The sequence below is a fragment of the Motacilla alba genome, chromosome 2, assembly GCF_015832195.1.
Source record: "Motacilla alba alba isolate MOTALB_02 chromosome 2, Motacilla_alba_V1.0_pri, whole genome shotgun sequence".
NCBI classification, from domain to species: domain Eukaryota; kingdom Metazoa; phylum Chordata; class Aves; order Passeriformes; family Motacillidae; genus Motacilla; species Motacilla alba.
In genome coordinates, this window is record NC_052017.1 from 1876705 (window position 1) to 2019374 (window position 142670).

Here is a 142670-nt window from a genome sequence, read left to right on the forward strand (position 1 = left end):
TTACTGGTGCCCTGTGGGGTGGATCTGGTGGATGAAGTCGTTGCAGCGGCGCCTTCCCAATGTCCGGGGCTGGGATTCCTGGAAATTGGGATGAGCTGAAGGAGCCCTTTGGAGATTTGCATGGAAGAAGTCGATTTTTTAGCAGATGTCTTCAGTGGAGCTCTTGGATCTGCGGCTGCTTGGACTGGTGGGGAAGGGGGGTGCGTGCCTGGGGGGCGCTGGGTGGAAATCCTCTTTTTTTTTTTTTTTTTTTTTTTTCCATGAAAAAAGGAGGGAAAAAAAAAAAAAAGCCCCCAAAAAGAGACCAACCGAAAGTTTCTAGAAAGTTGGTTCAAATGCATCCCAACGGTCCCCGTGAGGAAATGGGGCTTTGAGAAGAAGACAGAATGGCAAGAAGGAGAAAATTGAGAAAATACTAATTTTGAAAAGAAGAAGAAGAAGAAGAAGAAAAAAAAAAAAAAACCTTTCACACTTTTTTTTTTTTTTTTTTTTTTTGCATTTTAGTAGCTTCGACCCAGGGAGTGAAATCCGGGCAGGTTGTTATAGCTACCCAAATCCACAGGGGTCCCCCCTGTCTATTTAAACCCCCTAAATCTTCCTTCCCCTTTTTAAAACTACATTTTATCCCTTGGCTTGTGGGCCAACGTGCCCCCTAATGAGTATTAAAACACTATCTCCTCGCAATTAGCTCATTCCTGACTTCACGCTCCTGATTGACAGAACAAGCCAAAGCATCAGAATTCTCCCTTTGGCAATAAGTGCTGATTGGGTCCTTTTTAAGAGAGCTACTTCAAACTTTTTTTTTTTTCCTTTTTTTTTTTTTTTTTTTTTTTTTTTAATATTTGCCTTCAGTGTCTTGGCTGAGAGAAGAGTTTTTTACCTCTCTGAGATTTTTTTTTTTCCTTGAGAGTAGTAGAGGAAGCAAGAGAGGATTTACCTGGTCGGGTTGAGTTCACTTCATTTGACTTTTTTTTTTTTTTTCCTTAAATTATTGTTATTGTTATTATTATTATTAAAATAATCATCCTGCCTCAGAAGAAAGGAAGGTTTTTGGCAACTCTGGTTAAAAAAAAAAAAAAAAAGAAAGACAACTTTTCATCAATGGCCTCTTTTGGATATTTCCTGTTTCTTTGTGGGTTGAGTCAGGCTCTGTCAAGTTACCCAATCTGGTGGTAAGTTTTATTCTTCTTCTTTTTTTTTTTTTTTTTTTTCGCTCATTTTCATTTATTTTTCCCCTCCTCTGTTTTCTCTGCAACCCCTGCGCTTAAGATGACTTGAAATTCTCCTTTCGTTGCCACTCAGCTAAAGAGGTGGGATTGTTCCAGCGCCAGCAAGTTCTTAGAACCTGCATTTCACCTCTTTTATTTATGCATTCACTTTGTTTATTTTGACTGGGTTATACCTGATCTCTCCTTCTCCTACTGTAAAAGGGAAGAGAGCGAGAGGGAGCGATCGGAAAGTTATTTTTTTTTTTCCTCTCTCTCTGAGCGCTTTGATCCTCTCCTGTGAAGAACAAAAGGCGCTGCCTGAATTAAAGAGATAATGATACAAGTTGACATGAGCATTTCAAGGTGATTTCGAGCTAGTCAGGTGGAAGGAAAGGGGGGGAAAGGAGCAAAACTTTTGGGTGCTTTTTTTTAATCCCCCCCCCTCTTTCGCTTTCAGGAATATTGAAGGGTAAATTAAAAAGAAAAAAAAAAATAGGGGGGGGAAACGGGAAAAAAAAAAGGAGGTGAAGCTGCACAAGCCGGGCTGTGGGGAGGCAGAGCAGGGTGGGGATTCTTCCCGGCGCAAAACCCGCGCCTGCTGCGCGCCCCTTGCGCGGGGGGATGCGGCGCCTCGCGTTTTTTTGGGGGGGTTTGGCCGCTTTTTCTCCTTTTCCGCGCTTTGCACCCTACGCCTTTAAGAGCCTTTTTCTCGCTCGCTCCCCCACGAAAAGCAAATGGTGCTGGGCAAGGCATGTAAGCGCACGATCGGCGCTAATTACCCCGCGGAGCTAATTGGGCTCGGGGAAGCCCTGGCGCAGGGAGGCTCCGCGGCTTGAGCCGGGGGGCTCCGCGCCCGCGCTGCCCACGGCTCCGAAACGCCCCCCCTTCAAAAGAAAAAAATAAAAAAAGATTGGGGAGCCCTTAAAAAAAACGCCCCCAATCATCCCCGTGCTGTTAATTAATTTTGAAATGAATCCTTGCTCCCCTCCCCCGGGAGCGGGATGCGCGGTCCCCCCTGTCCGGCGGTGCAGAGGTGAGGGTGTTGAAGGCAGCAGCCTCTCCAACTATTTCAGGTATGTCTGAAAGCAGGGAATTCGTTGGGATGGGAAGGAAAGAAAAAAAAAAAAAAGGGGGGGGGGGGGAAGAAAGAAAGAGGAAAAAAAAAAAAAGAAGCAATAAAATGCAAATGTGTGCTTGGGAAGACAGGCAGCGAGAGCACCTGGACGGGAGTCATTAAAAAGCAATCTTTTATTCCCAGCCACCATCTAACTTATAATTAGAAACTCTGCTCGCATTCCTGATTGGAGAAGGAAACGCATTCCTCTAATACCGACATAAATATTCGCTTGTCACCCGGCGAGGGGAGCGCGGGCCCGGCCCCCTCATCCCCCCCTTATCCCCCCTGTCCCCTCGGTCCCCTGTCCCCGGAAAATGGGGAAAAGAGGAGAAAAGGCTCTGGGAAGGGAAGGGAAGGGGGCAGGAGGGCTGTGCCCGAGCCGGGGCATCCTCAGGTGTGCGCGGGGGGCGGCAGCGGCGACACTGCGGGCTCGGGGCTGGCTTTTCCCCGGTGCCAAGCAGCGGCTTCAGACTGTTTTTTTGTTTTTTTGGTTTTTTTTTTGGCGAGGAGAAACCCCCCTTAGGCCATGGAAATGCAAAGGAGGGCTGGAGTGGGCTGGGGGAGTCGCGGGAGAGGCCGGGAGTTGTTGCATTGGCTGCCGAAATTCCCCCTCGCCCTCCCAACCCTTTCCCTCTTGATTTCTCCCCAACCTTTCCCTCTTGATGTATCCCCCAGCGAGATGTGAGCCCACCCCCGTGGCTGGGGATGGGGAGCAGCCCTGGCGATGTGGGAATTGGGCTCTGCCAGGTGGCCCTGGGGTCCCCGGCATGCACATCCCAAGCAGGGCAGGGGAGTTCCTTTTCTGCCAGGCCAGCCCAGCTGGTCCCAAATTCCAGCAAAAATCCACCCGGCTGCTTGATTTGGGTTTAATTTCATTTTGTCCCACTCTGCCTTTTGTTTTGTTGTTGTTTTTCTTTTATTTTGAAAGAAGGAACCTGAATTTTTTTTTAGTCAAGCATCCCACCCCAAACAAGCATCCCACCCCAAGCATCTCCCCTCTATCAGCTCACGGTGATTTGGGTGTTTGGAGCAGAAAATCTGTCATTCACCAGCCCCAGATCGTGCCCCCTCCCCACTAATCGTTTCCAATTAAAGCCTCAGCTCATCCCGAAGCACACGGGGCTGTGGATATTTGCACTTGGAGAAAATCCCTGCAGAAAGCAGGGACTGAGAAATGATATTTTCCCGTGAGTTTTGCTTAACTGTTGCCCCAAAATCGGGGGAAATGTGAATTTCTCCCGGGGATCAGGTGTTGTAAGTTCTGTCTGCCTCTCACAGCTCCTTTTCAGGCTCTGTTGGAGCCTTTTTAGGCTCTTTTCGGGCTGTTCAAACTGCTGCTCCCACCATGGCACCTGTTTGAGCCAGACCAAGCAGATTCCCACATTCCTGGGAGCTTTGGGAAAAGTTCAGCGGAGGGAAAAGGAAAAGATCCCTCTGTGATGATGCTGGGGGTGGGAGGGGAGGCTCTGTGAGGTCCTTAAGAAAAAAAAAAAAATCAGCAAATAATTCATTTATAAACTGGGATAAAAGAGGCTTTGGAAGTGATGGTTTAAAAATAATCCAAGAGGAGGGGCTGATTGCTGTTGGGATGGATGAGCCGGGTTTTGGGGATGTTCTGGAGGGGTTTATTGTGCCTCAGGACCTTCTCCAGAGCAGCGCAGCACCGAGCTGTTCAACCCAGAGCAGCTCCTGGGAGCAGCAACAGGCTCTCCCACACCCAGGGGGCCAGATTAACTGCGAAAAAATCAGATAGTTTTCAGGTTTTGCTGCTTTATTTTAATGTTGGTGCTGTTCATTTCTTGGTTTGTTCAAAAAAAAAAAAGAATAATAAAAAAGAGAGATTGGAATGAGTGATGGAAGGTTGAGGGAATTCTGAAGCAAAATTCATGGGTAAGGGAGGATTAAATGTAACCTGTTCCCTGTCCTGGAGGAGCCTGGGGTCTGTGGGGAGTCACAGGAGCAGCATGAGCAAAATTTAAACTTTTTCCAGCTGGCTTGCACTGCTTTGACTGAGTCCACATGGAATGGGGGGAGAAAAACATTTTAATTTTATTTATTTTAATTTTCAATCTATGCTAAGTGGCCTGACTTGGTCTGAAGGCAGCCAGTGGGCAGAAATTATTCAGAAGGGGGGAAAAAAATTCGATAAAAATTAAGGCACAGCTTCCATGATGGGAATCTTATTCTCCTGCAGCCCAGGATGCTCCTGGGGGAGATGATCCCAGGAGAGGCTCTCTGGGCTGAACTGGAGGTACAGGGAGACCCCTTTGCTGCAGGAAAAGCTGACTGGCATCATTTCTCCTGGGCAGCCTGGGGATGTGTGTGGTTAAATTCCGTGCCTGGAGAGGGGTGGGAAGCGTTCTAGTGGAACAAGAGGCTGGGATCTGGTGTGGTGGCATCACCCTGGGCAGCAGGGTCTGTCCCTTCCTCTGCCCTGCTGGGGTTCCTGTCCCCTCTCACAGCTCCTGTGTCACACCAGAGCGGGCTGGGATGCGATCAGCCCTGGGAAAAGCTGGGAATTGTTGGGGTGAGGAGTGTTCCTGGAGGTGCCAGGCCTTGGGAGGAGGCTGTGGAGGATGGGGATGCGTGTGGAGATGTTTCTGGCTTTGCTCTCATTCCCCAGCAGCTCCATGGCTTTCCTCATCCCTGCAGGATGAGATGTCCTGCAGGATCCCCTTTCTGTGAGGGCTGGGGAGGGGGATCCAGCAGCTCTTTCCAGTTGTATTTTTTGCAATTCAGGAATTGTGAGCTCGAGGGAGCCCTGCCAACAGCAGGGACATCACTCCAGCAATGCTGGCTGCAACACCTGAGCCTGTCCCTGCTCTGTGGTGTGGAAACCCAGGGCACTGGGAATATTTCTCTGTCTGCTCTGGGGTGCCCTGACCCCCAGGGCAGCACTGACTCTGACCCTCATCCATGGAGAAAGTTTCCCAGACTTCAAGATAGACTGGAACCCACAGAAGTGTGAAATAGATTATAGAGAGCAGTGTGGGTGAATCACTGGGTGAGAAATTGAGGTTTTGGGACTTTTAGTGTGTTGTGGATGGAAGCAAGCTGGAGGGCACAGGGTGTCCTCCTGGGTTTCTTCTTCATGCTTCTTCTTCCTCCTTCTCCATGGGTTTGGGTGGCATTTTGTAATTGGGCAGAAAAGCCCACATTGCTCTGTGGGATCAGTTCTTGGGTTAAAAGGGAAAAGAATCCAGGTGTCAGCTCTTAATTGGACAGTTTAGTCTGAAAAGGCCCTGGAACAAGAGATTGTTGGCCATTTTGTGCCTTCTCATGCAAAGCTGCTGAAGTCACAGCAGTGAGACTGTTTTACTGATAAGAAATAATCAACACCTGAGTCCCAACATGAACTCCTGTCTCAAGGGCCTTCAATCCAGACCCAGAGAAACCCACAACTGGAACCAGCACACCGTGGCATCACCACAGCAGGAGCAGTGCAGGGATGAGCTCCTGCCTTGCGCTCTCTGCTCTTTTCTGGGATCTGTCCCCCTCCACGAGGGTGGAGCAGCTCCTGTTTTAAAGTGAGAGAAGCCCAGGCTTCTCTGGCTCCTGTGAGAAACCCAACCCTGCAAACCCTGCAGAGCCAACCCCAGCCCTGGCAGGGGCTGCAGGCAAAGCTTGCCTTGGGGTGCTCATCCCTGCTTAGCCAGGAGGGAGGCAGAGCCTTGGGAGGTCACCTGAGGGCCAGCCCGGGCAGGTGCTGGCACCAGGGCTCCTGGAGCCATCTCTAGAGCTCCGAGGTATGAATTGCATCTCCCCACTTCTCTGCTCGATTGGCTGGGGGGCAGAGGTGCTGGAATTCATCTGCGTCTCCTCCCCTCCTGCAGCAGGTTGCGGCGAGATGTTAAAATCCCTGAGTCTAGATGGGAATTTTGGATGAGTTAGAGACAGGACCTCTGAGTTGGGTTTGGTGATAGGATTTATTTTTCTTATCTTCTACCTGGGCAGGAAGAGTGAGCTCACTCACATCTTCACTGCGTGGCTCAGAAGGTCACAAGGCCCTTAGTTAGAGACCTTTAAAGGATTTATTCACCAGTAAAACAGTGCCAATAGGATATTTATGCTTTTGATCCAATCTTTAAATATTTCATCTTATGGATCCATGCTACAGTGTGAGCTTTCTTAGCCAATCATGTTATGACACACAAACCCACAAAAACTTCTCGTTACCTTTGCAACTATATATATATTTTTTCTATATCTTAAAGTCTAAAACTCTGAACTTTCCTCTACTTAGCTCAATGTGTCTCTGCTTTAAGCTCTAAATCCGCATTCTCACTTCTAGCGCCTCAGTTTGGGAGCCTTTTCCAAGGTCTCAGATCCAATCCTGGCTTTAATTCCAAGCTTTGGCTTCCAGGCCCAAAGTTTTGAGAGTTCCCTCCATTTTGCATTCCATTCCAACAAAAAAAAAAAAAGTGGAGCAGTGCAGTTGCCCTGCCTCCATCCCTGTCCCAAGCCTTGGAATTGCCTTTTTGTACCTGTATTATCTACATGACAGCAGTGTCGGACCCAGCCCTGTTTTTCCAGGCAGAGATTGATCACGGAATGATGGTTTAGGCCCCTCTCAGATACCAGCTCTCACCCCAGTTTGGATTTGGGATGGGTGGTCCCCCCCCAGCAGCAGTGGGGTAGAGGGAAAAGGGTCCAGGGGATCTTTCTGTGCAGATCTAAGTGGTAAAAAACAGCTCTTGTCCATGCTGTGTGCAAAGGGGAAGGGAAACCGTTTCCCATCTCCATCTTTTTGGTGGCACTGAAGAAACAAACTCTGGTGGTGTTCATGTTGTTGTTTTTTGTCCAGTTGTGGTGAGATCCATGACTGGACCAAGATCACACCAGGAGGTTTTTTTCCTCAGCAGGAACTGAAAATTTTGCGAGGTTTTAGCAAAAAGTCCCTGTTTGAAACATGGGGAGGGCTGGGACTTCCCCAGAGAGGCCGGTGTGTGCTAAAGAAAATCCCAAATCCCTCATCTGCTCATCTTTCAGACTCATTTTATCAAATTGTGTTGTTCTGCTAGGTATTAATTGTTTTTTTCCTTTCCATTTTAAGAGGACTTTATTAGAGAAATTAGCCTGAAAAGCTTGATATTCAAAGCATTGGCTGAAGGAATTGCATCCAATAAAAAGCCTTTCCTAACTCAGATAAAGAAAAGTGAATCCTTTTGCTCCCCAGCTGTTTCCAGGTAACCCTGGAGGTGGAACCTGTCCTTAGAACATTTGAACACCTCTGGGAATTCTCGCTGGAAAAGTTTTGAGCACTTGGAATAGTTTGGGTCGGAAGGAACCTGTTAAAGCTTATCTGGTCCTCAGTGAGCATCTTCAGCCAGGGCAGCTGGAACTGAGGGATGGGAATCCCATTGCTTTCTGTTGGCCAAAAAAAGACTTTTTGGCCTTTCCTTCTAAAAGGTTCAGGCTGGAGGAGCCTTGATTCTTACTCTGGTGTCTCCTAGAGAAGGAGGTCAAGGACTGATGATTGCAGCAGGGGAAGTCAGGCTGACTCACTGGTGCCTCCATCCCAGCCCTGTGGGATCCCTTTCCTGCTCGCATCCCGAATCCCTCCCGCCCAGCTCCAGCCATGCAGCAATGCTGCAGCTTCTGCAGCCCCTGCACCAATCCCTGCACCACTGGAGCTCAGCATGAGCACAGGAGGGGGGGATTATTCCATCTTAGACCTCACGAGGAGCAGATATTGTATTTGCGGGATGCCCCGTGGCAGGGAGGAATGATGAATCTGACTCCATGTTCTCAGAAGGCTAATTTATTATTTTATGATATGATATTATATTAAAGAATGCTATACTAAACTATACAAAAGAATACAGAAAGGATACAGACAGAAGGCTAAAAAGATAATGATGAAAACTCCTGACTCTCTCCAGAGTCTCGACACAGCTTGGCCCCAATTGGCTAAAGAGTGAAAACAACTCACATGAAACCTGTGGGTAAACAATCTCCAAACACATTCCAAAGCAGCACAACACAGGAGAAACAAATGAAATAAGAATTGTTTTCCTTTTTCTGAGCCTTCTCAGCTTCCAAGGAGAAAAATCCTGGGCGAAGGGATTTTTCCAGAGTAGGTGAATGCCACACGGGAGGGCAGGAAAACCCCACCGGGACAAGCAGGGGTTGTCCCTGGGCTGTGCCCTTGCTCAGGATTCCTGGAGTGCCGATTCAAAGCACCCGGCTGCATTTCAAAGGGCTTTGCTGGGATAATGACAGCACCCAGCACAAGGGGAATCCTGAGGGCACCGAGTCAGGATCATCCCCTGGGAGCTGTTCCCGGCATGGGCAGCGCACCTGGGGGTGACCGCCTCATGCTGCTAGCAGGGATGGACAGGTCCCGCCCCATCCACAGGGAAATTCCCTTCCCAGAGCAGGGCTGGAGTCATGCTGCTTCCCAGAGAAGGCCCTGTGGGGATGAACAGTGTGGCTGGAAGAGGAGGATGAGGGAGGTCTGGAGTCTGTGGCTGGAAAGGAGAAGGTTCTGAAGAGGCACCCACAGAGCTCTGCTGGTGTGGAGCTCAGTGATTTCTGCCCAGAGAGGCTAAAGCAGGGTTAAACCCACTGGAATATGGGGGAAGCACAGCCTCGAGCTGCACCAAGGCAAATACAGGCTGGATAGCAGGAAAAAGCTTTTCCCAGAAAGAGTGATAAAGTTCTGGAATGGCTGCCCGGGGAGGTGGTGCAGTCACCATCCCTGGGTGTGTTTAACACAGCCTGGATGTGGCACTGGGTGCCAGGGTTGAGTTGAGCTGTTGGGGCTGGGTTGGACTCGATGGTCTTGAAGGTCTCTTCCAACTTGGTCATTCTGGGAATTCTGGGAATTCTGTGAAAGCAAAGGGGAAACGGCAGGGCAGAAGCCCTGGCCAGGGCACACAGGTCTCCACGTGCCCAGCCAAGGCTGCAGCAGGAGTGTCCCCAGCCTAAAAGGCCTCTCTAAACCCATCTCTGCTCCGCTGTCACCACCCAGAGACACAGCCCAGAGCCAGGACATTGAAACTGGAGCAGCACTCAGGCAGGAGCCTTCCCATGGGGTGTGCATCAGAGCTTTGCTGGATCAGGTCTGGGGTTGGTCTTGCAGAAAAGCCACTCATGAAAGTGTCCATGCCAGCTGTTTCCATCCATCCTGTGCCATTAATGATGCTCTTTTCCCCTTTTGTCCCTTTAAAAGTGGCAGGATTTAGGTCCTGTTGTCTTAGCACCGCCTCTAAAAATCCATCCATTCATAAGCCCACTCCAAATTCTACAGGAACTCCCAAAAACCAAGGGGAGGGAAGGAGAGCTGATACATTAACTCCCTTGTTCTCAACTCCTAACATAGGGCACGGCTTTAAAAGCGGCCTGGGAGCCAGGGGAGAGCGTTCTGCATCACAAAGGTGTTGTTTGTCCCTCTTCCTTGTTTGTCACCTGCATATTCACAGTCCCCTTCCCATCTGGGTGCTGCTGCTGCCCAGAGAGAGCTTTGCATTTGTAGAGACTGGGCCATCAAAGGAGTCCCAGGTGCCTTTGGTCTCCTCCTCAGCGCAGTTTCTGTCCTGGTGTCAAACCAGTCAGTCATTCTTCCATGGATTCAGTGATAATTATTAGCAGGGATGCTGTTGCCCTTTCCCAAGGTGGATATTCCTTCATGCTGTGAAATTCTTTTCTCCTGCTGCGCCTTTGCACTCTCAGGCTTTGCCAGCAGAGTCACATCAGAGCACTTGGGCTGGTTCCCTTCTCCATCACCTGCCTTGTGAAGGGTTCCAGGTGTCTGGGAGGGTCATTTCTCCTCTTCCATGGCGTTCTGCAGGCTCAAAGTGTGTTGGAGAAGGCTCAGAGAGTGCCTCAGCTGTTCCTCGAGCTCAGGACGTGGCAGACCCTCACATTTCCAGCCTGGCCTGGGGTTCATCACAGGTTTGGGAGCTTTCCTGGTCTCCAGGCACCACTCCCAGTGTTCCCAGTCCAAACAGGCCTCCCTGGAATGGCATCCAGCCCACAAATGGAGGTGGCCAGGTTCCCACCAGGAGCCAGGTTGAGAGGCTGGGTGCCATCCTGGTCATCCTCAGAGCCCTGGCAGGGATGGCACACAGGAATCCACTGGTGACCTGCTCCTTCCTTGGCAGCAGCTGGAGACCAGCTGGGAAAATGCCAGAGCACCTCAGCATCACTCCACGTCCATCTGCAGGCAACTGAGCAAAGCCTCGGGGTGGAATTCACTTCACCCATCCCATGGCTGCAATTCCCAGGTCTCCATCCAAGCCTGGGCTCCTTTCTTTGAGGAGAACTGGGCACTTTTTTCTGGTGCAATTCCTGTCTCAGGTGTTTGATGGAGCTTGGCTGGTGAAGTCCTCTGTGCCAATTTGATTGAGGAGACCAGCTCAGAGGTACCTCCACCAACACCACCCAGGATTGGTCAGAATATACCAAAACAGAAGTCTTTGCACACTTGCCCATTCCCTTATTGTTAAAATCCATCATTCCCGTTGCCAGGCATTAAGTTCCCATGGGTCAAATCAAATAATGGACTTTTTATCCATAATTTCCCTGTATTTATAATCTCTTTAGTGATCATTGGTGTATGGGTGCAGGAGCATTCATGACATCCAGGCTGGCCCTGAAACACTCTAGACCACCCCTCTCCTCTGGAAATTCATCTTTTGTCCTGTCTCAGCCCAGCTGCTGAAAGCCTCAGCAGTTTGAGGCTTTGGCAGCTTTCTCTGTGAAATATTTAATCCTGCCTTTAATCCAGGACACTCCAGAGAGCAAATGCATCCTCCTCGTGCTCTCGGACACATCCAGAGTCTCCCACCATCCCCCAGTCACGCCCGCAAGCCATTACCTCAGGATTGTGATAGAACTTTATCTCAAAAACTTCTCCAGGAGAGATTTGAAGTGATTTCCCTGTGGCCCTGTCCTGACAGTTATCTTGGCAGAGGGACACAGCCACAGATGTTTCTGCATTTCAAGGATTCCTCTGACTTTGCTTTGCTCTCAGTTCTCTGAAATCAAACCCTTTCCCCTTCTCCCAGTCTCTTAATTTCACTTTCCAGGTTTGTATTTCCTCTGCATTTCTGCTGGCAGATGCATTTTGCATATAGCAAAAATGATGCACGCCCATCTTTCCAGGGCAGCCAGCTTTCTCCAACAGAATTCCCACCAGGGATGGAGCAGGGAGAAAAGGCAGAGCCCATCTCTGCTGCAGCTGAGCCTGTGAGACAAATCCAGATTTCACTGGGCAGAGCAGGAGCTCCTTGTGCTTCCAGAGGGGTGCACCTTGTCTAACAGAGATATTTCTGAGGAGTGGGAACAGGAAAGGAGCTCCTTGAGCAGTTGCCAAGCCTTCCATTCCGTCTGTCCCTCTGCCCCCAGGAGAACAGCAATGGGGCCTGTTGCTAACAGGGCTGTGTGCTGTGACAGAAAACAAAATCCTCAGCAGGCTGAGGGACGCCAGGGAGAATTCCCTTTTTTTTTTTGTTCCTAAGCTGGGATTAAATGGGACAGTCTGGACAGGTAGGAGTCCATCCAAAACTCACTTAACGTCAGGGGAATACCACTGGGCATCAGATAAGAAGTGCAGAATTTACTGGGAGACCCACAGCTCCTCCAGAGACAGTAAAACTATCTGGTTAATGCTGTTTTCTGGGAGATCCGTTATTGGTTTCTATCCCTTCTGGAGGGAGAATCTTCCTGAATATTTTACAGTGAAGTTTCCTTCAGAGTTAGTGGTGAGAGATGAGATACAGCTCATCTGACATCTGTCAGACATTTACTTTGGGATGAGTCCCATCCCACCCCAGATTCCCAACCTTTGCCTGGAATAGGATCCTGGATGACTGGGACAAGGATATCTACCTTTAGACAAGTCAGGTTTGGCTTTGAAACACCCCCTAAAATCAGGATCATCTGGGCATTTTATGTTCTACATAGATAGATATGTGGAGTGCTGAAAAGAGACATTTCCATTGGGGGACCCTTCAGTGTGACCCTTTAGTGACCAAATTACCTTTAAAAAGCTCTTCACTTGAAGTCCTGGTGTTGCTTTCCACAGGTGTAGAGGAACTGAGCAAAAATCCCATCTTTCAGAAGGGCTTTGGAAGGGAATTCCTGTGAACTTTCATTTGGGCATTTAATGTTCTACATGGACATGCGGAATGCTGAAAGGGAATGTTTCCATTGGGGGACCCTTCAATGTGACTCTTTAGTGACCAAATTACCTTTAAAAAGCTCTTCACTTGAAGTCCTGGTGTTGCTTTCCACAGGTGTAGAGGAACTGAGCAAAAATCCCATCTCTCAGAAGGGCTTTGGAAGGGAATTCCTGTGAACTTTCAATTTCTTGCACGCTCTGGGAGCGGCCATGGAGATGAATTTGATGTGGAATAAGCTGCATTAGTGATCCAGACCAGGAGGGCTGGGTACCACCCTGGTCCCATGGATTTGGGATGGTGAAGAGCTGTCCTGAAGGCTCTGAGGACAGGGCCCTTCTGTGGATCATAGAATCCCAGAGTGGTTTGGGCTGGAAGGGCCTCCAGAGCCCATCCAGTTCCACCCCATGCCATGGGCAGGGACACCTCCCACCATCCCAGGTGCTTCAGAGCCCCGTCCACCCTTCTGATATATTGTTTTCTTTTCCCACAGTGAAGGATTCAGGCACTGGGAAGCTCAGCCCAGCCCAGCCCCTTTCCCAGCTGGCTGGAGCAACGTGTGCTGATTTTTTTTAATCTGTAGAGAAAGGAGCTGGCAGCCCAATCTCCAGGCCCTGAGAGCTGCTCTGCTGCAGCATTAGCAGGGCTGTGGTTGGGTCATCCCCTGGCAAGATTTGCTGCTGGAAGTGCTCAGAGAAAACACGAGGCTGGGTGGGAAGGACAGGAGGGAAGTGTGGGGCTGCTTGGACACGTAATTTGTGCTTTATGCCTCAGATTTATTGATGGCATTGCTGCAGCGTGATCGATTAGCTGATTTTATTGAGCTGCCCCTTGTCAGTGGTCCATGAATACTCTGAGCATGAGGAGAAGTGGATTAGCTCTGTTGCTTTTTTTGAAGTGCTTATTTCCTCTCACGGAACAGGCTTTAAGCAGCACAGATTTAGCTGTCTAACTCTCAAAACACCTTGGGTTAACCGAGATCCATCCCACTGTGGGCTTGCAAAAATAGGTGTAGCAGCTTCTACCACCCTTAAATCCAGAAATCCCCTCATCCATCCTCACGTGCTCCAGGCCGGATTAAATCTGCCTAAATCAGAATTGTGAAGAAGTCATGGATATAAGCTCTCAGCTGAGTCACTGCTAACAGGAATATCATCTGCAGAAGGAAGGAGCTTACTGGATCGCTGCTTTTTCCTAGCGGGATGGCTCATGGATATTAGTGGATGGATTGCAAAACCTCAAAGTCACTTGCAAGAGAGGACTGAGGGCACGGTGGGAACTGGGTTTTGCCCGGGAGAGTACAAGCCCCAGACAGATGGGGCAAACAGCCGAGTTGAAAGGGAATAGATAAGACACATTAGCAGAAGATCGGGGATCAGACAGGGAAATGCTAATTCGGTGGCCACTGAAACCCTTGGTGTAAGTTGCCCACGGGCATGTGGGAAGTCTGTGATTCCCGAGGAGCATTGAGTCCGTTTGTCCTGCTGACTCATGTGTAGTCTCAGTCTCTGGTGAATGAAAGGGTCAAGCTCAGCCTAACACAAGGCAGGCCCAGCTTCCTAACACAGCCACCAAAACTGCAATTGGCCAGAAGAGTGTCCAAATTCTAACAGAGAAACTGATTCAGGATTTGTGTAGGCTGTGTAGGCTTTATTGCATATATTATTGTACTGTGTATACTGTATTGTATTTGTATAGGATTTAAATTTACAGCCACGGATGCCTTGGGGGTGTCTGCCAGCAGCAGTGAGAGTGGTGGTGGCTCCTGCTGCCCCACCGATGGCACTCAGGATAAATTGAGGAATTCTGTCCTGCAGACAGGCTCCAAAATGGGAGCCAAAATGGGGCAAACCAGGCTCTTGTTGGATTCTGGCATGCAAGAGCAAGCTCTGGTACCAGAAGGACAGGGCAGCATGCAAAGCCTTGATTATCTAATGAGCTGCAGGCTTTGTGATTAACCAGGGGACGAGGCAATTCAGGAGCTACAACACATCCTTGGGAGCTCTGGCCATATTTCTTCTCTGCCCTTCACAAGCCTCAAGAAATAGCTGGGTGTCCTGGTCAGAGGAGACTCCGAAAGGTGGAAAATGAGGGTTTCCTACCAGGGCAGCTGCTCGTGTCCCATTCCAAGGGCCAGTGTGGGGTCACTGAGCAGAGCCAGGAGGAGAAGCTGGGCCAGACTTACCCTTGAGTAAGGGTAAAAAAAAAAAACCAACAATTTTTGGGTGAGGATAAGAGCCAGGGCAGCTGGACACGTGTGAGTCAGAGCAGGAGTGAGGAGCTGAGGGCTGTCCTCTCTGCTGTAGGGCTGTGCACACACAGCAGCCCTGCTGAGCCGGGTCCATCACCCTCCATCCCATCTCAGGGAGTCATCCCAGCTCCCTTTGCAGTCCCCCAAGGAGGGCTGGCATTTCCTGGCTGTGGGTCAGCAGCCCTGGCAGCGTCAATCCCAGGAGGAAAGGATCACTCTCAGCAGAACTGAGATGACCACTTGGGAGCCCGGCTCCTGCATGAGCAAGGTTGGGTCAGATGATTTCATTCCATGGTGCCCAAATCCTTAAGCTCTTCCTGCTCTTGGTTCCCATGGACAAGGAGTTTGTATTCCTGCAAAAGTCTCTCCTTTTTGGGTTCTGTGGTGTTTCAGGGCAGAGGCTGATTCAAGAAAAATGCTCTTGCGAAAGCATCATTTGTCAAAGATCTGGTCATTTGGACTGATTTTCTGTAGCCAGCAGTGAGCTGCCAAGTGGAGGCACCTTGACAGAGACCACCAATCATGGTTCTGATCCCAAAATCCCGGCAGCAGGACTCACCAGCTCCTGCTGCCCTCGGAGCTTCACGTTTTCATGGTTCTGCTGACCTGGCTGATAAGATCTGTACAAATTTATTCACACACTTGTGCTGTCTGGTCCTCGAATTCCCAGACTGTTTCTGTAACTGTGAATGAGGAAGAGTTGGGTTTATCTCAAATTTCCTTGATCTTAGAGATGTCAGGAAAGGTGCCTGGGATTTTCTTTGATGCCAGAAGAATACAGTGGCATCAGTATAATGGAGGAGTGAGGGAAGTGATGTGAACTCTGAACTGACTAAACTTCAGGTCTCTACCCAGGTTTTAAATCTGTCTGGGAGCTAACTTAGGCATGAACTTAGCCTTGGGTGTTACTCTGCTGAGTTAGACTTTATTATTCATCTTAGGAAAGGATAGACAGAGATGTCTCGGGTGTAATTTGTGTAATTTTCAGCCTCATTGACCCTTTTTTCTGTGAAATTCAGGCCTTTGCAAAGTGTTTTTATGCAGTAAAAGCTGTAATTGCTTGTGCAAAGGGTTCCTTCAGGCTCCAGAGAGGGACCCAGGCTGGGGGCAAGGAGGGGCTCATGAAAGGGCTCTCAGATCCACTGCTGCTCTAATCCATCTCTTAGAACTAGTTTTTACATGATCCTGGGCTTAAGCAATCCTGCTGCCTGTTTGTCCCCATCATGACATTTAAACCTCTTGGCCCCATGAGCTTCATTTGGCAGAGGCTCTGAAAACTGTTAGACATCTACAAATCTCACCAAAATGGGCAGGGAAATTGGGTGGAAATGTGAGCAGCGTCCTGCCAGGGGCTGAAGGGTGTGAGGATGTGTGCATGTGTGCATCCATGCTCCCTGGACACCCTAAATCCAGACAGAAGAGTCAGTGCTCACCAGTTTCAGTGCCCACAGAATAACTCCTTGTTCTGTTTTTTGTTTTTTTTCAATTCACCCTGTTTCACTGAATTTCAGAGCACAGAATGGTTTGGGTTGGAAGGGACCTTTGAGGTCATCCAGTTCCAACCCCCTGTGATGGGCAGGGGTGTCATTCACTGCCTCAGGTGTCACAGGGCCTTCACCACTCTCTGAGTAAAGAACTTCCTCCTAACATCTCATTTAAACCTCTTCTCATTTAGTTAAAACTGTTTTTGTTGTCCAATCCCTATCTGCCCACATTAAAAATCCCTCTCCCTCTTTTTTTATAAGCCCCCTTTAATTACTGTAAGGCCACAATGAGATCTTCCAGTTCTCCAGGCTGAACAATCCCAGCTCTCTCAGCCTGTCTTTGTAGGATGGCTGCTCCAGCCCTCTGATCATCAGAGGATTTCTTCCCCTTTCTTTCCTTCCTTCTCAGTCTGAGATGTGATTTATGAGAGGAGTGGGCCATGCCAGGATTCTCCTCATGCTTTGTGTGGCTGAGGAAGGGATGAAGAGGAGGAACCTCCTCGTTAGGTTTAAGGGGAATGAAGGACTCCCATGCTTTGGAGGTCCGTGGTTCCCAGTCACAGCTGTGTGCCACTCACTTCTTCCCTGGTGGATTGGTGCTGCCAGCTCCCAGTGATGTGTCCTAGAAAGGTCCTGAAGGTTGAACCCCTTCTGTGAGAGTTCTGTGGGGAGAAAAAGCTTTTATTACGAAGGAAGGTAGTTAAATATATAAATATTATTATATCGGTATGCATAGATAGGTAGATCACATATCCCTCTTCCTAGCTTTGGCTTCTGCTCCAAAGACAGCTGGAAGTCATAGAAAATCTTCCTTTGACGTTAGCAAACTTTGGGACAACCTATTTGTCTTGTGCCTTGGACTCTGAGATCCTTCAGGATCCCACAAGTTGCTTCACACCTTGATTCTGGGCCAGGAAAGCGCCGCTTTGGAGCAATTCCTTTGTCTTGTGTCTTAAGATCCTGAGCTCCTTGAGTTCTTGATCCTTCCAGTTGCTTCAACCTTTGATTCTGGGCCAGAAAAATGCCACATTTGCTTTGTGTTTATCCTTAAATACCGGGGCAGCTCTGTTCATTTTCTGTGCTTGGGCACTGGGCTGGGCTGCAGGGTTTGAGGTGAAGCCTGGGAGCAGGGAGAGTTTTCCTGTGCTGGGCTGATGCACAGCACGTTATTATCCCTGCTATCAGGGACACACAGTAATAATATATGGAAATTAGAGGCATATCTCAGCCCCATCTCCCCTATCCCAGTGCAGGGCAGAGAAGGAGCCCGGTTAAGGCTTGTACATATCTGACAAGGTGCAGCAAAACTTGGCTTGGAGCTGGATGGGGTTTTGGGGCATGCAAAGGCAGAATTGCAGAACTTTGGTGCACATCCTTCAGAGCTCACAAAATCCATCCTGGGATTGGTGCTGGGATGGGTGCTGAGAGCTCCACAGGCTCCTGGCTGCATCCCCAGTGTTGGCCAAGCCTCAATCAATGTGAATAATTGATTTGGTGGTTCTGGGGAATGGCATAATCCGTTGGCGAGGGTGTGCTGCTGAGATTTGGGAAGCTTGGGCTCAAATCCCTGCCTGGGATGGAGCAGAGGAAACTGGTGAAGCTCATTTTCCCATCCCATGGGTAGGTGCCATAACCACGGAGTTGCTGACTCTGAGTATAAAGGGGACATTGCGTCCTCCACCTTCACTTTGGGAATGGCACCTTAGGGGATGGGCACCTGAACAAATTACCACGAGGTAAGTTAGGGTGTGAACTCATCAGATGCCAGTTTTTCTGTGGTAACTGCCCGTGTGAATGCTCTTTCCCTGCAATAAACACGAGATGGTTCATATTTACCAGGGGGTAAGAACGTTCACATGGGTGTTCACATGGCTCACACCCTGGTTTGACTCCCAGTAACTTGGGCCTGTGCCTCTAACCTCAGTACCCTTGAAAAGCCATCCCGAAAAAGAAAAATCAAACTCCTCTGCTTTACATAAACCACAATTTTTGCCATCTCTTCATTTCAAATGGCAATTATTTCGGTTCATCTTTGGTTTGCCAGGAAGGATTTGCTGAGATTGACTCCACTGCTCCTGTTTTGGCAGGGAACTTGAGGTCCTTGCGGTCCTGGTGGCCAGGACCAGCCAACAAGGGCAGATAATCTACAGACACCACACCAGCTTTTGTTGCCTCATAGTCAGAGACCTTCTGGGCACTGACAGAATATTAATATTCCTGTTTCTCACAGCCAGCTCCCGAGCCCTGAAGAGATTTAAACATGTGGAGAGGTGAAGTCAGGCACATAAAAAGCTCTTTAGCCAGTGGAGAAGGGGTGGTGTGGTTGTGGGATGAGCGATGCTCCCAGGTTGCCTTGAGGTCACCAGGTGTTTTCCAAGTGCTTTCCATAGGTCTGGGAAAGGGTCACGAAGTGTTCTGAGGGAAAGACCTGGATTTTCTGGAGGAAAGGCCCTGGAACAGTGGTCTGTGAGTCTTCCAGTGCTGCACAGATAGAAACCTTGCCTAGGAGCAGGCACAGCACAACCGTGCATGAGCCCGAGGGCAGAGCAAGGGAAAATGTCTTTAAAATATTCCAAGAACTGGACTGAATGTTCCAGTCAAATGAAAATACCCACCAAACCAACAACCCACTTGCTTATGGGCTGGGACTTTGTCTCATGATGATCCCAAGGGGTGACTCAAGTTATCTGAGGCATCTCCTTTCAGGTGAGATGGGGAAGATTCAATTCATCCTCCAGGAAGCCTTCCACCAACTGGGGACAACTCTGCTTTGAAAGGAGGATTTTCCCAGAATGTCCAAGCACACCAGGAGTGGTATCTCTGCTCTGTTGGGTGACAGAACCTTCCCTAAGAGACCTCTGGACCAAATTCACTTAATTTTAGCCATGTAATGCTCAACTATCTGAGCCAACCATCTTAGAAAGTTGGGCACCCTCTGAGGGCGATTCATCCTTCCTGAGATTGGGATCTCTCGAGTGGATGTGATGAATCACTGTCTGGAGTTGCCTATCTTTCTCCATCCACTCCAGAAACAGCCTAAACACCTCCCTTTTAGACAGGTAAAGTTGGGAGGGATGACTGGGTGCCTGAACACCCCACAGATATCATTGATGTGATGCCAGTTGGTGTCTGGGAGGTTTTCATCCCTATTTTAAGAGAGGCTGATGAGAAACCCGAAGTGTTTGTCAGGTCCTTGACCTTCCTTGTTGATTTTGCCTGAAGAAAAGAGGTAAAAGACCAAAATCATCTTCTTCAAACTCTTCCAATTTAAACAGTGTTTTTCAATACATTTTTTCCCAGGAAATATTTGCAGTTATTGCAAAAAAATTCTGGACTGTCGTAGTTAATAACAAAGAGTATTTTGGGTCTTTCATTTCTGCGCTTAAAGTGACATCTGGCTAATGAAGATCAGAATAAGATTTTTGCAAGGAATTGATGTTCCATGAAAATCCTGTGCAGGGCGCTTACTTTTCTTTTTTTTTTTTTTTTTTCTGGAGCATCTGGTTCTGGCCACTCTAGGGAGGGGTTGCTGACCTCAGGTCTGCAAATCCACATTTTTCTTTAGGACTGGAGCATTGTTACCAGCCCAGCATAACCATTTGTGGCTGTGATGGGCACAGCCAAGACCTTGTAGAGGAAACAGCAGCAATTTTTCCTCACTGCACCCTTCAGAGGGCAGCTCATGGTTTGTGACTGGCCAATGGCTGGGTAGAGCTTTGACAGTGCTTTGGGGAAATACTGAGTTGCCAGCAGTGTTTGCTAACTGCAGAATCACAGAAATGGAAACATCGAAGGGATTTAATTGGAAGAAAGGGTTTCATTGGAAGGGACCTTGAAAATCATCTCATTCCAACCCCCTGCCATGTGCAGGGACACCCTGCCGTGATCCCAGATTGCTCCAGACCTGTCCAACCTGGCCTTGGACCCTTCCAGGGATGGGGCAGCCACAGCTTCTCTGGGCACCCTGTGCCAGGGCCTCACCACCCTCACAGCCAAGAATTTCTTCCTAACATCTCATCTAAATGTCTTCTCTTTTAGTTTAAAACCAAGCTGAGAGTTGATTTAAAAACCTCTCCCCCTGAGCTCGCTGTTGGGTATTTTTTGTGTGTGTCTATGGCTCAGGAGGATGAGATTCATCGTGGCAAGCTTCTGCCACCCAAAATGAAACCTCTGGCTCATAATTTCCATGTAGAACCCTTTTTTAGGGACTGACTCCCCCAGAGGGCAATTCAACCCCACCTCTTCTAGCCATCTATCTTAGGACAGAGCAAGTTGATCTTCTGTGGCCCTGATGATTCTGTTACAAGGTCAGAGAGGTTTTGAGTGATACCATTAACTGAATTCCTAACTTTAAGGTGTTCCAGAGAGATTAGATGAACTCCATTGAACATTGGTTTCTGCCATGAGCATGTGTGAAATTCCAGTCCTGGTGCATCCAGAGGGGTTTTTTTTTTTGTTGTTGTTCATATCTCTTGAAGTCCTGCAGCCTTGAGAACCTGTTTAAAGCTGGAATGGTGTGAACTGGCACAGCTCCATAGCCTGGAGGATGGGGACAGCAGGTGACAAATGTCACACTAACGATATTACAGCTCAGAGATGAGCCCTCAGCTCGTTTGTGGCTGAGGATGCTGCGGGAGCTGCTGCTTGCACAGAGTCATGGCTTGAGAAGTTTGCTAGTACCTACACGTCCTCCCAAAATCTAATTGTGCTGATCCTCCAGCAACCCTGACTCCAGGGAACTTTCTAACCGTGCTCTGGAAGCTTCCTTCTTGCTCTGCTCTGCTGCAAACCTCTCCAGTGAGAAAGCCTCCGTCTCCAGACTGATTTCATAAGAGCAAGCCTGGGTGTTTCATTAGGCTTTTGTGGATATGTGCTCGGAGGAGGCCACCTGGACATGGGGAGGTTTCCCCAGAACACCCTAAGCAATTGGGAGGTGTCATCACATCTGGTCTCCAGTGACCTCCAGAGCTCCAACTTGGTTTTCATGATGATTTCCCCATTCTTACCTTTATGGCAAAAGTGATTACAATTGTGTTTCTAAGCTAATACAAAGTTTCAGCTCTGCAAAATTTAAACAGAATTTACCTAATTTTTCTCCAGTTGAAACATCCATCTACTTTCCTCTAACTCTCCAGTGTCTGAACACCTTTCTCTTTGGTTTCCTGTTCTTTGCAGCATGTTTCCCCTAGGATTTAAGGAACTCTTTCATTTGTTGGTGCAGTGCAATCCATGCCTTGTTTGGGAAGTCAGAGGGAAAGGTGGGAGCAGCAAGCTCAGCTCTTTAGCACAAAACAGGTCCATATTTCCAGGGCTTTCTTATAAATACTGACAGCTTGATCCCACAGGTGGTGGGGGTCCCCTGCAGCCCTGGATGGACAAGGTTTAATTGCCAAATATTCTGTGTACAGTGAATTCAGTAAAGGCAGAGTTAGCCCTGCTGGACATTTTTGCATCCATCCATCCCTGTGTTTGCCTCCGTCTGTGAACTGAGTCCCATCCCAGGAAATTCCAGCATTAGTGGTTGATAGTTCGACCCATCTGAAAGTGGATCTGGGATGTAAAATGTGTGGGCTCATTTTTTAGGATTGCAGTGAGGATTCCACCATATTTTCCCCAATTCGCCCAAACAAGTTGGGCTGAAATGAGTTTTTTGGGAGGAGCTTTGAGCTGAGATCTTGAAGATGTCAACAGGTTGGGAGAATCCATCCTTTCTCTTGAGGGATTTGCCCAGTTGGGGATTCACCAGCTGCACCACACTTCAGGTCTGCTTCTGAGCTGAGTCTGGATTCAGTGAACTGGTTCCCATTTCACTTCCAAATTGGAAAAAAATGCTTTGTCTAATCCAAGAATCTGGTTGGGAGTTTGTCATTTCAAGAGTACTTGGAGTGGATAATTCCAGGAGTGGCCTATGGACCCTCTGGACCAGTGGAGGTCTGGAATGAAGCATTCCTGTGCTCTGTCCCAGGCTGGTGAGGTGAGCAGGACCCTGCTCATGGTCACAATGCTGCTGATCACACCTGTCTTGGGAGCAGAGAGCAGAGGTGGGATGGGAGAGTAGAACTCTCGGTGTCTGCCTTGAAAGTTGTCTCTGCCAACAATAAAGAGGTTGAGTTTGTGACTTAGACCTGGCTTAGACCTGACTGGACTATCATGGCACCCGTGACTAAGGATCTTTGGTGACATTCGTTTGTTATTTCCTGCCTCAGAAGAAGTAGTCTTATTAACCTACCTAAAAACTGATTTATTTGTGAGAAATGTATGCATTTTATTGTAGAAATATATGCATTTTATTGTTTTCTACTCGGCTCTGTTGTAAGGGATGCTGGCTGCTCTGGTGAAACAGATTTGCTGCTCTTTGATACAAGCAGCTTTAATGCTTTAAGCTGGAAAAATTTAAGGAATTTAAGGGTTTTTTTTTAATTGTTACCACTGTTAGATTTGTACAAAGTGGAGGGCTTTGGAGCAATACTGAAGTCCACCTTGTCGCGGCACCTCCCAGCGTGGAGGGGCATTTCTGTGACCTCTCCCTCTCCTCAATACAGCTTTTAGTCAGTTTTGTACTGCCCGAGGCCTTGGGAGAAATTAGAATCCAGGTCTAAGGGTTTGCCTGCGTGTGGAAGTTCTAGCAAATTAAAGTCCTGATCGAGTTTCTGCGGTGCAACAAGTTACCACACATCAGCTGACCCTTGGTACCTGTCTGTGTGCTCCCGGCTCGCCTGCAGCTAGTGAGGTAATTAGACTTTGCTTACCCACAATAAAAAAGGGTTAATTTAAATCACATTCGCCAGCGTTTGCTGTAGGCTAGGGATTCATCTGTGTAGCATTGCTGTGGGTCAACTAGCGCTAGGGAGTAATTTGAGCTCCTCTTGCTTGACCATGAGATTGAGCCCTAAGTGGGATTTGTTGTGGTGTCTGAGCAGGGATTCCTTCAGGATGTGCTCCAGGACATCCACACTCAGGCTTCTGCGGCAGAGACATCTTTTCCTGTCTGCTCTGTGGTTGATAAGGTGGAGAAATGGGTGATTGTAGCGAGACGTGATTCTTACCCTAAAGATCTTTTTAAAAAAATGGAGTGGAAACACCTTGAACTGTGCCCTCAAATGGTGTTTCTTAATTCTCTAAATTGCTGAGAGGGAAAGCTGGATGGCTGTCTCAGATGGAGACCACTCCATGCCTCCTGGAGGTCATCAGCTGGATGACAAATGCATCTCACCTCCCATTACAGTTTTACCAATCAGTTTTGTCACAGACGATGAGGATCTTGTGCCATCCAAGGAGCCTCCACCTGCCTCTCAAAAGGGCTCAGCTCTCCCAGAGATCCCAAGTCAGACCTGCTGGTATCTCGGAATCCATGGCCTAAATCTGGACCACCTTTCAAAGAAGAATTACTTACTTTGAGGCATTCTGTGGCAGATTATTCAAGTGCAGCTGACTGTTTGTGTTTCAGGGTTTGTGAGGAGCAGGTAGGAATGTTCTTCCACTCTGCAAAGGTGTCCCATGTAGGTAAATCATTAGTGATTTCTATACATTTTATAGGTGTTCATGATGACTCAGAGAGCCGGGAATTCTCTGCAGGGTGCAATTCCTGCCTTCATGTGAGCCAAAATCATAGAACTGGTCAAGTTCCAAGGCACTGAGTGCACAGGAGATGAATGAAGAGGCTTTGAGCTTAGAAATAATGACCCAAGCACTTATTTACTCTTTCAAATCAGAATCTTTCAATAGCCTGTACAATGCTGCAAGTTTCCTTTCCCTAACATAGATAACCTTTTCCAAGTTTCCTTCCCTAATACGGATAGTCCTTTCCATAATCTCACTTTTGGGATTCCTAATTTCTTGTATAATGCTAAGCAGGGAAAAGGATTAAAAGACTTTAGTCCTGTGGAAATAGTGAATTTCCAAAGAGAAGAATGATAACCCTCCCTGAGAGTTTGATACATTTGGCTAAATGCAGGTGATTAAAGCCATTTGAGATTTCCCTGGAATCCATGTGCAGCTTTCCCACAGGTCCCTCATGATCTTGTCTTGTGCAGGTATCTCACAGAGGGGTTTTCACATGGAAAAATTTAGGAAATATTTAGCTCATTGAATTGATTCCTGAGCTTCTGATCCAGATATTTTTATCTGGCTCTCTACCAGTGCCCAGTGAGTGATCCAAGCCAGTGGAGGTTTCCTGTAGTTGTGTAGGCAGGAGTGTGCAGTGCCATCCAAAGGGGTGCTTTCTGTCACCCCAGGAATCCACATGATTTAGGGAGGCAGGCTGGAGCCAGGTGGGTGCTGGAAAGCACCTGAAATGGCACTCAACACACCTGTGCTCAAGCAGTTGAATTCCAGACTGAGAATTCAACATGTGATAAACTATGGGGGGGAAAAAAAAATATCCAGAGAATTTCAAGCAGGCGAGTACAATTTCTCCTAAAAGGCAGCTCTTGGGAGGTTTGCTTTGGAATGTCTGCTTCCTGACTGCAAATGGTGTTATGTAAGTGAGGCCAGCTAACTTCTGGGCAGCAATGAAGATTTATCCCGGGAATAATGGGAATGATGGCTGAGAGCTCTGCTAGCCTGGCCATGGAGTTCTTGGCCATCACAGGGAGCTGGTGATCATGGAGGCAGGGGGATGAAATACAGAATTAGGGATTTCTAGAATGTTAAGGGGTTAGGATGGATCTGGAGGATCCAACACAGGCAGAGACACCTCGCACCAGGCCAGGCTGCTCAAGGCCTTTCCAACCCAGCCTTGAGAACTTCCAGGGCTGGGGCATCAACAACTTCCCGGGGCAACCTGAAAATAGGAAAGAAAAGAATGACCAACCTCCTGTGTTTTGGTTCAGCTAATTTGGGTCGGGTTGAGCCAATGTTCAGGGAGGTGGAAGTTCACTTTGATGTGTGGAGGTGAAGGAATCCCACGCTTTCCTGACTCTGGTAGCCTACTGCCTGCCACTGATCCTAAATTGACTTTAAGTAGTTCTCACTTTCAAGAGTAATCAAGTAGTACTGATTTAGATCTGGGTCTGATTATTGCTGGAGAGGAAAATTAAGGTGTTTGTCTTGCCTAGAAGGATAAGTCGTGGCGTTACGCGGGATAATCTTCAATTTACCACCAGAAGCAGCTGCACTAAAGACAGGCAGGTTATCAAAGCACTGAACTTCCTTTGCAACAGAAAAATGCATCATCCTCAGATGACTGATTGCAGCAGAGCTGCTGTGGCTTGACACGTTCACAGCCCTCAGCAGCCCTGCAACAGCTGTGCATGACCTCAACTTAATCCAAAGTCAAGGGCAAAGGAAGAGATTTAAGCCTCGCTGTCTCGGTGGAGGCTCGGAGCGCACGCATGGACAGTTGCAGCAGCTCTGCTGGCAGGCAGCAACTTGTGAATGACTTGATCTCATTCATTGTGTGCCAATGCCTTGCTTCTCGTCGCCTTGGTGAGCAAACAGAGGCAGGCAGAGCCCCGGCCCGCACGTTTATGAAGAGCGTTGCCGTGCTGACGCGCGGACCCGCGGCAGGGAACGGGCTCTGCACGGGCACGCACCCCTCAGCTGAGGGTGGAGTGAGAGGTGACAGGCCAGCAGAACCCACAGGAGACAGAGCTCCCAGCCCAGCATGGGACAGCACACCTGGACTGCCAGGCTCCATCCCCTGCCCGCGCCAGGGAGGAATTGGCAAACTGGAGGGCAGTCAAAGAGCCAGAGGGCTGGAAGGAGTGATGCTGATGAGCAAAGATTGGCTCTAGGGCCAAAGAATGAGAGGATAAGAGGGACGTTGAGATGCTTGAGCGTGTCCAAAGGAGAGCAACGAGGCTGGTGAGGGGCTTGGAACACAAGCCTGTATGAAGAACAACTGAGGGAGCTGGGGTTATTTAGCCTGGAGAAAAGGAGAGTCAGAGGTGACCTTATCACTCTCTTCAACTTCCTGAAGGGTGGCTGTGCTGAGCTGGGGGTCGGTCTCTTTCTCCGGGCAGCAACAGACAGAACAAGAGGACGCAGTCTCGAGCTGCGCCAAGGGAGATCCAGGCTGGAATTAAGGAGGAAGTTTTTCACAGAAAGAGTGGTCAAATACTGGAATCATCTGCCCAGGGAGGTGGTGGAGTCACCATCCCTGGATGTGTTTAAAAAAAGACTGGATGTGGCACTGGGTGCCATGATGTAGTTGAGGTGTTAGAATAGGGGTGGGACTCCATGATCTTAAAGGTCTCTTCCAACCTAGAAATTCTGTGATTCTGTGATAATAGCTCTCCAGCATTTGTCAGGTGTATGTGTGGGAAATGGATTTATAGAAAGTTCCTAAAGCTTGATAGAAGGTTTACATGTGTGTAGTAGGGGAAAGCAAGGAGGGATGGTTCTGCAGGGTACCAGGAGCACAACTTGGAGAAGGAAAGAAAGGGGGATACCAGTGAAATTCCAGAGAAAACGACTTTCCTGGATGCTCTAGAATCTAGAATGACAGTGTAGAGGAGTGATGTTAAAATGATGGAAATATCATAATTTGATTTATTCAACATGATCCCAGGCAAGACCGTGGGAATGAGTGATGGAGGTTTCTATGTTATGGCTGCGTGGTACCAAATGAGTGATATTTTGCTGGAATTCAGTCAGGGTTTATCTTCAGCTGGTGAGAACCTCCAGAGGTGCCCTGACTTCAGTCAAGCTGTTGCAGAATCCAAAGAAATGGGAGAGGTGATGGAAGGGCTGGAACTCAGGATAGGACTGGATGGACTCTCCAGGCATTTTTCTGTTCAGCCTCAGGGCTTGGACATTCACTTGTTTAGATGCAGAATGGTGAAATTGCCAATTTGTGACTTTGTGTGCCAGGGATAACAAACTGTACAATTATAACTTCCCACTGACTGCAATAATTCGCTGTGATCAGGTTTGAGTGCCTTCAAGTTAATAATGAAATTTATCTTCTAACCTGATCAGTCACCGTGCCCACACATCCTTCCCTCTGAACTGGAGAGGCGTGGATTTTGGACTGCTCAGTGTCAGGAATTGGCTGGATGGTCACATCCAGAGGGTGGTGGTCAGTGGCTCAATGTCCACTTGGAGATCAGTGACCCCCCCAGGGTCCCTCAGGGGACTGTGTGGTGTCCAGTGCTGTGTAATTCCTTGATCAGGGACATGGATCTGTGGGACTGAGGGCACCCTCTGCAGACAGCACCAAGCTGAGTGGTGCAGGTGGCACCACAGGGACTTGGACAAGCTCCAGAGGCTCAGCAAGGCCAGGGCATGTTCCTCGGAAAACCTGGGAAAACTCTGGGATCAATCCAGGCTGGGGATGAAGGGATTAAGAGCGGCCCTGGGGAGCTGAATTTGGAGTGCTGGTGGGTGAGAGGCTGGACATTCCCTGGCCATGTGCACTGGGACCAGAAATCCAGGGCTGCATCCTCACAGGTGAGGGAGGGGACGCTTCCTCTCTGCTCCCACCTGGAATGCTGCATCCAGCTCTGGAATCCTCAGCACAGGAGCAGGGCCAAAGGAGGCCACAGAGGTGCTGAGAGGGCTGGGATTGCTCAGCCTGGAGAAAAGAAGGTCTAAGGAGACCTTAGAGCCCCTTCCAGTGCCTGAAGGGGTTTGCAAGAAAGAGGGGCACGAGCATTTTAGCAGGACCAGCTGAGACAGGACAAGGTTCAGTGTTTTTAAACTAGGGAAGGATTGACTCAGGGTAGATGGAAGGAATACGTTTTTTATGATGGGAGCGGTGAGGCACTGGCACAGGTTGCCCAGGGATGTGGAGCATTCAGGGCCAGGTTGGCCTGGGCTCTGAATAACTCCACATGCTTGAAGATGTCACCCTGGTGATGGCAGGGGGGTTGGACACAGGAACTTGTCCCTTCCAACCCAAACCAGTCTGTGATTCCATAAATGGGAATTCTCTCTCTTAGGTTGCCATAACTGAGTTGTGATTGAGTTGCTGCCTGTAAGAACCTTTCCTTTCATCAGATCTGTGGGTGAATAGCCAGGATAGATTTAGGTATCTATATTTTTAGGTGGTATATGTTCGCTGAGATGGGTCCTACCTGAGCTGCAATTGAGCTTTTGAGAAGCTCCTGAGTGCATGAGAACAGAGAATTCTTTGTCAGAGCCCCTCAGCTCAGGTCAGTGCTCTCCTTTAGATTCTCCTGAGTGGGGAAGAGGTGAAGAATTGACCTTGTGCCACTCAGAGGAGTAGGACACAGACATTCCCCTCCTTTGGACACACCCTCGGTGTGTGTGAGGTGGTCATTTCTCAACTCCCCATTATTGAAGGGTGTGAAAGGGCTGTACCTACGACAGAGGTACAAAGACTCTCAGGATCAGCATTGTTTAAGGACTGTGCCACTTCTCTCTTTAGCACCCTGCTGATAAGCAGCCAGCATGCTCCTTAATCAAAGATCTGGTGTTTAAGAAGAGGCTCCTCACAGAAAATGGCCAAAAATGCACGTAAATGTAGCAAACACTCAGGGTTTATTGATTGACATGACAAGACACTGGTAGGAGAAGGGCATATGGAACTTGCAAACTCATTTTTGGGGTCTCCATGAGAGTGATGGAATCGCAGTGTGCTCTTGGCTGTGGAGTTACACCAGATCCCTGTGTAAATGCAGCTGGAAGGAGAGAGGAAGGGTTTTGCCATCCCAGACAAGGTGGGGCTGGTATCTTTAGGGACACACTAAATGCTGTTAAGGACCTGAGTCCTGGCTTTCTGAAAGTCCAGGAGTGCTGTTTGTCCCCAGCTGAGGGCCTGCCATCCCAGGGAGCTGGCAGAGATCCCTGGATTCCAGCAGCCTTGCCTGTGCTACTCCAAAACACCTTGGGATCAGATTTGTACAGAAAGCACGGAGCAGGGATGAATTATGTCTGTGCTGAGCTCCTTCCAGCTGAGACAAGCTCAGGAGCAGGGTCTCACACTTCCCATCCAGCTGGCAGCCAAATCCACCCAGAGATCTCTCCACTCCTTCTCCCAGCCCTGGCTGGACCTCGTGGCTCACGGCGCAGGGACCCTCGTGGTCCTTAGGCAGGAGCTCCATTAGGTGAGTCAAAAAACGGAGCCTCCACCCTGCTGGCCAAGCTGTGCTGAACTTGTCTCAGCTGGAAGTCACTGTTTGCATGTTTTCCCATAGCTACTGGAATCTGTTTGATTCCAGGCTGAGGTGTGACACGCAGCTCCCCAGCTCCTGGATGTGAGCTCGCCCGGTGGATTTGGATTGTCTCCCAGGTGCTGAATTATCCAAGAGAGAAGCACATTTTTCTTCACCTTCATGGTGTGGTATCCCAGGGTTGGGAGGGGGGTGTGTGAGGAGTTAAGATCTCAGGCATGCAACATTTGGGGCTGAAGAAATCCTTTTGCTCAGTATTGCCCCAATCCCTGCCCTCACAGCCCCAGGTAGGAACTGTGTCAGGCCCAAGGCAGGAGCTCTGCCATGCAGCAGCATTCCCCAGATTCCTGGGTCATTAAACAGCTCTGAGAAGCTCCAAGGTTATTATCAATTATGCTGGTATCTAGATTAGTCTCTGCTCTGCCACCTTATCAGTAACAAAGCCATAAAGCTGGCCTTTGGGATTCTTATCTCCTCACTTGGGTCAAATCCCCAGTCTTGGTTGCCCACTAAGTTGATCTCATCTGGTCAGGGTATCCAAAAGCTGCCAGCAGCTCTGCAAAGGGCTCAGGGTGTAAAAACATGACCAGAATCCTGATTTACTTTATCCAAAGCCCTCCGAAGCCAGCTCTTTCCAGGAAATACTGATTTCACTCAAAGCTCATTGCAGTGATGCACTTCCAGTGAACGGAACTGGCAAAATGCCTTCTGATTTCCAATCTTCAGGAGCTGAGCCCCAGGTGGGGACAGCCTGACCACAATTCCTTCTCTGTCTCTGTGAAAAGGAGGAGAAATAGCAGAAAAAACAACCTGAAGAATGATATTATCAAAAATTAGAGGTTTGACTTGGCTGCCCCAGTGGTTTTATTTCCACCTATCCTAAAAAAAAAACCCACAAGCAGAAGCTCCCAAGTGGTTTTAAAGGGGAGCTGATAAAAGTAGGCACTAATAATGTACAAACCACATGCAACAGTGGATGAATTCAAAAGCTTAAAGTGAGTATGAGGCTCAGGGATCTGATCTGGGTCAGGTTTGTGTGATTCTCTTAAGGCAAATCTGCTCAAGACCTCTGTGAGCACCAAATCTTAGACAAGAGTCTTCCCTGGGTTCATCTGAGCTTCCTACCTGTGCTTTCTCATGGATTTTTCCTGTTGGCCATCCTTTAGGAAGTTGCAGAAATGGAAAGAATGGGTGAAAATATGTTAAATATACACATTGTGCAAAGACACAACTGTGCCACCTCCCTGCTCTCATTTCCCATCTCAGCTCATTGTTCATTGCTCCTGTTTGGGCTCCCCTTGGAGTCAGCTCCATCCAGCTGGAGAGGCAGAGGCTTCCTGGAGGTCTTTTTATTGGAAATCTCTTACCCTGGAAGAGATTTTGGATCAGGCTGTGGATCAAGCTTTCCTCCTGCATGCCCAATTTTGTCTCCTCCTGCTAAAGCATCGCCGTAGATCTTTGTCATTTTAGCAACTGGTATGAATAAATAATGCCCTCAGTAAACAAGTTTTGAAAGAAATCCCTCAGTGGATAATTTTAGTTGGTAGAGGTGAACACTGATTTATTGGAAGTTTGACCCGAGAGGGGTTTTGTTGGTTTTGGTTCTGGTTTACTTATTTATTTATTAAAATTCTTGGAGATTTTCATGCTTTTAAATTATGGAAGTCTTCAAACCCTTGGAGCAGCCATTTCTTCAGAGCAGGGTCCAATGTGAAGCACCTAACACAGGGAAACCTGGGTCATGCGTGGGATTACTCATTTTCCTTGCATTAAATCTAATCCTTATGAAAACTTTCCTTGAGCCAAACACTTAACCACATGTTTGAGCACGTGGGACATCCTGTCCTTACATTCTTGCTTGTGTCTCATTGATCCATCTCTCAGCTGGGGCATCAGGTAAATCAGGAACAAACAGGATTGACCCAGGAGGGGGGAAAGGAAATTTCCAGCCCCTCACCACCTGCCCTACTTAGTGGAGCGAGTTGAAAGGTTGAAAACTTAAAAAAACCTCAGTGATCAGACAAGACTTGAGTGGAAATGCAGAAAACAACAGCGTTTGGTGTTGTTCCAAAGATTAAAAGGATAAAATTTATTGATGAAGTGGGGAGATTCCTAAACAGAAGTAGAAGTGAAGCCTCCCTCGCCCAGAATTGTGTTTATAGGCTTACCACAGTGGAAGTGAGGTTTTCATAACCACTGACAAATATCTGGTTATAGGCAGAGACAGGATGTGCACCTCTGGAGCTCTTCTAAAGAACATCCACCCAGTGATCCATCAGCAGCTCACCACTGAAATACAGCTCATTCATTAATAATCCATCATCTACGTGTCAACAGCTTTGTCCTTAATTCCCTAATGGAATGGCTGTTTCCATGGATGTGGATGCTGATATTATTCCCACTTCACAGGTAGGAAATTGAGGCAAACCAAAATGCCCCCAGTCCACAGTCCCATGCTCACACCTTAATAACTACATCACCTTCTCTTCTAATTAAGGTAATTTACTGATAGAATTGATCCATGTGCACACTGGGATGATTATTATCTCAAGTCTAGTGTTGGGACAGTTTCATAACCCACCCGATCTGTCAATGCTGAAGGTTCTCCATCTCCAACAAGAGGGCTGAGAATTTTTGTTACTTAGTGCTCGGGAGGTTCCTATGTGTGCTTGATGCAGAATTGGGAGCCTGAAATTGAAATTATCACTCTTAAGGTAAAACAAACACACACCGAAAAAAGAAAAAAGAAAAAAAATTCTGGGGAAAATCTGCTGCAGTTCTGATTGGCAGTGTTTGATGATTAAAAACATGATTCATCCAAAAACAACCCACGCCTTGCAGTCTGTTCCCAGAGCTCTGGCGCCAACCAAATTCTGGGTACCCAAGAGACATTTCTGTCCTGTCACAGCAAGCAGCATGGAATTGCAGCAAGGCAATCCCTTCCCCTGTGCTGGCACAGGGTGTCTTTCACAACGGGGACCCAGGGTCCAGTCTCGCTTACAGGAAAGCCTTGGGTGCAAAAGCCTTTGTTGAGCAGGATGCTGCTGGACAATGAATGAAAGGGCCACAGCTGAGGTGTTCCCAAATGGTTTTTAGTTGAAGACCCTTGCTGATAAGTGATTAGATGCTCTCAACAAAAGGTGGTGCTAAAAGGATCAAGGAGGAAAGTCGGTGCTGAGTGGCAGCAATTTGTTGGTGAGAATCAACATCCTTATTCCTGTAAGGCTGGAGAAGCCTGCTAATTCCAAGGCATAAATCCCTTTGAGGCTTGCCACATCCCGGTTTCAGCCGACGCTGGGATGGGTTAAAAGCAGGAGGGGCAGCATTGTAAAGCCATGATCTTATCCAAGTCTCATCCAGCTGGCTATTTATATGGTTGTAGATATATTGCATCCCATTGTCTAAGGCAGAACCTGGTGCTCAGCCCTTTGAGGGCTCGTGGGGAATGCTCCTCTGATCAGGGAATTTTACAGCACTCGGTGATAGGGGACTTTGTGGCCTGGAGCCGTGGATCATCTCGGGCCTGATCGTGTCAGATTGCTTCCCGAAAACAATGAGGAGCTTGAGTCACTACTTGGGTGGGAAACCTCCAAGGAAATCTCGGTTTGACTCTGTATCTTCAGGACCATTAGGACCATGCGGGCTACACCTGGTGGCTCCTTTGTCAGGTCTAACAACCCCTGCTTGAGTTAGAGCATTCAAAAATCTGCCACGGGTGGCATTTCCTAAAATTCCTGTAGCTCACATTCAGACCTCTGCTCCTAAAGCTCAGAGTTATTGGAACCCACTGTAATGTCAAAGATCAAGAAAGGAATGAATAATTCTGGTTAAAACTCTGGTTCTGAGCACCAGAGAGAAGTTTGATGATATTCAAAGAATCTCTCTGTGTGACTTCAGTCCCATGTCCAATATCCTCCTCTGTGAAGGGAAGGCTGATGTAGCAGATGGTAAGGATCAGTCATTCCTCTCAGATTTGGATGTCCTTCTGCTTTTCCAAGCTTTCTCCAGCTTTTCAGAACATCTGGATGTGGCAGTTTGGGTCCTGTCCTTGGTGCCTTGTGAGGGTTGACCTAGAACAGAGACTGGACAGAGCTAAAGAATAAAGCAGGGATTTATTCAAAGGCCTCCATGGATGCACCTTGGGCAGCACAAGAGCCCAGCCAGGGCTGCACCCAACCCAAGAGGAACCCAAATGGTCCCAAAATGCACGAGCGCTCCCGGGGTCTCTCCCTTGGCTCAGTTCTGCTCCATTTGCACCTTGCAGTTCATTGTCCCGTTCCAGCTTTAGCCCAGGCACTCCCACCCTGCTTGTTTGTCTCTCTGCAGCCCACGCTGTTTGTGCTCCTGGGCTGAGCTTTGGATCATTTGTCCTTGGTGCCCAGCTGGAGCAGGAATTGTTTTGTCTCCCTGCTCTGTGCAGAGAGCTCAGCATCCCCTGATGTGAACCCAGCCCCACACACTAAAGCAGCACAGAACCTGAAAATATAAAAGCTAAACCTGAGGCATCATCCTCCCTTGTCCTCAGTTCTGGGTTATTCCCTCCTCCTTTGGGCTCTCTCTCCAGCCCTGCTGTGCTCAGCATTCACACCCTGAGGGTCAGTCCCCAAATCCCCACATCCTGCTGGAGATTTGCCATGGCTCCTGTCACTCCCACAAGCCTGGCTTGGCACCTGGGGCATGGAGGTGGTTTGGGTGGTGACATCCTGACCCCTCTCCTTGTGTTGCTGCCCTGCCCGTGTCCTTCACTCTCACCCCTCTGATGTTTCCACGTCCTTCAGGCTCTCTCAGTGATGATGTGATGGAGTTTTTTGGGCTGTTGGTAAGAAAGTTCAATAGCACTGAGGGGATCTCAGGGAGTTCCAGGTAAAACCAGCTTTGTTTGTGGCAATTGCTCAGCAGAGTGACACTGGAGAGTTGTCGACTCCCCATGTATTTCTTTTGTACCATGCTGATCCTAAATATGACCATTTTGAATTCTTTATTCCCTCTTTTTCTTTATATTCTGTCTAAAAATGCTGTACCAACATCACTTTTATCACCTTTGTTTAACAATCTCTTTTCAAAATTGCACGAAATTAGTTTTCCATAGAACTGTGGTTACTAGCACTAATTATATTACAATTTTTCCATCCTCTGTGGGTTCAGTCTTGTATCATCCAATTCCCTTTTGGGCCAGATAACAGATTTACAGTTATCCATTTGCTCTTTAACAACACAGTGGATTCCTAACCTATTTGGCATTCTCTTGTTTTCCATCATCACTTGGAGATTTATTACAAATGTTAACAGTAGTTATCCAGAAATATCCGAGATTCCCTTCCTTCTTTATCTCCTTGTTCATCTACAGGAGGTTAATACATTATTAGGGACTACAAATGTGTGTTTGAATATCTCTGTATGTTCTCTAACAGCATATTAAACAATTATTTATTGGTCATCCTCCTGTTCTTAGCACCGCTGACCATGGATTACCCACTATGGGCTTTCCTTATCACTTATCTGCCTTTTTGTGTCCTAATTTATATTCACAATTTCCCACTCTTCTCACCTGGTCTTGGAGTGCACAGAGGAGTGGGGTGAGTGAGATTCATGAGCAGTGCTGGGAGCTGATGGATGCCTTTTAAACCACCCCATGGGATTTCACCTACATTTATTTTCTGGGGTTTTTTTTAAGAGCAAAGGTGAATTAGGGAATTGCACTCACTTTTCTTAAACTTCTCATGCTCTACCTGGACAGATTTTTCTTTTACCCTCCCCCTGTAGTTCAGTGCTCCTGTATCACAGTCCCAGCAGAATCATTGATTTCTTGGAACCAGCAAATATGTCCTTTTGGTTTTAATCATTTACCAAACCAAAAAAAAAAAAAAAAAGAAAGCTTTCAAAACTTTTTCAGAACCCTCCCAGCCCCTCTAAGCCAGCCTGCTGTCATTTTACCTTTCAAGACCTTCCCTGTTATTTATGATTATGCCTTAGCAGTTGCCAGTTCCAAGGAAGTGGAAAGGTTCCTTGTCCTGAGCACCGTGTGTGCACATAGCAAGAGACAGTCCCTGCCCTGCAGCACTTCAAATCTAATCTAAAGAGACAGAAAAAAAGGTGGGTGAAATGAAGAATTATTAGTATGGCACGATGTTAGCAACTCCTTACCCCGGATCCCTGGCAGCTTTCCAGCCCCCAAAAGGACAGGAGTGCAGGTATTTCTTTTCAAGGTAAGAGCAGAGCAGGGGGTTTTGTGGAGGAAAGTTCTCCACCCTGATTTTGCCACAGAAGAAGGGGTTTTTATTCTGAGAATTTGACACCTTTGAAGCAGGGGTCTACCAGAGGAGAGGCAGTGGCTGTGAGCAGCTGCTGAAGGCTCTCCTGCTGCTGTGTCAAAAAAAAAAAAAAAAAAATTAAAATCCACATTTCTGCAGCTGGGAAACTGAAGGGAGCATTCCCCTTCTCCCTGTCGAGATTTGACATGTGTGGACACAGACAAGGAGTGGGGTTTGCTTAGGCAATGCACCAGTGCTGACTCCTGCTATTCTGCTAACTGCTCTTCATTTTCTACTTACTGCTGCCTTCCATCCTACCTCATTCCTGGCCCCTTCTCTCTTTCTTTCACCCCTTCATGTCCTGCCTGAGTGCAGAAAATGAGCTTTTTGCAGCGGGAATCATCTCCCTGACACTTCTGCACCGAGCTCTTAACACAATGGGAGCCCTAATCTCAGACTCAGGTTCAAGGCATAATAGTAATAATTATTGTTGTTATCGTTGTAATAACAATGATGGAAAGATTTAGGGAAAGCAGGAGGGAAAAAATGTTGCTAACAGCAAGGGAAGATTACCCTGATCCTGGAAAGAGGTGTGTATCAGCAACTTTTAATCACCAGATAGGCTTCCTCTTCCAGGGTGGGGTGATGCAGGAGTCTGGGAGCTCTGCTTGTGTTCCCTGATGGAGCATGTGCTGGGAGCTGTGTGAGTGGGTCAGTCAGGGTGCAAAAAGGGGTTTTTCCTAAATTCAGGTGCCCAGAAAGATGGGGAATGGACTGCAGGCGTCTGTCCAGGCCCGTCAGCAGACAGTGGCCCAGACCTCACGGCCAGAGAGGTCAATGTTTGGCTGCTTATGGGGTTTGGAGCTTGGGGTTAACAGCCAACGTGGGCATGTGGGGCTTTCTCCCCCTCTCCTTTCTTTGGAGCACAGCAGATAAATAGCTCCAGGTGAAGGCCTGCACATTCTTTATGAAGCAAAACGTGCTGTCGGTGTAAGGAGGCGAATGTGTGGCCCGGGGCACCATGTGCAATGTAATGTGTCTCGAGTCCCTTGCACGGGCTTGTTTGAAATATGTGTCAATAACAGCAGCAGCAGTTTGCTGCTCAGAAAGGAAAAGGAGGTGAGCGTGGTGGGGAGAGAGGGGAAAGCAGAGTGGGGTGGAGGGCAGCTAGGTCCCCATCCTCCCCCACCAGCCTCCTTAAAAACCCCAAAGCCTCCCCTCCTCCCCACCACCCACTTGGTGAGATCACCCTCGTTGCAGTGAATACTCAGCTCGAGCACTCCCAGGAGAGAGCCAGTGTATTCACCAACAAACTCATTTCTACAGCAGAAGCAATAAGTGATCTCTTGCAGGGAGAGGGGGAAGCCTCTAATTACTATTTTTAAGGGCGTAAACCAAACCCAGGTTAAAAATTATGGGGGACTGACTGTCTTCCTCTTCTTGCTTCCTGTCCTAGGCAGGATTCAGGTCTCAGTGATTTCAGCACAGTCAAAATTAGCGCCTGCAAGTCCCATGTGTGGAAAGCCACAGTCCTTCTGCACAAACCTCTTTGCCTCCACTGCCACGAGAGAGTGGCTCCAGGGAAGCTCTTGCAGATGGGTCAGCACATCCCTGGGGGAACTGGTAGATTCCCTGTCTCTGGATATCTCTGGATCAAGAGTGGGCACCTTTCTGGAGGAGGTGATTCAGGCCAGCGGTGTAGAGGAGATGAGTTAATGGGTGGTCTAACCTGGTAATTATAGACGTTGATGAATCCATGAGATTACAGTGTTGTTGTAAGGGAGCTGGCCAGAATTCCTAAGCTTTTGTGACTGCCTCTCAGCAGCTCCCCTGCCCCAGCTGAGGAAAACCATCTCGCAGGGAGGCAAGTGGGTGGAACAGTGCTGAATCTTCAGTCCAGAATTTTGTGTCCTGGTGAGGATCTCCCTGGCTTGGTCTGCAGTGGGTCTTCGCTCCTGTATTTGCTGTAATTCCCATGCAGGGGATTTCTACCTCACTACAGCCCCCCTTCTCCTCTCAGCAAGTCTCTGTGGAGCTCAGAGCCAGACCTTTGGCCAAAGGGTTTGGTACAGGTGAACGCAAACCTCTTGTTCATCACCTGACTAAATAATCCTGAGGTCAAGGTGGGATTCATCCTGTTGGACACCTGCACTGCCAGTAACTCACAGCTGAGGTATCACAGAATCATGGAATGGTTTGGGTTGGGAGGGACCTTAAAGATCATCCCATTCCTCCCCTGCCATGGGCAGGGACACACCTTTTACTGAGCCAGGGTGCTCCAAGCCCTGTCCAGCCTGGCCTTGGGCACTTCCAGGGATGCACAGGTAGCTTTACACTTTCATGGGCAGTGGAATCCAGCACTAAACTGGACTTAACTCCATGACTTAACTTCTAATTGAAACTGCTATCTTGATTAGGCCAAATTGCTCGTCTCCTGCTTGTCCAGTTCTTCCCACTGGACACCTGGGACATGTGGGATGGCTGGCTCAGGTCTGTTGTGGCCATCCACAGCAGCTGAGAGGGCCACATCTTGGCTCCCAGTCCTGGTATAGATTCCCAGTGGTACCTGAGACACTCAAGCAGGGCTGGAAGCCACTTCACAGGTCCTACAGAAAACCTGTGGCACTTGGGAGCCAAGTTTGACCCCCAAGAGATGTCCCTGAGCACTCAACCAAACTGACCCTGGCATGTCCTGAGATACCTCACCAGCTTTTGGAGACTTCACCCGCCTTGTCCTGAGCTTCTGATTTCCAAACGTGATTAGTCAGTGTTAGTAGGAAAAGGAGGTGAAAGAAAGAGTTCCTTGAGGGCACCCTCGATGTCTCTGGTCGATGCTTGGGAGCACCAGAGCAGAGAAATGTTCAATCAAGCCTCCAAACACAGGAATGTGTCAATAGGTGTGTCCGTGCGCGGGTACCTGCGGGAAGGGAACAGAAGGCAGAGAACATCTGATGGTGGCATCAGGGGTAAACACGTTCTCGTGCTCATGGCTTTTCTTCCACTGCCATTTTCAGCTCTGCCGTTGAGCAATCCCTTCCAAAGAGAGTGTCCTCTCTGCTCTCCTGGTTGGTGATAAATGGGGTGATGTCCTGCAGGTGAAGAGCTTGGAGACCTTTAAGCCCCTGGTGTCTTTGTGCTGTCAAACCTCCAGGTGTTCCTGCTTTGTGTAAAACAACTGAGCCCTTCTTACTGCTGCTAAATCCCCTTCTGTTCCTCTGAACCTTGGTGATAACCTGTGGAACTGAGTTCCATTAATTAATTAATTAGTTCAGCATTGTAATAAACCCCAGAGCTGTGCTCTAAGACAGTAGTTATAGAGCCTCTAGACCATTTAGGATGTTATTCCTGTAAAATTCCTTTAAAACGGAACTTTCTTTTGTCCAGGCAGTATGGGCAGTTGAAAAGGCCTATATTACTTAATAAAAAAAAAAACAAAAAAAACAAACACAAACAAACAAACAAACAAAAAAAACCCAACCAAAAACCAGTTGCTAAAATCTTGAATGATTTGTTCAGTCAAAATATTTCTGGCCAGTCAAAATATCTTTTTTAGATCCCTACTTTCCCACATTCGGATGCATTTTCACTGGCACAGGTTGCCCAGAGAGGTGGTGGGTCCCATCCCTGCAAACATCCATGGCCAGGCTGGATGGGGCTCTGAGCAGCCTGATCTGGCTGAAGACATTCCTGATCATGACAAGGGGGTTGGAGTGGGTGACCTTTGAAGTCCCCAGACAAACCATTCCTACACAAGCCATTCCATGATTCTCTGATTCTGTATTTAGGGTCTGAGAGCATGGGAAAGCTGAAAACCAGGGAGTGAGCAGCTCTTTGGTGAGACAGAGCTGCTTCTGCAGGGGTTGTGTGGTCCCTGTGGCCACCCAGACCCCACATGAGATCCACGGATGGGTTTGCTTTGTCTCCAGTGGAGCTCCCTTCCCACAGTGTGGTTTTGTCACCGTTCAGATCTCCTGTGAAACCCAATTATGAGCATTGCATAATCCCCCAGATCCACCAGTGCCTCAGTTCTGCAGAGAAATCCAAGCTGGAAGGATTCCATCTGCTAAGCTGAGTGACCCTGAAGCTTTATTATTATTATTATTATGCTGAGGAGGGCTCGTCTCTGGTTTCTAAAGTAAACACAGGAGGTATCTTGGCAGAGGAGCTTGCAGCAGAAAGCTGGGATTGCTTTCCCAAATTCTTGGCCGCTTTCCTTGCTGCATGTCAAAGCTGGTATCTTTGCCTAGCAGTGATCACCCCTCCACGAGCTGATCACGATCTGGCAGCCTGTCTGCAGCTCCCCAGCCACTCTCAGACAGAAATCATTAAGGCTGGGATGCTGCTCAGGTGTGCAGGTGCTGCTCCTGACACTGGAGAGATTCCCAAATCCTCCCGTGGAGGCTCCGTGCCCCCAGCACTGAGGGGTCGTTGGCTCTTCACCCAAAATCTTATTCCATCCCCCAAGTCAAAGATTTGGGGTAGTTTATGCTGCTCCAAGGGCAACTCCCGACCCACTTTAGTTCCTCAAAATCTTTCCCCTGCTGCCTGCAATGGGGATGGTTCAGCCTGGGTAAGAGAAGGGTTCAGGGTGACATGACTGGGGCCAGGACCTGAAGGGAGCTACAAGAAAATGGAGATAAATTATTTACAAGGGCTGGAGTGGCAGGACAAGGGGGAATGGCTTCACACTGAAAGAGAATAGGGCTGGATTGGATATTAGGAAGGATTTCTTCCCTGTGAGGGGTGGTGAGGCCCTGGCACAGGGTGCCCAGAGAAGCTGAGGCTGCCCCTGGATCCCTGGCAGTGTCCAAGGTTGGACAGGGCTTGGAGCAGCCTGGGATGGTGGAAGGTGTCCCTGCCAATGGCAGGGGGCTGGAAGTAGATTTAAGGTCCCTTTAAGGTCCCTTCCAATCCAGGCCATTGTGTGTTTCTATTTCATGATTCTTCCTCCTTCCCCAGTGTCTTTGCCATTCATCAGCCTGACCCCTTCCAGAAGTTTTCCATCCAGGCACTGCCTCGCCAGCCAAGAAGCTTCCACCCTGGAGAGCAGCTCTGTTCCTCTGAGGGGCATCAAGGCACCACATCTGCCAATCCACTTGGAGAAGAAGCTCTTTGAGCCGCGGCTCCTGCTGTGAGAGCACCAGACCCCAGCAGCGTTAGGGAGAGGAGCCTGGAAATCTTGGTCCTTCCCTGTGCTCTCTGGTGCTGCACATGTGGTGCCAATACTCTGGCTCTGCTTTTGGAATTCAGACCAGGTCTGGAAGAACATTTCATACAAATCACCTTTTTTCACCCAAGAGATTTGGAGAATGGATGGCCTCTTGCTTGAGAGTCATAAAATCATGGAATGATTTGGGTTGGAAGGGACCTTAAAGCTCATCCCATTCCACCCCCTGCCATGGCAGGGACACCTTCCACCATCCCAGGGTGCTCCAAGCCCTGTCCAACCTGGCCTTGGGCACTGCCAGGGATCCAGGGACAGCCACAGCTTCTCTGGGAATTCCATCCCAGGGCCTCCACATCCTCACAGGGAAGAATTCCTTTAAACACCTAGTCTAAATGTATATAAATATATATATATGGCTTCCTTTCTCCAAAACAGATTATAAAACCTTGACTTTAGGTCATTGTCGCTGTTGAGGAGTTGCCAAATGGAGGGATTTTGCTTAGCAACCCAAGAAAATTAAGCTGCCTTATGGCTGAAACCTCCCTGCCTGTTCCAGAATGGATTTTGGGCTGAAGGAGATCCAGCACATCCATTTCAGTAAACAGGAGCTATCTGCAGACAATGGTAAAAGTCAGTGCTGTAAAGCAAATTGCACCTTTCTCTTCTCTCTCTACAGCAGGTTTTACTGCGGTTGTTATTCTTTCTGTTGTGAGGGATGATCTCTGAGAGAGAATTTTTCTCTCTCTCAAGGTGTATACAAATGCCAGGACATCCACTGGCATTTTTCCTGTACCTCTGAGCGACTCATCAGTCTGTACCTCTTTAATTTTACTGAGATCTAGCTGAAACATGTCAAGGAGCCATGAGGATTTTTTTCCCATGCAAAGCAGTTTCTTTGCAAAAAAAAAAAAAAAAAAAGAATCCAGTTGTTCTGTTGCAGCAGAAATTGCAGTTTCATTTGAGGAAAAAAATGGTTTTATAAGCAGTAAAAAAAGTCTGAGCTTTGACCTCGTGGCAGTCTTGTTGCTGTTGTAGTGCTAAATAAGAGTTGTTTTCTCTTTGGGCTCTGGTGTTGTCCATGTCCTTCCTCCATGTGGATTTTTTATTGTCTAGTACCAGCTCCTCTTTGGCTGCAGGTCTTCCCAAAGAGAGGGAAGGAGAGGATAAGGTGCTCTCTGCCTTCTGCTGCTTTCCACATTTTTCTAAAAGGTGGAATAAAGACCTGAAACCTCTTTCTGGAGGAAAGTTTGTCTTTCCTGACCTCCACTGATGTTCCTTTCCCATATGGCAGGACCAGGATCCAGACAAATATTCCCCTTAGTCCACTCTGGGACAGAAATGGTCCTCAAAGAAGGTGCAAGATGTGTTTTTGTCTATTTATGACTCTGGAACAGCTGATTCCCTATGGATCAGTCCTTGAGTCGTGCAGAGTTATTGAATGAGAGGAGAATTGTGACATTTCAGGCCAAAGGAGGAGCAGACTCCATGATGAATGAGTGATATGAAAGGAAGCACAACCATAATTTATAGCCAAGTACTTAGAAGGTATCTTGATGGATAGTGCAAGTAGATGAAAAGCCCTTTTGGGTTTGGGAATTTTTTTTTTTCAGTTCATTAGTTCAAAGTGAAGCAACTTTTTCATGGTAGCAAAATCAGGCATGTGATCAGAAATCCTTTTTTTTTCAAAAAAATTCCTAACACTTCACTTAGCTTTTGAGGTTCCGACTATTTTAAGATAAACATAAAAGGTTTTTACACAAAATACAATTGCTTGCAAATCCACCCTCAATAAAACTGTTATTTTTACACTGGTCAGAAAAATTAAGCTTATTGTGAGTGTCTGGCAAATATGCCAAACTCAGAAGATTTCAGTGTGGATTTTTTTTGTAGTGTAAAAACACTGTGCCCGCTCCTAGCTGGCAGTTTTGGTAGAGTTGATAAAGCAATGTAGGAGTTTGCCCTTCCTCAGATGTTCAAGATTTGGACACAGTGACAATGAGAAATGGCAAAATTCCCGGTGAAACTGGAGCTGTGCTGTGGGTCTGCGAAGGAAGCAATCCCTGAGGTTGCCCAATCCAAACTTCTAATTTGGTATCGATAATTACATTTAAAAAAAAAAAAAAGCACATAGCAGTGTGACAAGTTCCTTATTGACTGTCTGGGTGCAATAAAAGTCCTTAAACACATGCTCAGTTTCAAATATGTGCTCAAGCCCCGGTGTTAACACGAGGAACTGGCTGAAGTGCTTCTCTAAATCAAGGCTTCCTGCATTTTCCTTGGGAGTATTTTATGACCAGAACAAAAAGTAGTTGTAGGATTCATTAGAGGGAAAAGAAAAAAAAAAAAAGAAAAAAAAAAAAAGAGAGAGAGTGCAAAAGGAAGGAAAAACAAAGAGGAGGAAACTTTATGGCTCCGTAAACAGCTGTAAGCAATGTCTCTGGTCGGGTCAGACCGGTCTGAGTTGACAAGGCAGTGTCTCCAATTATATAGCATGCTGTAGCCTGTAAAAATGAAATCAATTTGTTATTTTTCTGGGAGAACATTATAGCGTGAGTTCACACATTTGGTGAGCCTGATGAGTCAGTGAAAGCCAGAGGAGGAACTCAGCCCTGTGTGTGTGTGTGTGTGTGTGTGTGTGAGGGTCTGTGTGTGCTCAGCACGACCCAATGCATATTCACAGCACCTTCTCCAAGGAAAGGGTGAGAAATGTCAGTGATTTGCTTGACCAGAGCAGTGGACAGTGAAAATCCTGCTGTTCTTACCCAAAACCTCAAAATGACGGCGCTCTCCATCCGCGGTTCTCATTTCAAAGTTGGCTTCACGGCGGAGGAGTTTCAGGATAAAATTCCCCCAAGCACTTAAGCACTTAAGCAATTTAGAAGTCCAAATCCAATCTTTGCAGGGATCTGAGGTCTTTGAGCCCAGTCCTCCAAGGTATTTAGCACTGACATAGCCCAGGCCAGACCTCAGCGCAGGGGGATGAGCCTTAATGAGAGGTTTGAAACCACAATATGTACTTTATATTGCTGAGCATTTAAAAAAGGTTCAAGTTGGGATGCTTTAGGGGTGGGGAGGGGGAACTCAGAGCATTAGGACTAGCCACAGTCCTAATTATTATTGAAATTCAGAGTAGGAGCCTAAATATCTTGACATTGTGTAGGCATTTTTCATTGCCTAATATGTTGCTTTATCCCTTCCCTCCATTCCCCTAATTTAGAACACCTGACCCAGAAAATTAGAGCTATTTTCACCTAAAACTTCATTCCAGTGCCCAAGTTATATAAGCATTGTGCTGGGGAGAAGGAGGCAGGTTCTTTTCCAGGCCAGCCCGTCGTTGCCTCACAAACACACATTCTTTCCATTTGTCATGAAACCCTGAGAGGGGTTAGGCTGGGAGAAGTCAGAAGTAAGGCAGCAAAGGTGTTTACATGAAACTTTAAATTACTCCCCTTTCATTTGCAAGTAACTGTTGTTCCTCGTCCCAGGTAAATTTATCCATCAGCAATATCATTAGATGAGTTCATTATAACCACGAGATTTACAGCGCTCATAAACTGCAGTGTAGGTGGCAGATTAAAATGTTAAGGCTTATACATCTCTAAAACCCTGCACTGCCATCCTGGCACGTTTTAGGAGATAAATGGAGCTGCATGGAGGCAGATCTCGAGTGGGGAGACCTCCAGGGAGCAACCCCAGATGTAGGATGTGGTATGGAAGCAACACCAGGGTCACTGGGACCTGGATCCAGGCTTGAAAACGTGGTTTGAGGGGCCATTATTCTGCTGCCCGGGTTGTTTTTCAGATGACATGTGTAGCAAAGGAGTTAATTGCCTTGGGTAATTAAAGAGTTCCAAAGACTTTTTCCAAGGAACTGGGTTGTTAATACTTGTATTCTCTCTCCTCCTCTGTTCTGTAGATCCTAAGGGAAGACAAAGTCAAAGCAACATCTCTTGCACTCAGAGTGGAAGGTGCTGAGTGTTGTGGTGTGCCTTAGTTCCTGTGGGAATTCGCTGTCCCGGCCAAACCTCAGCTCAGGGAATTTTGCTTTCTTAGCACCCACTTGAAGCTGCCACTGAGCTTATTATTTTTCAAATCCAGCCTCAAACCACTCTAAATAATCTGTCGTGCTCCATGTTAGAGATAGCAAAGACCTTCCTTGGCCTCCCAGCTCTCCAAGGATTTCTGAGATTCTGCCAAAAAAAAAAAAAAAAAATAGGGTGAAATTCCTAATTCCTGCTTTCAGCTTGGAAATAAAAAAGGTGTCCAGTTTATGCTCCTCATTTTTCCACAGCCAGTGCTGCCTCCTGGGCACATCCAGTGATTCAGCCCACCTATCTGAGGCATCTCTCTCAGGATGGGCCGAGCTGCCCTCTGGAGATGCTGATCTTGCTCCATGGACTCGGGGAGACAGCGAGCTTGGCCGAGATTCCAAACTCTTAAATGGTCAAAGTGGGGTGAGGTGAGTCCCACGCTCAGAGATCCTCTGATGAAAGGTGCTGCAGAAACACAATGCTGCCGCATCATCACCATCACCCTCGTTGTTATTAATGCAGGGCAAGGGTGAGGGAATTATTATGGGAGAAAAGTCACCTCCAAACCTCTGTGTGTTTGCAGGATTGGACTCGGCCACAAAATTATGTGCATACTTTCGGGGTTAGAGGAGAAAAAAGGATTTAAATATAGCCCTTGTGCTGTTCTTGGAGATGAATGTAGAATTATCCAGCAAGAACAGTTAACCCAGTAGGTTGCAGCCTTTTTCTTTTCCAGGAAAAAAAAAAAAAATCTGGAAGGACAGACACCTGTACAGTGAATTTGTGCTAACAGGCTTAGATTTCTTTTTGTGAACCTCTTCGAAATGTCTTAGTCTTGATAGTGAGATGCCCAGAGCCAAACGTTGAAGACCCCACTGCAATCAATGTTGCAGTCATAATTTCTGAATTAAAGTATGACACTTTGTATTTAGACTGCTTAGGCCTGAGTTTGATTGTTACTGGTCCATGCAAAATAAAAAACATCCCCCAAACTGAAAAAATATCTTTCATCAGAATCAGTTACTTGATTCATGTCTTCCAGAGCCAAACCTATCATTTTGCTGATCTGTGTTAAGGTGGTTTCCAAGTTTTCAACTAAAACAACAATTAAATTTTTTGTTACCGTCCACATTTTGTAGTTGCTTGGGTTTGGGATAGTTTTAATGTCACAGAAGAAAACCACTTTGATGCAGGAGGAACATTAGTGAGCAGAACAATTTCCTTTTCCATTTAAAATAATGGACAAGGTCCATTAAATGACAAGGTCCTCTTCTTTTCTTTTCATTCTAAAATATCTCTAGGTTTTGTTTTCACAGTAAAACAGAGAAAAAAAATCACAGCCTATGCTGGAATATTGGTATTTTGTGTGAAAAATAAGGCCATTCAGCAAATGTAGAACCAGAAGTTTTTTTTCCTGTCTACAGACCTGGCCTCTGGGCTGGTGGTTCAAACCATAGAATCATAAGATCATAGAATGGCCTGAGTTGGAGGAACCTTAAAGATCATCCCATTCTGCCCTTGCCATGAGCAGGGACACCTTCCACCATCCCAGGGTGCTCCAAGCCCTGTCCAGCCTGGCCTTGGGCACTGCCAGGGATCCAGGGGCAGCCACAGCTTCTCTGGGCACCCTGTGCCAGGGCCTGCCCACCTTCCCAGGGAACAATTCCTTCCCAGTATCCCATCTATCCCTGCCCTCTGGCAGTTTGAAGCCATTCTCCCTTGTCCTGCCACTCCAGGCTCATCAATTTTGTCTCTCCATCCTTCTTGTGGGTCCCTTCAGGTCCAAGAAGGCCACAGTGAGGACACCCTGAAAGTCTTCTCTTTTCCAAGCTGAACAAATACAACTCTCTCGGCCTTTCCTTGTAGGAACCATGCTCCATCCCTCAAATCAACTTTGCAGCTGTTTTTTGGGCTCGCTCCAGCAGGTCCATGTCCTCCCCATGTGCCTAACCAAGAGTCTCATGAGCATTTGTGTGTCCAGAGTGGAAAAGACACAGCTGGTCCAACTCCATCTCCTGTTCCTGGCCTCATCCTCTGGGATATCCTTCCCAGCTTCCAGATGTCCATGTTAGATGGACACCACACTCTGTCTGTCTTGTGGCAGCCCTGTGTGGTAAGGGATTTTGGGAACTGACCTACAGACCCTTCCCCAGCAGCCTCTTGACATTCAGTGCCATTAGCCATGCATGGCAGCCCCCACTTTTGGAACCTTCACAGCCTTCCAGCTGCTCATTTCTCAAAAAAATACCCCAAAAAGTGGTTTTAGGCAGCCTCAGATGCATGGTCAGCTTGAAGGGTTATGGTGAGAGATGGGAGAGGGTCTATTTGGGATGTTGTAGGATGGAGTGGGGGCCGCCCGCTCATCACCAGAGCCCCTCTGGTGCCAGGAGATGTGAGACAGCCCTTGAGGGGTTTTCATTACAGCCTTTCACAACCTATGGACACTTCTCCAGCCATCTTCTCAATTTCAGCATTTTAGGATCACAATACCACAGATGTATGGTGAAAATACATCTTTCTAGAGAAACCATTTTACACAATTTGTCCCCTCTTTCATCACTGAAATTCTGAAATTCTTCTAAGGGATGTGGCACCACAGAGAGGTAGCCAAAATGAGGTAGGAAGGAACAGGGGCTGAGCTGAACCTCTGGAGAGCTGGATGGATTATAAGAAAGGATTTGGAGGAGATGTGGCATCTTGCTGTTAGGAGGTTCTCTGCAAAGGGAGAAGGACTTAAGGCATCTACAAGAGAACATAAATCCCCTCTGTTATGAGCAGATGGACATCCTTTGATTTGACTTCTTCACCAGGACTAGCTGGACAAAAGGAGCAAAGTCACTCCTGGTGCTCAGTTTGTAACATTTGGTGGGATTTAAGTGCCCTCAGGGTCTTACCCTGGGTCATTTGGCAAGTTGCACCCTTGCTGTTCAGCGTTAATAAGTGAAGATATTTTCCCTGTGTCAGGGACCCAGGAAGGATGTCCCTGGAGGAAGCTCTCAAAAGGCCTCTCCAGGATGAATAGCAAAACAAAGCTCAGGAATGAGAGAATTCAGGGAGAAACAAGCAGCTGTAGGAGTCTCCGCACGCTGCTCCTGATGTGTCAAGGACTTTTGACACGCTGAGAAGGTGGTGACCTTGAAAAGTCAGCAGAGTGACGCTGTACAGTGAGGTCATCCAGAGCTGAAACCTTCTCTTTTTCTGAAGAAAAGCTCTGGGCAGGTATTTCCTGCATATTTCTCCCTCCTACCCTGGCTGGGGTGTCCATTCCGAGAGGGAGGGTACATGTAATTTATTAAGAAGGTGGCCAGGTACTTATTTACAACGGCTCTGCTGAAGGAGCAGATAGATTGAGATAAGGGAAATGAAGAGCTCTCTAGGTGTGTTGGCAAAGAAAAATGCTCACTGGAGGTTGAATTAAACACTTCAGGGCATGCAAGGCTTAAAGATAAGCTAAGAACTTTGGCTGTGGACATACAGAGCAGTGTTTTCATGGCTCCTCCTGCGCTAATGGGAAGAAAAGCCTGATTGGTTTGAAAGGAACAACTCTTTGACCCTTTCCCTTGGTTCAGACTTGAGCAGAGCCTTTTCTGGACATGAGTGTGTTTGCAAAAGTGAGAGCTTCAGGAATTCTCCAAGGAAAAGGAGAGGCTGGGGTCAGTGCATCCAGGAAGTGTTGGTGCTCAGGGAATTTGAAGGTGATGCCTGGTTAGACACTCGGCCCATTTCTCAGCGCCACATTTTCAAAATTGCCCACATGAAGGAGATTGTTTGGGAGGAGAACTCAGGAGAGTGGAAACATGCAAATGCCAGGTTTGATCATTGGAAACAGTGAGGAAAAAAATGAATGATGGGAGCTACGAGAGAGTTGAGCAACACTGAAAAGAGATTCTGATCTTTATAGACTTTCCCAATCTTTTCTAAAGGTTTGGTTGTTGGGCTGTTGTTGGGTTTTTCTGGGTGGAGGAGAAGGTTGGAAGGTTCATGAGGTTCCCACCTGATGATCAATAATAATGACAGGGAGCTGAAAGAACTGGGTTCTCCTAAAGATAAATTGACTGTAGAGAGGGAGAAAGTGTTTACACCTGGCAGCAAAGAAGAAACCAAAAGAGGGTGCTCGGGGAGATGTTATCACACTCCAGGAGCTGCGAGTGAGCCAGGAGCAGGAGGAGGAGGAGGAGGAGGAGAAGGAGGAAGGTGCTCAGCTCTGCTCAGCAGCAGAGCCACTGCTCATGGGGAGATGTTTTGAGATTCCACCCTGCACCTCCAGCTGAGAGTCAAGTGACTCCACAGTGTCCCATGAAATGCCAAATTTGCGTTGCACCGTCTCAGGGGCTGATGACACCTTGAGAACAAGGCTCTCGCTGGAGATTGTCTTTTGCAGATTAAACTTTCCAGACTATAACACAGATCAAAGTGAGGTGTGACTGTTTCCCTGCTGTACTGAGCAGGGAGCAGTGTGAAAAAGCAATTAGAGGTATTTCTATATGTTTTTGGGGTTTTTTAAATCTTAGATAATCTTCCCAGGAACGGAAACGAATAGTTGAGGGCACTAACCTATAAACTCCTTTTCCTGTGACTGGTATTTTCATTTTACCACTGTAGTAACCACCAGAAAAACCAACCCAGAGACAGGCATGAGTTTGGCTGTTCATACGATTAAAGTCTATGAGGTTGGAATCCTAAACTTCATCAGGGTCCTACTGATGGAGCTCAGAAAAGTTCTTCTGGCTTCACAACCTGCAACAGGCTGATGGTAACCCAGTGGATGCTTTGTCTCTGTTGGGAACTGGGTAAGGGACTTTGGAAGGCTTTGGGGAGCATGTTGGTGACTGCAGTTGATGTGGCAACAAACTCTACAGCTGTTCCCACCAGAGTTAACCTCAGAAACCAGAAAACGTCCACATTTTGGACTCTCTGTAGTCAGTGGCTGAAGGATGAGTAGGAACAAGTAAACTAAAGTTTTTCCCTGGAGACTTCAATGAAGGCATCTCTCCAGATGGTTTACAGAGATAGGACCACTTACCTCCCAGTCCTAAAGCTGGGAACACCTCCTAAGTCCCAGTCTTGTGGGAGATCAGTGGATTAAAATTTGGGTATGTGGCACCCTAAAACTCAACAAGGCAACAGAGGCAACACTCAAGAAGTCCTCTGAAGCCTGAAGCAGTGTATCAGAAGGTGTCTTTAGCCCAGAAGTTTTGGCCCAGTGCTTTGTACAATATTTAACAGTGAAACAAAAATGTACAGTTGGCATGGGCTCCATTTCACAGATGGCTTTCTGCCATCTGTGCACCCTGAATTAATCTAAAGCTCAAAAACCCCCATATCTAGCCACTGAGATAAGGAAAATGAGTTTAATGGGTCCTTTCCTCAGTTTTCTCCTGTGGGTTCCTGCAGGAGCCTGCAGGTACTTGTCTCCTTCCTCCAGCTGAGGTCTCTGCATGGCCTTCAACCCAGGGCTGAACTTTCCTGGGTGGGACAGTTTCAAGGAACTTACCCATCCTCAGGGATGTCAGGGATCATGGCGTGATTCACCTGGAGACTCCCAGCGTGCAGACATGCCCCAGCCACCCAGGGGGGTTTGAGTCTCGCCAGCACAGCCGCTGGGGGCAAGGCCATGATTCACCCCGGCCCAAAGCACACACCTCAGCTGGGCAGGGGAATGGAAATGTCTGCTACTCTCTGATTGCAAAAGCAGCCTGGGGTGAGCAGATCAGCTGGAGACACCCCAGCAAGCATTGGAGTGTGGGTGACAGGGACACAATTTTGGGTCAGGGTGAGCTGCCTTCCCCCTTTTAATGCAATGGGAAAAAGGGGCGCCTCTGGAGGGCAGTTCATGCTGTTTGTCTCAGCCTCCCTCCCTGGGGCAGGATGAATTGTCCTCCAATGTTGAGATTATTCATCTCCCAGAAGTCCAGCAGAGGTGGAAAGAGGCATCTAAGTTTAGGAAATCAGCTGGAAATCCTTTGCTTTTCCACACACCTTCCACCTTGTCCATTTGAAGTTCATTTAGCAGAGGGCACGTTCTTGGCTGAGCTGATTATCCAGGTTCTGAACTCCTAGCTGGAGCCATTTGGGATCCAGAAATGGATGAACTTATTTGCCTGGAAAGGATGGATTTGTAAGGATTAATCTGCAGTTAGCAAAGCCCTTGAGATGTGGCTCCTGACCATGTGAATGTCACCTTCTTCTCACTTCTGTCCCCTCTAGACCAGATCCCCACCAGGAAAGGAGTTAATTGGCTGCAAGGACCCTTCTCTTGAAAACAAAGTAATTTAAAAATAATTTTTATCCTAGCCTAGAGAACTGCTAAAGTCAAGCTAATTTTCTCCTGGACTTTGGCAACAATAGAATTCTTGTGTTATTTTTTAAGTCAGAGCAAAAGAGAGTGAAGGCTTTATTCCCTGACAGCCCTGTTGATAATTTAAACACACCAGGCTGTTCCCAAATGAAAACCACACAGCAAAAAATGAATGTAAACAGAAATACACACTGCCCAGGCAGGTTCCTCTTTGTCATTAATTCAGGGCAGAAAAGACAATCAAGAGATTTAATTAGAAGAAAAGGAAATTATACTCTAAAAATCCCTTCAGTTTTAGTAATCAAGGTTATTATTAGAAGCACCAGTAAAAAAACACTTTAAAAATCTATCTAATTAGCTGCATATCTGCTGATCTCCCTGCAGAGCTGACTTGTTTGTCTCCAAGGCTTCACCAACATAAATGTTCATGGACACTCCTTTTAAGATTTCATTGGGCTGAGCACAGAGTTTGCAGTCAAGTTTAATTGGGGTTGGTTTTTGGCTGTTGGTTTGGCTTTAATTTCGCTCCCCTCACTTTAACCAAAGCCCCACAGAATGATGCTGCTCCCCTTCCCAAATTATTGGTGCTGCCTTTCCAAAGACTCGGAGCTTGATGGTTTCAGCTGCTGGAGTTATTCCTTTGGGTAGCTCCAAAAGTGCTTTGACTCAGCTGCCAAAATTTCCTATAAATACCTTGTAGAGGTGTGCTTGTGTCTCAAAGAAAGAAATGCATGTCTGACCCCCTGGTGCAAAGGAAATTATCTGGGAAGGAAGGATGTGTCGGAAGGAAGTGTCGGAAGGAAGTGTCGGAAGGAAGGAATTGTCGGAAGGAAGGAAGGAAGGAAGGAAGGAAGGAAGGAAGGAAGGAAGGAAGGAAGGAAGGAAGGAAGGAAGGAAGGAAGGAAGGAAGGAAGGAAGGAAATATTTCACAGCACAGTGAAGGATTAAGGCTTTGGGGGGGATAGAGAAAATGGAAGGAAGATATTAAAACCATTTTTGCCTTGCTGGGCCTGCAGGGAACTGCAGGAGATCTTTTTTTGGGGAAGGATAACAATGAAAACGGTATTTTCTGGTGAGGAGGAATTCAGGGGAACTAAAGATGTTGATTTTCTGTCCCCATTCTTCTCAACCAAGCACAAAGGTGAAACCCAGCCTGACAGCATCTCTTTCCCTCTGTTCTTCTTGCCCAGGTCCCTGGCCATTGGTCACCAGTACTCCTCCCTGGGGACTCAGCCCATCCTGTGCGGGAGCATCCCGGGCCTGGTGCCCAAGCAGCTGCGCTTCTGTCGGAACTACGTGGAGATCATGCCCAGCGTGGCAGAAGGTGTAAAGATTGGCATCCAGGAATGCCAGCACCAGTTTCGAGGGAGAAGGTGGAACTGCACCACTGTCAACGACAGCTTAGCCATCTTTGGGCCCGTGCTGGATAAAGGTGAGTGAGGAGCTACGTGTTTGGGAAGATCTGTGGTGGAGTGGCAGCAGAGATCCTGAGAAACCTCCTGTGAACTCATTCCCTTCTGAAAAAAAATCCTGTAAAATGTCCTGCAAGAGACAGGGCTTGAGCTGGATAAAGGAGTGGGGTTAGCTCAGCTCCAGCTGGGAGCAGGAGGTTGGGCTAGAGACCTCCATGAGTCCCTTTCAGCATGAGTTATCCCATGATCCTGCACCCTGGGAATGAGCACAGAGGGTTACTGTGTTTGCAGTGCTCAAGCTGGACCCGGCTCCTTTTCTGACCCCGTGCTGTGATTTCAGCTCTCTAGAGTGGCAGAGGGGAAATGATGGGCTGTTGGGGATGGTTCCTAGAGACTGGACTTATCAGATGACAGCATTTTTATACTATTATGAAATACAATGAAAATCAAAGGCCTGAGGAAATCACCATCAATTAATGCTTCTGCTTTCCTTGGTTGTGAACACAGTAAATTAGGACAGAGTGCAAATTTGGGCAACTGTTTCTGCACCCCTTGATAGAAGTGGGAACTCTTTGAAATTTTTTGCCCCAGGTTGTTGAATCTTGTGAGATTTAAGCCCTAAGCTAAGCCTGAGTATCTGGTCTTTTCCCTTATAAGTTGGTAGGAGCCTGTGAGAATTCCATTATCCTTCTTTGAACCTGTTGGGTGTCTTTTAAAACCTGGTCCTTTAAAAACCTGGTCCTGCTGGTCTCACTAAGTCTGGGATAAGTTTTGCCTTTCCCTTTAGCACAAAAGGTCCCTTCCTTCCTTCCTTCCTTCCTTCCTTCCTTCCTTCCTTCCTTCCTTCCTTCCTTCCGCCACTTCCGCCACTTCCGCCACTTCCGCCACTTCCGCCACTTCCGCCACTTCCGCCACTTCCGCCACTTCCTTCCGCCACTTCCGCCACTTCCTTCCGCCACTTCCTTCCGCCACTTCCGCCACTTCCGCCACTTCCTTCCGCCACTTCCTTCCGCCACTTCCTTCCGCCACTTCCTTCCGCCACTTCCTTCCTTCCTTCCGCCACTTCCTTCCGCCACTTCCGCCACTTCCTTCCGCCACTTCCTTCCGCCACTTCCGCCACTTCCGCCACTTCCTTCCGCCACTTCCTTCCGCCACTTCCTTCCGCCACTTCCTTCCTTCCTTCCGCCACTTCCTTCCGCCACTTCCTTCCGCCACTTCCTTCCTTCCTTCCGCCACTTCCTTCCGCCACTTCCTTCCTTCCACCACTTCCTTCCTTCCGCCACTTCCTTCCTTCCGCCACTTCCTTCCTTCCACCACTTCCTTCCTTCCACCACTTCCCTCCTTCCCTTCTTCCCTCCCTCCTTCCTTCCTCCGTCCTTCTCTCATATAAATGAGGAAGGAGCATTTGGACTATTTTCATACACCAGGGAATCTGGTGTATGTAGCTGCTCCATACCCACCTCGGGGTGTGTTCTGCAGTGCTTCCCATCTGTTTTTTGTTTACTTTTCCCCCTGCTGCATTACTCAGAACAGATTTTCTTCCCCCAGACCACGTTGCTCCAAGCCCCATCCAACCCGGCCTTGAGGGATGGGGAGTCCATGACCTCTCCGGGCAGTGTTCTCTGGGATTTTACACCCCACATCTGTAGCAATTATCCTCGTGGATAAACCGCTCCTCACCTCCCTGCTGACCAGAGGAACCCCAATTCCACCATCCCAAATTCCCTCGTCTCCCAGCAGGGCCGGCACCAAGGGTCTGTCCCTGCTGCACTCTGGAGGCTCTCGGTAGCCAGGCTCAGGGAGGGAGAGGAGACTGGGACGATTTCATAACTGAAGAATGTTGTTCCTTGAGGGAGAATCAAACCACCCTTCAGTTTTGCTTCACCTACAGCAGAAGTGGGGGAGAAAAAAAAACAGCTCGGTCGCATTCTTGTGCGGCAGATCCCCCAGGGTAGGAACATACTTGAGCTCCTACCCAGAAAGGGAGAAGGGGAAAAGGAGAGAGAGAAAGCAAGGAAGCAAAATTCTGTTCTGCAGCTTGGATTTTAAGTCACCCAGGGTCTGAGTGCAGCTCTCCTGGGAGCCCCATCCTCCCTCAGCAGCTCCTAAAGCATCTTCCCTTTGCCTCACAGACTATCTGCACTGCTTTCACTGAAAAGGATCGATTTTAATGCCTCCAGGAAATCCTTTCCAGGCCCAAATCTCGCTGAGGCTGCCTCACTGTCTGCTGCCCTTGCTGCTGTGGGAGCTCATTGCTCATTCAGGACTAGGCTTGAGCTGTGATTCAGCAGTGCCAAACAGTCACCAGACTCTGGTCCTGCTAAGAGCCATGTTCTGATATCTCACCTAAAACCAGACTCTTTTCCCCCATCAGCCTTTTCATGGAAAAAAAATCCCACATGCTTTAGCTAGGACTATATTTATATATAATTTTTTTAGCCAGGTCAAATCTCCGGAGGTTCCTTCCAACCCTAACAATTCTCGGATTTTGGAGTGAATCGCACATTAAACAGGAATGGCACTGATGAGCTCAGCTACCAGGGAATGGTGATGTCCAGGGAATCCTGACCTGCTGCTGTTAAGGCAACACTTGACCCTAAATGCCTCTAGCTCTTTGCATGGCACCCAGGGCAGAGGAAGCGCAGAAATCCCCCATCCCACCCTATTTATTCAATTATCCAGACAGGTGTGGATAATCTCTCTATCCCTGGGAGTGTGCAAGGCCAGGTTGGGTAGGCTTGGAGCAACCTGGGAAAGTGGAAGGTGTCCCTGCCCATGGCAGCAGCGTAACAAGATGAGCTTTAGGGTCAGGGCTGTGGGGCGGGGTTTTTCTCCTCCTCTCTGGGAGTGTATGGGCAAGTGTGCAGCTTCATGGAGAAGCATTCAGAGAGGTGCCACTGTTGGGTCTTCCTTGCAAATCCCCAGGAAACAGGAGTTTCGGTCAGTTTGGACTACCTAGAATGCAAAAAACAGGATTCCTGTATGGGGAAAGAATTGAGTCTGATTTCCTTCTCTCTACCTGAACTTAATCTGCTTATCATTTCTAAGATAAAGGCACTACAACTCATTTCTAGTCTCCCAGAATATCAAAATCTCAACTGCTGGACAGTAGAAAGAACCTCCCACTTGAATTTTTGCAACAAAATAATCAAAAGGAAAAATACTGTAATATTGAAAGGAAAAATATTGTTATTTGTTTCTCCACCGGTGTTTTATGAAGTGGAGAAAAACATGGCAAAGGCCACATGACCTGAAGTGAGCACCTGAGGCACAGCTCATGCTCAGCCACTTGCCTGAGAGGCCTGGCAGTTTTTAATGCAGTTGCTGCACCTTTCAGTTTACCAAGGAGAAGGGAAGATTGTTTAGTTGCCTCTAAAAAGACGCAAGGTAAAACTTTGGAGGATGTAGGAGAAGGATCACTGACAGCAGAAAGTGAGCAGTGCAACCTGACAGGCATTTTCCATCTCCAGCTGAAGTGCCATGCATTGGGAATCGTGCCTTTTGCCTTTATTTTAGCTTTTGTGGCCTGAAGAGGCTGTTCATGCTTAAGCTGTGAGTTTAGGGTCTCTCGGTGCCGCGTGAGCTCTCTTTGAAACTCCTTTGGGCAGAAATACGAACCGATCTCAAGAGAAGTAATACAATTAAAGCTTATCATGGCCCCGTCTCTTTAAAGGACCTCGGCACATAATTAAGTCAAAAATAAAAGTTTCCTCTCTCTCCTCCCCCCCCCATTCAATAAAAGTAAATTACCTCCAACTATTTAAGCCCGCTGTTCGTTTAAATTTAAAAAGGGAGCCCTTGTCTATCTATTTCTTTCACTCACTCCCACCTCCTTCTGCTAAAGACTGGCCGGGGCTTTAAACCTGCCAGCTGGGCTGAGAAATGGTTAATAGTTATTGTGGAGGAGCAGCTTTTAATGAACTATTGAAGAATGATACATTGATGGAGTAATGGGAGTTTAAGTCTCTCTGTAATGAAACAGGTTCTCAGCGCCGACCCATTGTGGTGTAAATACGGCACGTCTCTCCCACTGTTTGGTCAGGACTAAATAGCAGAGGCCAGAGGGGGGTCTGCTGATGGGGTCTCCTCTTTAGTTAATCAATCTGATTGGATTAGGGTCACTGCGATCCCTAATAATGTCAAAGGTTACGCCAAACTGGATTAAATGCTTTGTTGGAGAGGGCTCGGATTCTTTCAGCCCTGGCCGGCAGGGCTTGTTTATTAGACTTTAACACTCGTGTGCAGCCTTGGGAAGCCGCTCCAGCCCTTCCTGTGTGCATGAGGGGGTGGGAAGGAGCCAGGGCACGGGTGTCCCGTGGCTCTGCACCCATGGGATGTGCCCTGTGAGGATGTACAGCAAATTCCCCAGCGGACAAATGGGTGAGCAAGGCCCAGAGGGCGTAAATTCATTCCGGAAATAATGGTTGGCTGCAGACCCCGCTCGAGGCAAATGTCGAGAGTCACAGCAGTGGTGGAGTGACCCTCTGCTCGTGTCCCTCGGGGTTAACCCTGTCTGTGTCCAGCAAAGCCCTGTCCTTTCACAGAATTCACAGAATTCCCAGAATGGCCAGGTTGGAAGAGACCTTGAAGATCATCGAGTCCAACCCAGCCCCAACAGCTCAACTCAGCCCTGGCACCCAGTGCCACATCCAGGCTGTGTTAAACACACCCAGGGATGGGGACTCCACCACCTCCCCGGGCAGCCATTCCAGAACTTTATCACTCTTCCTGGGAAAAGCTTTTCCCTGCTCTCCAGCCTGTATTTGCCTTGGTGCAGCTCGAGGCTGTGTGCTCTGGTTGTGTCAGCGCTGCCTGGAGAAAGAGCCCAGCCCCAGCTGAGCACAGGCAGCTTTCAGGAGCTGCAGAGAGTGATGAGGGCAGCCCTGAGTCTCCTTTCCTCCTGAGTCTCCTTTTGGTGCAGCTCCTGTTTGGGCACCCACCAGGCTGAGCATGGGATGAAATATGGAGTGTTTCAGACCTCTGCATTGCTTTGCCATTAAACTGGGGGGTGTCTTGCCTTCCAACACTTCCATCTCAAATCAAGGCGGGATGGGATGGGACTGGATCTCCCTGCCATCTTACCCAGAATGACCACAAAGCTTAAACATTTCCTATTGTCTTCCCTCATCACGTTCCTGCAGATGACACTGTCCTACAGCGTCCTTCAGGAAGTGATGCCAAATAATCCCTTTGAAGGTCCCCGGGCAGTGGAGAGGGGCAGCACTGACAGCACGTTGCCAGCAGGGATCTGAAATCCCTGGATCTCCAGTGCCTCATTCCTTCCCACAGCAGAGCACACAATGCCTGCTCGTGGCCTGACGTGACTGTCATTATCCAAGCAGGCTTCTTGCATGATCCAGACTAGAGAATTTCCCCTCGAGACTTCTGGAATGAAACCAAAATCTGAATTTGACTGCAACATCTCTTCCCAAAGGACATTTTGCCTTGACATATCATCAAGAGATAGGCAGCCTCCTCTTTACAAATCCTCTCCACTGCTCTGGTGTTGACAACCAGCCCCTCTGTTTTCTCTTCTGGCACTGACCATTTTCTTTCCTACTTAGACTTCCTAAAAAGTTAAACCTGGGGCCTGCAGAGGAGCAGTGGGTCAGCAAAACTTTGGGTCCTTGATGCCAGACAGCGAGACAGGTCGAGGTAGTTCCAGTTGTTGCTGGGGTCCTCCAGGGCATGATTCATCTGAGGTATTCCAGACAGTTTGGATTAAATTATTCACACCCTGACGTTTCTACATCTCTCCATCAATCACTGAGGGAATCCAGGGAGACCGGCTCTGGATGAGAGGACTCTTGCTCCCAGGGACTACATGAAGGCCAGAGCAGGCATCTGTCTAGCTCCTGAGAGAGGTGGGATTCAAATCACATCCAGTTTCTCGTGGAATGCTGGGCACTGTCACCTTTGCTGCCAGGCTGACTTGGGGCTCAGCTCATTTGTGAAGTTGGGTTTATTTTGGACTCTAGACATTTTGGGAATAAGCCCCAAGTGTTCTTTCTCTCAAGAAAGCCCAAACAAAGCTGTGTTCAAGGGTTGATTCTTCACCATTGTGGATGAGGAAGCTCATCTCATGTCTGGTGAAATCCAGGCGACTTTTTCCCCAGATCAGGCGAGAATGGAACCAGACTTTTAAATTCAGTTATAATCCCTTGGAGTCACAAGTCTCCTCCATGTTTTTTTCTTGCTGTGTCATAACAGCATCGCTCCCCAGGCTCCCTGATGGGCCTGATCTCATCTCCCAAAGTTAGCTGTCAAAGTCTGAGCGAGTCACCCCAGGCTCCTTTTGTAGTCAGTGGAGAGCAGTCGGCATCTCCGGGGAGCAATTCATCTGACCTATCTCAGACACCTATCTCAGGATAACATGAATCATAGCAAGATGTTTATTTCTCTCCATTGACTATAGAGGGAGCCTAGGGCTACAGCCTCAGACTTCCATGGGTGCTTCTTAGAGGCCCATTTTGGGGGCAAATTGCTCCCACCCCTCACATTTCTCCTGTTAGAAAGCAATCCTGACATCCAGCCCCAGCCAGAGAGGCCGTTTTAATAATGGAACCACATGGCACATGGAAAGGATCTCCTGCACCACTAAATGCAACCAGTCCCTCGCTATTCAAGGCCTAACAACATCTCATAATGATTTAAAATTAATACATTTAGCAGATCTCATCATATTTTCCTGATGGCATTCTGGCATCTCAGTTGTCTCTGAGCCAAACGGAGTTTGGAGACTTCCCCCCCCCTCCTTTTCCCTGCTCTGGATCAGCCTTCTCCACTCCTGCAATAAAGTAAGGCATGAGCAGAAAGCCACAAGATACTGATCCATCCAGGAGGTTTGTTACATGTAGGAGGTACTCTCTGCTCTCTCATGAAACTCTTCCCAAGAGGATCTGATTTCCAGCCACACCCCGTCTACCTCCCCGCTAATGGCAATTTGGGCAGCTGCCCTGGTATCAACAACGGAGATCTACAAACTCTGCCCTGTAACTATGGGGAAGGAAACTGGAAGGATCAGGATTGGAAATGTGACTGTGCAAGCTCTGCTCAGCCGGCAGGATGCACAAATCCCGAGGTTTGCCAGTGCTGCTGGGGGAAAGGCTGGCACGTCCTGCCTCGAGACAGGAGCTCCAGTTGGGTTTAGTGGCCGTGGAAATTCAGCTTGGGGTGGGGATTGCTGCAAGGGCTGAGGGGATGCTGCACTGCTGAGCCCATTCCAGCCCAAATTCCCGGCTGCAGCATTCCTGACCTGGGTTTTGGGGAGCTAACTCAGCGCAGGCAGCGTGTTGGAGCTGCAGCACGCTGGACGAGCAGTTTGGGGAGGTCTGCAGGAGCTGTGGCTGCATCCCACAGAGTCCTGGGGGATTTGCAGCTCCCCCTGAGCCTTGGCAAGAGCTGTGGGTTGCAAGGGCGGCAAACAGAGATGCTGAGGAAAGGTGCCAAGGTGTTATCCCTCAGCTTTGGGCAGCAGGAGTGCACTGGGGGGGGTGAGGAGCTCCTTCTCTTGCTGCTGGAGCCAGGTAGGACCATCAGAGGGGTCACTTCATCCTCTGGTGACTTCTGAGGTGTCCGAGGACAAGCCCTGGCACCCAGGAGACTGTGGATAACATCACAGCTGGCTGCATCTGCCTCTCCATCCCCAGTGCCCTCGGCTCCACGGGCTCAAGCGTTTTTGGGGTTTCTTAGAGGCTCTGATCTCAAAACCTCACCTGCACGGTGAGCCCGGGATAAACACCTGGCTGCTGTGCATCTGGAGAGGAGACAGCCCGTGGAAACAGCTGGAAACAGCTGGAAACAGCCAACACCTGGCACAGGCTGCAAACCCTGAGAGGAGTGATGGGGAAAAGGAAATGGCAGCAATTCCAGGAGCCGATCCCGTTTGCTCTCTGTGCTCCCTCCACCTCCCACTCATCCGTCAACGCTGACATGCAGGGGCTTTTTGCTTTGGTTTGGTTTTTCGTTTTCATTTTTGGGGTTTTGTTTATTTGTTTGTTTGTTTTGGGGGGCTTTTGGTTGGTTTTTTTTTGTTGTTGTTGTTTTTGGTGGGTTGAGGGAGGGGTTTTTTGTTGCTTTTTGGGGGATTTTTGGGTTTTTTTCTTTTTTTGTTGTTGTTTTGTGTTGGTTTTTGGTGGTGGTTTTTCTGTTTGCTTTTTTGTTTGTTTGGGGTTTTTTTTTAATTTTTTGGGGGTTTTTTATGTTTTTCTTTTTATTGCTGTTTTGTATTGGTTTTTGGTGGTGGTTTTTTGGTTTGCTTTTTTGTTTGTTTGTTTGGGTTTCTTTTTGGTTATTTGGTTGTTTTGGGGGGTTTTTTGTTTGTTTGTTTGGGGGTTTTTTTTGGTTGGTTTTGTTTTTTTTGTTTTTTTTTCTTCCTGGCTACTTAACCATCAGACAGAGGATCAGGGGAGGGGAGAAGCAACAAGACAGCCCGTGGCTACAAAACCGGTGCGGTCTCTCCCGGCGGCGGGAGGCACTGGAACCTTCTGCCTCGGGCTGCTGCGCTCACAATGCGCCGGGCTGGCAGGGAGCGCGCTGCGCGGAATTACGGATTTATCTCCTCCCCCCCTTCCCCTCCTTCCCCTTTCCCTGCTGGGTACATTCCCCCAAAGCGGGCTCAGCTTGGTGGCAACAAGGAGCTCCCTCTGCCGCATCCCCAGAGTGCCAAGTCCAAGCGTGGGAGCTAGCCCTAGACAAAAGGGAACAGCAGAGGGAGCTGAATTAGCATCCCTTTGTCCCGGGAGAATCCCGGCCCCAAACGGACCCTTGGCGCGCCACGGGAGGCACAAACACACACACACACACATACTCATGGACGGGAGCCAAGCAGGGAAACAGCGACAGCCGAGGCTTGGTCGCCTTCACCCGGATGCTGGGGGGAAGGGGGATGAGCTGGGGGCTGCTTTGGGATGGCTCCGGAACCGGGGAGCGCCGTGCCCTGGGTGGGTTTGGCTGGTTGAGGAGAGGAATGTGTCTGCTACGTCCCAAAGAGCCAAAAGGAGTGGAAAATGTGTCTTCTATTCTCTCCTGACAAAGAGGGATGCAAGCCTGTGAATGTGGCTTTTCTTCCCCGGGGGATGAGTTGGGAGCTGGCAGGGCTGAATGGAGGAGGGGATTTTAAGGCCAGAAGGGGCTGTGGGATCATCTGGTTGTGATGCCTTGAGAAGGCTGATCTAGAACAGAGGCTGGACAGAGCCAAAGAATAAAGCAGGGATTTATTAAACCCCTCCATGGATGCACCTTGGGCAGCACAAGAGCCCAGCCAAGGCTGCACCCAAGATGAACCCAAATGGTCCCAAAATGCACGAGCGCTCCCGGGGTCTCTCCCTTGGCTCAGCTCTGCTCCATTTGCACCTTGCAGTTCATTGTCCCGTTCCAGCTTTAGCCCAGGCACTCCCACCCTGCTTGTTTTTCTCTCTGCAGCCCACGCTGTTTGTGCTCCTGGGCTGAGCTTTGGATCATTTGTCCTTGGTGCCCAGCTGGAGCAGGAATTGTTTTGTCTCCCTGCTCTGTGCAGAGAGCTCAGCATCCCCTGATGTGAACCCAGCCCCACACACTAAAGCAGCACAGAACCTGAAAATATAAAAGCTGAAACCTGAGGCATCAGAGTTCCTCTTTAACCAGCAGAGATTTTCCTCCTCTCCATCCTCAAGCACATAAAGGAAAACCAGAGTGGATAAAGATGTCCTGTGATGGACTTGCATGGCCAGGGAATGGGGTGTCTCCTGCAGAGCACCATGAAGTTTTCCAGCAGGATCTTATTTAACACATTCCCTGCTGAGCTCTGGTGCAGGAGGAATCCTGTGCCTGGATGGTTCAGCCTCTCTCTCTCCTTGTTTCCTCAGCCTAATCTTTCTGGGAGTATCTCCTTCAAAGTGAGAAGTTGCCCATCCGAGAAGATCCAAAGGGTTAAGAGAGAGGCAGGGATCAGTCACCAGGAGAGGGAATGGCTCGAGAGGGTTGGTGTGACTCTGGATCTCTGCTGTGCAGGTGGATGATGTGCTCCTAGGAATGATGACGGCACAGCTGACTTGAGGCTGAGCAGTGAGGACAAAGGAGGAAAGCAGGTTTTGCGGAGGGCTCCAAAATTTTGGGGGATGCAGAGGGGTCAGAGAGCTCCACCTGATGCAGGTGGGGAGATTTCCTGTGCCAGGATAGGCAAAGGAGGTACACAGAAGTGGCATTTTTTGGAAAACGGCATGAGATGGGTGAAGCAGCTGAGGGTTGTGTGAAGCTCACCCCAAGACATGAAGCCCTGCAGTGTGTGGTGCTCTGTCTCCTGCCCACATCCTGTGCTCCCAGAGGTCACAGAGATGCTCCTGGAGAGGCCACTGCCAGGTGGGCCCATGAGGGAGGGATGTGGAAGTGTCACAGTCTGGATACGCTCCAGGGAAGGGCTTGAAGGAAACTGTTGTGGGCTGGTTTTGGTCTGGGCAGGCTTTTTAAGGAGGTGGAAGGTGGGATGGTGAACCTCAGGGAAGCTCTGGAGCTTTGGCTGGAGGTGACCCTAAAATCTGATGGCAAAGCCATCTATAGAATATGAATTCTATAGATGTTAGGAGGTTCTTTACTCAGAGGGTGGGCAGGCCCTGGCACAGGGTGCCCAGAGCAGCTGTGGCTGATCCCTGGATCCCTGGCAGTGTCCAAGGCCAGGCTGGACAGGGCTTGGAGCAGCCTGGGATAGTGGAAGGTGTCCCTGCCCATGGCAGGGGTGGCACTGGATGATTTTTGAGGTCCTTTCCAACCCAAATATTTGTATGCTGCTGTGAAAACACAAAGAAGAATGCAGAGAGCCCCCAGATCCTGGGAAATGCAGAGCTGTCCTCAAGCCCTGGGAGCAGGTCCTGACTGGAGAAACAGAAAGTGTCTTTCACTTTTTGTTCCAATTTGACTCATCTCACCCTTCCCAGAGAATAAAAGCTGTTTACAAAGCACTCATGACCCAGCCAGGAGCGGTGGGGGAGGAACAAGGCAGACAAGAGAGGTTCTGGTTCTGGCTCCAGCAGAGCAGATCCTCCTTCCTCTGCCTCTCCACTTCCCATGGAGCCACCACAGAACCACCTGGATACTCCAAAGTAGGTCACACGTAGGGCCCTGCAGCTCCTGAAACACAATTTAGGAACTTTTATTGGCCTCCATGAGCGTTTCTCTTGCAGTTTGATCGACAGGGCAGCAACACTTCCTTGGTGAGGCTACAGTTTGCTGACTCAGCACCTGGCACGATTTCCTCCCCATTATTTCCAGGTGCTAAATCACATTCAATGATAGCTAATAATTATGGTTTATCCTCTCCTAATCACGCTGCTTTCCCAGGGAAGCTGTTGCCACAGGGATGTTGTGGGAGTGTGAATGGGTGGGGAGGGCACCAGGAGATGTTTCTGCTCACCCGGAGCCACGAAAAAAGTTGGAGACCCCTTAGGCTAAGCACACCAAATTCAGCCTAGGAGATATTATATCTTGTCAAAAAAAGTGTTTATTTATTCTTCTGAGCCACTTTTCCAGCAGAAAAAGAAGCTGCACCAAACTAGAGATGTTTTGCAGGTTCTCCTTAATTTCCAGGAAAAAAATCACAATTTTGTTTTTTTCCTGACTTTTTAATTTTTTTTTTATTTTTACACATTTCAGATAGTTTCATTTGAATTAGTGAAAATGAGGCATTTTATTTCTTTTTAATTTAAATTAAAAATAGAAAATCATTTAACCATCGCAGACTCACACCTTTAGTATTTTATAGAATATAGAAGTGGTTTTGATATTATTGAGCCTGAATGATTTTTATCTTCTCAAACAAAAAAAAAAATCTGACATTAACAAGATAAAACACTTAGTCAGCCCAAAACTCCAAAACTTCAGACTCTTACATGGATTTTCAACTCTTAAAACTAAAGCAAAACAGAATTTCCTAGAATATGTTAAGGTTTTTTTGGTCCTTGTTACTAACCCTAGCCATGGTATGAACTCCAAACTCCTTCATTCTGCCTAAATCCTGAATTAAAATTGAGCAGTGGTCACCTAAACACCCCTCTGAATTCATTTCTAGAGCCTCACAGCTCCATAAAACGATAGCTGTAGGAGATAAGACCCAAATCTGTGGTTTATTCTCAAGTTACAACTGCTGAGTTGGGTCTTATCAACATGAAGATGCTCCCCCAGGAAATTGCACCGATTTTTCTTGGAGGAAAATAAAAGCTGAAAATCTATTTCCAGTGCAGTTGGGTTTGGTGGAGAAATTTGGTTTTGTTCACGCAAGATCTCCGGTCTGCTTTTCTGATTGGATTCCAGATTCAGATTCCTTGAGAGATGAATTTGGAGACGTAAATGAATCCTGAGGGGGCAGATGGGAGTTCTGTGGAGCTCAGTTTTTATGGGAAACCTTCTCTGGTACCCTGGTGAGATTTACATTGGAGTTATAGTCCTTGGTCAGCGCCTAAAGTTAAGAATATTCTTTGCATTTTGCTCCTCTGAACAAGGGCTCTTCTCCTTCAAGATCCATCACTTGCACCTGAACACTTCAGACATGATTTGGTGACTCTGAAGGCAAATATTTACTTCTGTAAAGTTTTGTTCATGGCTTTATTAATTCTAACTCTGGCCCAAACACACCCTGATACCGTTGATCTCCACGGATCAGGAAAGACTGAGGAGGATACAAATTTTTTATCATCAAATTCTCTATCTCATTGTTTTTCCATTGGGAAAGGCAGTGGATTTTGTCTGCTGCTGCTGGTTCTCAAGAGGACAGAATTCCTGAGCTTCCCATCCAGCAGAAAATCACCACCCCAGCTCTCAGGTCTGTGTTTCCAGTGTTTTCAGTGACTGAATCAAATAATCAGTAGCCAATATGTGAGAAGAATGAAGTCAGGGAACCATAGAATGTTTTGAGTTGGAAGGGGCCTTAAAGATGATCTATTTCCAACTGCAGTACAACAGATTTAAAGTTAAAAACTCTCCCTAAAATCTCCTCACTTCAAGCAATGCCAACCACTGGCCTCCGGAACATTCCTGCCCCATCAGTCATTAACACTTTTCTTCATTTATGGGATAGTTTGGGAATACCATAGGATGGGATGGGAAAAAACGAGGGAAATGGAGGTGATGATGGTGGTTTTTTTAGCAGGAGCAATTTTGTGGTCTTTCCTCTTTCCTGCCCTTCCCTTTTCCAGCTTTTCCCTTTTCCTGCTTCTGAGCCAGCTGGGCGGGATGGAAAAGGGTCAGGAAGGATTGGGATGAAAAACAAAAAGTCTGGGAAAAAAGGAGGAAAACGGAGGTGATGTCAGTGGTTTTTTTGTGGGAATAATTTCCTGATCTTTCTATTTCCTGCCCTTCCTTTTTCCTGCTCTTCCCTTTTCTGCTTTTCTCTTTTCCCGTCTTTTCCCTCTTCCCACTCCCGAGCCAGCCGGGCCTGCAGGAAAAGGATCAGGATCCAAAGGAAAAGATTGGGGAAAAAAGGAGGAAAATGGAGGTGATTTTTGGAAGGGATCTTTAAAGGCCACCTAGTCCAAGCCCTGCCATGAGCAGGGACATCTTGGACTGGGTCAGATTGCTCAGATCCCCATCCAACCTCACCTTGGATGTTTCCAGTTCATGTTAAAGCCACTGTGACATCCCTGAAATCCTCACACCAGCCTGACATAAAGCCATAAAGTCATTTTTTTAAAAAAAATTATGAAGTGCAAAAAGTGTTTGTTTTGTGAGTTGATTTTTTTTAAGGATTCCAGACATATTTCCATATTTAACCTCATTTTTCACCTATACTTTGCTCCAACACCCACCAGTACAGCACGAGCCTCTTGCACTGGTGCTGGCTACGAAATATTAGTTATTCCAAGCCTGGAGAGTGGGGTGGATGCAATTTAAAACCATATGGATCAGCATTCCAGCTGGAAAAGAACCTGTAATCACTGGTGCCGCAACTCAGTGAGGTCACTGCGTCAAGGAGGCAATTCACTACATGTATTCACCCATTTTATGGGGTTGACCACTCATGTGGTTGGCTAAAAGCTGGAAGCATATTGGGCTTTTCTTGGTAGGGATGGATATTCTGATATTTAAGAGGCTTGGAGCTCACTGCTGGCTTGTAAGTGCAGGGCTGCACCTTCTTTTGTGAGGTTTGTGACTCGTGGTGCTTTCGGCTTTTATTTGGTTCCATCGACACTGCCAGAAGAAGGAGGGGGCTCTTAGCTCAGGCTGGGCACGTGGGGAAGTTAGGCTGGCTTAAAATGACAGAGGAGCTAAGCTTGGTCCTGATTGGGATCAGACAGCTTGGGAGGAACCTCAGTGTGGGATGGTGGCTCCTCTTCCTGCTATCACCACAGGTGATGCACATCAGCACGTCCAGGCTGGTGGTGTACCAGCACTCCCTCAGAGGGTGGTGGTGGCTCCTCTGGAGCTGATCTGAGCAGGAAAACCAATCCCAGAGTGACCCAGCCTGCTGGTGCTGGGCTCCAGCACCCACTGGGCACAGCCCTGCTGCCCACAGGCCACAGCCAGGCCAGAAACCATCAACAAGATATTGGAGAGCCACAAGTGATCCAGGAGCTGCTGGGGAGTCATTCCAGCCCTCACAGCTTGAATTCAGCTCCTCACCCAAGATAAAGCCCAAACCTGCCCTTGAACCTCACCCAGGTTCAAGTGCACAAACTGCCCTGCCATAGAAACTGATTTAACCCAACTGAGGTTAACCAGCTTGGGTGAAAGACTTGTCTTCCTTGTGTAAAACTCACCATCTGGGAGCTCTTCATCTCAGTGCTTGACCTCTAAGCAGCTCTGTGAGGCTGTGGGGATCTGCAGGTAGTGGACATTTTATGTCTTGGGTTAAAAAATGCATTTATCCAAGAGGATTCTGAGCCTCGCATGCTGCGTGTTGCACTCAGCATTAAAATAAGAGCAAACACAGGCCCTGAAATTCAAAGAATCCCTGCAGTTCCTCACCAAAATCTCTCTCTGCTTTGCTCAGCTGAGCTCTCAGTTCCTGAACTCTGTGTGGGTTTCCACCAATCCCCGAAATTAGCACCAAGGCCGGTGGTGATGCCCAAAGCACTGTTATCCACAATAGAACAAACATGGAGATTGGAAGGACAACATCCCAAAATTCCCAGTGTAGCCAAGAAACAGCACAAAAACATTGTGGATCTTCAAGAAAGTCAAGAGGAAGGTGAGACCTAGGAGTGGTTTATGGAGAGGATATAACATTTCTTATCAGCACTGGCATTGTTCTGCTGGATTGAGCAGTGTGTGGGTGACCCAACTTCTGCCTCTCCACACCAGGAGGTCCAGCAGGGCCATGGCTGAACATCTGAGGAGTAATTCTCATCTCCTGAGCAGCAGTGTGGCCTCCAGGAAAAAGCCAGGAACCACCCCTGATTTCCTACACCCACTGACAGCTCTCCACCTCCCCAGCTCAGATCCATTGTCAGCACGGGCAAAGGCCCCACATCCCATTGCCAGTTGCTTAATCCATTCCTTCCCGCCCCACAGCCCATACAATAATACCCCACTGAGGGGATCCACCTCCCAGGAAATCCTCCTTTAACACCCTCCAAAGGAGCAGCCAGATTTATCTCTGCTGTTGTTCTGGAGAGCTGAGTGAGGACTCATCTGTTCTAATCCCCTCTTTAAGATTTCCAGTTGCGCTCCCATTATTAGCATTTCTGACAGCTCCTACGTGTGCCCTGCAAGGCTCCGTGGAGGAAATCACCTACCAGCAACTGCCCCAGGTACTCCACTATCCCTGTCTGAAGGCACAGATGGAGGAGCTTTTGGAATGGCCCCATAAAAATTCCTGAAGTGAAGACTTGGGTTAAATGGGCCTGGAGATCTTCAGAGTGAATCTCATGACTCGCCCTTTGCTGGAGAGTTTGGGGACTGCTCCTTCCGTGTGGCACATGGCATTTTCACTGGGCTCCTTTTTGGTGTAGCAGATTTTGAGATTTCCCAGCATCAGACTCCTGGAATGGTTTGGGTTGGAAGGCACCTCAAAGATCATCCAGTTCCAACTCCCTGCCATGGGCAGGGACACCTTCCACTATCCCAGCATGCTCCAAGCCCTGTCCAACCTGGCCTTGGATTCTTCCAGGGATGGGGCCTTCCCAAATTCTCCTGGACAACTTATTCCAGGGCCTTACCACCCTCTGGGGAAAGAACTTCTTCCTGACTTTGGTAGAATTCACATCCTGTAGGTGGCTTTGCCATCTGTTCTAGGGTCACCTAGGGGGTGGGACATTCACAGGTTAAACAGCAATGGCTTTGAAGAGGGTTAGGTGGGATTTTGGGGAAAAAATTCTTCCCTGTGAGGGTGGGCAGGCCCTGGCACAGGGTGCCCAGCAAAGCTGTGGCTGCCCCTGGATCCCTGGCAGTGCCCAAGGCCAGGCTGGACAGGGCTTGGAGCACCCTGGGATAGTGGAAGGTGTCCCTGCCGTGGCAGGGGTGGCACTGGGTGATCTTCCAGCTCCTCTCCAGCCCAAACCATGCCATCATTCTGGGATTCCATGAAGTACCACTACATCCACTGAGCTCCTGGATGATATTGCCCACTGACCAGACTGCTTGGAACATGTCATTCACAAGCTCCAGAATTTCCACTCCTCCCAGATGACCAGGGAGAAGCATCTGGTTGTTGGGATGCATTTTCCAGCCTGGAACCATCAGCAGCTTTGTTGGGCCAGGACAAATCCCAATTTCAGTGCTGCAAACCTTTACCTGGCATGTCTGGAGCTGCACAGAAGACGTGAGCCATTTGCATGATTAAAGCTTGCTGGACCAAACTGATCAGAAAGGTTCTCCAAGCCCAACATGAGCACAGATCCACTTGGGAAGGAGCTCTGGCTTCTCTTCAGAGTGACTTCCACGAGAGCTGGATGTTCTCAGCTTCTCTCAGGATTGATCTCTGCACCTGCAGAGTGAATTCCTCTAAATTGTTGTGGTTTTAGTGGCTTTTCCTTTATAATATCAAAACCTGGTGCTTTGATTAGAGATGGGGAGGTGGTGGAGGGGGGGTGAATCTGACAGTGTTTTCTGGTATTTAGCCCCTAATTGAAATATTACCTTGAGGTATTTATAAAAAAAATATTAAATTGGCCCAGATATTTTTTTTATGAATAAGGCTTTAATTAACTTTTTACATATTAAATGTACATCAATGGAAATAGTTAGACAAATAGCAGGGGTGTTAGTCATGCAGAAGCAAAGGGATGATTCAGGCAGGGACTGCGCGTGTTACAGCAGCCTCTCCCTCCGAGGGCACATTGAGAGATGCTGAGAGGGAAGGGAAATTAGCATGAGGAGCGTGGAGAGGGAGCACATTCAAAAAAGGCCCGGAGAAAGGCGAGGTTCCCAGTGGAATTAGAAATTAAGGGCTCCCTTGCTTACGCAGGAATAACTCACAGAGCGCAGGGAGCTGAGCTCTGTTACACAACTCCACATCTCCATCCTCCCTTTCCCTTCACTCCCACCCCCTCCTTGGCCTGCCCAGGTTAATTGGACAAGTTCTCCTCCACGTCCAGCCCGTGGCAGGGGCAGAGTTTGGGAGGAGCAGAGTAACGGTGAGGGCAGCAAAGCGTGAGCAGAGATCGCCCCGGGACGGGGTGGGAGCCCCGACCTGGGAGGTTTTGGAGAACAGGTTAGACAAACATCTGTCAGGATGGCTCAGGCACAGTGGATCCTGCCTTTGGGCAGGAGGGTGCGAGGTCCAAGTCTGGGATCTGTGATTTTAAAGTGCTGGCTGAGCCTGCCAGTCTATCCAGATATTAGTGCAAAGTCAAAAGTGTATCATAAACAAAGTTTTTCTAGGAAAAAAGAGTATTTTAACAGCAAGATGCACCCCCAATTACACTGGCTTAACTTTACTGCCGCTTCCACTGAATTAGATATAAATTACACCAGGCCAAGAGGAGAATCAGGCCACGTGTTTTTCTGCTGATGGCCAAAATATATATTTTTACTCGACTCGATTTATTCAGTAACTGATTTGCATAGACATTTCCAAAGGCTGTTCAGTTTGGGTTTTTTTCCCCCCAGTTTTTTTGCACTTCACATGTCATCTACCCCCCACTCATTACACAGGGCAGCAGCAGTGTTGCCACCAAGGGAGCTCACATTTAACAGCAAGAGAGGAATCTTCAGCAATTCCCATCCCAAGGGACCGCGGGATGCGGAGCTTTGATTTTGTTGCTCTAAGATAGGCAGGGATGAAAGCAATGTGCGCTGGCAGGAAATCCTTAAGGTGCTGGGTTCCTCCAGCAGCTTGGCAAGTGCCTTTCCCTCCCACGAAAGTCACCGAAATCAGTGTGGGCAGAACAGGTCATCACCTCCCCTCCAAGTTCATGTCATGGATAAGGAGCCATGAGTTGTTCCCACCAACCCTGGAGAGCACACACCCAGAGCTGGGGGTTGTGGATGCTCCTCAAGAACCTGAAACAGAACATCAGATGTCAAATCAGGAATAAAATCAGTCAAATCAGGAATAAAATCATGTCCAGCCCTCAAATATGAAGGCAGGGTTGATATAAGAGCAAGCAAGCATCTGGTGAATTGTCAGCAGCAAGAATGAGAAGCCACAGCTGGAATTGTGAGTTTTCTTGTAATCAGATTGGCAAAGCTCTGAAAAAAACTCACAATGTGAAAGAAAAGAAGAAAATATACTGAAATGACACATAGCCTGAGCAAGGGAAGGGTTCATCAAGAGATCTGTTATTATTTAGCTTAAAATGGGTGAGCCCAGAGGCAGAGATTGAAGCTGAATCAAACCCCAGAGCACCTCCCTGCTCTTCCCCTTCTCCCACTGCCCTGGTCCCTTCAGAGACACCCCAATCCCAACCCAGAGGTTATTCCCAGTCTGGGTCCCCAGTGCTTTCCTTGCCTGGGAGGGCAAAATCCATGTGCAGATCAGGCTGGAAGAGATCATCTCCAGAGGAGAGAGGATTCCTGGACATGAGGGCTGACCAGAGAGTGGCACAAGGCATCTCTCTCTCTCTAATTAGAGGTGGTCATTATTTGAGCTTAGGAAACCTAGATAAAATAAGGGAAGCATCAGATGGATGAAATTGGCTTGTCTTGTGAATACAAATGATGACTGGTTAAGAAAATTATCTGGAGGTGTTTGGTATCCTCTGCTTCTACAGCAGGTTATTTGATTTTTTGGGGGGTTTTTTTTGAGGTCAAATAGCCCATTCATATTGCTGAGGGCAAGGTGAGAGCTTCACTGTTTTAAATCACAAGCAGATATAAGTTCTGGCCATTTTAGTGCTGTTATTATTATTATTATTATTATTATTATTATTATTATTATTTAGCATCTGTCTATGATTTGACAGTGAAGCCAATGGAGAACATCCACAAATCACATTCCTGTGCTCTAATATTCACCAAGAGCACAAAGTCTTATGATTATGTCTTATTCAAGGTGTGACAGAGTCCAGATTCCCAGGAGGTCCCCATGCCATGTATTCACTTTCTGTGTTTTGCTCAGCTTCCCAAACCCAACCAGTGACATTTTCAGCCCAACACGATGGCAGGCTGGCTCCTCATGGTGGCTGAAATTAAACATTATTAGGACATGATGCAGTAGAGGGTGAAGTCTACTTTGAACTTGTGGTCAGGATAATTCTCTTCCGTTTTTACCCTCTAGGACTCATTTCTCCATATCAGGCTGATCAGGCTGATCACCAGCTCGTAGACTTTTCTCAGCCATGCTGGCAATGCACAGCAATGTAAGGAGGAAATTTGGTTTTTTCCACTTTTTCTGTTCTGATTATTTTGATTGTCTTCTCAGAATTGAAAGATTTGAGGGAATGTCTCAGAACACGGCTGTTGGTCAGGGTGAAAGATAGGACAGGGGGGATGGTTCTAAGGTGGAGAGGGTTAGGTGGGATTTTGGGAAGGAATTCTTGGCTGGGAGGGTGGAGAGGGTGCCCAAAGAAGCTGTGGCTGCCCCTGGATCCCTGGCAGTGCCCAAGGCTGGGTTGGATGGGTCTTGGAGCAACCTGGAACAGTGGAAGATGTCCCTGCCCTGGCAGAGGGGTTGAAACCTGACCTTTGAGGTCCCTTCCAACCCAAACCCCTCTGTGGTTCTGTGGTTCTGTGATAAGTGCTCCTGCCAAGGGCCATAAAAATCTATGCATGACAAAGTTCTGAGTCTTTATCCACCTGGCCAGCAGATGTGTTCATGGCAGGTGGAGCTGTTTCCTTCTGGAAAGGGAGCTGTAGCTCAGTTTTTGAGGTTCCTGCTTTGGTTGGGGATTTTTTGGTTTTCCCATCTTTCGGAGCTGAGCTCCTTCAGCAGTGTCCTCACATGCACTCCCCCAGTGAGGGAGAAATTTCAGACAAGTGTTCAATATATTTAGCTCCCTTTTCTGCTTGAGATTTATGCAAGAGCTCCAACTATAATCAGAATATCTGTCATCCACAGCTTATCTGCTGACTTAAAATTGCTTGTAAATCATCCAGCCTGCGTCTGGGGCTTTGCAATTTCCTTATTCCTCGGTGTCCAAATAGATCTGAAATTCCCCAGCATTGTCCTCGAGTGTTTGGGATTAGAAAGTGGGAAGATAATGGCTCTCCATCTCACAGGTGGGCAGCTGGGGCAGAGGAGCTGTTTGAAAGCTGTGTTTTGTAGGACTGAGCCCCTTCTCCCTTAAGGACCACAGATCCAGCCTCCAAACCGTGCTTCCTCTCACGAGCTATTTATAAAAAGTGGCTTTTAAGCTGTGGGAGCTACACCAAATTTTTCTGTTTCCCCAACTGGGTGAAACTGAAACCCACAGAAAAAAAACAAAAACCAAAAAAAAAACCACCCCCAAAAAAATCAGATTGCCCAAGCCTGCTGCAGGGAAGTGAGCAGCTCCTCCAGCACCCAGACCCCCTCCCTTCTCCAAATGGAGCCTGTAAAGCAAAAATTTCTGCAAGCCGAAAAATTGCTTAATTGCCTCAAATTGATTCCATGGTTTTATTAAGATATTTTCCCAGCTCTATTATGGTTAATTATTTGTATTACAGTAGACTCTGAGGCCCCAAGCAGAGATCAGGGCCCCATTGTGCTAAATAGTGTACAAGCACTTAATAACAGAACCATTCCTTGCCCCAGATAGCTTGCAATTATGTGGGGAGCTGTAGTGGAAACACACCACAGCTCATGTGAACACCTTTTAGGAGAGGTGAACGTGGATTTTGGAAGCCAAAAGGGTCCCTCACAAGAGCCTGCGCAGCCCCACTCTTCCTGCTGAGCTCCAGTGGGAAAACCTCCAAGGAGAATCTTGATGTTCAACCGGGAGATGAACGCCCCACCTGGCTTAAGGCTTTGTGAGGGGAATCAAGAGGGGAAAACTGAAAAGTGGTGAAAACTGAACAGGTTCCTGTGCTGCTTTCCCCTTCACCTTTGGTTTGTGCTCGGGGACTGGGCTGTGGGAGGTTCATGAGGGAGCTTGTTATCCTGGGGATTTCCAGCCCTGTCTTGCAGAGGCAGAGCTTTCCTCTGCTTAGGTAAATGCTGAGATCCAGCCTTGCAGGGACCCTGCTTCCTCCCAGCCCCAGAGAGGAAGTGGAGCACAAATGCAGAAGGGGAACTCTGTGTGCCTCCTTCTGCCTCCTCCCACCTCACCCCACTCCAAACCTCCGTGGCTGCATCTCACCCGTGCATGGGAGATCTCATCTATGGAGGGGTCAGCACTGGGGGAGCTTCTCCACACCTTCAAGCAGGTGGGGAGTGTTTTGAGTCCTCAAAGCCCTGCTGGAGGTGATGTTTGGGGCTGGGAGTGTGACAGGTTTGGGGTGAATGGGCAGCTGGTGTTTCAAGCAAGGGCGTTGCTTGTACCCCAGGTGCTGCTGAGCTCCGGGTGACCCTCAGGGGCTGCACATCTCTGCATTGCCCACCTCTCCCCGGGGCTGAGAGGATGTGAAAAGCAGCAAACTGCAGCCCCAAACCAGGGGAAAATCCAATTGTTTCCGAGCACTAAGCTCAGGTCTCAAGCAGAGCAGGAACCTCTGGAGATAACGCCGTGTCTGTGTGTGTGCGTGTGTGTGTAAAACGGCCTCGCCGAATCCCCCGGCTTTAGCAGGGCTTTGAAAAAGATCTGGGTGGTGATTCAAAATCCAGGTTATGACCTGTGACCTTTGGATGAGAAATTGTTGCCATTTAGGATGTGTTAGGAGGTCCATCCTTTTCATCAAATGCGTGTTTCTTCTTGCTGCGGGAGGCAATCACACCGGTATATCATTAACTCGCAGAAAAGGAGGCTGTAAAAGAAGTTGATGGGGGACCTTAGCCCACACCCTGCTGGGGTCTGCTCGGAGCACAATATCCCAGCGACCATGAGATTAAGCTAAAGAGAAAAGTGAAAATGCTTTTCACGATTCACACGCCCTTTAGATTGTTTTATTAAACCATTTGAATAGGGATTTCCCTTTCGGCCGACAACGGGGCCCGGCCAATGCATAGTTCTAGGTTGCTATGACTTAGTTGGTGCTGGCTAATCACAAGTGAGGGCAAATTTCATATAAAATATCTCGGGCCATTGTCAACCTAATGCGGCGTGACAGTGCCAGCACAAAGGGGGATTCATTCACCCCAGCAGGTAATAAGGACGATTTGCCATACCAACCAGGCAGTCTCGAGGGGGGCTGTCAAATACGATCAGAGCAGCGAAATGCAGCCTCGCATTCCATTCTCAGGTGGGCGAAGGCGATCCTTTTGTTCAACCATGTTGCTTCTGATAACAGAATACAATTATATTCTCTTTTTTTATTTTTTTTATTTTTTTTTCCTTCCCTGTATCCTACTGACCGTTGTTGGGGCTGTTTTGCATAGCGGTTTTTGGGGCTTGCCTTCTTTTTCATGCCTTGTTTTCCTTTTTTTCCGAAGCCAGGGGGGACCCCAATGATTCTTTAACCTGGAAGGAATTTCACCCCAGTCCTTCCCCGCTCCTTTTCCTACTTCCCCTTTCATTAAGGACCCTGCCCTGCCACAATGAGCGCCCTGTATCCCTGCTAATCACCCCAGATTGACACACAGCTTCCTTTTGTCCGGAGCCTCCCAGGGATGTTGGGGAGACCAGAGGTAATTCGGGGCGGACCGAGAGGACCGTGCTGCTCCAGGACGATGGAATATTCAGGAGAAGGCATTCGTGGGATGGAGGGAGGGGGGGATCAGGGTGTTTCACACATGGCCAAGCCAACAGAAAGACAGATAAAGCATTAAGCGGGGCAGGTAGGGAGACATACACGGTGATGATTAGATCAGCAGAGAGATAGGGCGATAGGGAGAGAGATAAGGGGGTGTTTGCTTTGCAGGTATCAGACTCGGGTTACTGATACCAGACCGTCCTGCTGATTTGCCTATCTCGGGGGTCTGGTTTACCTGCGAGATCACCTGGGGTTGTTTTGACAGTCGCTAATTAACGAGAGCATTCCAGCCTCGGAGCCACCCTGGGCTCGGAGGGCAGCAGGGAGCACTGGCCCTGCTCCCAGGACACAAGGCTTGCAGGCTGCCCTGGCGTCAGGCGAGCTGGCTCTACCTGTTCCAGGTACAGCCTGAAAGGTTTGGAGGTGCAAAAAAAGTTTTGGAAGTGCGAGAAAGGTTTGGAGGTTTGAGCACCATGCTGGAGGTTTCAGCTCTGTTGTGCAACGAGAGCCATGAGCAACCAACAGGGAGAAAGTGAAAAGAAAAAGAATGAGAAAAGACCCCCCATCATTCAGATGTTTTGGGGAAACTTGGCCTTCAGGATTTTACAAGCTGCGCTAATCCAACCTCCTTCAACCCAGCGTTCCCTCTTATCTGTATCGCCTTCATGTTCCCTGGCAGGAATTGCCCATTTAATAATTTCCCTCCAATGAGCTGAATCACAGCTAATCTGATCAAATGTCTTTTTAGGGCCTTTCATCTTCCCAGGGATGTGTTGACACTAGCACAGCTGGTTCAGAGGAAACAAGAACTCAATCAGAACTCTGTCCAAAACACAGATGGGACCCAAACCTAACCTTTCCTTTAAGATATGCAAAAGTGTGGTTAACTTCTTGTTATTATGCATTTGCATAAATCTTTGCATTAAGGGGCCTGATTTTTAAGTGGTTAAAAAAGCCAGGCAAACCCTGGAGCTGGATTTTGATGAGAAACTGTGCAGAACCAGCTGGGCACAGAGCTGACAGGGCTCTCTGTGAAGAAGGGAACGGGCTGTGGTGTCACACAGAGCTGTGGGACAGCTCCTGGTTGGCATCACTTGCTGTGCTGTGGGTGCTGCAATTCTCCCAGAGCTGCTCCTGGAGCCACCCTCATCCCATTCCAGGGAAAGCCTCAGGTACCTGCAGCCACCAAGGACTGCTGTTCTGGCAGAGTGGGCTTCCCTAGGTTTGGAGATAAACCCACGTGGGAATGCTGCGGAAGAGGAGGGGATGTGACACAAGGCAATGGCAGCAGGAGCTTGGGGAATGACTCCAGATCATTCAGGCCAGTCTGGAGAGCTGCATGGAGACTGGAGCTGTGGATTACCATCCCTGGAAATGGTCAGGGCCGGGCTGGATGGGGCTCTGAGTAACCTGGGCTCGTGGAAGGCATCTACGAGCGGTTGGAAAGAGACAATCTTAAGGTTCCTTCCCATCCAAACCATTCTGCAATTCTATAATCCTCTGATTGCAGTCTCACAAAGAGATCTTTGAGGAATGCAATTAGTGATCCTTCTGCATCCAAGGGATCCCAGGCAGCCATTTAGGCTCTGCTCCTGTTCAAACCGAGTTATCAAGGTCTTCAGGATAAGATTCATGGGGATTTATTTACATCTTAGTGCAATGCAGAGCTGCTCTGGAACATCCTGAGCTGCTGCCAAGACCTGTGACCAGATGAGGTGCTGGTTAGAAAGTCTCCGTGTCATAGAATAATGGAATAGTTTGGTTTGGAAGGGACATTTAAAGGTCCTCCAGTCCCACCCCTTTGCAATGAGGTGACCACAACTCAGCCCAGAGGCAGCTCGAGGTGCTGGGTTTCTCCTGGAAGGCTCCATGGATAAAGAGTGATCCCAGCACCGGCATCACTCATGGGGTACGAAGGCATCATGCAGCACTGGCTGAGGAGAACACTCCTGTCCTTTTCTCCTCCCCTGTGGAATGCTGCAGGCTGGAAAGGTGCCCAAAGCTCAGGCTGGGGAGGGTAAGATGAGCTTTCTGCCCATTGCTTTGCAGATGGGGAAACTGAGGCAGAGTTTTGGAGTCACCCGTGTCCAGAGAGGCCCTTTGTGCAGTCACCAGGCTCTGATCTTCCCAAAGCCTCTGGAGGCTCCTCAGGGAAACCACAAGGGCTCCCTGGCCTGTGCTGCTGTGGTCGAGCAGAAAATCAGGGTCAGGGCACTTGGTGGTTTAGGCTTGGGAGTGACACCAAGGAAAGAAACAAAAGCTTTAAAGATCCCAGAATCTCAGGAGCTCTTCCTTAAGCTTTCACTCAGGGAAGTGTTTTCCAACACAACCAAGATGAGCACTGCTCACGCTGCAGAATTTGGGAATGTGCTCTGTGGAATGCCTCTCCCTCCCACCAGGAATCCTGACTCCTTTTAGAGTCCTCATGCTGAGCACATCCACGGCCACAGCTTCCATCCTAACGGGTGGAAAGCAAGCAGCAAGTGTGGGACAAGGAGCACCTTTTTAAGGAGTAAAGGGGTAATTGGGGTGGTGCCAGGTCTGAGGTGCTGCAGATGGTGAGGATGGGTCAAGGGAAATGGGAACTCTGGAAACAGGGACCTCTCCAGAGGGAAGCTGAGGGAAGCTGGAGGCTGAGCCAGACTGATGTAAAACCTTTTGGTTGCTTTATCTGAGATGGGATCCTCTCTTGCTACAATCCAGAGGAATGTGGGGTAGCTGAAGCTCAGCTGCCTCCGAGGCTGCCAGAGCCAATATTTGGTTTCCAACGTTCCAAGTGTTTTCCCCTTGAGCACTGTCAGGGTCCCAGCAGCTGTGACACCCCTGTGATCCTCCTCCTCTTCCTCCTCCTCCCCTGTGATGGGAACAGAGCTTGTTGCCCTCCAGCACTTGGGCACAGCCTGTGGATGGATTTGTCAGCCAGCCTGTGCCAAGGAGTTCCCTGTTCTCTGCCTTCCCCTGGTGCTGGGCCAATATTTAATAGTTCTGATTGGCAAATGATTTCCTGCTTAGTGATCATTATAACAAAAAAAAAAAAAAAAAAAGAAAAAAAAAAGAAGGCTTTTAACATTTTTTTTTTCTTTTCCCTCACCTACACTCCTTTCCCTGGGGAGAAATATGTCCTGTGAAAATGTGAACCTTCATTTCTTCATTTCTTAGGATGGTTTAGGTTGGAAGAGACTTTTAAATTTCATCTGGTCCAACTCCCCTGCTGTGAGCAGGGACACCTTTCCAACAAATCAGCTCACTGACCTCTCCACCTAATTTCACCTTGGCTGCTTCCAGGGACGGGGCATCCACCACCTCTTTGGACAACCTGTTCCAGTTCTTCACCACCCTCATCATAAAAAATTATTTCTTTATGTCTGGATCCACATCTTTTTAGTTTAAAACCATTACCCCTGTTTTAGTTCAGCAGGCTTTACTGAGAAGTCTCTCCCCAGCTTTCTTCCAAGCTCCCAAAAAGCATTGTGAGGTGAGGGACACCATCCCCATATCCTGAACTCTCAGTTTTTGGCTTTCAGGGGTCTGCTGGTCAGCAAGTTTAGCAGAGCCCAGCTGTGCTGAGGGGCTGGAGTATCCTCTGCTGGAATCTGGGACAGGCTGGGCTGCACTGCTCCTCCTGCACATGGATTTCAGGGCCAGCAGGCAATGCCATTTGTGTTGGTATAAGCCAGCAGTGATGCCTCCATGTGCTTTTGCAAATCCTGGGAGCTCTGACTCACCAGTCCCTTTGGGTTTCACTCCTGCTGTTCAGAAAGCAGCTGTGCCTGCAAGGCTGTCAGAGCCTAAAGAAACTCCTTCTCCCAGGGGCCACCAGCTCCTCAACAACCAAGCAGGCTCGTTCTGCATTAATCTTTTCTGGGATTCTTCTTTTTCATCCAAAGTGATGCAGTGTGAGCTTTCATTCAAAGCCTTCTGGTTTATCTTCACGGAGATGTTTCTGGGCGGATTCAAAGAGAGCACAGTGTGCTGAGAGCAGCTGGGTGGTGATCTTCGTACTGCAGTCAAAACCCAAATTCACAGAGTCACAGAATTCCCAGAATGGCCAGGTTGGAAGAGACCTTCAAGATCATCGAGTCCAACCCAGCCCCAACAGCTCAACTCAGCCCTGGCACCCAGTGCCACATCCAGGCTGTGTTAAACACACCCAGGGATGGGGACTCCACCACCTCCCCGGGCAGCCATTCCAGAACTTTATCACTCTTCCTGGGAAAAGCTTTTCCCTGCTCTCCAGCCTGTATTTGCCTTGGTGCAGCTCGAGGCTGTGTGCTCTGGTTGTGTCAGCGCTGCCTGGAGACAGAGCCCAGCCCCAGCTGAGCACAGGCACCTTTCAGGAGCTGCAGAGAGTGATGAGGGCAGCCCTGAGTCTCCTTTTCTCCAGGCTGAGCACCCCCAGCTCCCTCAGGGGTTGCTCTCAGGGTTTGTGTTTCACCCCACCTCAGTCTAAGGCTGGGCTTCCAAAACTCTTCACAAATTCCTCACAAATTCTTCATTTTCCTTTGGGCAAGACCTTCCAATGCCCGGGATGCCAAAGGTGCAGGAAGGACCACAGGAACCAGGGAACACTGAGCTAGGATGAGCCCCCAGTGTAAAAGGCTGTGTTGTGCTGCTCCAAACACCAGAAACACCAGGCTGTTCCCAGCTTTATTTCCAGTTTCTTAGTTCCTAGGGTTTATTTAGTTTGTTTGGTCGGGTTTTCTCCCTTTTAATCCAGACTCAGTGTAGTGTCAACTGTTGTGCAAATCTTAACTGACAGCTGTGGGTTTATATCCCCTGGAGCCAAGGAGGGAATTGAAACCCTTTCTCACACTCCCTCGTGTACCTAGGGAGTCTGCCCTACCAGTAAAATGTTGGGAAGCCTTGGCACCTTCCACCCCTCAGAGATGGGTGTCTCAAGAAGCTGGAGCTAGAGGTACTTTTGGTAGACTTTTAGCTTTGAAAAATGAAGCTCAGAGGAGCCAGCACGACTCCTCCCCACAGTCCTGCTAAACAGATAAAGCATTTCCTGTTTCACTCCATTTCTAGCAAAATGTCTCTCCCAAGGGCACTCCAGAGGTCTGTGGTGTCAGAAATTCGGGGCTCACAGCCACACATTTCCAATGTCTTTCTAACCATGGAACAGGAGCAGGATCCTCTCTTCAAGAGCAGACATGACTGGGAATTCTTTCCTTCATTGTCTGGGACATTTCTGTTCTTTTCCATGTCGCTTATACATTATCCAGCCCAAAAAAGACACTAAGTCAGTGCTTCACTCCTGGGACTCTGTTTCAAAAAGGAAAGGTTTAGGATTTCAGGAATGGGGATGGCAGGGCTCAGTGTTGCAGTGTAGGTGTGATAAAAAGGGATTTTCAGAGCAAAATAAACCATTCTATTCATCCTACTGCATCACCACAGTCCATCTTGCCACACATCTGAGATACCTCCCTGACCTGGGGTTAATAATTTCATCATTCAGGGAAAGACTCAGGGAAAATAAGTCACTGTCTGGGCAGAAGAACACACGAGAGCAGTTTCCGCATATGGGACAGCCGGGATACTTACGCAGTTATTCATTTGCCTTCCTCATCCCACAATCTGAGAACCCTCTGCTGGGCTCCAATCCCTTCTGCCTACAATTCTGAAGACATCACTGAATTTAGCATTGCAGGCTCCTGGGGAGATAAGCAGGATTGTCCTCGGGTGTACAGATAAGGGAGCAGAAGCACAGAGCGACTAAAGGATTTGCCCAAAGTCACATAAAACAGCCCTGTCACAGCAGGAAAGAAAATCTTAGGTCACATCATCCTCAGGCCTCTGGATTATCAAAATTAAACTACTCAGCCAAGTGTTTTTGCATCTCAGGATGGGTTTGGTGCTGGGACAAGTGGTCAGAGAGGTTCTGCACACGATATCTGGGGGACATTCTGTTTCTCAGATTCCAGTCTGGGCTTCTTAGCAAACCTTTTCCAGAAGGGACTTTTCCAGGACTTGGAGACCTCTGCGTTAGGGGACACCCCTAAGGCCCTCTGTAAGTCACTTTTTCACTGCTATGGAGTCCCCCCAGAATGGAGAGGGAATGGTGGAGAAGCAGCAGATACCCAAGTCTCTGGGCCCTGCAGGGAAACTCAGGAGAGGGCAGGAATTAAACGAGCTGAAGCCAGAGCTTTGGTGACCAAAAGAAAGCATTTAAAATGCTCTGAAGACAACATCCCCGTGAGACACTGATCCCTGCTAACCTCCTCCTGCCAGGTGACTTTCCAGAAGCTCTCTTCAAGCCCTAACCAGCTGCTGCCTCCTGCTACCAGAACCACCCAGAGAGGAACGAGGCCACCTGACAAATACGCGGCGCTTTCCTGCTATCTTCGCCAAATCTCTTGCATTTTTATATGGCACCTTAATAACCCCTCATTTCCATTACAAGTGCATGCTTTCCTTCTGCTTATCTCCATCTCCATGCGCTCCTTCTCCATTCCTGCAGCCACACCGCCTCCGGCTGCAAGCCGGGGAGGTTCTGGGGAGCCCGGCAGGGTCGGGGATGCTCGGTGAAGGCAGGGACATGTCCCATGGCTTGGGGAGGTGGCAGGACGTGACTCACACGATGGCACGGCTCCATCTGCGTCAATATTGAACCCGCTGCCTTAACTTTAGGGGGTAGGAGATGTTAAACCCAGTGCCCTAATTTCGTGGAGTCATTAAGAGACCGGCTGCGACTTTCTCAAGAGACAAAACTCCTCACCTCAGTGCCCCGGGGCCAGATGTGAGCTCCTTTGCCCTGCCTGCCTGCATTCCCCAGGTAGTTACCATCAGATACAAGGCGATTTGCTTCCTGTTGTGCGCTCTTAAGTGGTGGCTGCATTTCAAAAGCAGGGGAGTGATTGAGTCCAACCCAGGCTGTAAAAGGCACCGAGCGCTTTCTGGGAAGAGCAGAGCCCGCTGTAATTGGTGCTTCTTAAGGCAAATCCCATCAATGCCCTCCTGGCTTTCAACAGCGGCTGAAAACTGTGGAGAGTTTAGGTGATGGACTTGAGATTTAGGGTTCGGTGTCTACAGCCGAAGAGCTGCTGGAATTGCGTGTTCGGCTGTGTCCCAAGTCCTGGCAAACACGGGAATTCTCCAGGCTGTGATGCCTGAAGATCCCTGAGGTTTGGTGAGCTCTGCACCTGGACAGAATCATTGGATTGTAGAATCCTTAAGGCTGGAAAAGACCAACAAGGTCACTGAGCCCAAACAAGAGCCCAGCAACCCATGTCCACTGGTAACCCATGTTCCCAAGTGCCATATCCTTTAAATCCCTCCAGGTGACTCCATCACTGCCCTGGGCCTGACAATCCTTTCAGTGAAGAAATTTTCCCTAATATCCAACCCAAATATCCAAATTTCCCTAATATCCAGTCCTTGACACAGCTTGAGGCCGTTCCTCTCCTCCTGTCCCTGTTCCCTGGGAGCACAGCCAGACCTCCCCCCGGCTGTCGCCTTCTGTCAGGAGCTGTGCAGAGCCACAAGGTCCCTCCTGAGCCTCCTTTTTCCAGGCTGAGCCCCTTTCCCAGATCCCTCAGCTTCTTCTGGTGCTCCATTCCTTCCCTGGACAGGCTCCAGCCCTTCCTTATCTTTCCTGTAGTGAGGGGAATGCACAGGGAAACACCACTGAGCTGATGCCTCCTGCTGAATCCAAGCTGGGATCCACAAGCCAAGGCAAGGCCACCCCTCTCATGCCCACACAGGAGACGTTTTCCTGCACAAACACCACGGCTGTAGATATTTTCTTTTTGGTCCGAGCTTGGCAAGGCACAGGGGATCTCTCCGAGGTTTGCAAACATCAGTTCAGCACCTACAGCTCCTTTCCCAGGCCTGGATCAGATCTCTCCTGGGCAGAGGAAAGGGTGATTCCCAAAAGATGAGAGCTGACCTAACCAAGGAACGTGCTTTAGGGAAACACATCATCCTTGTCTCTGAATTGGGGATACCTGGATTTGATGGATGGACCACCTGGTGGGTCAGGAATTATCTGTGTGGTGGCACTCCAGGAGGTGCAGTGGTGTTCCTTGGGGGTTGGGGCTGGCACTGCTTGCTGGTGACACAGGCAATGGGATCCAGGGCACCCTCAGGAGTGACACCAGGTGACACCAGGCCGAGTAGTTCAGTCAGATGCTGGAGGGAAGGGATGCATCCAGAGGGAGCTGGAGATGTGGGTCTGTGCAAACCTCACGAAGCTCAACAAGGCCAAGTGCAAGGTCCTGTGTTGGAAAATCCCAGCTCTACAGAGACAGGGCAGCTGAGAGGCCTTTCAAAAGGTTTTATTCCATTATCAGTCTCAATGAAGGGTGAGACACAAGAGATGTAAAACTCAATGCCATTCTATCAGAAGCCAGCCTATTTCCTGGTTACAATACATTAGAAATGGTTTTCTGCCTATTAGCTTTTCCCAGGCAATGCTGCTAATACTTCTAACACCAATCACCTATTATTTAAATCACCTATAATCACCTATTATTCTACCCCACCTGGTCTTGCTACGATGCATCTTTCACAGTTCTAATTCTCCAAAATGTCTGGTCTTTTTGCAAGGCCATCTTTTGAAACTTGTTCCTAGCTCAGTCTCTCTCTCAGCAACGTCGTCTCTATTCCATGGCCTTCCCAAGCCAGCACCCCTTATCTCAGAGTTTGCACACAGATGTGCAAGGCTGTGTGAGCTTTCAGTCAGGTTTTGAGAACCCTTTACAAATCCAGTTCTGCACAAGGGTCAGGCCAATCCCAATCCCAATCCCAAACTGGGGGGAGAATGGGGTGAAAGCAGCCCTGAGCAGGAAAACTGGGAAAGCTGGAACCACATGACCTTTAAGGACCTTCCAATCCTACCATTCTGTTATTTCATGGAAAGGTTTCGAGATCAGGTGGGCCACACTGGGAGGATGTGGGAGGTGTGCCAGCCTTTCTCTGGCCAAACACTGCACCTTCCACCTCCCTACCAGATTATAATGGCATCCACCCCACCACCTCACCTCCCTGGCTTTTGTGAGAAGCCTTTCATTCTTCAGAGACTCCAGGGCTGGTCAGAAATGTTATTGGAGACCTCGTATGTGCTCCACCCCCAAAATTTGGTTTCTGGATCCTACCTGGACTTAGGCAAGCGCAAGATGCAGAGCCCCCAGTCCTGTGTGAACTCCTGTTCGTGCTCTAAGCTGAGCTTTCACAACCAAGAACTGCATGGTCATCATTTGCAGGCTGCTGAGATCCTCCACGCTGGCCAGATGCTGAACAAGGGTTTTTCAAAATCACACTGGGGACCTGAGGGTTCCTGCATTTTCCTTTTCTTTTTTTTTTTTTTGGTTGTAGCCCTCGGTGACTTAATAACCTCCCCAGATGCCCTGGCAAACGTGTTCCAGGACATTGCTCATCCCTTCAGCCTGTAAGTTCATGCACATTATGGGATTTGCATATTGTTGTATTTGGTAGCCTTCCCAAAGCAAAGCTTGAGCTCTTGCTTAAGCCTAAGATCCAGCTGGGACTGCTCCACAGTTGTGATTGCTCCCCAAAAACATGTTGAGTTTTTGGCTTGCTGCATTAAACTCTCTTCACATCAGTAAAGCCTGGAAGCATCTGGAAGGCAAAGATTAAGCCAAAATGCCCAGGGAAAGCTCAGATCAGCAAAATATGGTGCAGGGAAGGTTTGAGTGGGTTTTGAGCAGTCAGGTGATACAAAGCTCAGTAGAAGCTTTGGTGAAGCTGCATCAACTGAAAATGTGACCTTGTGACTTTGTGGATCCATTAATATTTCAATGTCCCAGTGGAATCATCTGAAAAGTGTCAGGGACAACACAATTTCAAGGATAACTGGTCTATAAGCACAAGGTGGGTGGGGAATAACACAGGAGGTTAAGGAAGGCCAGTTATCAGAATTGTGCCTGCTTAGAATTGCCCCAAGGGTTTGAGAACAGCCCAATTCATGGTAAAAATCCCATTTTACTGCAGCCAAAAAGCACTGGTGTTTTCTGAGGTGTGGTGTTGAACTGCGGGGTCATTTCTTGTGAGTGAAGAAATCAAAGCTGTGAGGAGAAAGGGAAATAAAAATTGATATCTTGGAGTGCTCCCCACTTGCAAAGCAGTTTGAAAAGTTTGGTTTTCATTTTGGCACAGCGTGGAAAAAGCTCTGACATTCAGGAAAGCATTCCCTGCTCCCCTTCCCTGCCCAGCTCTCCCTGGGATGGAAGGCTGTGAGGGAAGTTCTCCACAAGGATTAAACTCCTCAGTCCTTAGCCATGACATCTCCTGGCTGATCCCACCCTCCAGCCTGAGGCAGTGGGCACAAAAGAAAAGCTCATTTCCAGTCCCCTGGGCAGGGACCTTGATTAGGCAAGTGAGGAAAACTTGGGGCAGGTGCAAGGTGCACCTTGAGTGCTGTCACCCAGCGAGAGGCACAGCCCCGGGGAACAAGGGATGGAGGGAGGGGACAATGTTTGGTTCACGCCCTGAGGATGGAGGATGTGACCATCCTGGCATTTTTCTACCTTCCAGCCACCAGCACCTCTCCCTGTCTAGGAAGGGGAGCTTTACCTGGTGGTGGGACCATGAGGCTGTTGTTAAGCGTAAACCTGCATTTTCCATTTTTTTGGGAACATACTCAAATTCTGAAGTGAAGCCCATGGCTCAGGGTCTGGCTATGAGGTGCACTGGCTGCACAGTACCACATAGAATATTCCATGTGCCCCCTGAAATTCAGGTTTGCACAGCTGTCTGTGGTGCCATGGCCCTATCCAAAGACCTGAGGATGGCCCCAGTCAGAACTTTTTGGCTGACCTCTGTGGCCTTGAATCAAGCCTGGTCCTGTCTGCACAGGAGCTCATTTCCTAGCAAAAGAAAATGTCTTTTGGAGCAGGTCCAAGCCAGACCACAGGGAAGAGGAGGATTCTCTGGCTTTCTGCCATGCCCTCCAGAGAAGATGTTCACAGAACTGACCAAATCCATCCTTCACTGCCCCTCCCTCACTGCCTTCTCTCTCTCACAGCCACCAGGGAGTCGGCCTTCGTCCACGCCATCGCCTCGGCCGGCGTGGCTTTCGCCGTGACCAGGTCCTGCGCCGAGGGCTCGGCCACCATCTGCGGGTGTGACACGCGCCACAAGGGCTCTCCTGGCGAGGGCTGGAAGTGGGGAGGCTGCAGCGAGGACGTGGAGTTCGGGAGCATGGTGTCCCGGGAGTTCGCGGACGCGCGGGAGAACAGGCCCGACGCGCGCTCGGCCATGAACAGGCACAACAACGAAGCTGGAAGGACAGTAAGGACGTTTCAGTTTCTCCTTTCCTGTTGTTGTTTTCTTACCTGAGAGGGTGAATGGTGGGAGGGGATTAAGGGGGCTCGAAAGACCTAAATAAGGGGAGATTTATGTCACAAAATGGTAATACCTGTGCTGTGATAGTTCTAGATGGATGTGCCTGGTCTGTGAAAGCTCCATATAAATTCACCCACAAGATGTAAACACCTGTCTTGGAGTCAGCTGTCAAGATCTCTTTTATAGAGGATGCATCAAGGCAGGTGTAGGATGGGATTTCATCCCATCTTATGAGGATATCTACCCCCAGAAGCTGTGGATGCCCCATTCCTTGAAGTGTCCAAGGCCAGGTTGGACAGGGCTAGCAGAAGGTGTCCCTGACCATTCCAGGGTAGATGGAACTGAGCGATTTTTAAGGTCCCTTCCAAACCAAATCATTCTGTGATCCCACAATTAGAGTTATTAACTCAGTTAATAATGTCCTAATTGTGCCTGTTCCCTTCCACTGACTGTGGGGCACCTGAAGTTTGAGTGCAATTGTCCATTCCCCTTCTCTGCAGCCTTGAGGGAGGAGAAGAGCAGGAGAGCTTTTCTCACAACCCATCTTCTCAACCCTCTTCAATTTCCCAGGAAATATTTAAACAAAATTAGAGGCAATATAACTCTGGTGCCTCCTGATTAAACTTGGATCATGCCCTGAAGCTGTTTTTACTTCAAACAATCCTGGAACAGAACATGTAGGGGAAAAGAAAGCACAAAATCTGCCTTCTACACAATCTTTTCCCTAGGTGGAATAATCCCAAAAGGGGGATATTCCTTTTTTTTCATCTCCAGAATATCCAATGAATCCAGAAGAATGCAATTTGTGGGAAACAATTTGTAGAACTGAACCACAAAGCCCTTTCTAACAGAGATTATGCCACAGCTTCTCTGAGATAAGAGAGAACAGGTTAATGTGGTCTTGTCCCCTCAGCAGAAGGTCTTGCACATATCCAGGAGGACATTTGTGCAGCGGGCTGTACCAAAGCCACCACAGTTGCTGTGCTGGGACACGTCCTCAGGCAGGCTAGGGTTTCTTGAGAGCTCCTGAAGTGAATTCCCAGTGGTGTTACCCCACCTCACACCACAGCAGAGCTGTTGGAACACAACTTTTGAAAGGGAAATACCACCAGAAACCAAAATTGTCTGCAATGGAGATGACCACAAGCAATAATGTGGTTTCCTCCAGCTCTGGGCCTAAATGATCCCAGATATCCCCAGGGATGGGGCAGTGCTGGTGGCAGTTACTGGGATACGCAGTGGGGAAAAGAGGGCTGGAGAGAAGCTGTGTAGAGTGGAAAGGAGGGCTTTCCTTTAAAGTGAGAATTTGTTTTAAAGTGAGAATCCTTGTAAAAAAATGAGCAGACATCCCTATGATCACAGGCCTGCAGAGGTCTTTTTACTCTAAGTCTTGTTCCTTGACTCTGAGTTCTTCTAGGACATTTTACAGGTGTCAGACCACGACCTGAAATCCCAGTGTTTTAGAAAGCACTGGTGTTTTCCATGCCAGCACCCATGGGACAGCTCTTCCAGGCCTCCATACTTGAGTGTTCCCAGCTAAACCTGAGCCATGGGCAATGTTCCATATTAGCTCCCATAGGAACTCCAACCCTACCTCTCCGCCAGGAGTTTTGATTAAGTTCAGCGTGATTATACGAACCAAACCTTCTGCGGTTCTCTCTCCTCACTAATTGCAACCTGCTTTGTGGCGGGTGATACTCCGTAAATAACACAGGAAAACACCTGGTGAGCACCAAGGTGCTGATTCATGGCAAATCTCCTGGACTCAGGCTGGCACTCGCCTGTTCATGTACCCAGAAATTTGCTGATCGCTCTGAAAATGCAGATTATCAAGCTATTGCATAAGGTTGTCTCCCACCTCAGAGTACTGGAGGGCAACACCTCTATTTATTTAAGCTTGTTATATAAGAGGTAAACACAAGCAGCAAGCTTCTGGGATCAATAATCACCCTCCCATTTATCCCAGGAAAGTGTTTGGTGTTGAAGCCCGAGCCTTTAAAATCAAAAATAGGGCTCTTATTTTTGTTTTCCTTTTTAGTGATTTTAGAAAAATCATAACCCTGGCTTTAAAATAAAAACAAATCCCTTTTCAGTTTCTGAAAGTAGTCATAGCAGGGCTAGAACCTTGTTTGCCTAAGTAAACACAAAACATATGTAAAGGATGGAGTTCTATCCTAGATAGTTAGGACATTTCATCTTCCTTTTATTTCCAACAGAAAAGCTGCATTTTCCATTTATGAAGGCATTGTTTGAGTAGCTTTGTGTGTTCTTTGCTTCTCTGCCCAGATGTGTTTGAATTCTTTTCCTGTGTGACAGCCCTGTAATATTCCCACATGAACGTTGCTAAGACAGAAGTTAATAAATCTCCTTGGTGGAAGTTTTTGGTAAATCCTTAAATTTGAGCTGGGAGTCAGAACCAGCCACTGAAAACCATAAAGTACAGAAGTTTTATGGCTTAGACCCAGCAGTGACTGGGGGATAAGGGGATTTTTTTGTTCACAAGAGTACAAATATATCTATGAAAACATCCATAATTCCTTGGAAAATCATGGCCAGGTGGCAGAATGCCATAAGAGTTTTAGTTACAGGTTAACGTGTTCCTTCTCCTTTGCCTTTCTTCTCTTTTGCAGTCTATCATTGAGCTCATGCACCTCAAGTGCAAGTGCCATGGGCTCTCGGGCAGCTGTGAAGTGAAGACCTGCTGGTGGTCCCAGCCAGACTTCAGGGTCATCGGCGACTACCTCAAGGACAAGTACGACAGCGCGTCCGAAATGGTGGTGGAAAAACACCGGGAATCCCGTGGCTGGGTGGAGACCCTCCGGCCCAAATACAACTTCTTCAAGGCCCCCACTGAGAAGGACCTGGTTTACTACGAGAACTCACCAAACTTTTGCGAGCCCAACCCTGAGACAGGCTCCTTTGGGACCCGCGACAGGATCTGCAACGTCACTTCCCATGGGATTGACGGTTGTGATCTTTTGTGCTGCGGCCGCGGGCACAACACGAGGACTGAGAAAAGGAAAGAGAAGTGTCACTGTATCTTCCACTGGTGCTGCTACGTCCGCTGCCAGGAGTGCATACGAGTCTACGACGTCCACACGTGCAAATAAATCAGGCACAAAACCCTTGGCCGGGCTCCGAGTGGAGAAATGGATTTTGAGCCTACTTCCTCTGAGGTTGCAGACGTGAGAGAAGTCTACTTTTTTTGATATTAAATGAATAAAAACTGGACAAAAAAATAAAAAATAAAAAGGCTAAAACTGGTTGGATAGAATAGGTCTAATGACTTCTGGGCTATCCCGAGGTACATCTGGCAGTCACACAAGTTCTGCCCCGACGCCGATGCCTCCGGAGGGAGAGCAGCTTTTTCCACCAGCCCACAACACCGAGCTGGAAAGAAGAGCATTAGCAAAAGCATGGATTTGCTCTGCTCCCACCCACCTGAAGTGACTCGTGTGATTAAGTGTCCTTTGAAAGACTTGCATCTTCCTAAGCATCTCCTTTTCCCTCAGCCAGGCAGAGGCTGTGCTGAACAGCAGCACTGAGCTTTCTGAGAGATCTCTCTGCAAACCTGAATGGCCAGACTGTGTAATATGAGCAACAGCAGCAAAAGAAAAATAAAGCAGATAAAATAAGGATTTTTTAAAATAAAGAACATGACTCCTTCTTTGCTTTTCCCTTGGAACCAGAGAAGTCTACAAATATTTAACAGAGCTGGAGAGTAGGCAAGCTCTTGATGTGAACTTTTTAGCGTAGTAGCTTCTGCCAGATTGGACATAGGATCCTGTGACATCTGTAGGAAGGGAAGGAGGGAGAAGAGGAGGGAGAGAAAGAGACAAAACCGCTGATGACTTCCTGTAAACGCCCTGTTGGCACACAGGTGATGTGCACAGTACGGAAAAGTTCAGCGTCTTGTGTGTGAAGTGAAGAGGACTCTGTGTGCATTGAGAAGGACACAGTCCCACAACTGGGAATGCTGCTCCAGCTCTCCAGCCTGGGACGTGGCTCAGCCAGTGAGTCTGCCTTGGAAACATGCAGTGCAGTGAGTCTCTTGGGGTTGGACACTCACTCCTGAGCACAGGGCACCCATCTCCTCAGCGCCCCAGGGAAAGGATGGGAAGGGAAAGTGTTCACCCTTCCCACCAGGTTGAGGAGGTCTGTCGCCAGCAGTGGAAAGTGCACTTAGTTCTTCCACTCTCTGCACCTGATGCAGGCTTCCCGGGCACTTGGCAGCAGCCTGAGCCCACAGGTCTGTCAGGAACATGGATCTGAAGGACTCATTGTCACCCATTAGTTGACATGAGGGTGAACCAACCCACCATCACCACCACACCCCCCAAGCTGGAGCAGTCTCAGACTCAAGCCAAACCTTGCTCCACAGCTAATTCCTACAGCCATTCCCACCTACCAAAGTGGCACAGATTAAAATGGACAAAACCCAGAGTCTGAACCAGCCCAGAGTTTGGGTGAGTTTGGACACAGAGCCAAATCCCAGCTTTGCAGTGCGGGCCCATCTCTGCTGCTCACCTCTGACTCCCCATCTTCGCATGGTGCTCTGCTTCCAATTCCAGATCAGGATCACGGTTTACAGAAACAGGTCTCACCTCCTCCATGGGCATCAGGACTTCCTGCAGGGTATCAGGCATGAGATCAGCCCACCACCTTGGTGTTTACAGCACTGTAACCCTGCTTGGGTTATTCCTGGTCAATAATGGGATAAATGAGGGGTGAACCAAGCATGGAGTCGCAGCCTGTTTTAGCCCCAGATCCACTTGCCCTGTGTCCTCTTTGCCTTACCTCTGCTTTTGGGTTTCTATCCTGCAAAAAGGACTATGGATTGGTGTTTATTCTGTCTTTTCAGCACAGGAAGGGAAACAGGGCATGAGATAATTCCCATTTCATGGCAATGTAATCATGGCCGTTGCCTGGTTCACTCCTGGAAATCTTTGTGGAGAAATCAGAGTGCTCCTCTCTGTGTGTCAGCCTTTTCCCAGGAACCAAAGGAGGGAGTACGGAGAAGAAGAAGGGAACAAACAGAGCTTAATCCCATCACAGAGAAAACAGGAGGAAATGATGCCTCCAAGGGCTGGCTCTGAGTCACGGCGTCTCCTGGGACTACTCCTAGGCTGGTGCAGTTTATGCATCACCCATTTCTCTCAGGGCTATGCCCACGGGCACAAGCAAGATTTGCTTATTGATGGAGGCACTTCTATCAGTGTGTTGCAAAAAAAAAAATAGCTGCAGTGAAATGAGAGCAGAAGAGAGAGAAGAAGAGAGGAGATCAAGAGAAGCAAAATAAAATATGGGGAGAAAATCAATCTGTGACACTTGTCCGTGTAAACACTGCACCCCATCGATGGCCACACAGCACGTGGAGGAGGCAACAGGTCACTGAAAACTTAAATAAAGATCAATTAATGGATGCATGACTGATTTTCATAGTACAGTCTTGGAGAAAAGGAAATCATGGGAAACAGAGAAGGAAGCCACTGCAGAGGAAGATTGCACCTACAACCAACATTCAAACACAATCTGTCAAGAAAGCAAATGCTCCTGAAAGCCACATAAGGGGTGGAGGACATTGATAAATTGGAGAGGATGGGATAAGGGAAGATACATCTGATTTACTTAATATGATGCAGTGCAAGCAGCCACAGTGAGAGATGTCAGACACGTCCTACCAGGAACTTCTGTCAATAAATGGTGACACAACAGTGAAAATTCAAATCACTGCAGGACACAGTCCCTTCAGTCCATTGACTTCAGCGGGGTCACACCCACAACTGGTTTTACCCTGAGATTTTTAAGCCAAGTGGTTTCAAACTCCTTCTTTTATACCACACCAGTGAAGAAATGGGGTGGAGGATTTGGCTTCCATGAGTGGGAGCTGGAATCTGGCCCCAGCCCATCCACAGCATGTTCACATCCACCATTTCTGCTTTTGCACCAGAACAGGCCCAGCATCACCAGCAGGTGAAGTTTTTTGGGAAGCAAGGGGAAAAAAAAAATTGAAACTGGGCATTTGCTGAGCAATTGCCTCTAGAGGTGAACAAATTTTGACTGCAACTGTGGGATTTATTTCATCCGGTCTAAGCTATTTATCTAGTTTTCTGCTGGGATCAATGGCAAGAAACAAACCCAGAAGGTGATTCATTGTGCTTAGGATGGTACCTAAGTTATGTTTGGTTAAGTGCCCTCTGGGTGTATCTCTGACTTCAGCTGCTGAGCTCAGAGCAGACGATGAGCTCTTCCATGGGTCCAGACTGATGATGTGAAATCCACCATGAGTCAAGGAGGTGAAGCTACAACCTGATCATCATCTGAGATGGGCTGGAAGCTGTGCTCCTTCCCTCCAAGCTGGGGTCAGGCTTGAACCAGCTCAGTGGTTGGGGACTCCTCCCCACCCCCATTCGAGGGGATTTTAATGGAGCCTGTGGGTGCTTGTTTGGGTTTGTTGTGTAATTAATCACCTCTGTGATGACACAATGTAAGGGGTTGAGCAGCTGCTACTAAAGTCAATGAAAACTGCCTGCGTGAATTCTGTTCATCATCCCAAGCACACTCGGGGGGTCTCAGTCCTGGCTCTGACTCTGCCCATCCCTGAGGGGGGAAAAAGAGCCTCTCAGGGGCCTGTGTCTGACCCCACGGTTTTGGAGAGGGGGCTTGGGCCGTTGCTCACTGCTACACATGAAATTGGGAGGTGTCTTTGGAAAACTGAGATCCCTCTGCGCTGCCTACAGCAGGTGTCTCGAGTCAGGGCTTCCACTGCACTGGTGAGAAAAATTTAGTCAGTGATGAGTGAGGTGCCATCCTTCCCTACAGGAGATGGTGTGAACACCACCCAGAGCTGCCTTCTCCCTCAGGTTCTCCTGTGAAAACTGTAGGACATTACTTATGGAGGGTCTTGGCATTTCACTCATTAATATAAACATCTGGTGACATACTACAGGTGCCCTACAATGCTCTGCTGGGGCCCAGATGTTGTTTCAATGGCCTAAGACCCACACAGATCATAAACCTGGGCAGTCAGAGACTGCTGGGTGTCCAAAATGGCCTGAGATATCTTTGTGTAGGCAGTTGAATTGGGCACTTCTCTGGACATGGTTTTCTGTCAAACCTTCTCCGCCGCCTCGGTGTAATGCTCCGGTTTATAATCAAAAGGAAAACATCATTCATTTCCCACAAATGGGAGCTGGTCATCTTCACCTCCGTGCTCCCTGGTGTCCTCCCCTTCAATGTCCACTGGTGAGGTTTGTCCTCAGGCAGAAGGTTTGCACCAGGGGTGAGTCTGGCAGGACCAGGGGAAAAGGGACAAGATGTCACCCAACAGAGTAAGAGATGTAAAAAATAAAAGTGAAAAAGGACCATAATTCCATCCTCTCACGTGCTGCTATCCAGCCTCTCCTTTAGCTGAACAGATGGGTCAGATGGGCCCCATCAGTTCCACATCCAGCTTATTAAAGACAGTGGCGTTGCCTGCGAGGGGTGAATTTGGCTTCATCTCTTTTCTTTCTATGAAAGAAATGGAAAGTTTAGGAGTTTGGTTGTTTTGTTTTCTTTTTTTTTTTTTTCCCTTGGTTTGGTTTAATTTTAGAATTTGGGGACTTCTCTTTCTCAGAGAAAACAAAAATATGGGGAGGGAAGAACATTTTTGTTGCTTGACCCCGGTTATCTCTCTCAGCTGAGTGTCGTGCCCAGCACTGACAGTCTTCTCCAAAGCATTTTGGAATCTCCAAAAATGCTTCCACTCCTTATGGGAAGCTTCGTGTGCAGAACTAAAGCAGTTGGGATTTAATTTTTGGAGGGGATTGCAGAGACAACCACACCACAAAATGCAACATGGCACAGAAATCCTTGGGTCAGCACCAACCATGTCAGCCCTGCAGTGCTGTCATCTAAGCTGAGCGTTGCAGATTTTCTGTATTAACAAACCTCAGAAAACAATTTCTTCTGCCTCTCAATCTCAAGTAGTTTTGGTGCTTTCATTGCATTCAGAGGTATTGCCACAGAAATGTCCATGGATTATGTTAAATTTGTCATGTGTGTTCATATCCTTTTCATGACCCCATCCTTAAATTCATATACAGGAGAAAAACTCTGAGCTTTGGGTCACTTTTTTTTTTTTTTTTTTTTTTTTTTTTTTTAGCTTCCAAGATTGGTTTCAGTGCTGAAAATCTGGAGTTTGATGTTGTTGGGGATATTCAGGGTTGCAGCATGAGCGCTCTGCAGGAGCTGGGAGTTGTAGATCCAGTCCCAGGATCTGCACTATGGAAATGACTCCAGATTTCCCTTGATGCTTTAACGAGATCCATTGGGGAAGATGAAAACAGGGCCATGAAAGGCACCAAACCCAACTGCCCTGCAGATATCAGCCATTGCACCATGGGCTGCCCACAGGGAAACAACCCCTGGCTCTTCCAGAGTCCTGCTCCAGGGCTGAGGGGAAGGGATCACCCTGCTGGCAGTGGCAGAATCAGGGGAGGTTTGCTCAGATCTGTCATTCCTGACCTCCAGCAGCTGTTGGGATGAGATGTCAGAGAGTGTTGGATGATGGGAGAGAAGGTGGGCTGGGCAGGACAAGCCCTCATCTCTTCTTTACACCTACCTTTTCCTATTTTCTACCTCCCTCCAAGCTAAATCTTGGCTGCTTTAGTTGTGACTTCTCATTATGGGAGCATCTCTTTTTTCTAGATTTCTTCTCTCTCACTGGAGGCAGCGGTGGCATCTGGCTGAATTGTTTTATCCAGGGCTTAACCCTTCCATCCTCCTGTTCCCTGCTCTCCCTTGTGCTGTCCAGCAAAGTTCCTGCTCTGCAGCTCCTCACCCCCCAGCTCAGCTCTCCATAAACAGCTGAGGGATGCAGATTCCTCAGTTTGGTGGGAAAAGGAGGCTCCTCTGGCCTCCATTTCCAGAGGGCGTGTTTAGTCCTCATTCCTGCCCCTCCCAGTGTCTTCAAGGGCTTGGGCTCATCCGCTCCCACTTTGCTGCATTTTCCAGAGGGGTCTTTGGTGCACCTCCACTTTGGAGGAGGAGATTTTTTCCTCAACAACAAGAGGCCAGGCGTTGATTCCCAGGCAGTGGTACCTACAGTGGGATTTGGAATACAAAGTGAGATGCTTAAAGGCAGGTATCTACATGTGTGCTAGGTGCCTAAACCCCCATACAAGCAAAATTATGGGCTCCATTTGCCTAAACTCAGCGTTTAGGGCTGAACTAAATTATTGAAATAGGTGTCTAGAGCCATCTGGGATGCTCCAGGGTACCCCACTGGCTTCTAAAAGCTACTCTGAAAGAATTTGGGCTTCCCTTGCATCTCAGGGCATATCTGGCAGACCCGTGCAGATGCTTCTCCATCAGAGATGGGTGTTTAGATGTCTGACTCCCATGCAGACACGGGCTTGTGGACATCCACAGGTGTGTGTCTTCATCCATGAGCAGGATCCCACTCCAGATTCCAAACTCTCTTTAGATTCTCTGAGGTGGAAAACTGGTCATGGTCTTAATTCTCACTTAAACCAACAAAAATCAGGTACGAGTGTCTCAAGGGGAGCAGAAAGTGGACCTATTTTGTAAAAAAAATTATTTTAATCCACTTTACTGCCCGTTTTCTCATGGCTTTGACCCCCAGGGAGCATCTCTGCTCTTCCTGCTGAGGAGCACATAATGGAAATGGACAGGTCCCACCAAGTCATCCACAGGCAAAATCCTGCTCTTAGGTGGACACCACCCGGACAGAGAAAGTTCCTGAAGCCACAAGGGTCTGTCCACATGATCTCCTCCTCTGTCTCTGTGGACCTTTTCTTACACATGCTCTGCACACCAAGGGAGGTCTTGGACAGCCCTGCATGGAAGGGGGGAAGGCGTGAGGAGAAGCTTTCCCCCTTTCTCTTTCTTTTCCGAGTTTCTTCTTATTATTTATTAGTATTTATTTATTTCTCTCCATTCATTCCACTCCACCAAAAATCCTGAAGGCAGGTCTGCTACAGACACGGGCTGAGCGAGCAGCTGAGTGTCACCCATGGTTTTGAGGGGTGACACCGTGGTGTCAGAGCTCCTTGCCATCACTTGCCACCTGCTGCTGCCCCTTGGAAAGCACAAGAGGTCTGAGCCTTTCCAAGCCAGCCTCCCAAGAACTCCAAAAGACTTCTGTATGGATGAAATTCTCCTGAGTTTCTGGTGTCATCCTGGTTGTCCCACTGCCCCTGTCCCCAGCTGATGGCAGCTCAGCCTTCACCTCCTCATCCCAGGGGAGACCCACTCCATCAATCCCTCGTGGCATCACTTTCTGTCACTCCCAGGACCAAACCTGCCCGAACAAGACCTGTTGTAGCTTTGGACTCCCTGACAAGCCCACCAGCAGTGTGGAAGACACAAAACACAAACCTGTAGCACCCCAGGGGATTCCCCCACGATACAAAACATGCTTGTCCGGCAGTCAGGGACAAGTATCTTCTTGTGAGTGGGTTTTTTTGCTGTTGCTTTCCCTTCCCACAGACTGTCTGCCTGATTACATCGCCTCCTTCAAAGCTCCATCACTGTCTGTAACCCCTGCCCTCACCCCTGTGTACAGATTGCATGTATGATACAACCTGAAATTCCAAAGCTATTGTACAAAGTAGAGTTGTCACCTTTTTCTTTTTTTTTTTCCCCCTCTCAGTATTTTGTTAAGTCTGATGATTTTTTTATGATTATTTATTTTATGAATGAATGTATATATTAGTAAGAGTATATATTTGCGGAAATAACTCATCGGGACAGTGTTGTTGCTCTGCTGTTGTGCTTGTGACCTCATTGGCTTTTACCCCATTTTCTACTGACAGCACATTAGCAATGTCTTGTAACTGTTTTTTGTTACCAGTTAAGTTCGATAGATGTGTTAACTTTATAATGAAAATTAAAAAAAAAAAAAAAAAAAAAGGCGCATTAATTTCAACCGTGTTTGGGTGCTTTTTCCCACTGTTCCGAAGTTTTGACTGGATGGAGTTTCATATCACGGGCTGAAATTCAGCTGGGGAGAAATAAGAAATAAATCTGCCTTCCTCTTGTAGGACAGGAGTTGTGTGCTTTGGAAGAAGAGGTGTCACCTGTGCTGTCACCGTTTAACCCCTGCACAGCTTCTGTGGGAGGCGACAACACCAATATCAATAAAACAAATCCACTTAAACTGCCACGAGTCCATTTCTCAGCTGAGCATCACCAGGACAGGGACCCAGCTTCTTCCTCCAGAGCAATAAATGTCAATGGAAGGCCATAAGAAGTTTCACAATGCTTCTGGAAGGCCATCAGGAATTTCATGTTGGTTTTGCCAATTCAAATCACTCCTTCCTTCCTCTGTTGTTACTTTAGGTTTGGAGCCTTGAACCTCCTCTAAAACCAGGCTTGGTCACTTCTTTGTAACTGACAGAGGGATTTAAGCACATCCAGAGTTTTATCCCAATTATTTCAACCACAGACCTGAGCTGGTATAAATTGCCTCTGGAGAAATCTGTTTTCTTACAGAGGCTCTAAATGAACACATCTGTAAATGCAAAACAGCTCTTCCCTGGGAAGGGAGGTGGGCAGCACACTGGGGTAAACTATCCCCCTCCCAAAAACACCCCCCATGCCTGGCTTTGAACAACGCAGTCAAACAGCACGGAGAGCTTTCAGCATTCCGGGCTCAGCATATTTTCCAGAAATAAATGATAAACATTCTTATTGAAGAGCACTTGAGATAAGCCTATTTGTTAAGCTGTGTTGCCTGCTTTGCCAGGTTTGAGCAAGAGTATTTTTTTCTTTTTCTTTTTCTTTTTTTTTTTTTGAACCTAAATAGGGAAAACTAAGAAATGAGTGGACATCTCAGATGGTATTAGCCCCTCCAGACCCTTTTAACAATGAAAGAAAACAAGGTCTTGATAACTTATTGCTGCCTCATATCATTTTTATTATGGAAACTCTTGAAGTTTCCTTTTGTTTTTGTAGAAGAGTTATTCCCCCATGGGAAGGCAGCACAAATTTTGGCCACATTTAGCCATGGCTGTGGCCTTTGCTCTAGACAACCCAGCTCGTAAAAGTCACCTAAAACTGTTCCACGACCACGTGGGAGATATTTGACACAAAAGCCAAGAGTCAAACCTCATCCCCAAGCATAATTTAAGGACCGAGGTGCTGCAGAGGGGTACCAGGGGTACCTGACAGCCAGAAGAGTTGAGAGCTCCATGTTCCTTTGAGAAACAGTGCCCTGAACTTGGTGAAGTTTGGTGACCAGCAAAAAAAATCATAGAATTACAATTAGAATAGAATTAGAATTAGAATTAGAATTAGAATTAGAATTAGAATTAGAATTAGAATTAGAATTAGAATTAGAATTAGAATTAAAATTAGACTGGTTTGGGTTGGAAAGGACCTTGAAGTTCATCTCATCCCAACCCCTTGCCATGGCAGGGACACCTTCCACTATCCCAGCTTGCTCCAAGCTCTGTCCAGCCTGGCCTTGGGCACTTCCAGGGATCCAGGGACAGCCACAGCTGCTCTGGGCACCCTGTGACAGGGCCTGCCCACCTTCACAGGAGAGAATTTCTGCTGTATCTCACTTAAATTCCCCCTCCTCGACTATGAAGACATTTCCTCTCCTCCTTTCATGACAGTTCCTGATGAAAAGTCCTTCTCCAGCTTTCATGCAGGTGCTTCAGATCCTGCAAGGTGCTGTGATCTTCTCCTCTCCAGGCTGAACAGCCTCAAATTTCTCAGTCTTTCACCTCAGCACTGACTGAGCTACTCCTCAGCAAACCATGGCCAGGTTCACACTACTGGTAGCACTTCATCTCCTCTCCTGACTGTTTTCCATGCACAGGCTTCCCAGTCCTGCACAAACAGTACCTCAAACCAGCCTGGGATGTGCCAGATCCATAGGAACTGTGCAGATTGTTCTGTACCTGAGTTCTTTTGCACCAGTCTGGTGGAAACCAACCACCCCCAATGTGAGCGATGCCTCAGGTTTCAGCTTTTCTATTTTTCAGGTTCTGTGCTGCTTTAGTGTGTGGGGCTGGGTTCACATCAGGGGATGCTGAGCTCTCTGCACAGAGCAGGGAGACAAAACAATTCCTGCTCCAGCTGGGCACCAAGGACAAATGATCCAAAGCTCAGCCCAGGAGCACAAACAGCGTGGGCTGCAGAGAGAAAAACAAGCAGGGTGGGAGTGCCTGGGCTAAAGCTGGAACGGGACAATGAACTGCAAGGTGCAAATGGAGCAGAACTGAGCCAAGGGAGAGACCCCGGGAGCGCTCGTGCATTTTGGGACCATTTGGGTTGATCTTGGCTGCAGCCCTGGCTGGGCTCTTGTGCTGCCCAAGGTGCATCCATTGAGGCTTCCTAATAAATACCTTATACTTTAATACTTTAATACCTTCTACTAATAAATACTTTATTCTTTAGCTCCATCTAGTCTCTGTCCTAGGTCAACCTTCACAAGGCACCCAAAGCTTCCATGAGGTCACAGCCTTGCCCCACAGGCTTCATGGACTGCAGGGAGTGGGGCTCAGCTCGTGGGGTCACTCACCCCAGTGAAGGTGCCCACAGAGCCACAAACAGGCACGGGGATGCCCTCCAGGCCCTGCCTGTCCTCTGGGTGCTGCTCCAGGAGAACCACGGGTCTGTGTCGTGTCTGGGAGCCCCAGGGAGATGTCTCAGATCCCCCAGGATATGTCACCAGGCATTAGACACTTTACCCAAGTGACTGAGCCCAATTTGCCCAAACTTGAGGTCTGGCTTTCAAGTTCCTGTTATTGTTCACAATGAGTTGAGGGATTCATTTCACCGTAAGTGCTGAGCGCTGCCTGTATCCCTTTGGAAATCTGGATGTCATAGGGATGTGGCACATACAGACCCTCTGGGAGGTCTGTGTCCTTCTGGATTGGCAGGGGGATACCCAGAGGAATTACACTGAGACACTCCAGATGGTTCTGGACACCTGTGTTCAGTCAGGCACGTGGAAAATCCCATCTCCTCTGGCTGCACCAGGAGCTGAGAGCCTTTGAGCACATGCAGGCAGCACTTTGCATCCTGCCACCCAAATTATGATGTCTTAATCTGCAAGTTGAATCCCGTTTGAGCAATCAGTCCAATCCACCATCCTTTGAAGCTGTGAAATCCAGCTGAAAGCAGCTCCTGTCCAGCAGCTCACCAGGCCATAAAGAAACACACTGTGACCCAATAAAATCTGAGAGCTTTGCCATCTCACTGCTACCCAGCCTGGCTTTGGAATTTGCTTACTGATGTCTTTTATTTGCAGGTGTGGAAGGGTTTTTTCCCCCTACCATGCAGTCATTTGGAGGCACACAGCCAGATTTGCATTCCACAGGGCTACAATCCGGTCTGGGATTTGCCTGCAAGTGTCAACAGGTGAAGTGTTCACTAATGAACTTGGTGCTGGTGTTAAGGTGAGGTCAGCTCAGTTCCTCCTCAAGTTGCTTTTGTGCAAGGGCAGCAAGGTTTAATCACTTCAAGGGTGATTTAAAACAGATCTGTGGTCTGGACCTGACCCTTTGAATCCTTGTGCCATTCTTCCTGGGTCAGGAACATCCCAACACCCTAAATTTCATCGACTCTTTTGTCAGACAGGAGGCACAGCAAGGCTGTGTTGACTACACCTCACCAAGCCCTTGAGCTCTCAGAAATCCACTCGTTCTGTAATATTTTTTTTCCCTGGAATATGTGAGATAATTCCCAATTCTGTGTGCGGGAAAGAGTGGTGGTAGTGAAGCAGTGCCAGCTTTACTACAGTGAGAATTCCTTTCATGCAGGAATCCGGGGAGAGCTTTGAACCTGTTTGTTCTGTCCTAATCAATGCAGCTGGCTTGTGCAGGAAGTGTCTTTCATCCTGGGAATGTCAAGGCCTTTATGGCAGCATATGGAAATCCAGGTCCAAGCCTCCCCTCCCTATCAGACAAAGACTTGAAGCCCTGACTGAGTCACCAGGGACTGATAACTCCAGCCTGGTCTTGAGCAACCTCACTGGAATTCCAATTTCAACAAACTGCCGCTTTCCAGAGGACAAATGCTTCCTCTGGAATTTCTGTTCCTCAAGCTGCTCCTTCACAAGCAACACACCCAAATTCCAGGGGCTATCAAAAATAAAGAAGCAACCTGGGTCCTACTTATTTTTCAGACCCAAGGTCACAGAAGGGACCACACGGGAGATTTTTGGTTGATCAGGATGAAGATGGGGGAGTTTTTTGACAAAGGATTGTCACTGTGAGTGCAGAATGTAACGAGACACAGCACCTACAGATGGTTTTACCTTCCACATTGCTGTGCCAGGGCTTTGCAGGGGATTTCTCTCTGCTGTGCTTTCCTCGGTGTCCCTTGGGACAATGCGGTGTCTCAATGAAGTGGAGAGGGCAGGACAAGTAAATAGTCCTGAAGTGGGTAAGGGAAGGACATTGGCTGACACTGAACAGCTAAATCAATAAGGAAACTTGTTCCTGGTCCAGCCATGGAGTGGGAACACCACCCTCCAAGCACCACAGTCACACAGGAGGAGTTTGGCACACGGAGGGCTGGCAAGGAGCTAACCTTTGGGCTTGTTAATGAATGATAATTGAGTGGTCCTCAAGAGCTCTGGATAAGTTCCCCAGCTGCCAGCTGTTGTTTCAGGCTGGCAGGGGCTGCTGGGCACACCTTGCCTGAGCAGCAGATGTTGATCCTGCTGGGGGAAGAGAAAGGTTACTCATTAAAAGGCAGCAGACACTCCAAACACGGAATAAAATGTGACCAAAAAGACTGGCTGTGCAACTTGGATGGATTAGTTTTCCTCCCCTTTAATTAGGATGTTTTGATAGCTGGGGAGCACAATGAGATCCAGGTGTCATTGCTGTTATCACAGCCTCAATCACAATGATAATCCTTGTTTTGTGGTGGTGCCTCTGGGCTCATCACCATCCTGAGACCATCCCTCATGTGCTGGGTGATGCCCAAACACAGCGCAGGGTGGTGGACCCTGTCCCAGAGAACTTCCAGGCCCAGAGATCTGGTTTGGGCTATCTCTGTTTTCATCCACAGTGATGCTGATAAATAAAACCAGCTCTCACCCATTGCTGTGGGCTGCCTGAGCCATTTGTCTGTAAAAACAGCTGTACCCAAGGAGGTCACACAGCTCTACACGTCATCAGATGTCTTGCAAATCATCTAAATGCAGAAAAAACATCAGACTATTAACACCACAATGACTTGTTAACTAGAGAAAAGTCAGGTCCACCTTTCACCATCATTTATCAAACCTGTAATGTCAAGGAAATTACTTTTTTTCCCTTGTGGCTTGCAATTAGTACAAGCCAATAAAAAAACTTAACGTTCTGCTAGCTCATCAAGCAGGTGGTTAGAGCTTGCTGGCATGAAGAGGGTGGGAACTGCTCTGTAAGCACAGGTTACCTGGTGCAAGCTGGCATAATCCACCAAAGAAATCCTTGGGGCGGCCAGGCTTTGGGACACAATAGTGCTGAGAGGTGAGTATGGATCAAATACTCACCATTTCTCATAATATTACACCCAGGAGACATCCACTGTAATTAGGGTGAGAACAACAGAAAGGAGGTTTTCTGCTCGTAGGGTTTGATGGTAGAAATCTCCGCCACAGGGAGCTGTAGGTATTTAAATTTATCTGGATTTAAGAAGCAATTGGGCAGTGTGCACCAAAGAAAGACACGTGAGGAGTTTTTGTACTGAGAGACTCAGCTCTTCCATGGGAAATCCCAGCTGGGGGCTGCTGGGAGTTGAGTGGAAGTGTCACCCTGGGTTTGTCCTCTTCTCCTGCTCTTCCCCTACTCTTGGCCTGTGTCAGGAGATGGGGCCAACACAACCTGATCCAGCCCAGCTGATCATAAATCCATGGATATAAATGTCCATGAAACAGATCCATGAGACACTACTGTTCCTTCAACTCTTCAGGGTTTTTTTTTTTTTCAGAAAAAGGTGATTTCTTCTCTCAGTCTGACTGAAAAAAAAAAAATGAAGACAGTGGTCATTCCACCTGACTTTGAAAAGATTCAAAGCCTGACAAATCTTTACAGCCAAGGAGAGAGCGGGACATGTCCACTGAGGATTTGCATGACCAACCCTGGGTGTCTGTTTTAAGAGATGAATCTCCCCCTCGGGGTGGCTCTCCTCTCCCTTGACCACAAGACAAGCCTGGGCTGACTAACTTGGACCCGGGCATCTCACTTTTAGAGGTGTAAATTAGGGCTGATGAAACCTTCCCAAAATTGCGTGCCTCACCTCAGATTTGCAGGATTCTCGACTGTGAAGTGGAACTTAGAAAAAGCATCCAAAAAAAAAGGTATAAAACACTAAAGGAAATGTACATATGTTTCAGAAGTGTTTTGCACGGGTTGAATAAATTTTGGTATTGAAATTTCCTTTAAACATGTCAGCTCCTGGCCCAAAAATAGTTCTCCCTGAGAAGTCTACATTCCCTTTCATAAGAAGGAAAACCTTTTGATAATCACAGGACCTGAAGAGTGAAGGCCACCTCTAACTAGGGAGAAACTCACAGCTGAAGACACCAAAACAAATCCTGCTCTTGACCAAAAAATGCCCTCAATGCCTGCCCAGACCATGAAATAATAAATCCTTAATGGCATTAATCTGAACAGCTGCTGAAGAAGCACAAAAGGCTTGAGTTGAGTCAGCTGGATTTCGACTCTGTGGCTGCAAGGAAGATTCAGACCTTGGAGGTGTTCAAACCCAGCCCTCACCTTGCTGAATCTTTCCCAGTGTGCCAGTGGTGGAGGGTGGGCTCCTCTTCCAGATCCAAAGTCATCAGAGCTGTCATCTTTCACTTGCACAAGGATTTCTGTTGGATTTTTCTGTTGGATTCAGGAGCTGGCTGTAAATCCAAATTGGGGGATGATTTTGAAGAATAAATTTAAGGGGCTGCAACTCCACAAGTGCCACAAACTCAGCTTGTACTGATGTTTTTAAAGAAAAATATGGATTTCCTGTAGGAAAGGTGAGGAAATCTGGGACATTTCATTCCTAACCTGCTGCAAACTGACCACCAAGCAGAAATTAATGACTGTTCCCATTGGGAAATGATTCGTGAGGACAGAGGAACTTGCACTTATTCCAGGCCCATGAACTCTTAGTCTCAGGAATGTGCAATTCCATATGAAGCTCCCCATTTGTTGGGAATACTCTGAAGTGTCCAGTTCACAGAATGGCCTTTAACTTTAAACTTCTCAATACAAATAGAAAACAAAAGTTGCTTCAGACTTTGGATAGTTTGAATCTTGGATTGATCTGATGGATTAAAAGCTTGGAAGTCAGCAGTTTGGATAAACAAAAAACTGAACTTCTGGAACTGAAACTTCTCTAGGGGTGTTCTCCATGCTCTAAATTCATGGCTGGATGTTCTCTGGGGACTCCACTCCATCTGGGACACTCCTGACTTTGAAATCCCTTCATTAAAGACCGTCTCTTCCTTAATTCTCCTCTGGCCTCCAAAATGAGCTCATTGGCACCAATCTTTCAACGGTGCCACCATGGGCAAAAAGAGCTCCAGAGACAATTTATTCCAGCCTCCTGAACCCATGGAGGCGCCTCAAAACCCACCCCTGAAGCAGAGCACTCACTGAGGTGGTGAAAAACCAATTCCAAGCATCTGGTTTAACAAAGACAAGAGTTCAATTCTATAAATGAGCATTTTTTCCATATGACTTGACTTCCATTTTTTGTCCTCCTTGCTCACCAGGGCAGCAGGGAGAGACATCTGGTGGCTGAATGATTTCCTGCAAGGAAATTGCAGGAAATGTGTATTTGGGGAGGTGTTTTTGGAAGGGGCATGTCTCAAGAAGAATGTGTCATTTAAGAGACGGGACACCACTGAGTTTTCCTGAAGCACCGTCATGTGCTGCCACATCTCCCTCTTCCATAGCAAACCTTCCATCTGTTCTTTGGGGCAAAAAATGTGCCAAAATGTATCTGTTGAGACCATGGATCTCTCCTTGTTGCCTCAAATGTTGGATTTTACTGCAAACAGCCTGTATGTCTCATCCCAGTGTCTCTCTGATTTCAGTTCAGAGGACATCCGAGGGGTGATGATCAATCCCACCTTGATTTGTTTTTTTCTAAATGAAATATTGGGGAAAAAAAATAAGGTTTTCTCCCGCTAGGCTTCAAAAGAAGCTCTTCTGCACTTGGCAGCAGAGGTCCAGGTGGGGCAGAAGGTTGGTTCATCCCTGCGGTCCTCTAAAACAAAATCTGGCTGAACACAAGAGCTGCAGCACTAAAACCAGGATCCGGAATTTAATCCTGCAGAGGGACTCCCAATAATTCCTCCAAACTCTCCACTCTCATGACATGAAACCCTCTCAAGAATTCCAGGTGCTAGAGCCAGGGCATTGATGTCTCCATCCAGACACACCTTGGCTGGTTGTAAATCCCTGCAGACTCTAAACCCAAAGAGTCACCAGCACAGGGACTTGATCTGGAATTTTCCTCTCAGAGGATGAAATAACAGGGAAGAAAAAGTGACCCAAATGAGCTGCATTCTGCACTGTTGCCCCACGTTGTGTTGTTTTCCCATTGTTCCTGGCACCCCAAGGTCTGAAGTGCAGCATTTCCACTATCCCTGTATTTTTTTCCTGGGATTTGCTGAGGTACCTGGATTTTCAGTGGCTCTTGTAGGCTGTGAAGTGCCCATCACCAGAGGAGCTTCCATAGTGACAGAGACTCTTTGCTCCTCCGTGTTGGACAAGGTTTTTAGATCAACATTTCCATCAGGTTCAGGAGGCCAAAGTGGCAGCACAGTGATGGACAGATCTGCTCACGAGGTCATTTTTGGGCATCAACCACCCACCAGTGACCACAGTCCTCCATTCCTTCCCACCACCATTCCTTTTGATAACAAGTCATGGTCAGGGACACTTTCCACTAACCCAGGCTGCTCCAAACCCTGTCCAGCCTGGTCTGGAGCACTTCCAGGGACGAGCAGCCACAGCTTCAGCTGTGCGACCACATCACACACCTCATGTTCTTTAACACACCTCCACCCACACCTTCTCTGCGATGGAGCAGAGGCTGCTCGCCTTTATTTTACAAGTGAGGAGCAGAAGCACAAAGAAACCAGGATGTGATTTGTTCCACTTGGTTTTGGTCTCCTCAAGTTGAGGAGCTGAGTCTCTTGCTGCCTTCTGGAGAGGCGGATGGAGATGTCTCATTCTGCAAAAGCTGCTGAAGTGAGGCTGATGCCACACCAGGAATTAGAGTCTTGCTCTACCCCCAACATGGATGGGGTAAATCCCTTTCCAGAACCCCAGACCTCTCTAATTAGTTGCAGAATGTGACAGACTACCTTGGATTAGACATCAATTTTTTTTGGTAAATATTGTGAGATGGGTCCCACAGCAAAAAACTCCCTCGGTGTTGCACTTGCATCACAGGGATTGAATCCCCGCATTCCAAGGGCCAACCCAACCCTTGTAAGATGCTTTTTGCCAATATTTGATCCACATTTTGGGTCTTGCGCCACACTGGACTTGCAGCCCGTGCTCTCCAGAGCCATCCATCCATATCCTTAGGGTTTGTACAAATGATTGCAGCAGGAAAAGGCCCCTGAGGTTCATTCTGAGCATAACTTGATGAGATAAGGCTCAGCCTACGTCACAGATGGGAGGCTGCAAGCCCTTCACCACCACAGGGCACAATCTAATCTAACGACTTCGTTTGTCTGATCTCTCCTAATTTTTTGCTAATCTAGATGAGAAGAAGATCTTGTGTAGCCAGAAGCACATTTCTCTGCTCTGGTCATATCAGATGGCCCAATAAAAGATATTCCCCCTCTCCACAAATTCTTGAGTGTGGCCTTAATCCATTGTAGGGTTGATTTTCCCCTGCATTTTTGGAGCATCTTTGAGTACAAGATCAGGGGCTGGGCCAATTTCCCCAACAATGCTTGACTGGAGGGAGCATCCTCACACTTCCCCCTGCCAAAAAAAGCTAAGATTATTTATTTTCCATCAAACTGGGAGAACCCATGCAGACATCTCTCCTCTGGGGCAGTTGATGGGGAGGCTCTGTGGCTCAGAGATGCTGCCTGAACACGTGCTGTTTGTTTTTATCATTCCCCATGGGCCATACATGGTTAAAAATCCAGAATCAGCCCCTCCACCAGGGACAGGATGGATATTTCTGCAGGCAGGTCGGTGCCAAGCAGTGGGGGCCAGTTTCCCAGTGGAGCCTAAAGGCTTAAAAACATTTTAAATCCAGGGCAGAACACGCACGTGGAGGGAACTGAGCCGCACAAAAGACAATGCTTGGCAAGAGGGGGCATTCATGAGAAGGTGGCAATTTCTGAGAAACCCAGGTACACCACTGAACCCAGGTGCACAGATTTTGTCCACAGGTGACCTGCTGGCATCTTAAATGTTTATCTCAGGGACTGCAACAGCTTTTGTCTGAGGTGTGCTCACCCTGTAAACACAACCTGTACCTGCTCTGAGCTGGCAGGATGAGCCCCACCTCCTGTCTGAGAAGAGATGTCACCTGGAGGAGGATTTGTTTCATCACCCCTCTTGCAGTTCTAGATTAAGCTCTGAATTTTGGCTCCCTTTCTAATCAAAGAGGGGTAAAACTTTATACAAAGCAATTCTTCCACCCGAAGATACCTGAAACAGCTGAGATCCTTCTGGAGGAGCCTCTCAGAGAGAGAGGTGAGAGAGGCAAGGCAGGCAGCCCCTGCTGGACAAGGTATTTTTATTTAAAATACATTTTAAGGAGGAATACTCTATTTTTTCCCACATGAGGCTGCAGATAAGACCATGACCTGAGCATGGCATTAATGTGGCCTCATCACATCTGACCTTCTTCATGTCAGATGTCTCTGCACGTTACCATGTGCTGTTCCACCCGTGACGTGTTCTAGTTGCAAAACAGCGAGCGCTTTCCTCAACGGGGTAACTCATCTGGAATAAAATCTCTTTCCTCTGGAATAGTGACACCATAGAAAGCTAATTCCAAAATAGTTATTCTGGTCACATTTGCCATGAAGACACGTCCTAAGGAGATGTAAAACTGGCACCACAGACCTCGGCGTCGTGTCCCCTGTAGAGAATTTCTCAAAGAATGTCTATTGTCCTGCTTGCCTCTGACTGAGAGGTGACAAAACCAAGGAGCTGAGGGGAGCACAGAAAGGAAAAGCTCTGCTGCCTGGAGTATTCCACGTTGCATGGGAAATCTGGGGCTCTTTTCTGGCAAATGTATTTTAATTACCTCCTTTTGTTTCCAGCGCCGTTTCGTGTAGCACTGCCCTTGCCAAGCAGCCCAACAACCTCTCCAGGCATTTCTCTGCCAGAATGACCAGATCTGTTTAAACATCGTGACACCTTAGAAATAATCCATGCTGGATCCGTGCAATTTATTTCCTGAGTTTTGAGTCCTCACGAGGATGTTTCTCCAACCTGGTTCTGAGGTTTTGTTTCTTTTCAGCTCATTTATCACACGGCTGAGAATGTAAACACAAGGAAAAGTCCAGATATATAAAAGGTCTGCAGCTGAATCAGAAAGTGACGTAAGCAAGGAAAAAAATCAGGCAAAAAGTAGCAATAATTCAACGGGGCACACAAAGTTACGCACAAAAATAAATGAAAATCCTATTTGTTCATCCTGGTGCTGATGTAGGTAGAGGAGACACCTTTAATAATTCTTGTCCAGTGAACACTGCAAACAGATGTATGTGGGAGTCTCGGAATGAAGCTATTGAACTTTTTCTGAGGTTACACAAAGCCTTTTTTTACATTGCAAAGAGATCTAAAAATGCTGTCAGTGAGATCTCTGCTAACTCTGGCTTTAACAACTATCCAATAATGGTGACATTAAGATTTGTCGCCAAAGGGGGGAAAAAAAATCATCTTGCAAATTGTCTTTGCTAAATTTTCATTTTTAACCAGAGTCTACCTCAAGGAAAGCAGTCAGAGGCTCAGAGCAAGGGGAACACCCTGGGGTATAATTGATTCCAGGGAAATTCAGGAGCCATCCGAAACAAAAAAACATATTTGTGCGAATGAACAGATGAACAATTTCTATCTGGGACTTATTCACTCATGGATCTACCCACTAATGAAAAAGAAAGAGGAAGATTTGTGACTGCCAAGGGTTTATTACCATCCTTGCTTCTATATTCCATTTGTCCAGGATGGTCCTTGTGCCTGAGTAGCTCTGCTGGGCTTAGTAGGAACCTTGCATGAGTAAGGATCACCTGTGGCAAGGCAGCCCAAAAAAGCCCTGATCCTCCAGCTCTCTCCAGGCAGGGACCTTTCATTTTTAAATTGTTAATAAAGGGACGTGTGCAGCACCGACAGCCACCACCCACCTGTTTAACAAACTTAACTGTGAAATTGGATCCTTCCCATTCAGCCTGGCTTTGCCTTTGATGCAGTTCCAGGGCTTAGGTTGCCTTATTTGCCTTTAATTTCTAATCCAGGCTTATAGGCAAGTTTAGGACACACTGTCTCTTGTATTGCAGCATCTTCAGCACGGGCTGTAGCAGGTCCATGAGCATCCTACAGCTTGAGAAGAGCTCTCATGGATCAACCAAAATTCCCCTGAGCTGCAAAACTCATCTCCAAGAGCAGACCAAGGAGGACAGTTAGAGATGACCTCAAGAGAAAAGGCACCTTGAGAAGGATCCCTGTGATGCTCCTTGTCTGATCTCCAAGCTTGTAGTGAGGAAAGCTGAGTGTCACCAGGATGAGAATGTCCTTGAGGAGGTTTTTCTCCAACAAACACCCTCAGTCACCCCTGCTTAGCCCCTTCCAGGTGTCCAGCAAAGGGTGCTGGGGAGTGGCTGTGGGGTCAGGAGTGGGGATCACAGCATGAAAGTCATGGAGAACCCAATGGATAGTGCTGGGTGTTCTCCCTCATGTATCCACAGGGCATGGTGTTCAGTGAGGGATAGCTGACATTCCTGAATGGGTGGAGGAGGATCCAGGACAGCAGAGTAATGGTGGTGAGGTTTGACTAACGAGGAAAAGGCGTGTGAGGCCGTGAGCTAATGTCTGAGGGATCTGTAGGGCAGGATTCCTTAGAAGAAGATCTTCTTATCACCTGCTCTGAAAGATCCAAGGATGTTTTTACACTTGAAAAGGGCCAGGAGCAACATTACACAAAGGTGGTTCAGGTGTTTTTCTGGGACATTCCCCCATGACCTCAGACAGAAAGCACGATGATGCTCTCTCCTTCCTCGGAGCAGACTGAAGAGGAAACATCCTGAGGTGGGATGGGGAATAAACACCTCGTCCAGAGGAAGATAATCAACAGCTTCTCTGCATCTGGCTCATCAGCAGGCATGTCAGTGTCTTGGGCTGCAGTGTAATACCCACCTACACCGGGCTGACTCACTGGTGAGATCCCTCAGTGCCAGCAGCACATCCTCCCTTCTCCTCCTGCCACTGTAGGTGATTCAAGCAAGCACGGGTGGACTTGTCCTCTCAACAAGTGCCAGGAGAACCACAAAAAGTCCCCTCCCAAGCCAGCATTATGCCAGGGGTAGGGAGACAACTCTATCCCTGGGAGCACACACAAAAGAGACTCAGCTCCAGAGCACAGAGATAATGCAACGCCTCCCTCCTCCCAGCTGGCACCTCCCTGGGTCCCCATGCCCTTCCTCCCGTTTAAAACATCTCAGGCTTCCTGACTGAACTTGGCTGAGCTCTCAAAACAAGAATGAGCTTCCCCTGTCTGAAAGCCAACTGGCGAGGCCGGCTTGGACAAGACCCTCCCGTTGTGACGGGGAAAACGCAGGACCTGTCCCCCTCGTTCAGCTGCTGGGGACTGAAAGGCAGAAGGTCTGCTTGTAACAGTCTGTGACACTGTCCAGTTTGTGACACGGCTTTGTGACACTGTCCGGTTTGTGACACAGGTTTGTAACACTGTCCGGTTTGTGACACTGTGTCCAGTCTGTGACACTGTGTCCGGTCTGTGACACTGTCCAGTTTGTGGCATGGGTTTGTGACACTGTCCAGTCTGTGACACTGTCCAGTTTGTAACATGGGTGTGTGACACTGTGCAGTTTATGACACAGGTTTGTGACACTGTCCAGTTTGAAACAGGGGTTTGTGACACTGTCCAGTCTGTGACACTGTCCAGTCTGTGACACTGTCCAGTTTGTGACAAAGGTTTGTAACACTGTCCAGTTTGTAACACTCTCCAGTCTGTGACACTGCCCAGTTTGTGACATTGTCCAATTTGAAACATTGTCCAGTTTGTGACACAGGTTTGTGACACTGTCCAGTCTGTGACACTGTCCAGTTTGTGGCATGGGTTTGTGACACTGTCCAGTTTATGACACAAGTTTGTGACACTGTGCAGTTTGTAACATGGGTGTGTGACAGTGTCCAGTTTATGACACAGGTTTGTGGCACTGCCCAGTTTATGACACCGCTTTGTGACACTGTCCAGTCTGTGACACTGTCCAGGTCATGACAGGTCTTTGTGACACTGTACAGTTTGTGACACTGTCCAGTTTGTGACATGGGTTTGTGACACTGTCCAGTCTGTGAAACTGTCCAGTCTGTGACACTGTCCAGGTTGTGACATTGCCCTGTCTGTGACACAGGACACACAGTCCCTCCCAGCCCCAAACACACAGAAGTGTCCCCAAGCCTACCCCACTCCCCGAGGTGACCTCGTCCTGTTCTCAAGAGGTCAGAGCAGAGCAAAGCTGAGGGAGAATATCCTGATTAGAGGGATCTCCCACAATATGACAGGAACACCCTTTTGTCCCTCAATTTTCACCCCCAGCCCCTGATACTGAGCTTTCTATCAATGTCATAGCTTGGAGGGTTACAGGCTCAGCCAGCTTAGCTCTGCTGCCATCAGCTTTACACCAGGAGAAGATCTGGTGTTGTGCTTTGTCACCCCATCCCTGGTGCTGGATTCTTGGCATGGAGAGGTTTTGTTTTGATAATTTAATTTTTTTCCCTCTTTTCCTACTTCTGCTCCGTTCCTGAGAAAGCTTGGAAAAAGTGGCAGCCACTTTGTTGCCCAAAAAAAAAGGAGTTTTGACTGTGGGTTTCCATCCCCCAGGAGAGCTGGGTGCTGCACACACCCCACACCCAGTTCCTCTGGAAGCTGAGGTTCCACATCCACGCTGTGTCCAGCAGCCTGTTCCTCCCATCCCCGAGACAATGCTGCTCCTCAGTGCATTCAGGATTGGTGTGTGCAGAGGAAAAATAGCCCAGAAAAGAGATGGATCACACAGGAAAAGCTACTTAGTCCCTAAATAAAAGAGGAGAGTGATTAAACTGCTTGTTTGTATCTTCCCTGATGGGTTGAGGATGGACAGACAGACAGGCAGATCTTTAATGCCGTTACAATATGCTAATTGAACACTTTTCCAAATTTAAAATGTACTGACATTTGAAAACATGACACATTTTACAACCAGCCCTCTGAACAACACACTAATGATTTATTAACTGCTTCTAAATGTTAAAAATAGAAGCCTGAAAGAAAACGTTTCCCTTTCCTCTTCCCTTTTCTGGTGGCAACTGTTAATAAAGGATTTAATCACCCATTTTACATCCTGTTTAAAAGAGAAGGGGCTTTCCTGATAACAGATGCCCCTCTGGCCAACTGGCAAGGAAAAGGGGAATGTATGAGGGATATAAATGTATTTCAGAGGACAGCCAACAAAAAGAGGGAGAGGGGGAGAGAGAAAGAGAGGGAGGAAGAGGAGGAGGAGGAGGAGGAGGAGAAGGGGGGAAGGAGAGAGGAAAAAAAAAAAAAGAACCTGAAAGGATTAGAAATTAAAAAGAAGGTATTTTGTGCTGAGCTAAATATTATTTTGTTTCCATTGAAAGGGTTAAGAAAACAAAGACAGAGTTGACAATTTCTCCCGACTGGAAGCTGGGAATGGCCCACGGTGGCACAATGCTATTATTCTTGCATGGGCCCATTCTCACTGGATTTTCCACAAAATCTTTAATAATTTGATTCTTTTCAGCCTCAGCAGCCAGCTGAGCTCTTTAAGAAACAGTAACAAAAACCCAGAGAAAAACCCACTACTGAGAGGGGAGCTTTGGCGGAGAGCTGAGCTGAAGCCGATTAGTTTGGCCTGAATAGAGCCAGCCGGGTCCTCGAGCTCCTGCTCAGCCTGGAGCCCTCTGTCTCATTCATTGCAGTACAATATCACCACCAGAGCCCGGGCCTAGACACTAAATTACACTATTATAAAACTAGATTGATACACAAACTTTCCCTCCCAGGCTGAGTAGGGGACTTTTTTTTTTTTTTTTTCCTCCAACAATTTTTTTTTGTGCCTTTTTTTTTCTTTTTTTTTTCTTTTTTTTGGTGGTAGGGGCAAGCTCGGGGTCTATTCAGGGGTTTTGAAGTATGGCCATTCATATCGAGCATATCAATTCTTAATGGTGCCACACACACAAACTGCAAGCACGGGGACACAACCCCGGGGGGAGGGAGGCAGCAGCCCGCCGGAGCCTGGCGGGGGTTTTGTCGGGGTTATCTCCCCGAAGACCCAGCAGGGCAGGAGCCTTTCTTTGGCCTCAGGCAGCTCTCATTGTCTCCTGGAATTCACATCGGGCCAGGGATGGCTCTGAGAGGGAAAAGCAGAGGTTTGAGCCTGGCCCGAGCATCCCTGAGTGTCACCTGTCCCCACCTCTGGCTGGGCTGAGCATCCCTTGGGTGGGTGGCATTTCTCAATGGGCATTTTTGGGGGGTGAAGAGAGAAAAATAAACATCCCCATGTGGCCTTTGGGGACCCTCCTCTTTCATTTTGGAATGGGTTTGGCCACATGGTCCCGAAAAACAGAGATTTTGCAAGGTTGGCTCCGGGGTCCTGTGTTTTAACCACAGCAAACCTCAGCAGCTCGGGTGGGAAAAGCTGATTAGATTACACAGCATATTCCTACAAACCTTCCCACAGCTGGTTTTGGGGTGTTTTTAAACCCTTGAGGAGTACTAAATCCTTCTCCAGGAGAGACAAGGGTCCTCAGCATTGTCACCTCCTTCAGCCCGCAGGGAAACTCCTCTTTCTAACAAGTTGCTCTAAAACATGAAATCGAGAATTCCACTTTGGAAAGGAGCACGCTGGAAGTGGGGAGGGGAGGGAAAAGAAGGGATCTTTATGTATTTTATAGAAGAGAAAACATCCTACATCCGTGCATCCCCATCCCACACGCCCTCATCCTCCTGGACAGGATGCAAAGCACCATCTGAACATCCATGGAAAGCTCTGCATAATCCTCTCTCTATTAATTTTCCAGTGTGTTTTTGGGTGAGGGCTGCTTGTCTCCAGGAATCCTTCTGATTAATTTTTCCCTGGAATTCATGAATTTATCTACCTTAATCCCTGCCTAGTTGTTTGGAGGTTTTTGTTGTTTTGTTTTTTTTTTTTCCCCTTGCCCTTGCTGCAGTTATTTCTATTAAAGCAGGTATTGTTAAAAAAAAAGGAGGAAATGCAGGGTTTTGCTTATTTTTCCTGGGAAAAATGCATGGAGAAAAAAAAAAAAAATCTTCCATTTCCTTGCCTGTGCTGGCACTTGTGGAATTTATTTTCCCCAATTTTTCCCTTTTCTTTTCTCAAAGCCACATCCATCAATGAAAACAATCTCCCCCTCCTCTGCCTCCAAACCTCAGGCTCCCCAAATGCTCTGAATATATTAAAAGCAACACAAAAAGAGCAGCAACCCAACATGCAAATTAAATTAAAACTTACTCTCCACAAGGGGGAAATAAACAAACAAACAAAACCCCCACAGCTTATATCTCCACAAAGAGGAGAAATTAAAGGAGATTTAACAGTTGGAGGAGTTTGGACTCTTGTCAATAGTTTTTCTGAATGGGATCTGTTCCATGACATCAGCACCAATTCCTATATTGTCTGGAAGAGAGAGAGAGAGTTTTTTCCCAAATCATTCATTAACTGGAAAGCGTTTGGAGTAGTTTCCACTTCGAATATTTTGGATATTGCAGATAAAAAAAAAACACCAAGAAAAGGAATCTTGGCTGTCATCAATGCCATCTTCATCATTCCAAAGTGTTAATGGGGCAAATTGGGCGCACGGCTGCTGCAGGTTTGGAACCCCCTAATTAAGACAGCACAATTAAGAGATGACACAACCCATGGTTTGCTCCCCAGTGTATTTTTTTTGTGTGTGTGTGTTATCCTGAGTGTGGCTGTAGGGAGAGTTTCTCCTGTGAGTTGGGTGTGCTGCACTGCCTGGGTGCCTGGGAGTGATATGGAAAACCCAATTAGGGCAGGAGAAATAATTAGCATTGCAGCACATGGAGGAATGACCCTAAAACATCTGAAAGCTGCGGCTGCTTGCAGAGAGAAACAAAAGAGCCCGAGAAGAGAAGAAAGCAGCAATTAGAAAGGAGAGAATGAGCTGGGGTGTTGAACCACAGATCTGTAAATGGACACAAATTGTCCTGATTTTCCTTTTTTTTTTCCCCCCCTGCTTTCCTCTCAGGGACTGAAGCTTCAGAAAAAGTCATTTAGGCAGGATTATATCAGAAGTAAAATCCAACTGCCAGGATCCAATCTCTGCCTTTTAAGGCTGCTGAAGGTCCTTGGATTTTCATAAATTAATTCTAATATTCACCAAGCTCAATGGAAGAGGTGTCTGGGAAGCAGCCAGGTATTTTCCTTCTGTGACATGTTTATCGGGCACAGTAGAACTGCAAATTTCTTCTCAAAATCCTTCTCCACATTTCAACAGCTCCGCAGCTTCAGGACTAAAATTATTCCTGCCAAAAAAAGGCAGAGGAAGTGGTGGCTGAGAAGTGGCCCAGCAGCTGTTTGGCAGCAGCACGAGCTCCCAACAGCATCGATCAACGAGCTGGCTCCGGGTCAGGGGCACGAGGCAGCTCCCTGCTCCCAGTTCTTGCTGATCAAAAAACTCATCCTGACCCCAAAACCAGCTGTGTCATTCTCTGGCAGCAGAGCCGACAGCGGCAGACTGCCTTGATTTTGGTGGTTTGCTTAATAGGTAGGGTAGGGATCCCAAAAGGCTCCAAAACAGCAGGAAAACATCTAAATCTTGTTATTTTGGGCATCCCTGCCATAATCTGGTGCCCACGGGGAAATTAATGACAAAACTCTGTGAAAACCCAGGGCACTGGGAATGTTTCTGTGTCTGCTCTGGGGTGCCCTGACCCCCAGGGCAGCACTGACTCTGACCCTCATCCATGGAGAAAGTTTCCCAGACTTCAAGATAGACTGGAACCCACAAAAGTGTGACATAGATTACAGAGAGCAGTGTAGGTGAATCACTGGGTGAGAAATTGAGGTTTTGGGACTTTTAGTATGTTGTGGATGGAAGCAAGCTGGAGGGCACAGGGTGTCCTCCTGGGTTTCCTCTTCATGCTTCTTCTTCCTTCCTCTCCATGGGTTTGGGTGGCATTTTGTAATTGGGCAGAAAAGTCCACATTGCTCTGTGGGATCAGTTCTTGGGTTAAAAGGGAAAAGAATCCAGGTGTCAGCTCTTAATTGGACAGTTCAGTCTGAAAAGGCCCTGGAACAAGAGATTGTTGGCCATTTTGTGCCTTCTCATGAAAAGCTGCTGAACTCACAGCAGTGAGACTGTTTTACTGATAAGAAATAATCAACACCTGAGTCCAAACACAAATTACTGTCTCAAGGGCCTTCAATCCAAACCCAGAAAAACTGACAACTGGAACCACCACAAAACTCTTCTGTTGCCAAAATATCCCTGAGCCAGCAGGTCCCAAACCGACTCCAGGCTCACCTGGGGGAAAGCCACGCTGGGAATCAAGGAGGAAAACAAAGTGGGAATGACATAAACCAAAGGGTTTCACCCCCAGGGAAAATGGGATTTCCGTTCCAGCAATGGGGGACCACAGACAGCCAAGCTGCCAAGCAGGAATGTGTCCTGCTGCTCAGTCCCCCACCCTGGGACACCCTGGTGTCCCTGGCAGGGCACGCTGGTGGCCGGTTGGGCAAGTGCCAAGCCAGGGAATAAGGGGCCATTGTGGAGGCACGGCTCAGGCCTGGACTGTCTGCCTGTGTCATTCCAAATGGCTCAGTCCCCTCCCCAGGCACTGCCATCCCTGTGGGGATGTCCCATGGCAGCAGGGAAATCCAGGAATTTGGAGATGCTGCCGTGCCAGGCTGGCCGTTTGCGTTTATTCTTGATGTGCAAAATTAGGGGGAGTTGTACAAAACTCTTACTTTGCTTCACTTATTCCCTGGAACATGAACACTTGTGATCTTCCAGAGATCCAAGCACTCCTTCAGATGCTTTTACTCCTGTAAATCACTTTATTTCTCCTTTTTTTCCTCCCCCCTTTTTCCTTTTATGATGGCACAGCAAGGAGTTCCCCAGATGGGGACAGAGCACCACAGCTGTTCACGGCTTGTGCTGGGTTTGCATCCCTGATTTCCACTCTGACAGGAGCCCAGGTGATCCATCCTCTTCAGGAATGCCTTTCATACCACAGCCCTGCCTCTCCTTCCAGAGCAGACGGATTTTTTCCTCCCAGCTCCTTTTATGGAGCTGCAGCACCACAGCAAGACAGGTCGTGCCCTGCGCGAAATCCCCCAAACCCTTCGGTCTCCCAGAGGCTGGGGGAGTTGGGCAAAGGGCAGATCCAGGCCCTAGGGTTCTCGGTGACCTCATCCAGCAGGGAAAATCCTCTTGTGTGACCCCTAGACCGAGCCAGAGCGGGGTCCCAAACCACTTCCTCACACCACCAACCCCCACAATTGGTTTTTTCTCTGCATTTTTCTGACATTTCCCAACGTGTTTTTTCTTGCGTTCCATTTCTCGAGAGGCAAATCATTATTAATTCCTCAGGTATTTGTCCTGATACAATTAACCCCCAACACCCCAGGCTCCACTTCCCAAAGAACTCCCTGGTCCACATCCATCCCCAGCACCTCCAGGGTGGTGTCTAAAACCCAATCCATGACCAAAAAAGGGTGAGAGGATGATCCAACCCTTCATCCCCTCTGGATATGGAAATTTAGAGACACTGTAGGAGCCCATCTGAATTTTCCCAAGGTTTTTAAGTGACGTGTCCCAGGAATCATGCCCTCAAATCCTGCACTGCCCTCCACAACAGGCATGGAAGACACCTGGAGGAATATCCAGCCCAAAAATTCAGGGGAAGTCAGCAGCAAAATCCATATTTCTCCTCTGGGAAAGCCAGTGCAGCTGGAGAAGGAATGACACAGCCAAATTTTGGGGGAGCCCAGGCAAATCTTGCTGCCTCATCCAGGTCAGAAGGACATTCCTTTAGATTGCCCTGATAACTGGAATTTTTCACAGCTCTTGCACTGCCTCTTTTCTACAAAACCTGAGGCTTTCCCCAGGAAATAGGGGTGGCATCCCTGCCCCTGGTGGGGAGGTTGGAGCAGATGATTTTTAAGGCCTCTCCCAGCCCAAAGCATTCTGTGATTCTGTGGAATATCTGCCTGTGTCCAACAGGAGAGCATTTGGGTGGGAGTTTTCCCAGCAGCACACGGGGAATTTCCTCCCCTTGGAAGGGGATTTGGTGTTTCAGCCGTGGCTGCACCAGGGCAAAGAGGTGGATGGTGCTGTCAGGGGTGAGAAGGGGGCACAGTCCTGCAGTGGTGGTTGGAGAGACCTCTGGATGTCATCTCAGCCTTGGAAACAGCACATGGAAGGGTTCAGAGCCAAGGTTGCCATGGAAAAACCCCACTGGAATAGAAAATTATTCAAGTCTTCCAACCCAAACTATTTGTGCTTCCATGATTCTGTGGAATATCTGCCTGTGTCCATCAGGAGAGCATTTGGGTGGGAGTTTTCCCAGCAGCACACAGGGAATTTCTTCCCCTTGGAAGGGGATTTGGTGTTTCAGCCGTGGCTGCACCAGGGCAAAGAGGTGGATGGTGCTGTCAGGGGGGAGAAGGGGGCACAGTCCTGCAGTGGTGGTTGGAGAGACCTCTGGATGTCATCTCAGCCTTGGAAACAGCACATGGAAAGGTTCAGGGCCAAGTTTGCCATAGAAAAACCCCACTGGAATAGAAAATTATCCAAGTCTGATTCTTCTCCTGCAGTTGGGTGATGCAGGAGGGGAGAGAACTTAAAGCCTTTTCAGACAGAGCCATTTGCAGCTCCCAGAGTTCAGAGCTGTGCCTCTCCATCCTTCTTTTTCCAGGGAGAAACTGAGGCAGGGAGACTCAGACAGCAGGAGAACACCCCTGACAGCTCACATTTACTCTTCTGACATCACCCTGCTCCCTGTCACCCGAGGAAATGCTCATAAATATGATTTTTTTTTTACTGTGGTGGTAGGAGAAACCAAGGTGATTCTTCCTATATGATTTTCCTGCAACTACTTTTGCTACCTTTCCAGCAGGCACAGCTTTAAAATCTGGTTTTTAAAGAGCAGAGCCCAACCCACCTCCTCTGAAGGAGAAGATCTTTGCAAAGTTGGTTGGGGAATCAGGAATTTTTCTCAACACCATCCAGCAATTCCTAAGGGGAAAATGTCACAGCAAAGGATATTCACTCCAATGTTACACTGAGAGGGGAGAAAACCCCTGGGATGAAAACCTGGGATGTTAGAATTTAAAGAAAGTGTTGGGGATTTGGGCCAAACCCACTGAAACAGCCTCAGATTTGGGGCTGATCCCTCCTTGCTTTGCTGCACTTTTATCCCAGTGGGAATAAAGAGCAGGATCAGCCCCATGCCAGGCTCCAAATGCTCTGGGTTTGCTGCTCTGGGATCCTGGCTGGAGCTAAAAGGCAAACTGGGATCTCTGCAGCTCAAAGATCACCCAGGGCAGGAGGGGAAACTCAGCTTCCATCCCTACCAGGTTGTCCTCAGCACCTCTGCAGCTCACCATACAATCATTAAATTTGGAAAACACCTCTCAGATCACCGAGCCCAGGCCTAGTCCTGCAGCATTTCTTGAGCTGCACCACTGCAAACTGAAGGAAAATGAGAATTCCCTTCCCTTTTTGGCTTCAACTTCCCCACCAAGGACCCTGCGCCAAGCCTGGGTACCCCCAGCTACAGCCAAATAGGGGAAAGGCCCTGTTGTGACTTGGAAAATCCTAAAGGATGTGGGACTGCCACCTTCCCAGACACAGCCAAGATGGGGAAAGCCCCTATTGTGATCTGGAAAATCCTAAAGGATGTGGGACAGCCACCTTCTCCAGCTACAGCCAAGATGGGGAAATCCTCTGTTGTGACCTGGAAAATCCTAAAGAATATGGGACAGCCACCTGCCCAGCCACGACCAAGTTGAGGAAAGGCCCTGTTGTGACCTGGAAAATCCTAAAGAATATGGGACTGCCACCTTCTCCAGGCACAGCCAAGTTGGGGAAAGGCCCTGTTGTGACTTGGAAAATCCTAAAGGATGTGGGACTGCCACCTTCCCAGACACAGCCAAGATGGGGAAAGCCCCTGTTGTGACCTGGAAAATCCTAAAGGATGTGGGACAGCCACCTTCTCCAGCTACAGCCAAGATGGGGAAATCCTCTGTGAGGACCTGGAAAATCCTAAAGGATGTGGGACAGCCACCTGCCCAGCCACGACCAAGTTGGGGAAAGGCCCTGTTGTGATCTGGAAAATCCTAAATATGGGACAGCCACCTTCTCCAGCCATAGCCAAGATGGGGAAAGCCCCTGTTGTGACTTGGAAAATCCTAAAGGATGTGGGACTGCCACCTCCTCAGCAATGTGGATTTGCTCCAGCATCTCCCAGAAGGAGCCAGTCCTGAAGTAAAGGAACTTGTTGACTTTTAACACCACCTGGGAGCGGGGAGGAGGGGAAGGAAGCAGAGCAACAAACCCAGCGAAGAAGGAGGAGGAGGAGGAGGAGGAGGAAAACAAGAGGTTTACAGCCTGCCTTGAAAAGCCCTATAAAAAAAAAAAAAAAAGAAAAAAAAGGGGAAAAAAAAGAGTGACATTCTTGGCTCCCCTCACACCTATTAGCTTAGGAAATGGTGCCCTGGGAGCTGACTGAGACCAAAGGCAGGGGACCTGTTAGCAGGTACTTGAGAGAGGGGCTGCAGCCCCCTCACCTCGCTCATTCTGCTCCCCTAATGACCATATAAAAGGCTCGGGGGGCAATCAGCTCCCTGCCCCGCACAAACCCCCCCTGGCCATAACGGGGAGCACCCCGGAGGGACGGCGTTCCTGCATATCCATCCCTGCCGAGCTGTTTTCCCAAGGAAAACCGGGATGGCTCACACTCCAGGTCGGGTAATTTGGCCTTTGATGTCTGCGAGCATCTTGGGGCAGCGGCTGCTTCTGCATCCCAGATGTGAATCCCGGGATAAAGCACACTCAATCCCGCGTGTTTTCTAGCAATATTGCTCTTGTTTTCCTCCAGAATCACAGAATGGTTTGGGTTGGAAGACTGGAATAGTTTTATATTCCAGATGGTTTTTTTTCATGTTCTCTTCCCTCCTGCATCACCCAACTGCAGGAGAAGAATCAGACTTGAGGGGTTATTACAGAGGGGTTTTTCCATGGCAAACTTGGCTCTGAACCTTTCCATGTGCTGTTTCCAAGGCTGAGATGACATCCAGAGGTCTCTCCAACCACCACTGCAGGACTGTGCCCCCTTCTCCCCCCTGACAGCACTGTCCACCTCCTCGCCCTGGTGCAGCCACAGCTGAAACACCAAATCCCCTTCCAAGGGGAGGAAATTCCCCGTGTGCTGCTGGGAAAACTCCCACCCAAATGCTCTCCTGTTGGACACAGGCAGATATTCCACAGAATCACAGAATGCTTTGGGCTGGAAGAGGCCTTAAAAATCATCAGCTCCAACCTCCCCACCAGGGGCAGGGATGCCACCCCTGTTTCCTGGGGAAAGCCTCAGGTTTTGTAGAAAAGAGGCAGTGCAAGAGCTGTGAAAAATTCCAGTTATCAGGGCAATCTAAAGGAATGTCCTTCTGACCTGGATGAGGCAGCAAGAGCTGCCTGGGCTCCCCCAAAATTTGGCTGTGTCATTCCTTCTCCAGCTGCACTGGCTTTCCCAGACAGGCATTGGGAGTTCCTTGGTGAAAAGAAGAACCTGACAAAGTTTTCTTCATCCACCATCACTTTTTTCGTCCCCATATCCCTGGTCCTGAAATGCATTTTGAGTTTGTGGCAGTCTAACTGGTGGTTTTCCTTCATTTTGCCTTGTAAAGGACAGAAAATTACCAGTCTGAGGAAAATGGAACTGTTTTATTTCAGCGTTTCCAAAGGAGGATGTGCAGTTTCCAATCTTCAGTTGGAAGAAGATTGGAGAAATCTTCTCAATGCTGTTTTTGTTATCAAAAATATTTGTTGTTGGTTTGAACAATCTATTTTCAAGTGGATATTTGAAATGCCAAAAAAACAGAAAAATTGAGCTGACTTTGTCTCCATCACTTCTGAGCCATTTTTCCCAAATTCATTAATTTATTTAGAATGTACTGTGAGGGGGTTCCTCCTGGCTCCAGAGCCTTGCACGGCCCTTCCACCCTCCCTGTCCCAGCATCACAGCCTCACCAGGACATGAGGAACCTTTCTGGGCTGAGGGAGTGTTGGATTAAGCTCTTTTCTGCCCCAGAACTGGGACAACTGAGAGGCATTTTAAAAACTTTTATTCCGTTTTCAGTCTCACGTGAAGGGTGAGACAATACAGATGTTATAATTCACACCACTGATGCCTCAGGTTTCAGCTTTTATATTTTCAGGTTCTGTGCTGCTTTAGTGTGTGGGGCTGGGTTCACATCAGGGGATGCTGAGCTCTCTGCACAGAGCAGGGAGACAAAACAATTCCTGCTCCAGCTGGGCACCAAGGACAAATGATCCAAAGCTCAGCCCAGGAGCACAAACAGCGTGGGCTGCAGAGAGAAAAACAAGCAGGGTGGGAGTGCCTGGGCTAAAGCTGGAACGGGACAATGAACTGCAAGGTGCAAATGGAGCAGAACTGAGCCAAGGGAGAGACCCCGGGAGCGCTCGGGCATTTTGGGACCATTTGGGTTCCTCTTGGGTGCAGCCCTGGCTGGGCTCTTGTGCTGCCCAAGGTGCATCCATGGAGGCCTTGGAATAAATCCCTGCTTTATTCTTTGGCTCTGTCCAGCCTCTGTTCCAGCTCAGCCTCCCAAGGCATCACCATCACAATCAGAAGCCAATTATTTCCTAATTCCAATACACTATAAAGTGTTTCTTGGCCTCTCAGCTTTAGCCACACCATGCTGAAAACGCCTCAAAGCCAATCATCTAAAATTGCCCCCCGTGGGTCTCACTACAATGCCCCTTTCCCAGTTCTGTTTCTCCAAAGTATCCAGTCTCATTTGCAAGGCCACCCTTTGAAATTTGTTCCTGGTTCCATCTCTCATTTTTCCAGGGCATTTCTAAGTCAGCATTTCTTATCTCAGGGTTTGCATAGAGATGCACACTGTATCCACCTTCCATCAAACTCTGAGGATTTTCTACAAATCCATTTCCCACGAGGGAGCAATGCCAGATCCTGTTTTTATAACCAAGCCACCATCTGAGGGTCCCTCACCCAAGAAATCCGTGCCATGTAATTAATTGATTACTGTTGGTAGTTTGAAACATGATTGTTCCAAGTTTTGGAAGGACCCGGGAAAGGAACTCGGCACATGGCTGAGGTGCAATCAGTACTGAGATGTTGTGGGTCCTTGAAGAAGAGCAATGGATTGAAAAAGATCTCTAATGAAGCTTTAGAGAGGCCAGTCAATCACAGAAGATAGGGAATTCTGCTGAATTCCCAGGAGAAGCCACACTTTCACACCCCTCAGTCCCACAGCCTCCTAGAGGCACCCCAGGAGAAGAACAGAGCCCTGAGCTGCTCAGGTACATGAATGGCCTTTGCAGAAATGTCTTTGATGTTTCTTCTCTTCACAAGAACAGCTGGAAGTTCAAAGCATTTATCAAAAAGCCAAAGGAATTCCATCACTGTGTGGATCTATGTTAAAAAAAAAAAAAAAAAAAAAAGGAAACCAACAAATTTTAATAGGAGTTGTTGGGAAGGCTTAATCTGCTTTTTCTTTCACACTTGAAATCCCAAGTATGAACTGTATCCTGCTGGTAAAAGGGCAAAATTCAGCTCTGAGTCTGGAAAAATCTTCCCTTGGAAATCTCTGCTGTGCAGGAACAGGGATTAGATGCTGTTCTGCAGGAGATTTCCTGTCCTCCAAAAAGCTGGTAGAGAAAAAAACCCTCTCAAATGTGTCCACATGAGTGTTGGCAAAACCATTCCAGCTTTGGTTGCCTTCTCTGTCTGGAGGGGTTTAAGCCCTTGAGCTGAATTTCACATACCCAAATACCAAGTTTTGAGTTCCCACTGCCCGGAAAAAAACATTTTGGCCAATTTGGAAGAAGGAATGATCCAAATAATCTGCACAGACTGAAATTTTGCTGATGTGAAGACCTGCATCTCCCATTCCAAAGGTGTAGAAGTCAATGCTGAGCCTGAAACACCAGCTCTGGTTTTGTTCCTGTTTCAGTGGTCCTGATCCCCCTGTCCAAGATCAGATCTTAGGGAAACATCAAGCCTTACTTTGCATGGATTTATTTTGCTGTTGATGCAGAGGAAGGCTCAGTTTATGATCCCAGCTTTGCTTCAGCCTCTTCTCCCTGGCTGTTTAATGGCATCCCAAACATCACCTGTTTAAATTTGGGACATTTATCCTGGCCAAGAAGATTGTCCCAAATCTTTCTCCTTGCCAGAGGCAAACAGCTGGGCTGGTTTTCCCTCCTGGGGCACCTCTTCCTTTTTTACTTTGTGAATTAATCCACATTTTCATCTCCCACTGTCTGTTTTTTGGGCGGATTGAAGAGCCTTTGAGCAGGCAGTGCTGGTTCCCCAAGGCACCTTTTACACCATCCTTTGAAAAATCCACAAGTGCTTCCCAAAGGATGGTGGTGGGAGGCTCTGAAGCAGAAAAAGGTGGAAGTAGGAGGTGGTTTGGGGAATGGAGCCATCACCCCCAAGGACAATGACAGTGTCACCATTGCTTGGCTTTGCAGGACACGGGGTCCAAGGCTCTGCTGGAGGGTCCCAGTTGAGTGTTCTCCCTGCTGAGCCCAGCCAAGGGCAACTGCTCAAACTTTTGCCTCCAGCCCTCGTTCCTGGGCCTGGTGTCTCATTTCTGACCCCCAAAAAAACCATCTCCTAATGGGATTCACTGTTTCCTTCCTGCTTTGCAGCTGCTGTTTGCTGCTTCTCAGGCACATCTACAGTCGGTCGGAGCAAAAGTCACTTGGTGGGTCTTGCACAAGGACAGGAGAAAAAAAATCCCCAGCCCATCAATAAATAAAAAAGGAAGTATAAAAGGCAAGACTTTCTCAAAGCAATGGCTTGAAGCTAAGCATTTTCAGTCACCTCCACTGACCAGACAGGTTATTCGGAGTAATTCCAGCCCTGGAGATGACATTTGACATGACATGTACATGAGATGTATCATTTAGGTCACTGTGCTGAAGCACCAGACATCCCCCCCCTCCTTCTTCCTCCTCCCCTCCTCTGTGCCCCTCGGGGAATCTCAGAGTTCAGGGTCTTTAAAGCTGAATTCCCTGCACAAGAGTTCAGCACCTTTCAACCTTCCCAGGCCTATTACAGGAAGAGAGCTGAGTGGAAGGAGTGTGGAGGGCAGGAGGGAGGGTCGGGGGGTGTTTCAAGGCAGGTTATTTACAGGCTGGTTTGGAAGCTGAGGAGAAAAGAGGTTTTTTGCATTGGTTGGAAGGGAGATAAAAGTCCCTGGAATGGTTCATTTCCATGGCCTGTGGCAGAGCACAGGCTCCTCCTAAAAGCCTTATAATTCTGGAATAATCCCTGCATAATTGGGAGATAAAGGCAACAGAGTGGGATATCACCATGGGACACTGGTTTAAAATTAAGAATAAAGACATCAGGGGGAATGAAGCAGCACAATCTCTCCAGCCATGATCAACTGGTTCACGTCTGGGGCGAGTTTGGGCCATTTGGTCTGGCACTGAACAGCAGTTTGGGATGGGAGGTGCTCGTTGAGCCTCAGACAAAGCCATGTGCACGATCAGATCAGCTGCTCCCACCAGAGCCTGCTGTAGGAGGATCACCCATCCATGAAAATCCATTGGGATTCCTATTTTACTTTATTTTCTTTCCCTGCACATGTTCATGTGGTTCTCTAAACCTCCCAGCTGAGAATGTATAAAATTGTTGCATGTGAAGGATAGGGCCCTGAGTGGGATCGATTCACAGGACCCCGCTTCCCACACACAGAAATGGTGGAATTGCCATCCCTGGAGATGTTAAAAAATCGTGTGATTGTGGCACTTGTGGACACGGTTTAGTGGTGGCCTTGGCAGTGCTGGATCAACAATTGGATTTGGTGATCTCAGAGGCCTTTTCCGCCCTCAGCAATTCCAATATTCCATGAAACAGGAACGGTTCAGAAGCTGCAGGGAGGCAGATGGGACACTGTGGTGGACAAACATTCCCTTGTCCCACCAGGGAACACTTTCCAGGCCCATCTGTGGTTACATTTGCAGGGAGCACAGGCACAGGGACGGGGAGATGGACCTGGAAGGGGAATGAAGGTGTTGCTCAGGTGTCACCCCCGTGGTGTTGATGTCACCTCCAAAGCATGGAATGTCTGCCTGGCACTGGCTGGGAGCCTGCAGAGGTGACAGTGAAGGACTGGCCAGGAGCAGGGACCAGGATGGATCTTCTGGGAAGTGTGTCCACCTGTCCTGTGGGGGCAAAACAAGCCAGGGCCTTCCAAAAGCAGTTCCAAGTATGGCTCCATCCAAGGATTTTGAGGATGGAGCCAGGAGGGGTTTCACAGTGGCTGTGCTGCATCATGGGTCCTTGTTGCTCCCCAGGGCAGGCTCTCAAGCTGCTGTGGGATCCACCTTCTGGCCACGAATGACTCCTGAAGTTCTCCTGAAGTTCTGAGAGCAGAAGGAAACAGTCGTTGCAGGCACACAAGGAATTTTTGGAAAGCTGGATCATCTTGATAGAACTCTTCAAGAGAGATCTTTGTAAGAGGTCCCTTCACCTTGTCAGAGACCAGCGAGGTCTGGGCAGGTGGTGGTGGCAGAGATGACCCAGACGCAGGCTCCCTGCACCTTGGAGAGGTTCCCACACAAGGGACAAGTGTCTCCATCAGTGTCTTTTTTTCCCAGGGTTTGCCCACCTCCATAGAGCTTAACCCAGGAAACATTCTCCCGTTTTCCTTGTGGTTGACTCCTCCTGCAGGCTTCACTCCCCCCACAGACCCAGCTGTGGGATGCAGCCCTCTGGTGACTGTGCCCCAAGTTCTCCAAAACCAGAACACTCCCTGCTCCATGGTATTATATGTCCTAATTTTGGCCGCACAAGCTGTTCTCACACTTGCCCTGCACTTGTGTTCGGTGTCACAAATATCCTGACCAACATCCAGGGCTCATTCTTTAAAACTTCAGGTCTTGTTTGGGTCTCAAGCTCCCTATTCTCACCAGGCTGCTGTTTTCATTGCTCCATCTGGGTGAGTTATTCCACATTGATTGCTATCAACTTTGAGCCTGGAGAGAGGCTCAGATCCTGGATGCTGAATTTCACGGACTGACAGTGGAGACCAAAGCACCATCCATGGGCAGCTTGCATCTTGGAAGGTCAACCAAGATCAGCAAAGCCTCTGCCAAGCGGACCACGTGTTTTGGAAGGGAACATCTTTGAGTTTGTCAAAAGCTGTAAATTAATTAAAACAATCTGTGGTTGTTCAGCTGTAATTTGGGATTTAATAGTGACAATGGGCCATATTGGCCTTGTTCAACTAAGGAGAATTATTCCAAGAGTTTCATCCCATCTGAAGGGCAGAGAAGCATCCTTGGAGTTGCCTGCTTCTAATAATTGGGTATAAAAGGAGAGTGAGGAGCCCTGTTTGGCATTAAACGTTTTGACAGCTAAAGACAGGTAAAATTATTCTGGCAAAGTTTCTGGAACAGCAGGTTTCCTTTGCAAGACATTTGATATTTTGTGGCTTCACCCCACACTTTTCTTGCTCTGTCCCAAATGTATTCTCAGTCAGTATTTTTCTGTCTCTGCTCTTTCCAATGCCCATAGGAGCAAAGCACACACTGCTTCCACTTCTGATTTCCAGAAAGCCTTGGATGAAAGGGCTTCTCAGGGTTAGGTGGATAAAAAATATGTAAACATAAGCCTGAAACTCTGAATGCTGTGTGCTAGAAATGGGCGCAGCTTCCTTTGGATGCAGTTCCTTGGGTACCAAAAATTTGTTTTTTCCCATAATCCTTTCACCTACTACTTAATCATAATCAAAAAAATGTGTTTTCCCATAATCATTTCACCTACTACTTAATCATAACCAAAAATTTTGTGTTTTCCCATAATCCTTTCACCTACTACTTAATCATAACCAAAATTTTTTTGTTTTCCCATAATCATTTCACCTTCTACTTAAAGGAGAAATATCTAATTTTGGTCATGTTGCCTTCACATCTTACATTTCATTTCTTTCTGCTTCCTTTGAGACCATGGACATCTTTTCTTCACGTTCTCCTGCAGCAGTGCTTGCTCCAGTCATGTTTTCCAAAGCCCACTCAGACCCTTTGGAGGCCTTTTGCTGACCACTGGGCTTGGAGGCAGGTGGGGAACACCCAAGTTGCATCAAAAAATAGCAATTTAGAATTAAAAAAAAAATAAAAATGAAGCATTTCTCTCCCAGCCCCCCACCCCACCTTGTCCCAACCCATCTGCCAGATATAAAAGAGCATCCATAATCTAATTAATCTGAGCATTGCCTGTCACGGCTGGAAGGCAATTTTGAAAGACTATCGCCCTGTGTTTTACTCCAAAAGTTAATCTCCTCAAAGCACGGGGACTTCCCACTCCCCCCAGCCCCACAAGCCTTCATCTTTCTCCTGAACCAGTGGCTGGGTGGCTGGATGGAGGAATGTGGAAGAGGGAGGCGTCCCCTCCGCCTCTCCTGCCTTACAAAAGACGATTTGTGAGAGGAGCTGCTGCTCACCCCACACTTCTCCCACCCCAGGAGGAGCCACAGCTCCCCAGCCTCACTCTGTGCCCAGCCAATTTCCCTGTCTCTTCCATCATCCAGCTCTTTGCTCCTTCTTCTTCCCTCTCCCCATTTGTTTTTCTTTTTGGGTGAAGATTAAAAGATCTCACAGGCTTGGGGAGAAGAAAGAGCCTCCAGTCCATCTCCACCTTGTCAATTAGAAGCAAGGGGCTGGGGAGGGTTGCACACTGTTATTGACTCAAGCACTTAGGAAAGGTCATCTTCAAGGTCTGAACCTTCCCTCTGCCACCCCAAGCTCACCTGGGCCCATTAGGGAGGAATTCCTGGCCCGTCCTCTATTTCATTTTGGGCCCAGTGGCACTTCTGAGGGCTGACGGACAAGGGGGAGAGGGAGGAGGTGGGATGGGGGCACCGAGGGGAAAATGAAGACAGGTGAGGGGAAAGAGAAGTCATTGAGAGACTTCAAAGTAGAACAAAGACCCATCCAGATGTGAATAATTGCTAGGTCAGCACGTTAATCACAGGCAAGGGCTCCACTGCAAGACATCCCTGGTCGCTTCACGGGGCAAGGAGGGGAGGGGGGGAGCAGACAAAAAGGCAGAGATATAGAAACAAAGCTTTGATACAGCAAAGAGCAAGCCTGAGAAAAGCATTTTCCAGGTGATTATGTGAATAATGAGCCAGCCTGTGTTTCATGAAGGGCACGGGCAGCCTGTAATTGCAGAGGAGCTGCAGCTCGGGGGGCAGCGATGGACACACCACCCTCTGCCACAGCCCAACAAAAGCCCCACGTCCCCACCTGGCAGAGCATTTCCTGCCCTGACCAACACAATCCCTGGGCTTTCAGATCTCAGCGTAGTGGGAGGGAACGATTAGGGTTTTGTTCTTGTGCCTTTGAGTGAATTATGACTCCGACAGCCTCTAACCAAAGGTTGAGAAGATGCTGGCTCGTCATCTTCGCTTTGTTTTTTTGTTTTTTTCCTTTTTCCCAATCCCGTGTTCCCGTGCCACAACACCAGCTGTGTTTATCTTGGAAAGTTCTTTCTTCTAAATCAAGCCACACGGTTTCACTCACTGCAGACAAAACACCTTCCCACGTGGCTCTTTGCTGTGTAAATAAACATCCAGCATCTAAACAGCTCCAGGAGATGCCACACTGCTGACGTTTGCATGTTCTCTTATTATAAAAGGAGTTTCTTATTGCAATTGCAATATTATTTCAGGGCAGCAGCTGGTATCACTCCTTGCCTGTGCCCATTTTTCAATTGGTGGTTTTTATTTTAAAAAAAAATCTTACTTTTATCCAATATTCTTATTATAATATCTGACCCCTTTCCCAAATTAAATGATGTGGGATCTGTGCAGACCTCTGATCCACAAAAGCTATAAAGTCCCTGGATTTGTAAGGAGTTTGGATTTGTAAAGGAAGGGCAGAGGCTCCTCTTGGAGTGATTCTCTTTTAATGTAATTTGGGAGGTACTGTGAGATACTCATTGGGAATGCAGACACCAGGGAGCTGCAAAATCTGGAGTCAAGAATAACCAGAAAAGAGAGAAGTTCCTGACTTTAAAAGTATTTCTTGATTAAGCAATGTGTAAGTGAACAGAGTTAATGGTTGAGTTTTGGACACACAATTTCAAGTAAAATGCAGACAAGCTGGAAAAGGGTTGAGAAAGGAAAATCCTAACTTACCTAGGAAAAAAATCAACTATAAGGAAGCTTAGAAGATATTTTGGTCTGGAAAAGAGGAGGCTGAAAATGAGAAGCAGAGGCCTTCACTCAGCAGAGGGTTTGAGGACAACACGACCTTTGATGGAAGGCAGCTATTGATAAAAAATGTTTCTCCCATGAAATCCTTGACAGTTCTCACTCATGTCTTTCCCATGACCCAGAGCTTTGTAGGGTCTCCACAGGACAAAGAAGAAGGTGATGTCTGCCCAGATAAATAAACCAAATCATATCATACTTAAAAATAAATGTTAGAAGCATGGGAGGCCTCAAACTACGAGAGGAGAAGAGCTCATGGATGAAACAACATTGCAGTTCCTATAAGGACAGTGACAAAGCTGTGATTTCAGGCTGTTCAGAATGGTGAGGAAAGGACACTGTGGACCCTGATTATCCATGGAGATCAGTACCACACTCCTCACACCAGCTTTTCTGTCCTTTTTGCAAAGAGTTTCTTGCTCAGCTGCCAGAACCTGGGCAGGGTTCAGTTCTTGCCCATCCATCCCACCTCTGGGTTAATTGTGAAGAGTTCCTCATCAGAATTCCCAGAGAATGCAATAATCTCCCTCTGTGGCTGAGCCTGGAGAGATGGGGCCGTGCCAGTCATGGCTCAGAGGTGCAGTTTGGCTTTGGCACCACCGCTGCCTCATAAACACCTCTTTGGCCTCCGCCTCATCAACATCTCATAAACAACTCCTTGGCTTGCTGTGGGTCTCCAAATTAGTGTTTATAGCCATGCAGAGAGCAAGCTGTTTGCATAAGTAATCCTGAAGCAAATCTTGCCTTCTCAGCCAAAAAAAAAAAAAAAAAAAAAAGAAAAGAAAAAGAAAAAAAGGAAAATTGCTCAGCTGCATCTCCTGGTTTGCTGCACGTGCACAGGGGACATTGGTGCCACCAGCTGAAGGGACAATGCTCTGATCCTGCAAACCAGGCTCTGATTCCTCGAGTTTAGGAATATATTTCAGTTCCTAGGTTGATCCGTGCATTCCAGGAGCCTGGGAATAATGAAATCCTACAGAGCTGAACAAGCCTGGTGTTCAAGCTGGCACAAGCCAGCAGGGTGCAGGCAGAGGGATGGGATTCACTGCAGCTCACCTCACATGGGAGCTGCTCACACAAAAACCCTCCCAGGGTCAACAGGGAGCAACAAGCGTCAGAGAATCATTTATCTGCTTTATCTTAGATGGTTGTGCTTGGGCAGATAAACCCTACACAGCACTGGAGAAAAAGGAGCACAAATCCAGAAATGTAGAAGCAGAGATTGCAGCACTCAGGGGACAGTGACAAAGTTTGGGATCCCTTTCACTGCAGCAGAGCTGCTTGACTGTGTGAATATTTTTCTCAGCTCCCTGAGTTCCCGTGATGATGAAAACTTCATTACAAATAGTCCAGCTGCTGCCATGTGTTGGTTGAAGTGTCATTCTTGGAGCTCTGAGCCCCCACGGAAGCTGCAATTTGCTCAAAACACGGAGTCCTCATCTAATTTTCATTATTTCCGCCTGCTTGCTGGGGTCAGTGTTGCCACTTGTGAGTCTGAAAACAATCCCCTGACAACTCCTGGGATATCTGTGCCTGCCCAGCTGTACTCAGGGTACAGCTGTGTCCTTCCTCCCCTTCTCCATCACCTTCATCACAAGCTCTTCCAGGTAAAACTGCCTCTCTTCATCAGCACAAAAAAAGGCATGGACTTGAGGGTTATTTCTGTTTGATTGAATTTTTAGCCTGGCCCCTGGTACTGATTGACCCTGTCCAGTGGCTGGCTCAGTTTGTGAACCTGAGGAAGGTACTTGGGATGCAGCTGCACTATTTTCAGGGAAAAGTGAATTTTGATGCCACCAAGGTGGTTCCAGCTGCCTGCCTGAGTGAAGACCAGCCCTTTGCCCATGCACAAATGCAGAATTTAAGCTCCTGCACAAAACCAAGCAGAGTGGAGACTTCATTGAGAATTGAGATGCTGCTGTAGAACAAAAGTTTTAAAACGGCAACAAAATTCAGCTTCCAGTCACCTGGGGCTCATGGAGCCCTTAACCAGGGGTGGTACCTTTGTCCAGTTGTGTTCCAACACCAACACAGTATTTCTCAGGAATATTTATCAGTTTGGGGTTTCAGAAGCAGGAGAAACCGTGGCTACAGGGAGGGGGAGTTCATCTGTGAAGATCAGTCAAGGTAAGGGGCAGCTCAAATCAACCTGTGTTTATTTATTCTTGTTCTGGAGGGAAGTGAAGGAAAAGCTCAGGAAGTGAGATAATGCCGTGTATGAGTGTCTCAGTTTGGGGGGGGATTCATGGCAAAATAGAAATTCTGCTCTTTCCCAACTAAGTTTTGATGCTTTCCCAGCTTTTACTGCAGCAATCGCTGTTTCATCAAGCCACCAAGACAAACGAACAACTTGGATTTTTTAAAATTTGCAATCCCAACAAAACACCCAGGGCTGCAGTGTCAGAGAATCACAGAATGTCCTGAGCTGGATGGGACCCACAAGGACCATGGAATCCAGCTCCTGGCCCAGCACAGAGCAGCTCCAAAACCCCTACCATGTGCCTGATGCTCCTGGAATTGGTGCCATGATCATTTCCCTGGGAAATCTGTTCCAGCCTGGGCCGCATTGACTCGGCAGCTTTGTCCTCACTGAGAAAATAAAAAACTGTATGTAAAATTATCAGAACCTATCAAATATATTGTAACTCCTGACCACAGCATAGGGTTATTTTTTGTGTTCTTCTTGGAGCTCTGAACATTTCTACAGCCGCAGATAATCCTGCTTGGAGGAACCTGGAGAAATCTGCTCCATTTCTCTGCTCTAAGCAAAATTAACTCTGTTTTAAATATAAAATCCCCTCAAGGATGTCCCTAATTGGCTTGTTCTTATCACAGTCATTCAATTTCTGCAACACAGCATGAAAAGGGTTGGTTTTTCTTTTTCTTCTTTTGCTGTCAGAGAGGAAATGTGACTCATTACGATGAATTATTGATTTGTGCAATTAATTGTCCTCTCAGAAATTCCAGTTTCTGTGACATCACTTGGTCTACTCATCACATCCTTCCTTGGAGGAGAGAGTGCTGCATCCCAGTCTCCAAGATCCTTCAACTAAAGTCATAAATGGGATGAAGGAAATTCCAGAAGGATGTGAGGGTTTTTCTTCCATCCCAATTGGGACAAAATGAAGATTTTGTGGTTACAACAGTCCTATTGTCCAGGAACAGTTCTAGTTTTAAAGTCCAAATGTCCAAAAGTCCAAATCAGGTCACAAATGTCCTTTACAACCGCCAGTAATTCTTTTATTCAGTTTAGGTATTTTGAGTTGGAGTCGATTTTAGTTTTGATCAGGCAGAGCTCTGTAAGGATCCTGCTTGGAGGCACTCTTGAGGTGTGGGACAGAAAGATCTCATCCTTGGTGAGCCATGAGATGGAAAGGGCTCCAGGTCCTGCAGAAAGCTGCCAAACCCCCCTGAGACCCTTTGCCTCTCTGGGAGTGCCCAGGGTTCACCTCCATCAGAGTTTCAGTGTCCTTTCTTAGTGTTTTTTACCATTTACTTATTTCAAACAAATCTGACCATCTCAAAGCCTTTCAAACAATTTCCCCTTTTCATTGCTTGAGTCCCTCCTTCCTAAGCTTGAGTGTTTAGCACAATAAACAATTTTCCCTGTTTGCTATAAAATTTAAGTGCTGTTACCACAATGCCAGGATCAGTTTTGTTTGGGCAATATTTAAAAATTTCTTGTGTTAAACCATAAATTCAAAGAAAAACTAAGTCAGAAGAGACACAGCTGGCCCTGAGCAGAGGCTTTCATCAGAATCTGGGAGAAAAGCAGGGATTCCCTCTGTACAGAAGAAAAGAAGATGCCAAGGGGGTGCTGACTGTTTCTGAACAGAAATTGGAGCTTGCATGAGCAATTTCAGCCTTGATTAACGAGGCCACCACTCTCCTCACACCATGCTCCCCCTGTACCTCGTGGGAAGGTGCCATTGCCTCTGAGGGAAATGCCCTTAGGACTGGGAACTGGGTTTGGGATTCTCCTCCTCTTCTGAGATGTTCACTCCTATTTGGCCACCCAGGGCTCCGCTCGGTGGAGACATCTTTGGATCCCCCCAGATTCATCAGTTCGGAGTCTCTGGTGAGTGTGTCCCTGGCTGTCAACTTCCCTGCCTCTTGTAGGTCCTCCAAGGCATCTCAAAGGGCTCATTTTGAACAAATCTCACTTTTTGTAAAAATCCCATTCTGGACAAATCCATGTGGTTCCAGACTCTGTGGCCAGTGGGAAAACCGTCCTGCCTACAGAGGATGCAGAGAATGATGGAATCATCGGAATGATGGAATCATCGGATGGATCCCAGAATGGTTTGGGTTGGAAGGGACCTTTGGAGCTCATCTCACCCAAACCCTGCCACGGGCAGGGACACCTCCAAGGGATCAGCTTGCTCAGGGTCTTGTACAGACTGGCCTGGAATATTTCCAGGAATGGGACACCCACCGCCTCTCTGGACAACCTGTTGCCGTGTTCCACAACGCTCATAAGATGTTAACCCTAAAATCCCCCTCTCAAGGCACTGACCTGTCTCCATTGACCACGGAGACAACTGGAACGAGCAGCTCAGATGGAAAACTTAATTTTCAGGGGGCTGAGCTGACTTCTGCCTCCCTGATACCACCTTCAGGAGTGGCAGCTGGCTCGGCTAGGGCTGCAACCGCAAGCGTCTGATTCCTGCCTGCGCTGCAAACTTGCTCTGGGGTATTTGCGTGTCCCTTCTCGCCCCCCTGCCCCGGGGGCAGCAACACTTCCTTTGTTGTCTCTTGTGTCTTATTTAGACTCGGAGCTCTCTCTCCGGGGCAGGGACTCTCCTTTGGAGCACCTCACCCCGCAGGACTCGGATCGCGGCTGAGCCTCTCGCTGCAGGAGTAAATAATAATAACATGCATTAGCTGCTAAGTAGGGGAATTAGGGGTTAGCTTATGTGTAAGCACCGTGCATGCTGTAATGATATCCTCGTGCTTAATGCAACTGGATCCTTCCATTATTAAAGCAGCGGGAGAACTGATGTTTGATCTACAGGGCTAATTCTAGTTTTTGGAGACATCAAACAGCTGCTTTTCTTTCTTTTTTTTTTTTTCTTTTTTTTTTTTTCCCTTGGCAAATGCGCATGTTATAAGCAAATCTGAAATTACCAGGTTCACAAGTTGAGTTTCATGCAGAGAAATGTTTACTTTGATGCCAGAGGACCTGGCTCATTTCCATTTACAGTAAATGAGGAAGAAAATTGATTTGCAGCAGCAGGAGGGGTGTCAAACCTTTATTGCTGCTCAGGACATGTATGCACTGCTAACCAGGAAGATAATTAACCTAAATTAACCTTCTGCCTTGAGATGAGTCATAGTTTGGGGAGGGGGGAGGTGGGAAGCGGGGGTGGAGAGGGTGTAGGGAGGGGAACAGTGCTGTGGAGCTGTATGGACATGTCCTGTGCATTTCCAAGCAAAAACGATGGGCCCATGCAGCAACTGATTAGATTTAAATGGAAATTCTCGATGGGCATGAAGGAATTAAAAAAAAAAAAAAAGCCTCAATGTTTAAATTAGGTCTGGACTGTGAATTGCATAAGTTGTGGCTGTAAAGTGGGGCAGAAAAGTGCATTTCCAGGTGCTGCTGAGCCAGGAAATAGCAACTTCATGTCTTCGACCTGCTGGTATTTGCTGGCCTCATCTGAAGACCTGCAGCTCTTATCCAAGGGTGCAGGAGCTGCCAGGGGTGGGAGTCTCTGCCCCAGAGTGCTTGGATGAGGTGGCTCCTGGGTGGATGTCAAGGTAAGACCCATGTTGCTGTTATCCACCTGCCCAATTACTGAAATCTGAATTTCGTTATTAATTCAAAATAAATAACCGTGTAACCATTCCAGGCAGTCATCAGGCAGCTGTGGGTGATGGAGGTGGAAAACTGGCTCTGTTTCAGTTCTAAGTAAGAGCCTAAAATCTGGATCCTTCATTTAGTGATGTTTGAACATCCTAGATCCAAAAAGATCCAGCAGCCAAGTGCTCCATTTCCTAGGAAATCAATCGCCAAACTCCATTTCCTAGGAAATCAATCGCAATCAATCCCCTTATGATGGAAACAATGTTGGAGAAGCCCTCCAGGATGTCCAAAAGCTGTTCCATGGTCACTCCAACCTCCTCCAGGGCGAGCAGCAGTGGGGCTGAAATCTCCTTTATGTGGGTCCAGGACCTGGGCATCATTTGGGTCAGGGAACAGCTGAGTTTCTGCTTCCCACTTCCTTCACCACAGAATCACCAACACCTCCAAGATCATCGAGTCCCAGCACTACCAAAGCCACCACTAGCCCATGTCCCCAAGTGACACATCCTTTCAAATGTCATGTCTCATCTCAAGACACGTGTCTTTCAAATCTCTCCATGGATGGTGACTCAACCACTTCCCTAGAAAAACAGGCAAATTCAGACAAAACCAAAGCTGGATTTCTTTTATTTAAGGTTTATTCGATTGTTTTGTTTTGTTTTTTGTTTTTTTTTTAATGGAGCCTAAGGATTTCATATGTCTAAATGCCTTCGACATAAAAACAGTCCTTTAATTCCAGTAATTCTTTTATTCAGTTTAGGTATTTTGAGATAGAGTCAATTTTAATTTTAATCCCCCTCTCTGCGCTCATGGGTCAGGCAGAGCTCTGTAAGAATCCTGCTTGGAGGCACTCTTGGGGTGTGGGAGAGAAAGATCTCATCTGTGGTGGGCCACGAGATGGAAAAGGCTCCAGTTCCTGCAGTTCCTGCAGCTCTGAAGGAAATGAGAGTCCTGGGATGGAGGCTGAAATCCCTGCAGAGGGGTCACTCATCCAGAGGGAGATCATGCTGACTCCCTAAGGATGGGTGTCCTCCTGAGGTTCCATGGGAACAGCTCTGGATCCTTGCCCACAGCTCTGCACACCCCACACACCCTCCAAATCACCTTACAAACCTCCAAATCATACCACACACCCTCCAAATCACCCCACATTCACCATCTCCACTCCCCACCTCCTGGGAGAACCTCCATTCCAGTGAGGCTGTGCGGAGCTCATCCCAAATTAATCCTCATTCCCGCTGCCCATTTCACAATCCCTCCCCTTCAGAGGCACAACCCAGGATATTGGGCAGAAAACTCCTCTCTCAGGGAAACAAATCCCAGGCCAGAGGCATCCAGGCTGAGAAAGGGACAGGCAAAGCTGACCCAGGAGCTTGGAGCTCACGGGAAGTCTCAGCTCCTACCTGAGGGACAGGACCTGTGTGGATGCTGTGTGTTATCCATCCTCCCCCTGGAGTGGTGGGGATAATCCAGGTGTGAGGATGAGGAGTGGGTCAACACCTCAATATCATGACCAGCAAAGCCTCCACTTCTCTCTCTCCCTCCTCTCTGAAGGAGAGAAGTTATCAGTGACCCAACACAGTTTTGACTCATCCCAGGTCGTTTTGTGGGAGAATTTATGATAATTTAAACAAAAAGGCTCTTGGGGAGGTGGGGGGAACATCTCAAAAAGTCAAACCTTGATTTTGTTTTCACTAGGTGTCCCTTGCCTTCAAACACAATCAAATATTAGGTAATTAAAATCATCCAAAGCTCGGAAGCAGCACCAAATGGGCCACTCTGCAGCCAAGCACAGCATTCCACTCATCTCCAGGCAAAACGGTTTTGACGTTTTTTTTGGTTCTCTGAACAATCTGGGAACCCAGTGAACCAAAAAAGCAGCAGTTGTGTGCACCACCCTCCACCCGGCCAGCACAAACACCAATAGCTGAGAAACCTGATGTGGGAGCAAATGCATCCTGCACCTCTGGGGGACTGCATCCTAACGTGTCGGCTCTCAGCAGGGATTTTGGGATTTTAAACCACATAGGCCACCCCTCATCTCCCCCATTAAGTTTTTAAGCTCAGGTTTAGGCTAAATCCAGCAGCAATTTAGCAGTCCTGTTGACAGAAGTCCCTCCACATCCTGGTGGATCCACGCAAGAAAAGTGCTGCATCCACTTCCCGAGCCCAAACCAGGGTCTCCCCTCCTCCAGAGACAAACAGCATTTCTTTTGAAGTCTGAATGTCTGTTCCTGGGCCAATAAAGCGCCTCATTTTCCCAGCAAGAAGGTAAAGGTGGTGAAAGGTGTCACAAGCACCTCCTTGTGAAGTGCAATTAGCAGCTGGGTGAAGGGGGGAAGTGTTGGCACAACAAGGGGAGGCGATGGCTGTGTCACCTCGCTTGGGATGGGCCAGATGGGCCAGGCAGGAGCCCAAACACCAGGGCTGGAGACAGTCTGGCACAGCAGCCCCGGGCCACTAGAGCCCTCCAGGGAGGCTGAGGGGTTTCCTTGCTCCATATCTCATCCTGCTGGTGACACTTGGAGAGGGGTGGATGAGCAGAAGGGAACTGGAGCTGCTTGAGGAGCTCAAAACAGATGTTTGGTCTGGCTCAGAAAACTCTGACTGATCATAGTCATTTAAGAATATAAGAACTGGCCATACAACTAGCCCCAAACCCAGCTACATCCACAGGAAAAATGCATCCTTCACAGACAGTAAGACCTGTTGGTTTGGGTCTTTCTTGACTCCTCTGTTGTCTCCAAAGGATGTGGCTGTGGAGGGAAACAGCCCAGAGTCACAGATAGGGAGGATTAAGAACAGAGGGGGAAAGTGTGGCTGCTGTGAGAAAAAGGACATGGAAATGTAGCTCTGTTCAAGATATTCCAGGCAATTTTCCAAGGGAGCAATGCTTCTCTGAAAAAAACTGGGAGTGAGAGGAAAATGGAAGAGGAGTGAAAGTCCATGATGTAGTTTCTGGTGTCTAATGCTCCAAAAATGATCCACACAAGGTTCTCACTGGAGATGGTGGCAATTTTGGTGTAGGCTTGGTGACAGACCCCAGGTGACATAATCTGCTGGGACTGCTGCTGTTGCCTCCATCTGATCCCAGCATTAAATGAAATCAGTCTCAAGCAAACAGGAGAACCCAAGGACACCCCTAGGGTCAAACCACAATCACACCTTTAAACCTAAACCCAGCTGACTGCCCCCAACACCATCACATCCACTCAGTAACCCTTACACCAGGCTGCCAGCTGCGCAGAAAATGTCTGGTTTTGGGACTCAGGTGGGTCAAACATTCAAGAAATCTGGGGTTTGCACATCTGCTTTTATCAGCAGACAGTTCACTTGTACAAACACATCCACTCCAAGGGCAAGGCGAGCCCTCTCCAATATTAAGCCACTAAAAGACAGGGGAATAGGTTTAGGACTGGCTAGGAGCCAATGAGGTTTGCAAAACAGTGGAATCTAATAAAAATAATTGAAATATTTAAAGGCAGTTGCTTCACTTTATAAAGAAGCACCTGCAATGATTACCCAAAACATTTGCAGGTGGAAAAAGGGCTGAGCACGTCATTGGTGTTAATATCATTTATGCTCAGAGGGCAAATTAGGCATTGTAATTGTCAGGAGCCATTGGAGCTATTTCAATAATGGGATGGGTCTGATAATGAGGGATGATTCCTTTAGATCACCTTCAGTGTGTAACAGTGCAAAGCCAAGGCTTGGGTCCATTGAAAACCTGACATCAAGGTGAAAGGTGTTCTCTGCAGTGCGTCCCGGGATCATTTACCTGTGGGAGAGGTTTCACAGCCACTTCCGTGAGCCAGAGAGAAGTTGAATCAGAGGATCCACGTTTACCCCTGGAAGAATTTTCTACCAAGCTGGTTGACATAAAAACAATAAAGAAATAGGATAAATAAGAGAAGCCTGCAACTGCCTGTTCCAATGAGCACTTTGTTTGTCTCTCATGACCAATGAGTGAAGTGAAAACTAGTGAGCTTTGTAAGAATGTACAAAAAGCATGCATGCTGCAATAAAAACAGTTTGAAGCCTTCTGAAAGCGGAGTGTGTTGCTTTGTATTGTCTCCATCTCAACTACAACATTTATCTGCTCCAGCCTGTCCCTGTCTGGAGAAAACAGAGGCTAATTCACCTAAAATCCCTCCAGCCAATCCAGCTGATACAGCTCAGTGCATCTCCACTGACTTCTGTAGGAAGCTGCCATTCCACCCCAGAATTTGGCCTTTTAGATTTTGGTTTGGGTGCTGATCCAATACTGATCCAGTTCCTGGATCCTGGAGCACAAAGGTGACACTTCAAAGCACAAACAAAGGGTGGACATGCACAGGGAAGGGGAGTTTTACCTCCACATCTTTTTATCCAAATAGAGCCACACGAGCAGCCAGGCCCCAGCCATGGCATCAGCCTGTCACCAAACATTTTGGAAGCAGAATCACCCGTTCTCTTTTAAAATAGGTGTATTTTAAACACACCCCACCTCACTCTCCCGAGTTCCCAGCAGGATATAGCCACCCCTCTAGACCTGATAGGAAATCCATTAAATTCCATGGAATGACTCTTTATTTACCATTAAATTCACTCTGAGCACTATTAAAATTCATTCCAAGAGTCAGCAAGTTGGAGGGGTGACCCTCTGCTTGTGCCACCAGGCAGCTTCTTGGCATCAAAAAACAAAAGCAATGAAGAGCCTGGGGCACAGAAAATTGTGAGCCCAGCTTGTGCCATCCCAGGGCCAAACCACTTCGGAAGTAAAATATGGAAGAGGACAGTCAGATGTTGTTTGATGCCTTGCTACCTTTTTTTAAAATCCTGCTCTGCAGATGGTGCCTTGGGTGTTTTCCATCCCAGGAGAAAGATGACTGGAGGGGAATACTCCTTCACCTGAGGAGCACTTCAGCCCTTACAGAGGATTCACAAAATTAGAAAAGACTTTTCACACAGAAGCTGGAGAAGACACTGTACAGACACCATCTGGCCAAGTGCAAACACAAAATAAAACCCTCTGGCTTTTTTTCTGGCCCCCATGGACTCCTTTGAGGGCCCATGGAGATCTGGGCAGTACCATCAGTACAACTCACCTCACCTTAAAGCAGGAAAGCTGAACCTCATCCTTAATTCTGGCTCTGAGGGCCTGAAAATCTTCAGAGGGGAAAATTGTCCTGCAGGAAGCACAACAAACATGAATTCCAGAGAACTTTCATGATGTTGGCCCCAAAATTTGGAGACTTATCCCAGTTCTGGCAGGGGCTGACCAATCAGCTCTGCTGAAGAAGCTCATCACAGCATCACCATCACCTGGGATAC

At 47.9% G+C, this 142670-nt stretch overlaps 1 protein-coding gene across 2 annotated transcripts; it reads left to right on the forward strand.

Annotated features, from left to right (window-relative positions):
* Positions 1 to 908: 908 nt before the first annotated feature.
* On the forward strand, positions 909 to 94893 carry WNT3A (Wnt family member 3A). 2 transcript variants are annotated; one of them, XM_038129647.1, is made up of 4 exons: positions 909 to 1172; positions 52198 to 52439; positions 86516 to 86781; positions 89466 to 94893. In XM_038129647.1, the coding sequence occupies exons 1-4, from the start codon at positions 1102 to 1104 to the stop codon at positions 89943 to 89945; spliced, it is 1059 nt and encodes a 352-aa protein (XP_037985575.1). In that variant the 5' UTR covers positions 909 to 1101; the 3' UTR covers positions 89946 to 94893. The 2 variants fall into 2 exon arrangements, with proteins under 2 accessions (XP_037985575.1, XP_037985574.1); XM_038129646.1 differs by lacking the exon at positions 909 to 1172 and adding an exon at positions 1763 to 2281.
* Positions 94894 to 142670: the final 47777 nt, after the last annotated feature.

Excerpts from the sequence above, each read along its gene's own strand:
- WNT3A (XM_038129646.1), top strand. The coding sequence starts at position 2,178 with ATGAATCCTTGCTCCCCTCCCCCGGGAGCGGGATGCGCGGTCCCCCCT. Across the intron at positions 52,440-86,515 it reads TGGGCCCGTGCTGGATAAAG|CCACCAGGGAGTCGGCCTTC; the intron begins GTGAGTGAGGAG and ends TCTCTCTCACAG. Across the intron at positions 86,782-89,465 it reads ACAACGAAGCTGGAAGGACA|TCTATCATTGAGCTCATGCA; the intron begins GTAAGGACGTTT and ends TCTCTTTTGCAG.